The sequence below is a fragment of the Sus scrofa genome, chromosome 13, assembly GCF_000003025.6.
Source record: "Sus scrofa isolate TJ Tabasco breed Duroc chromosome 13, Sscrofa11.1, whole genome shotgun sequence".
NCBI classification, from domain to species: domain Eukaryota; kingdom Metazoa; phylum Chordata; class Mammalia; order Artiodactyla; family Suidae; genus Sus; species Sus scrofa.
This window is the reverse complement of record NC_010455.5, coordinates 62,976,642-63,120,820: the sequence shown is the minus strand read 5'-3', so window position 1 is coordinate 63,120,820 and position 144,179 is coordinate 62,976,642.

Below are 144,179 nucleotides of genomic sequence, written 5' to 3'. Positions count from 1 at the left end.
CCTGAGGCTCTTAAAAATATTGTATTGGAAAAAGATCTTAGCAATGGAATATGCCATCTGAATAGCAATAACAATAGTGCTTGGGGAAGAATGGGAAGAAATTTCAATGTAGAAAATGTTTGTAAAATTAAACCTATATCTTTTTTTTTTTTTTTTTTACTTTGGCCTGGAGATAAAAATTCTCTACTAATTTAACTTTTGAAAGAACTCATTAGAATTAGAATAGGCAAAGCACCAGATGGGGAGAAATGAATGAATGCTACAGTAGGTTCTGCCATTTACTCTTTGTAAGACTTAATCAAGGGCCCTTTTTAACAACCACAAAAACGTCAAAACTGTGTTACACAATCTCTATGATTCTTTTCTCTTTGCAAATTTCATGACAATATACAAGTCTTAAATCTCATACACCTATTTTATGAGGAAAAAAACAATTGAAAATCATATTAGTTCATACTGATCTTATTTTGCAATTTTTTTTTTTACTGTGGTAAGAATAGTTAACATGCAATCTACCCTACTGACAATTTTTTAAGTGCACAAGTATTATTGTTTAATTACAGGCATAATGTGCTATAGTATATCACTAGAGTTCATTTTGCATAATAAACTGTATACCCCTTAAAGAGTAACTCCCCATGTTCCTCTCTCCCCAACCCCTGACAACCACCATTCTACTTTCTATTTCTTTGAATTTGCCTATTTTGGATACCTAATATAAGCAGAATCATGCTATATTTTTCTTTCAGTGACTGGCTTATTATATACAGCATAATGTCCTCCTGGTTCATACATATTATTGTATACAACAGAATCTACTTCTTTTTTGGGGCTAAATAATATTCTACTATATGCATATACCACATTTTCTTTATCTATTCATCTGTCAATGAATATTTAAGTTATTTGTATTACCTTGGATATTGTGAATAATTCTACAACAAATATGGAAATGCCAATATCTCTCTAATAACCTAATATCAGTTCTTTTGGACATAGATTCAGAAGTGGGATTACTAAATAATATGGTAATTCTATTTTTAATTTTTTGAGGAGTCCCTATATTGTTTCTTATAGTGACTGTTCCATTTTTACATTCCCAAGAACAGTGTACAAGCATTCCAATTTCTCCACACCCTTGTTGATAATTGCTATTTATTGTTTTATAAAAATTTTGGTTAGTAAAATCCTTAACTAGCATTTAAAATCTTAAAGAAAATATTCTACCGTTTAATTTCTTTTGGGCCACTTTCCTTATTAATATATATGTTTAACGAATGAAAGGAATTTAGTTGACTTGTTTTTCTCAAAACATTTATTCCTGTAACAATCGCTTTAATTTCTCCCATACTCTATCGAGTATACAGCTGTGGCTCTTAAACGCATTCTAAATTCAATGCAAGTCCCAAACTCTGGGAAAATAAACAATATTAAATTAATATCTTGGGTGGCCAATATTACTGTGACTGGAATTTGCCTTTTAACATGGAACCCAAACTCTGTATAATCACTTTCAGTAAAGAGAGTTATAGCATTTAGCTATTAATGCATAATAAGGAGTTTCCATTGTGGCACAGTGGAAACAAATCTGACTAGGAACCATGAAGTTGCAGGTTCGGTCCCTGGCCTTGCTCAGTGGGTTAAGGATCTGGTATTGCCATGAGCTGTGGTGCAGGTTGCAGACATGGCTCAGGTCTGGCATTTCTGTGGCTGTGGCATAGGCCAGCAGCTGTAGCTCTGATTAGACTCCTAGCCTTGGAACTTCCACTTGCTGCAGGGGCAGCCCTAAACAGACAAAAAAAATGCATAATAAACCATATTCATATTTAGTGATTTAGTGGCCATTTATTAAATATATGAAAAAGCTTATGTATTAAGCATAGCATTCTGTGAATTGAAATTAGAGATAGGTGGTTCCTCTGGTCTTAGTCAGATTTACTTATGGATATTGAGCAGTGTACAGGTCAGCTGAGGTCTGGCTGGTTGAGAACAGTTTCAGCTAGCATAGCTTCCCTTTCTCTCACCCTCCAACAAGCTACACTTGACTTGTTCACCTGGAAGCTTGCAGGGATCCAAGAGAACAAGAGGAAGAAGGCAAAGACTCCAATACTTTGGCTTAGAACAGGCCCAATGCCACTTCAGCTATATTCTATTGTCCAAAGCAAGATTGAAGACACAAAGCAAGCCCTGATTTAATAGATGGGGAAATGGACTCCTTGATGGGAGAAGTTAAGATTCACATTGCAGACTGTATAGATAGAGTGAAGCAAAAACAACTGTGACCAAAATTTTATAATCACCTACATGGCACTTTTTCTCATTTAATTTCATGCCTAAAAACCTATCTTCATAGGTTCTGACAGACAAGTTTCTCCCACAAAGCTGCATGGCTCAATATGAATACAAAAGTCTAACCCCCAAACCCAGTCTCCACAATTTTATTCTCACCACTTAAGTCAGACCTTTCTGATGTTGGGTTTTCACCTGATTATTTCCCAGCACTGCATTCTCTTCTAAATGTGCTCTGCATACCTACCTCTACATACATACCTGATCTCTAAGAATTAGGTCCAGTGATGTTCTCCAACATAGTAGTTTCAGTTATCCTATCAGTTGCAGTCATATCTTGCATTCTCTTTCTATTATTGGATGAGTCTTTATTCTGGCACTAGCAAAACAACTGGCACAGTAAGTAACTGTAAAATAGCCTCAACATAAAAACACAGGGAAGTAGTAGGCAGAGGAGTAATATGGAAGATAAAAGCAATGACTAAAGAGTGATAACAGAGTAAATTCCAGTACAACTATTAAGTCCCTTAGATGGAAAGAAATCACGACATAGGTGTGCTGATGTCACTACTGTCAACCACTATTTCTAGATTAAAATGTAAGGGGGCAAAAAACCCTGTTTGATTCCTTCAGAAACCCCCAAGTCAAGACTGAGATGAGATGATGCAGAGTGACCAGGAAGAATCAAATTATCCTATCTAAGAGTCAAGCCAATGATGATGCTTAATGGACTCTTCAGTCAAAGCCCCAAAGAATGGCTATTATCAAATACTGGATATTTCATTTTTAAATTGTATAGTAGCTGTCAATTTCAATATGGAAAGTAGAGGACTGGGAGCTGTGAAAACCAGCTATTTTATATTTATGAATAAATGGCTCAGGAGTCTGAACAATTCAGCTCTAATTATATTTTCATCATGGACTCACTTTATCAGAAACCTGTGACCTGAAATATGCCTGCCTAATGGATTTATCATGGTGAACCAGAGAGTTGTTTTCAGCTGGACTAGAGAATCACTGATGTGAGCTTCAGGAATCCAAGTGGATTTTATGTCATTAATTATTCAAAAAAATCGGCTTTTGGCCAACAATTTAAAGAGGAAATCTGCTAAAGGGGGGAGCCACAGTGTTTCTTTTTGGACTATGGTGAATGGGTGTCTTGATAACAATTCAGGGTGAAAAGCAGAAAAACAAAACCACTAAATGAAGATCCAGTCAGGAATCAAGACAGTCAAGATGATGTAGCCTGGCCAGAGTCAGAAAGATGGAGGTTAAGTGGGAAAATGGGGAAGAAAGATGGAGGTCAAGTGGGAAGAAAGTTGCAGGAGAGACCTGAGGAAAAGTGTGCTTCATAGACCCCTAGCACAAAAACAAGTACTGCTCCATCCCAAGCACTTCCTGGGCACCAAAATTCAGAGCCAACACTTCGCCTGCTATGAACTCTTGAACACAAATGGTAGAGACATGGGCAATTTGCAGAATTACAGATTATACTGATAATTTATATTAGCCACCTAAATACTGACTGTTAAAGGCACAACATATTTAAATCAAGAACAAATGAGATTCCAAATAAAGATATAATGAGTGAAAACATTTAGAGCTTATTTATTTATTTATTTTAAGCACCATTGATTATAATACGATACCACTTTTGGTTAACAGCTTTTCTAAATCATTCAGTTTTTCATGTAAATTATTTCATTTTTCATTTAGTAATAACATTTTAAAAAGCTCCAAGATTTTAAGAGAAATGAGACTTTCACCATCTCCTGTTCTTACAAACATATACCTCTAACAGTATGACAGCATTATCCCCCATTCTCTTTCCATTTCATATATATATGAGAATTTCTACCTCAGGATTTTTTTCATCCATTATTTCCATCCATTATTTCAGAAAGAATGTTATTGAACACAATTACTCAAGCCAAACACATTCCCAACTCAGTGACAATAAACAAAAACTCTTGGGGGAAACATAAGGTTTTTCAGTAAGCTATGGAAGAATTTAATGACATTAAAAAAATTCTTAACACAATTTAAGTTTCTAGTGGGTCCAATCCATATGCGTACATGTGCTAAATGACTATAATTACTTTCCAGAATCTTAATTTATTTCACTGTTTGATTAAGCACTGTGTGATGCTGATAAGCTTCAAAAGATGATTTTCTGGTCTTTTATTGGATAATTGGTGTCAGTATGTGATTAAAATATGCATAAGAAGAGAGGAGAATGGTTAGAGAGGAAAGATTCTGAATATGCTTTCATTTGAAATATTTTACATCATCATCTTTAAATTAATATGTACCTTTCTTACTCTTTGTTCTCTGTCTGAAAATGAGTAAAAAATTCATTGGAAATGGAATATCTTGATTTCTTTGTTGGCTAAGTACTAAGGTCATGATTAAGAAAATTCTTTATTTTCAGATATATAATGCTCAGGTTAAAGTTTTTTGGACATAGTAAGAAAAAATTATATTATATTCCTAGCCTTTATAAATTTATTTTCTTTTATCAAGGTGATATAAGGATTTGTGGGTTTATGTTTAGAATTAGAAGGGCATGTACAAAACCAGAAATAATCCATAGCTTAGAATAGTGAAAGTAATGGGAAGCTTTCCCTCTCTTTTATCAAATCATTTTAAAAGTTGTTGTAATACTGATTTTGTATAAAAACAAACTTTATTTGTAATATCACTAAAAAGCCTGAAAATGTCCATTTTGTATAATACAGTTTGTATAATACTTAAAACTGTAAGTAACTATTTTATATTTAAAGAAAATGAGGAGCTAGGTATACTGCTAAAATAAAATATGTAGACTATTGTGTAATGAGAAAGTATGCAGAGGTAAGTTGTTTATGTATAATTTAAGCATGTTTAACAACAAATCTGATTTCCAGCAACTTCCACACAACAAATTCACAAACACTGAAATAAAAATTGACTTAGAGCCAAAAGCCTGGCTCTGAACTCCTATGCTAAAGCCAAACTCTTTTACTTAGAGTCTATTAACTCTCAGTAGCTTATTATACTCAGTAAACTTACTTATCTAGTTTTCCAATCCACAGCAGCTTAGGAGCTAAGAAAAGAATAATTTGGGAAAAGGACATGACATGGAGAAGAATGGTAAAAAATGCAAGAAAAGCAACAGCTGACAGTTTGACAAGCAGGTAAAGATAGAATGAGCTGTGTATTAAATCATCACAATAAAAACAGCAAAAGCAATAATATCTAATTTTATTATGTTTTTCACACTTCTTTTATTCTACATATGTGTATATTATAAGGTAGGCACATAATGATCTACATGGATTATTTTATTCTGATCCTCACCACTAACCTGTGAGATATGTGTTATAATTATTTCCATTGTATCTACGAGGACTCAAGTCTCAGAGAAAGTAAATAACATGCCCAAGGTCGCAGAGTTAGCAATTTACAGGACTAGAATATGAACACAGACATACTGACATGATAGGTTGCCCTCAACATATTCATGGTATAATTGGGATTAATACCTTCTGTGAAAGAAAACATAAAGATGTCCTTATGAAATTATTAGAATTTAAAAAAAGAATGCATAATGGCAAAATGTTCACTTATCTAGAAAATATACACATATGGATATACATTTTTTAATCATTAAAGCATTGCGTTTTCTTTTCACTTGCTTACTGATTTTTACTTCGAAGTTAAAACTTATTTCATGTTCAGTAAAATTAAATGAGATTTTCAACAAAATGTACTTTTAAAAATAGAGTACCCCTATTTTTCTTTTCAGACATTCTAAATTAAAAAAAAAAAAAAAAAAAAAAAAACTCCGGAAACAAGATTACAGTTCTCTCATGGGTTTTTAATAAAGTCTAAGTAGATGTTCTGGTATTAGCTTGTAAAATGCTGAGTCAAAGACTAAGCGTGATTTAGTCTTGAGAACATTTAAGAGTTATACAGTTAAGTCACCTCAGGGCCATATCCTATCTGCTAGTCCTATCTTACCACAGGCTTTTAAAAGAAAATACAGTGGCACTTTCTCTCCTCAGCCATATTCAGAAACAGGTAATAATAAAAGTGTGGCTGACTATGTTTGCACACTTGAAAGTTTTGCAAGAATTAAAGGTTTTTGAAGTGAAGCCACAAGAGAGGCCAATGCTCTTTGTGCATTGCTATGTTTGTTAAAAATTAAACCAAGGGGACTCTTGAATGTAAGGAATTGAGTTATCTCATTAGGGTTAATTAGCTTTAAACTTTATTGTATTGAATAGGTAACATTTTTAAGATGCCATTTGCACAGAGTTTTCTGCAATATATTCTGACACCTTTGCAACCAAATGCCTTAAGTCTGGCCTGAGTATCTCTTTGTTTGTTTTTGTTCTATTCTGTTTTGGGGGTTTTGTCTTTCTTAATTTTTTAAAGTTTTATTTAAGTATAGTTGATTTATAATGTTGTGATAATTTCTGCTGCACAACAAAGTAATTCATTTATACATAAACACACATCCATTATTTTTCAGATTCTTTTCCCATATAGATTATCACAAAATATTGAATAGAGTTCCCTGCGCTATACAGCAGGTCTCCATTGGTCAATCATTCTGTATACCACACTGTGCATATGCCAATCCCAACACCCCAGTCCATCCCTCCTGTACCTGTCCCCTTTGGTAACGATAAGTTTGTTTTCAAAGTCTGTGAGTCTGTTTCTATGCTGCAAATAAGTTCATTTGTATCCTTTTTTAAGATTCCATATATAAGGGGTATCATAAGATATTTGTCTTTTATTGTCTAACTTCACTTAGTATGATGATCTCTAGGTACACCCATGTTGCCACAAATGGCCTTATTTCATTATTTTTTATGGCTGGGTAATATTCCACTGTATATATGTAGCATATTTTCCTAATCCATTCCTCTCTTGGTGCAAATTTAGGTTCCTTCCATATTTTGGCTATTGTAAATAGTGCTGCAATGAACACTGGGATGAATGTATCTTTTAAATTATGATTTTTGGCCTGAGCATCTTTAAAAGAGTGATGGTTAAAAAAAATTCCCCTTATAGATAAGAATATAAATTTAGATCAGCACTATGACAATTGGAAGTGCTGCATGGAAGACTTTAGGTCATGTTATACTGGTGGAATCAGAAAGGTCAGATTCATACATATATAGAGGTGTGTCTTACTTCAGTTGGGTTGAACATTTAACATCTAATTGAAACAGGTATCTATAGCCAAAGAAACATCATAAAGCCTTCCCTTTAAAAAGGAATGTCAACACAAATGATCTCAAACCTGAGGGGAAGAGAGATGGACATAAATGAATTTAGTTCAAGCAGCTTAATATTTCTGAGCTGAAACTGAGCTCATTTGGCAATCAAAAAACACACAGATACAAGACCTTATAAAGTTTGGATATGCTGCTAACACTTACACTCATGCTGAGATCAAGGTTAAGCATGCACACTCTATATAAAACTGGGCACCAGACCATGTGTGTTACCTTGACTCTTGGGCCTCAGTTACCTCATCTATAAGTTAAGAGAAGTGGACTAGTTTGGTGGCTTGATTTTTTTTTTCTTAGCATTAGAAGTTTTTTTTTATTATTATTGTAATGGAATACTATGTGGAAAAATCAGAAAAAAAAAATTGGTTACACAAGTGTGACTCTGACTGAAGCACAGTGGAGTTAAGAACTTATGCCACCTAAGTATCTAGGAAGTCTTCCAAGAAATATGTGGCAGAGAAGAAAACCACTAGCCTGAACAATTGCAAAGGTTTATGAAATTTAAAGGTTGTAGATTTAAATGATGTGTATTATACTGATCCGCTCTGATTTCAAACACAAAAGTGTACAAGGATAAAATAGTTTGCCTCATGCAAAAAACAGACGGTTATTTCAATTGCCACTTTGAGGCACCGTAATTCTGGGACTGAATAATCCTTCTGGAAAATAATTTCAACTGATAATATGTATGCATTTTTTACATATATGCAAAAAATGTGTGTACAATTTACATACATTTGAATGTAATGTAAGAGGAAAAAACCCACCTTTTTTTGGTTTAGTTTTGTTAATTGACATCAGGACATACTACTAAATTCAGAAACATTATCTGAGTTTTCTTAAAGCACTCAGACTTGGATTTTCAGAAACGTGGTTTCAAAAAAGAGATGCTTTTGCTGATCATTTGAGGAAAGAAGCTATAGGGAAGAGTTCAAAACTTTGGACTGAAAAGCTAAATTTTAGGACATGTTGGAAGGATAGCTTATGATGTGGGACTAAAGTCAGTGGACACTACTCACATATGGAAGCTCCCAGACTAGGGTTCAAATTGGAGCTATAGCTGCCACCCTACACCACAGCCAGAGCAAGGCAGGATCCAAGTTGTGTCTGCGACCTACACTGCAGTTCACAGCAACGCTGGATCCCTAACCCACCCATGCAAACCCACATCCTAATTGGGTTCATTACCACTGAGCCACAACAGGAACTCCCAGACACTACTTTTTATATCAACCTTAATCATCTCACAGAGCTTTAGTAGGTTTTTCTCATGTAAAGTTACAATTCATTCCTCCTTTGATACTGCACTCATTGGAAAGAAGTCACTATGCACAACCCATACTAATGTAGAATATAGTTTTGTCCCTTCCTTGAAGGGGAATAGGCATATAAATTATTTAGGATTCTTCTACTAAGGATATGTATTTATTCTTTACTATACATATATATATATGTGTTGTGTTTGTGTGTATGTATATATATAAATTGTTTCTAGTACTGTGGACTCATGAATATTTACCTTATTCTTTGGGTTATATTCCAATAGTAAGTTATTTATTCTGCTGCTCAAATTACTGCAAGATCAGCTACTGAGAGTTCTTTTATTTGGCTCTTTTGTCCCCTTTCCATATCCTGTCATTCTGTCTTTTTGAGCTCCAGGCTTATCTTGCATATTCCCTGCCCTAATCAACCATTTCTCCAAGAAGCCCTGGTTCTTTTTATTAGAGAAAAGTATTAAAAACCAGTATCTGGGAACTTGGCATGCCCATGGTTTCTGCAATGTTATTGCTTCTAGCCCCTCTCAGAGGACAGAGCTAGAAACTGTATGTGTGAATTATTAACCCAATAATATACATATATCTATAATTAACTAAATAAGAGTTCATACTGATGCCCCAACACTAATCTATGACACAATGGATCATTCTAGCCTTCTCTCCCACTGCACAACCACAGTACACCCCCTCTCCAACACTGAGAAACTTGGCTGCAACCACACACTATCTACTTAGCTGTTCACTTCCAATACACATGTACAGTACTTTCACAACTGCTAATCTGTGCCTCTGTTGAAAATGAATTTACCAACTAGAGCATGGTGCTAATTTCCAGTTCTCATTGATTTTATTTTTTATTCAGTTCCAAAGTTACTAGGGCTTTTTACCTCCACCTCCTTCAGTGTGGTTATATAGTTAGATTATTTGTTTACAATCTGCATTCCATCTTGAGATGCTCTGATTTAACTTATTTAAACTTATGTGGTTTTGACAAATGCATAGTATCAAGTAACTATGACTAAATTATACAGAATATTTTCACTAACCTAAAAATAGCATGATTTTTTTTAAGCTCACCAGGAAATTCTAGTGTGCATCTGGAACTAAAAAAACCACTGGACCAACTGTCCTTGACAGTTGGGGTATATCTAAAAGCTTAGTTCAGTGTTTTTGAGCTCGGAACCTAGAAGACTGGTGTGCATTTAATGAGAGAACTTGCAGAGTTAGTTAATCTCTCTGTTCAAGTAATGGATCCCACACTGAGCATTGTAACACCTGCCTCTGCTTGTTGAAGTACTCAACTGGATTACTGACAATAAAGCACATTTAGAAAGCTGGAAAGAGTAGGTACTTAGTAAATGCTAGCCATTACCACTACTTTTATTCAGGAGTTACTCCAATCCAGTTTGCCAATAATGTCCCACAGCTTATTAATGTGCCTTTTAGAAAGGGAAGGAGGGATGAAGGGAGGAAGGCAAGGAAGAAGATATACATAAAGAAAGGAAGAAGAGTCTTATCTCAGAGCTTTTTAATTTTTATTCATTTTAGGTTACCCATGAACTAGATTGCTGCCCCATAGAATAACCTGGAGTGATATCAAACTTCTGAGGCCCAGTGTGTCCCACAGTCAGTAAATTAGAATCTCTGAGGGTGATGGTATGACAGAAAAACTGGCTTCAGTACTGTTTAATGATTCCCAGATGGTTTCAGTGTGCAGCCAAGTTGGAGAACCACTAAAGCAGAGTGGTAGAGGCCTCCTCCACTCCAACTCCTTCAGATTGCTGTGACTCAAGTTTGAGAAAACAAAACAAAACAAAACAAACTAAAAAACCACAGAATATGACCAGAAAAAGGAGCTTGGATGAACGGGCACGTGAGTCATAGTAAAAGGAATATTATTGCTATGATAAGTAACTTTCCCTGACTTCAAGCTTGTTTCCAAATCCAATTCTCAGTATTTTGTTTCATTTTATTTGCTCAGCATAGTTAATGTGAGGGCAGTATAAGTACTCGTCCCCATTGGGTCTTTCAGATCAAATGTCCTCTTCTCTACCTTGTCATTGTCTCCTGTTCCACAAGGTAGCTATCCATCCTCTTGATGGTGTGTATTTATGCCTCAGCAATTACTGTTATAGACTTTCATTTGATCCTGATCACTTTACCAGCCTGGGGGGACAAATATATATTTACTCTCTCTCTCTTTCCTTCTCCCTCCCTCTCTCCATCCCTTCCTTCTTCCCTCCTTCTTTTTCTTTCTTCTTTTCCTTCTTTATTTACCTCAATATTTCTCAAACTGTTTTGAATTAACTTATTTTAATGAAAGATATTAGAAGATTTTGGAAATCAGCACTGCCTTGGTCAAATAGCTTTGAGAAAATACCATATCCTCTCTCCAAGACCTGCAGAACATGTTAGCTTATTACAAACAATGTGATGTCCTGCAGTGACATAAATCTGTTTGTCTTAAATTCTGCATATACATTTGCTAAGGAACATTTTGGGAGAGATGGGACAGGATGCATACTTCTTATAAAAAACTCTGGTCCATGATACAGAGTAGAAATAATAAGAAAATAAATAAAATATATACCATATATATTTCTCCTTCTTCAAAGGTACAGTTTTTATACTGAAAACCCTATTCCAACCTACTTCACAGATTTTAGAATCTCTTTGTAATTAGACAATTTTAAATGTTCATATTCAAATTAAGTAAACATCTATTCCTTTAAGGTGTTTGTGTATATGCCATATCTTTAATTTCTTTATATTAACCCTGAAGAAAATTATCCTCATATAAGGATTGGGGAAATAAAACTTAGAAAAATTAAAATACTAGTCTGAACCAGGGTTCTCAGCCTTGACACTACCAATATTTTGGGCCAGGTAATTCTTTCCTGTGAGTAAGGGCTAACCTGTGTGTCACAGTATGTTTACCAGCACCCCTGGCCTCTACTTACTACATGCAGGTAGCAACTCCATCCCCCAAGCTGTGAAAACCAAAATCTCTCCGTATATTGTCAAGTGTCCTCTGTGGGACAAAAATGTCCCATCAACTGAGAACTTACACTCTAAAACCTAAATAGCAAAAAAATGCCATAGTCAGCATCTCCAGTTTTCTCTCTAGACACTTAGCTGCTTCTCAAAGATGATGCATTTATGGTTAAAAACCTATGATGTGTCATTAATTACTAAGCTCTTTCTAAAAAGCCATAATTTTTATTATATTATTCATTATCTCTTATTGGTAAAAACCAGCTGCAATAAATGAGTTCTGCACTCATGTATAACTTGGCTTGAGCCATGGGGACAGAAAAGAGGTGACAACTCTTGCCTTGCAAATGTGTGACACTGATATAAACTGGAGTATCCATATGACTTCCCAGCAAAAGTAAAACAGATGGTAGGTTTGTAATTTCATCCCTGAATATACAGCACAATATTATTATTAGAGCTCCACACTGTAATAATCTCCCAGAGTATGTGCCATTATCCAAACTGGCATCAAGTTTCTTTTTCATTATTAAATCCTTCAAAAACACAATAATGATGATTAGATTTTCTTTACCTTTCTGGCATTTTGATTTTATTTTCAAAATGTTAGCCAGATTTCAGTTTCACAGATTCTTCTTTCTCTCAATTATGGGATTTCTCTTGGTTCTATAATCTTGCTAAAGCCGATTTCCGTAATTTCCTCATCACCTTCATTATTTTAATGTTCTCTTTAAAGTCTCCCCCCCTACTTTTTGGATGAGAAAAATCCTATATTCATTTTTTTTCTACCGTAGGTATTTTTTCCATCAAAAAATTACCTCTTCTCTGCCACGGAGGAAGCTAAATACCCAATTATCATCAAGAAATACTGCATCTTCTTTTTGGAGGGGGTCACATCTGTAGCATATGGAAGTTCCCAGGCTAGGGGTCAAACTGGAGCTGCAGCTGCCAGCCTACACCACAGCCACAGCAATGTGGGATCTAAGCGACATCTGCTACTTACAACACAGCTCACGGCAATTCTGTATCATTAACCCACTGAGCAAGGCCAGGGATCGGACCCACATCCTTGTGGATACTAGTTGGGTTCATTACCACCAAGCCACAATGGGAACTCCAATACATCTTAATATCCACATCTGTAAGTAGATATATAGATAGCTGATAAATAGGTAAATGAGCAGACAGAGAGAGATATAAGTAGATAATTCCTTCTTAAAATAATCAATGGATAGGTGATAAATAGATGGGCAGACAGAGAGATATAAGTAGATAATTCCTTCTTTAAATAATCATTTAAAAAATTCTGGGGTGACAATGAATTTGAGAATGAAGCAAATATTGTAAGGAAAGAGTGGAGTAAGTGATACAGTTCTTAAAGACATTTTTTGGGTTTTTTGTTTTTTTTCTTTTCTTTTTTGGCTGCCCCATGGCAAATGGAGTTCCCAAGCCAAGGATCAGATCTGAGTGGCAGTTGCCACCTAAGCTGCAGCTGAGGCAATGCCAGATTCCTAGCCCACTGCTGGGCCAGGGATCAAACTTGCATTCCGGGGCTCCCAAAAACTGTCAATCCCATTGTACCACAGCATGAACTCCTAAAGACATTTTTGAACTACTAGATCAAGCCTTACCTGAAGCTTGATTTATATTTGGACTATTAATTTACAGAGGCCATTAATTTCCTTTTTGCTTAAGTAAGTATAAATCATGTTTTCTGTTGATTGCAGATAGAATCCTGACACAGATGATCTCACCAGTAAAACTTCCAAAATCCCTTTCAAGTCTCAAGTTCTGAGTCTTTGTTTAATTATCTTCTGACTGAGGATTACTCAGAATTAAAAGCAAAATAAATTTAAAAGTTCTGCCACCAACAGAGCAAGAGTAGCACAGAGAGATATGGCTGAGGTGAGGAAACCTTGGCAGAAAGTCTCACATTCATCTGAGGGGAAGTGATTTATGTTAGGCTGATATCTGCAGTATTTTACAACTATAATGGCCAGTAAATAAAAAGAAATTATTTCTGTCAGCTTACCACCTCTCTTATCATGAAGTCCTGATATTCTAAAAAGTATATGCAGCTTAACGGAGGCTCCCATTCCAATTTCTCCAAGGAAGAAAACAATTTTGCACTTTCAAAGTAAGATGTAGCATTCTGTTAACATCACTAAACAGATTCAGTGATGCCCACAGTTTTTAATAAGCTTAAAATTACACTTCAAATGTACAGTACAGTAATGTTTACATTTTAGACATGTAACTGGAGGGGGGGAGTAAGAGGTGCTTGCCTTTTTGTGTGCCTAGGTGCTAAGGACACCATAGCAGAAAACTTCTTAAAATGCTATTCAGACAAAATCATACAATAACTGAAGGTATTGCTTTTCCTCATTTTACATGCAGATTTTAAAGCTCTTTTATTGAGCCAATTTCTCTTCAAACCTCTTCATTAGCTCACTGCTACATTCAATTTGTATTTTTTGAATTAAATAAAATTGGATTCTGCTTACTAAATTATTTATTTTAGTCCACAATGAAATATCTGAGAACCTGAAGGAGGAATACATTGGGATAGTGCAAAGTTTGACCACTGAATGTAGTGCTTAAAAACAAATTCTAAACTCTGTTTTCAAATACTGATTTTACAGCTTATGAGCTATATGACTAAGAACAAGTTATTTCATCCCTCTGTGCCACATTTCCTTTATAAAACAAGGATTATAATAATAGTGTCACAAAGAGGATAAAATATGTTAACATAAAAATTTAGAGAAATGTCTGGTACAGCTATTGCTCTTTTGGCTCCTGATACCACATTTCCATCTCTGGTAGAGTTTTGTAAATTTACCTCAGCTAAATAAAATACAGTTATTGTAAGAAAAGGCAAAGTGGACAATCATAAAGTAGGATGTAGAAATGAAAAAAAAATCAAATGCTATCTTGTTTAAAAAGAAAATAATAGAAATAATACAGACATAGCAGAATCTGAAAAGCAAATACTAAAGAATGACATATAAAACTCATTAAGGATATATATTTTATTATTCAGAATGTAGAACACATTCCAAGCATGAAAAACAAGAAGTGATTAAAATCTAGGTTCATTATAAACTTCAGAATATCTCACAGATCTTAAAAAAAAAAGAAAAAAATGGAACTGAATTTCAAAGTCAAGGAAAATGAAACTCATTTCAGACTGTATGATACCTCTACTCTAGATACTATGTAAATCTGCATCACCCATTTGATGGTACCAGCAACAATGAAAATGTAGATAACCATTCAGAAAACAGTTTAGAGGTAACATATCACAATTCAGTGGTTTATTACCAGGGGAGAGGGAAAAATAAGCAGGGATCAAAGATAATGTAAAGTTCTTGTCCAGCACACCCAGGAGTTTGTTCTTTAAGACAAGAGAGGAGACAGTGTGGGTTTGGAAAGATCATGAGTTGTCTCATGAACTCATGAGTTTGAGGAAATCTATGAAAACCCCATTTTATAATAACTAGAAAGTTGAGCCTAAAGCTAAGTTGAGAAGTCAAAACTTTAGAAAATATTTAGTAGTTATCAAAGTAGAGTTGGTAAGTAAAGCTGTAACATGACGGAAGTCCCCAAGAACACCCAACAGAAATGAAGGGCACCAAGGAAAAAATCTCGGGAAAAGCCTACAAATCATGAGATACAAAGAAAAGTTGCAAGTAAAGAAAGAAAGGCAAGCAAATCCAATGGCATATAAATCTGAAGAATGAAGAGTTTAGGAAAGTGTATGGTTATATATCAGTTAAACTATAAGAAAGTAGAAATTTAACTTTAGTTTTTAAGTTTTATTGAAGTACAGTTTATTTACAAGGTGGTGATAATTTCTGCAATACAACAAAGTGATTTGGTTATACATATACACACATACATTCTCTTGAAGATTCTTTTCTCACATAGATTATCATAGAATATTAGGTAGAGTTCTCTGTGCTATAGAGAGGGTTTCCATTGGCTAATCATTCCATATACCTCAGTGTACATATGCCAATCCCAAACTCACAGTCCATCCCTACCCTACTACCTGACCTCTTTGGTAACCCTAAGTTTTTCAAAGTCTGTGAGTCTGTTTCTGTTCTGCAAATAACTTCATGTGTTTTCTTTTTTTGGAATCCACACATAAGTGTTATTATATAATGTCTGTCTTGCACTGTCTAACTTCACTTAGTATGATAATCTCTAGACCCATCTATATTGCCAAATGGCATTATTTTGTTCCTTTTCATGACTGAGGAATATTTCATTGTGTTTATATACCATATCTCCTTTATCCAGTCCTCTGTTGAGGGACATTTAGGTTGCTTTCCTGACGTGGCTAATATAAATAGTGCTGGAATGAATATTGGGGTGCATGTATCTTTTCAAATTATGGTTCAAATTATGGTTTTTTCAGAGTTTCCATCATGACTCAAGAGTTAACAAATCTGACTAGGAACCATGAGGTCGTGGGTTGGATCCCTGACTTTGCTCACTGGGTCCAGGATCCAGCGTTGCCATGAGCTGTGATGTCGTCTCGGATCCCACGTTGCTATGGCTCTGGCATAGGCTGGCAGCTACAGCTCTGATTAGACCCCTAGCCTGGGAACCTTCGTATGCCCTGAGTGCGGTCCTAAAAAGACAAAAAAAAAAAAAAGTTATGGTTTTCTCTGGACATATGCCCAGGAGTAGGATTTCTGGATCTTATGATAGTTCTATATTTAGGTTTTAAGGAACCTCCACATTGTTTTCCATAATGGTTGCACAAATTTACATTTCTTACCAACAGTGTATGAGGGTTCCTTTTTCTCCTCACCCTCTCCAGCATTTGTTATTTGTTGACTTGTTAATGATGGCCATTATGACATGTGTGAGGTGGTACCTCACTGTAGTTTTGATTTGCATTTCTCTAATAATTGGCAATGTTGAGCATCTTTTCATGTGTTTTTTGGCCATCTGTATATCTTCTTTGGAGAAATGTCTACACAGGTCTTCTGCCAATTTTTCAATTGAGTTGTAGGTTTTTGTTGTTGAATAGTGTGAGCTATTTGTATATTTTGGAGATTAATCCCTTGTCAGTCACTTCATTTGCAAATATTTTCTCCAATTCTGTGGGAGAGAAGTAGGCAAAGCAGAGAAAAGTAGGAATTCCAAATAACATTCATAAGGTAGAAAATAATAGTGCCTTAGAAAGCAGGTGGTAGATTACATTGTCGGCCTCAGACTTTACCTGTTTCTAAATCTGTAGCCTGGTCATAGCTTCATCTTGCAGCCATATGACTTTGGGTTTTTGACTTTGGACTTGGCCTGTGACATGCTACAGCCAAAGATATATGAGCAGTAATGATAATATAACAATTTATATTATATTTAATTTATATTTATAAAAGAGGTGGTCTTTTCATTTCTGCTTGTGCTCTAGTGCCTCATTTAGAACCACATTTAGATTGCAACCTAGTCATCATGACAAGTACATGCAATAGTTAATCTGATAGTGCTGGGAGCAGGAAGTCCAGAGCCACAAGTGCTGCCTTATAGACTTTCAGTTAAGAAGAAAGATTCTGTCTAGACTGGCTGAGGCCCAACCAACCCACAAGCATATGAGCAATAATAAGTGACTGCCATTTTAATTAACTGAGTTTTGGGGAAATTTGTTATACAGTATTATTTTCACAAAATCTAACCAATACAATTCACAAAAAACTACACATAAATTTAAAAACCAGTTACATCAACCTAAGGAGGGGATTGTAGGTGACTTTGCTTCTTAAGAATGGGCAGATAAGAACTTAGGCATCTGAAAACAGTGGAGATAGGTATTTCATGTTTCATGAGTAGTGCATGAGAAAACACGCAGATTATCTATGCCTTTGCAGACACAGGAAGAAATCTGGAAATAACATGCCTCGGTATAATTCTCTGGCCTGAGATGTTGTACTGGTTTCCCTGTTCAAGTACATTAAATGAAGCTGGAAGGAGAGAACAATTAAGAAGGATCTGAAATCATTCTTGCCCTCTTTCCTTCCACCACGATGATGTAGCATTCAACCATTTTGGGGGCGGGGGTGTCTTCTATTCTAGCTGACTGAAACAGGAGAAATGAGTAGTTCTAAGATTAAGTTGTAGCTGTGTAATAGTGAGGAAAAGTCCCATACATTTAATGTGGAGATACAGTATTAATAGTAATCAGATCATATTAATACAGTACCAAGACGGTGCAAGAAAGAGTTAATTTATAAAATATTTTATACAGATTATGAAGTTGGAAATGATTCACCAGCCTACCTGTCTGAATGGATGACTATTTTCTACTGTTTCATAATACATGTAGCTAAGCACTTGTAAGATCCTTCACACAATTTATGTGTAATTATGCAATCGATGTAAATATGATGCTAATGGTAACACTAAATTTGGGGAAACACCATTTATATAAATGATTTTCAATTAAATTATAATGGATTTGTTTTTATTTTCATCAGTTTAATTTTACTGACAAAATGCCTACACAAAGTTAACTGGATTTGAGTTCTATGAATGTTACAATATCATGAACATACTTTTTGTGTATGTGAGGTACCACCTTTAAGGGGAATGCTGTTCAAACAAGGCCTCAGCAACTCCTATGCACAGGCTGCTCACTGAAAGTGAATTAGGCAATATAGAAAGTATTTTATACGCTTGTAGGCTTCTCTCAAACTTAAGACTTTAAAGAAGTAGTCTTGCTTATTTTTGGCAAGGTGTTAAAAATTGGGCAGATAATTTCAAATGTCTTTTTGGTCTCTATTGTCAATTTTCTTCTTCTTTCTCTATGGCTCCTGCATGTAGGCAGTAAATAAATACTTGATACAATTGTAATTCTCTTTCAGATTCCCATAAAACCAGCCATCAAATACAGAGGAAAAGCAAGTTTTCTTCTACATACTCACAGGTCAGACTGCCCTCTCCCTGTGATCTGCTTTAGACACTGTTACATGGGTAGAGAAGATAGTATGTCAGATTCAAATCTTGACTATGGAAAGGATTTTACAGAGATCTTTTATTACTAACTTCACTAGACATTTCCTATTTTTCATTTTTATGTCATTTGAATATATTTTCTTCACATAATCATATACATGTGCTAAGGAATATCCTGTTTCCCCTTAGATAGTATTTCCTTTCTGTGACAAAATTTTCATGATGACATTCAGTGACATAAGGCCACAAAGGCATTGCACCAAGCATGGGAGTAGACATGCTTGAAACTTGCCTGGGTCCTAGAGAAACAATGAGAATAGATGAAAGAAGAGGCCCAACCCAACAGCTGTCTTTGATTGCCTACAGATTTCTTGTTATTGGCATAGAGGCACAGCTATTTGATAACTCAAATTACGATTAGCGTTTCAGCCTTCCTTAAAATCCCCATCTCTGTAATTACAGTCAGGGCTTTGCTGCACTGGTAAGAATTATTATTGTCAAAGGAGACTCACTGCTATGGCAACAACAGTAGAGAAGAAGAATCTTTGATGAAATAACCTTATTTTCCTCTCTGTAAAATTTTTCAGGAAGAAAGTAGATACCACTTTGAACTCTACTGAATGGCATCTCTCAGACATAACTCTTTGGTATCCCCAAGGAGGAAAAAATGTCTGTTAGGACTTAGAATCACAGTAATTTAGACATCTAAATAATGTCACATTATTTTGTAACCAAAGATGGTGAAGAAGAACATACCTAGAGCAAATGCCAGTAGACATTTCAGTTACAAATCTTACTGTATGGCAAAGAAGGTCAAATAATGCACACTTTTATTTCACTAAGAAAATATGTAACTTCAGTATGCATTGTACCAACATGGAATACACTTTTCTTGCTTCAAGAACATTCTGCACCCTATACCAAGTACATGTACCACTATCACACAAAGAAAAATAATTTATGCTCTTGAAAATTCTGTGGTTTCATAAGTTTAAAAAAAGTAAAAAAACATGAAGAAAGCTGTCTTAAAGAGGACTGTCCTGGACAGATCTGTCAATATATAGCAATCTTCATATTTATTCCTTAAACCCTCCCAATCATCGACCATCCCTAAAATGCTTCATTTTAATTTTTTTTATTTTTAATTTTTTATTATTTATTTATTTTTTGTCTTTCTAGGGCCATATCCATGGCATATGGAGGTTCCCAGGATAGGGGTCTAATTGGAACTATAGCGGCCAGCCTACACCACAGCCACAGCAATGCCAGATCTGAGCTGCTTCTGCAACCTACAACACAGCACATGGCAATGCCGGATCCTTGACCCACTGAGTGAGGACAGGGATTGAACCCACAACCTCATGCTTTCTAGTCAATTTGTTTCCGCTGCACCATGATGGGAACTTACTTTATTTTGTTACTCTTAGTTGAAATACCACCAAATAGATTAGTCTAGGTTAATACATAGTTTCTTTAAAAAAACACTTCTGGCATTTTATCAGGTATTTATTCATATACTCATGCCACTTACCATAAAAGCTTATTTAGAATTTTGACACTTTGTGCTTCTAGACAGCACAAGAGGTGACTCACTCAGATTGCTTTACTTCTCTCTACTATGTGAATAAAATAGCTGTTAGGTTTGGTTTTCCATTGTTTGTTTCTTTAATGCCCATGGATGATATAATGACTGAGATTGTATTAATTACCTATGGCTGCATAACAAATTACTGTAAAATGTAGTAACTTAATAACAAGTATTATGTTATAGCTAAGGTAGATCAAAGATCTCAGTGTTGTTTAGCTGAATATTCTGGCACATGATCTCTACCAGGGTTGCAATCAAGGATGTGGCTATGGCTACTACTTCATCCTAAGGCTCCATTGGGGAAGGATCTCCTTCCAAGTTCCCTTACATGGTTTTTTGGCAGGACTCAGTTCCCCGTGGATTTTTGGACTGACAGCTTAGGGTGCTTACTGGCTTCTGACTGAAGCTGCTCTTAGTTCCAAGCCTCATGGCTTCTCCACAGAGCAGCTCCTATCACAGCAATTTTGTTTATCAGAAAAAGCAGGTGAGAAGATACAGAGAGAGGAAACCCAAGATTTAAGCACTAGTTTTTTGTTTGTTTTGTTTTGTTTTTGTAACCTAATATTTGATGTGACATCCCATCACTTTTCCATATTTTACTCAATAAAAGCAAATCACTAACTCTGGTACACATTCTAGGGCAGGGTGTTACAAAAAGGCACTATACCGGAGGGCAGAATCACTGAAAGCCACTTCTAAGACCTTCTACTATAAAGATACATCTGGGAGGATGAGTAACTAGACAAAAAAGAGCTACTGAGGCATCTTGGTGGAGAATTAGGAAAATGCAATAATTAGGTATGAAAATACTATAACCACATTCCTGAAAATAAATGAGGGAGATATTCTTCATTATTTCTAGTTTACAATGGAGAACCTAGAATTTCCTTGCACTCCACAGCCCTTGGGTGATTCTAGAATATTAACTGAGACATGTTAACCCCAGAACACACATTTTATGGCTGTACTGTATAGGAGGAATGTCAGAAGAGTCATAAAAAGGAATAGTAAAACTGCCAATAATAAATAATGGTTTTAAAAACACTTAGATATTATCATGTCTTATCAAATGAGAAATTTATTTTTTCCTCCCCTTTAATTACCTTTCTATTTTGGTTTCATGCTTCAAGACAACTCACACTGTCATTGTTCATATGAGGGATCAGATTCATAACAATTTTAATTGAAAATTTTACTCAGATAATTGTAGACTTACATGAAGTTCTAAGAAAGAATACAGACGACTTAACTGGACTATATGCAGTATATTAGGCCACATATTAATTTCCTACTGCTCCTGTAACAAATGCCCACATAATTAGTGGCTTAAAGCAACACAAATTGATTACCTATTCATTCTGAAGGTCGGAAGTCCAAAATGGGTTTCACTGAGCTTAAAATAAAAATGACAGTATGATTGCCTTCTGGAGGTTCTAGGGGAGACTCTGTTTCCTTGTTTGTTCTATATCCTACAGGTCACTTGCATTCCTTGGATTGTGGTCCACAGGCAGCAACCGTCATCACTCCAACTTCTGCTTCCATTATCACATCTCTTCTTTGACTCTTCTGTCCCCTCTCTTCCCCTTATAAGGACCCTTGTGATTACATTGGACCCACCCAAACAATCCAGCACAATCTCTTATGTAGGTCTGTGTATCCACTACCATGGTAAAGACGTGGAATAGTTCCATCGGATCCCTAGTGCTGCTCATTTATAACCACATCTTTCTTCTTCCTGAACCTCTCCTCTCTGATTTCTTTGTTTGCTTGTTTGTTTTTGTTTTTTGTTCTTCAGGGCATAACCTGTGGCATATGGAAGTTCCCAGACTAGAGGTCGAATTAGAGCTAGAACCTCCAGTGCTATACTGAATAGGAGTGGTGAGAGAGGACATCTTTGTCTTGCTCCCAATCTTAGGGGAAGCACATTAAGTCTTCACCATTAAGTTTAATGTTAGTGTAGCTGTTTTACAGCTGCCCTTAACCAAGTTGAGATAATTTCTCTCTATTCCTAACTTTCTAGGAGTCTTTACCATAAGTGGGTGTTGAGTTTTGTCAAATGCTTTTTTGTGGAAACTTATAGGATTGTATATTTTTCTTCTTCAGTGTGTTCATATAGTAGATTATATTGATTGCTCTTTTCTATTTTTAATTATTCTTCCCTTTCTTCTGCTCCTGCTTCTTTATGTTGATTTTTTCTTTTTTTAAATTTTAAATGAAATATAGTTGAGGTTATTATATAAGTTACATGTGTACAGTGATTCACAATTTTTAAAGGTATATTCCATGTAGCAGTTATTATGAAATATTTGCTATATTCTCTGTGCTGTATAATATATTCTTGTAGATTATTTTACCTAGTAGTATGCAATTCTTAATCCCCCACCCCTATATTGTACCACTCCCTTTCCCTCCCCACAGGTAACTACTGGTTTGTTCTGTGAGTATGCCTCATTTTGTTATATTTGCTATTTTGTTGTATTTTTTATTTTTTATTTATTGATTGATTTTTTTTTTGTCTTTTTTGCCATTTCTTGGGCCACCCCTGCAGCATATGGAGGTTCCCAGGCTAGGGGTTGAATTGGAGCTATAGCTGCTGGCCTACACCAGAGCCACAGCAACATGGGATCTGAGCTGCATCTGCAACCTACACCACAGCTCACAACAATGCCAGATCCTTAACCCACTGAGCAAGACCAGGGATCAAACCCGCAACCTCATGGTTCCTCATCTGATTTGTTAACCACTGAGCAATGACAGGAAATCCACTAGTTTGTTGTATTTTTTAGATTCCACATATAAGTGATATCATATAGTATTGGTCTTCCATAGTCTGACTTATTTCACTTGGCAAAATGACCTCCAAGTCTATCCATGTTCCTGGAAATGACAATATTTCATACTTTTGTACGATTGAGTAATATTCCAGTGTGTATATGTCTGTGTGTCTACACCAAATCTTCATTATCCATTCATCAACTGATGGACATTTATGATGCTTAACATCTTAGTAAGAGTAAGTAATGCTGCTGTGAACAACTGGGTTGCATATAGTTTTTTAAATATGTGCTTTTAGGATTAAGATGGTTGAGAAGAAGGACTGGAGCTCAACTTCTCTCATAAAAGTAACAGAATTACAACTAACTGCTGAACAACCTTAAACCAAATAGACTGCAAACTATCAGAAAAGATATCCTACTCCAGAAGACAAAGAGGAGGCCACATCAAAACAGTAGTGAGGGTAATGACGCAGTATATACAACCCCATACCAGCTGGGTGGGCAGCCCACAGACTGGAAAGTAATGGTATCACAGAGATTCACCTACGGGGACGAGAGTTCTAAGTCCCAAATCAGGTCTGCATGCCTGGGGATCTGGCAATGGGAGAAGGGGCCCCCAGAACACTTGGCATTGAAGGCCAGTGGGGTTTGTAAGCAGAAGCATCACAGGACTGGGAGAAATTAAGACCCACCCCCCCAATTCTTTAAATGTGCACACAGGGTTTCATGAGCACTGGGGCCCAAGGCAAAGCAGAGACTGGATCAGACCTGATGGCAGTTCTTGGAGGATCTCCTGGGAAAATAAGGGGTGACAGGGGTTTATTGTGGCAGAAGGACATTAGAGGCAAAGGTCTTAAGAATAATCATCAGCACTGTGCTACAATAGAGGTGCCCATTTTTGAAAAATCTGGCCCACCCACTAGGGCTGAGCAGCCCTAGGCCAAACAATAATCACAGTGAGATCACAGACACACCCATCAGGAAACAGGCTGCCTAAAGAACTCCCAGGCACACAGCCACCTCAAATATCACCCAGAGATAAAACTCCACCCACCAGAGTGATAAGAATCAGCTCCACCTAACAGTGGGCAGGCACCAGTACCTCCCATTAGGAAGCCTAATGCAAGCCACTTTACCAACTTCAGCCACAAGGGGGGTGGACATCGGAAGCAAGAGAGGCTACAATTCTATTGTCTGCAAAAAGGAAATCACACCAAAAAATCTACAAAATGAAAAGGCAGAGAATAATGACTCAGATAAGGGGGCAAGAAATAACCCCAGGAAAACAGCTAAGTGATCTGGAGATTATCAACCTCCATGAAAAAGACTTTACTGATGATAGTGAAGATGATCCAGGTATTGGAAATAAACTAGAGGCAAGATTGATTAAATTACAAGAAACACTGAGCAAAGAAATACAAGATTTAAGGATTAAGCAAGCATAAGTCAAAAATACAATAACTGAAATAAAAAATTCCTTAGAAGTAACCAACAACAGAATACAGGAAGAAGAAGAACAAATAAGCAATGTGGAGGACTAGTGGAAAATACTGATGTGGATCAGAAAAGAGATAAAAAGTTTGAAAATGAAGACAGCCCAAGAGAACCCTGGGACAACATTAAACTCAACAAGATCCATGTTATAGTGGTGCCAGAAGGAGGAAAGAAAGGAACAGAAAAAATATTTGAAGAGATAATAGCCCAAACCTTCCCTAACAAGAGGAAGGATTCACTCACTCAAATCCAGGAAGAACAATGTGTACCATATAAAAGAAACCCAAGGAGGAACACCCTGAGATACATATTAATAAACACACCAAAATTAAAGACAAAGAAAAAATATTGAAGTCAGCCAGGGAAAAGAAACAAAAAACATAGAAGGGAACCACAATGAGGTTATCTACAGATTTTTCAGCAGAAACTGTGGGCCAGAAGGGAGTGGCATGATATTCTTAGGGTGATGAAAGGAAAAAAAAAATTCCAACCAAGATTACTCTACCCAGAAAGGCTTTCATTCAGATTTTTTTTTTTTTTTGTCTTTTGTCTTTTTGTTGTTGTTGCTGTTGCTATTTCTTGGGCCGCTCCCGCAGCATATGGAGGTTCCCAGGCTAGGGGTTGAATCGGAGCTGTAGCCACCGGCCTACGCCAGAGCCACAGCAACGAGGGATCCGAGCCGCGTCTGCAACCTACACCACAGCTCACGGCAACGCCAGATCGTTAACCCACTGAGCAAGGGCAGGGATCGAACCTGCAACCTCATGGTTCCTAGTCGGATTCGTTAACCACTGCGCCACGACGGGAACTCCTCATTCAGATTTGAAGAAGAAATTAAAAGCTTTACAGACAAGCAAAAGCTCAAGAGAATTCAGCAACACTAAACCAGTTTTAAAACAAATACTAAAGGAACTTCTCTAGGTGGAAAAGAAAAGGCCACAACTAGAAGCAAAAATGTTACAAATGACAAGGCTCACCAGTAAAGGCATACATATAGTAAAGGTAGGAAATCATCCACAAACAAACATGCTATCAAAATCAGAAATCCTGAGAAGAAGAGAGTACAAATGCAAGACACTCAAGATGCACATGCCAATTAGGAGACCAACAACTTAAAACAAACTTGTATATATACAGACTCCTATATCAAAACATCAGGGTAACTTCAAGCCAAAAAAAACATCTACGATAGATACGTATACAAATAAGAAAAAGCAATCCAAATAAAATACTAAAGATAATCATCAAACCACAAAAGAATAAAATAAAAGAAGGGAAGAAAAAAAGACCAACAAAAACAAATGCAAAAACAGTTAATGGAAATAAGAACATACACATTAAAAATTACCTTAAATGTACATGGACTAAATGTCCCAACAAAAAGACACAGACTGGCTAATTGGATACAAAAACAAGACACATATATATGCTGTCTTCAAGGGACCTGGGTCAGATCTAGAGACACATACAAATTGAAAGTTAGAGGATGGAATAAAAAAACAAATGCAAATGGGAATCAAAAGAAAGCGGGAGTAGAAATACTCCTATCAGACAAAATAGACCTTAAAATAAAGAATATTATAAGAGAAAAAAATGACATTAAATAATGATCAAAGGATCAATCCAAGAAGAAGATATAACAATTGTAAATATATATGCAACCAACACAAGAGCAACACAATATACAAGGCAAATACTAACAACCTTAAAAGGAGAAATTGACAATAACACAATAATAGTGGGGGAATTAAACACCCCAAATACAGCAATGCATAGATCATCCAGACACAAAAATCAACAAGGAAACACAGGGCTTAAATGATGCATTGGACCAGGTGACTAGGTATTTATAAAATATTCCATCCAAAGCAGCATAATTCTGGAGTTCCCACCATGGCTCTGTGGTTAATGAATCCGACTAGGAACCATGAGATTTCAGGTTTGATTCCTGGCCTCGCTCAGTGAGTTAAGGATCTGGTCTTGCCATGAGCTGTGGTATAGGCTGCAGACACGGCTCTATTCTGTGTTGTTGTGGCTCTGGCATAGGCTGGTGGCTACAGCTCCGATTAGACCCCTAGCATGGGAACCTATGCCAGAGATGTGGCCCTAGAAAAGACAAAAAAAAAAAAAAAAAAACAGCAAAAACCACATTCTTCTCAAATGCATACAGAATTGAACACATTCTGGGCCACAAATTAAGCCTCAGTAAATTTAAGAAAATAGAAGCCATATAAAGCATCTTTTACGACCACAGACTATACAAATGTAAATCAACAACAAGAAAAAAAAACAGCAAAAAACAAAAATGCACAGAGGTTAAACAACTTCCCACTAAAAAAACCAAAGGAACAATGAAGAAATCAAAGAGGAAATTAAAAAAAAAAAACTTAGATGCAAATGACAACAAAGACACAACAATCCAAAGGGTATGGATGAAGCAAAAGCCATTATAAGGGGAAGATTATAGCAATACAAGCCTATCTCAGGAAATAAGAAAAGACAAGTAAACAACAACCTAACTTTATACCTAAAGCAACTAGGGAGAGAAGAAGAGACCAAGCCTAAAGTTTGCAGAAAGAAAGAAATCATAAAGATCAGTACAGAAATAAGTGAAATAGAAACAAAGAAAACCACAGAAAAAAAATCAGTGACACTAAAAAGTGGTTCTTTGGAAAGATCAACAGACTTGATTAACCCTTAGCCAGACTCATCAAGAAAAAAACAGAGAAGACTCAAATCAACAAAATTATAAATAAAAAAGGAGAAGTTAAAATGGACATCACAGAAATGCAAAAGATCATAAGAGACTACTACAAGCAACCATATGCCAATAAAATGGACGACCTACAAAAAGTGGACAAATTGTTAGAAAAAGTACAATCTAACAACAAGACTAAACAAAGACAAAATAGAAAAGGTGGATGGTCTATTCACAAATACTGAAAGTGAAACTGTGATTAAAAAACTCCCAACAAACAGAAGTCCAGGACCAGAGAGCTTCACAAGTGAATTTATCAAACATTTAGAGGAAAGCTAACACCTCACTTTCCGAAACTATTCCAAAAATACTGCAGGGTAAAGAACACTCCCAAACTCATTCTATGAGGCTACCATCACCTTGATACCAAAACCAGACAAAGATATTACCACAAAAGAAAATTACGGGCCAGTATCAATGACCAACATAGATGCAAAAATCCTCGACAAAACACTAGCAACCCAAATCCAACAATGCTTTCCAAGAACTGCACACCCTGATGAAGTGGGATTTATCCCAGGGATGCAAGGAGTTTTCAATACTGGCATATCAATCAGTGTGACACACCACATTAACAAACTGAAGAATAACAACCATATGATCCTGCCAAGAGATGCAGAAAAAGCTTTTGACAAAATCCAACACCCATTCCTAATAAAAACCCTCCAGAACCTGGACACAGGGGGCACCTACCTCACCATGATAAAGGCCGTATATGATAAATCCACAGCTACCATCATTCCCCATGGTGAAAAGCTGAAAGAATTCCCACTAAGTTCAGGAACAAAACAAGGATGTCCTCTCTCACCACTACCATTCCACGTAGTTTTGGAAGCCCCAGCGATGGAAACATGAGAAGAAAAAGAAATAAAAGAATCCAAATTGGAAAGGAAGAACTAATACTATCACTGTCTGCAGTAATACCTAGAACGTCCTTAAGATGCTATTAGAAAACTTTTAGAGCTCATCAATGAATTTGGTCAAGCTGCGGAATACAATACGCAGACACCGACTGCATTTCTATACACTAACAATGAAAGCCCAGAAAGATCAATTAGGGAAACCATCACATTTACCATCACATTAAAGGAATAAAATACCTAGGAATAAACCTACCTAAAGAGATAAAAGACCTGTACTATGAAAACTGTAAGCTGCTGATGAAAGAAATCAAAGACGACACAAACAGATGGAAAGCTGTACCATGCTCTTGGATTGGAAGAACCAATATTGTCAAAATGACCACACTACCCAAGGCTATCTACAGAGTCAATGCAATCCCAATCAAATTACCAAGGACATTTTTTTTCCCACAGAATTCGAACAACATATTTTAAAGTTTCTTTGGAGGCACTGAAGAGCCAAAGCCATCCTGAGAAAGAAAAATGGAGCTAGAAGAATCAGGCTCTCTCACTTCAGACTATACGACAAAGCTACCATCATCAAAACCTTATGGTACTGGCACAAAAACAGAAATGTACATCAGTGGAACAGGATAGAAAGCCCAGAATTAAATGCTCACACCTATGATCAATTAATCTATGACAGAGGAGGCAAGAATATACAATGGAGAAAAGACAGCCCCTTCAAAAAGTGGTGCTGGGAAAACTGGACTGCTCCATGTAAAAGAATGAAACTAGAACACTCCCTAACACCATATTCAAAAACAAACTCAAAGTGGATTAAAGACCTAAGTCAAAAACCAGATTCTATAAAAACTCTTAGAGGAAAACAGGCCAAACCCTCTCTGACATAAACCACATCAATATCTTCTCAGATCCACCTCCTAGAGTAATGACAATAAAAACAAAAATAAGTAAATAGCACCTAACTAAACTTAAAATTTTCTGCACAGCAAAGGAAGCCCTAAACAAAATGAAAGAGAACCCACAGAATGTGAGAAAATATTTGCAAATGAAGCAACTGACAAGTGATTAATCTCCAGAATTTATGATCACCTCCTGCAGCTCAATACCTAAAAACAAACAACCCCATCAAAAAACAGTCAAAAGATTTAAACAGACAATTCTCCAAAGAAGAGATATGGATAGACAAAAAAACAAATGAAAAAAATGTTCAACATCACTAATTATTAGAGACACGTAAATCAAAACTATGAGGTACCACCTTATGTCAACCAGAATGGCCATCATTAAGACATCTATGAACAATAAATGGTGGAGTGGGTGTGGAGATAAGGAAACCTTATTATACTATTGATAGGACTGTAAGTCGGTGCAACCACTATGCAAAACACTATGGAGATTCTTCAAAAAACTAAAAATAGAATTACCATTTCATCCAGCAATCCCAATCCTGGGCATCTATCCAGAGAATTCCATGACTTGAAATGATACATGTACCCCAATTTTCATTGCAGCACTATATATAATAGCCAAGACATGGAAGCAACAAAATGTCCATTGACAGAGGAGTGGATAAAGAATAAGTGGTACACAATGGAATATTACTCAATCATAAAAAGGAAAGAAAGAATGGCATTTGCATCAACATGGATGGACCTAAAAATTATCATGCTAAGTGGAGTTAGACAGTGAGACACCATTATATCCTATCACTTATATGTGGAATCTAAAAAAATTATACAATAAACTTATTTGCAGAACAGATACTAACTCACAAACTTTGAAAAACTTATGGTTTCTATTGGAGACCAGTTGGGGAGGTGGGGGATGGGCTGGGGTTTGGGATGGAAATGCTATACCATTGGATTATGATGATCATTATACAACTATAAACATAATAAAATTCATTGAGTTAATAAAAATAAATAAACATATAAATAAGTAAATAAATAAATAAATAATAAATTAGTGCTTTTGTATTTTTTGAGTATACCACCAGCAATGGAATTGCTGGGTCATATGGTAGTTCCATTTTTAGTTTTTTGATAAACCTCCATACTGCTTTCCACAATATCTGTAGCAATTTACATTCCCACCAACAGTGTACAAGGGCTCCCTTTTCTCCACATCCTCGCCAAAGTTTGCTTTTTGCATTCTTTCTGGTGAAAGCCATTCTGACAAGTATGAGGTAATATCTCATTGTGGTTTTTCATTTGTTTCATTTTGGTTTTGGTTTTGACCCTGTCTGTGGCATATGGAAGTTTCAGGGCCAGGGATCAAACCCTGGTGACAAAGATCACAATTCTGATAATGCTGGATCCTTAACACACTGAGCCACAGGGGAACTCCTCTTATTGTGATTTTGATCTGCATTTCCCTGATGACTAGTGATGTTGAGCATCTCTTCTTGTGCTTGTGGACCATCTGCATTTCCTCTTTGGAAAAATGTCTCTTCAATTCTTCTGCCTTTATTAATTGGGTTCAATGGGTTTTTTTTCAATTGGGTAAATAATACTGAATTATCCTCATGTTTAGTGATTCCTGTTTTTTCCAATCTATTATTGAATCTACCCAGTGAATTTTTTGTTTTTGATACTGCGTTTTTCCTTTGTATAACCTATTTTTGTTTCTTTTAAAAATAAACTTTATGTGTTTAGTGAGATATTCTATTTTTTTATTTGTTTTCAGAGAATTTGTAATTAATTGCTGAAGATTTTTATGGCAGCTACTTTAAAATCCTCATCAGATAATTTCAACATCTGATTCATTTCAGTTTAATATCTGTCAGTTGTCTTTTCTCATTCAAATTTTCATTTTCTGGGTTTATGGTATGGTGATTTTCAGTTGTATTCTGGACATATTGCCTATTGTGTTAGCAAATCTGGACCCTATTCAAATCTTCCATTTGAGCCAGTAGTCTCCCTGTTAATAAGCAATATGCTCCTCATAGTGTGCTTTGTGGTCTGGGTTCCTTAATACTCTAATTTTCAGATGCTTTATGTATTATTTTAATCTGATGCCTCTGAGACTCCTATTGGCTCTTGCTGGTGTTTCCTAAGGAGGAGTCTAAGAGATTTACTCAGGTGGGGCAACTAGGTGTCTCCTGGTGGAGGGAGGGAACGTTAGCAAAGAAAAGAAATTCCCTAGCCAGATGACCTCTTGTGGTTGATCACTTTATCAATGCTCTTCCATCTACAACAGCCCCACTATCTCTGCTCTGTGTAGAGGAGAAAAGTCTCAGTCCCATAGTCACAGATCTTGTGAGATAGGACACCTTGCATGTTTGAGTCCCTCCTGCCAGTTCTGTATGTCTGCACTGGCATCTCCCAGTGCAGGTAGGAAGACTTAAGCCTTCAGGGTCATCCCTGTTGAGAGTTTACACCTTGGTGTTTCCTGGTCCAGGTGATGAGATGTGCTTTACACTTTCCCTGGTGTCACTGGGACAGAGTGACAAGGAGGCTTCTCCAATCAGTTTGCTAATTGTTGTCTCTCTTACAAATACCATCAGCAGGTTTAGCATCTCTGTGGAGGAGGAAGCCTCAGGACCAGTGGGAAGAAGAGTATTTTCTGGGTAGCTTACTGTCATGTATCTCCAAATAAATACTATTATTGCCATTTCTGCTGGTTCTGTTTTCCATGGGGCTCTGATTCAGTCTGTTTGGGAGATGTGCCTATTTGTGCTGCCTTGTATTGCTAGGTTAGCGGTCAGAACATGCTGAATCTAGGTTCCCTTTTGTGAAATGGAAGGTATAAGACAATCTGTGGCTGTGTTTATCCTTTGGTCCTAAGGATCCTAACCAGTTCAAATTTTCACCACCTTTCAGAGATCTATTTTGTTTGCCTCATGCTAGTTCTAGGATTTATAATTATATTTAGTTGTACTTAATTTTTTGAATTTTGGGGAAAGCAGGAAAACAACATATCTATGCCATTTTGTCCTGACCTTAATAAGTTCATAATATGTTTTTTGAAAATACTCCTCCAGGAGTTCCTGACGTGGCTCAGCAGAAACGAATTTGACTAGGATCCATGAGGACACAGGTTCCATCCCTGGCCTCGATCAGTGGGTTAAGGATCTGTCATTGCCATGAGCTGTGGTGTAGGTCACAGACATAGCTCAGATCCCGCATTGCTGCGGCTGTGGCATAGGTCAGCCACTATAGCTCCAATTAGACCCCTAACCTGGGAACTTCCATATGCACTAAAAAGCCAAAAACAAAACAAAAACAAAAACAAAAATACTCTTCCAGTAGGAAAATTGCTCTCAGCATTTAAAATTGAGTGTCAATAAATGTGATATGTGAGTTGGGGAGGTAAAACCATAGAGTATCAGCATTTTCACATTCCATCAAATTTTAGGTTTCTCAAGACAAAAAGAATTCATATAATTAAATCCACAATGAAGAATCTTAAAACTCTCTACAAAAAAGCAGCAAAATGTTACTATGTAATTCTGTATGCATTTTATTCTCCTACACGAGTGAGGCAATAAATCCTGACAAAAGAAGAGCAAAGCACATATATTTGTGTAAACAGTTAATGTGCTCCATAAAATATGCTATAATTAATCTGTATATTGCTGGCATATCTAACTGACTCTAAAAGATGGCCACATGTATACAAGCCAGCACTTTCATTTGAGAGCACAACCTGAAAGACCTACAAAGAAAAGTGTTTTAAAAAAAATACACACACACACACACAAATGGCAAATAGAAAACTAATGGCAAAAGTAAAAGAGTTGCATGCATTTGTTGATTTTACTGATGAATGTTCTGACCTTCCTGCTCAAGATGAAACAAGGAATTTTTTCCCTGACTGTAATATTACCTGCAGCAGTAACAAAGGTAGTTCAAAGGTGGGTTTTATAGTCCCCAGGGAGTCTCAGGCTTCAGAAGTGGCATCCAAGAACATTACAAACTTGCACAATACAAATAAGCAAATATTCAGGTCAGAAGTTGAATATTTCATATAAAGCATCAGGTTAGGTTGTCAGGTTGAATAATAGGGTGCCAAAGATGCCCGTGTCCCAATCCTGAAACCTTAGAATATGGTGGCTTTACATGACTAGAGAGAATTTGCAGTGCCTGTGTTAAGAATCTTGAGGAGATTATCCTGAATACTCTGGGTGGGCCCAGTGTAATCCCTAGTCTTTGTAAGAAGGGGAGAGGCAGTTTAGAGTTACAGAAGCTGTGACAACAGAAGAGGTTGTTGTGAATAAGGAAGGGACTGCAAACCAAGGAAAGCAGGTGGCTTTTAGAAGCTGAATAAGGCAAGGACATATATTCCTCATATAGACTCTCCAGAAGGAATACAGCCTTGTCAATACTTTGATTTTAGAACTCTAAGGGAACTGATGTCTCTTGTTTCAAACCACTAAAGTTATAGTAATTTGTAATAGCAGCAACAAAATCTAATAAAAATTCTAAGAAAGGCTGTCTCAAATTATGTTCACTTGGAGTTTCCTCAAGTGAATGAAACTTTTCCATCTTCTTTTCCATCCTCTTTCCCATAATGCTTGTGCTTTTTGGCTAAATGACAAATGAGAAGAAAAAAAATGAGTTTTCAAGAGTTATTTTTGGGAACCATTTTTCCACAAGAATCATACTTTAAAAATCTCTGAAGATGCAAAGGAGACTTTTAGACCAAAGGAGTTTTTGTGTGTATATATCTGTGAGTACAAAAATATCTCCACTGATCATAACATGTATACATATATACATGTAAAACATACATATGTATATTTTCATCATTATACTTATATGTATATAAGTATATACAAAATTATAAGTATGCATAAGTATATAACTACAGATAACTATATGAACATATATATAATTAGATATATATACTTAAATTATATATATAATTATGTTTACTATAATATATACTATTGACATAAGCTCTATGCAGGCAGGGTTTTCTTTTCTGTTTGCTGCTGAGTTCCCATGACTTAGAACAATGAAAATTTGTTGAATAGTGAAAGATTAAGATGAAATGAAATACAAATTATTGCACTCTGTCCTGAATTAGTAGGACTAGGCATCTTCTGAGCTCAAACTCAGCAGCTTATTTTGGTTCTTCGGGGTTTTTTTTATGTTATTTATTTATTTATTGTCTTTTTTATGGCTGTACCCACAGCATATGGAGGTTCCCAGGCTAGGGGTCAAATAGGAGCTGTAGCCACTGGCCTATGCCACAGCCACTGTAACGTGGGATCCAAGCCACGTCTGTAACCTACACCACAGCTCTCAGCAACGCTGGATCCTTAACCAACTGAGCAAAGCCAGGGATCAAACCTGTGTCCTCATAGATGTTAGTCAGATTCATTTCCACTGATCCACAATGGGAAATCCTAGTTTTTATCATCAATTATCTCAGACTGACTTCGTATGTGACTTGAAACTCAGAATTACAATCTAACACATATGGCTTCAGGAGGCCTTTAAAAATTTAACTATACACTTATCGGTTTGTATGTTTTGTGGGTGTTTTTTTTTGTTTTTGTTTTTTGTTTTTTGTTTTTTGTTTTTTTCTTCTTTTTTTCCTTTCTTAGGGCTGGATATGTGGTACATGGCAGTTCCCAGGCTAGGGATTGAATTGGAGCTGCAGTGGCCAGCCTACGCCACAGCTTTAGCAACACAGATCAGAGCCACATCTATGACCTGCACTACAGCTTACAGCAACACAGAAACCTTAACCCAATGAGCAAGGTCAGGGATCAAACCCACAACCTCGTGGAATTAGTTGGTCTGTTACCACTTATTGTTGAAAACTTTCGCTTAGTTTGGAATCAAAACAAAAGACAGATCCATTAATGAAACATGATGTGTACTTTCCCCTATAACAGCGTCAAAATAGTGGTTGAGAAGGACGCTAGACTGGGTGTAGTACATCCCAATGTTTTTAGGAGGGAGAGATTAAAAAAATCCAATATTGAATACATGATGAAAAACTGATATATATCAAACACCATTACATGTAAAACTTTAGGGCATCTGGAATGTTTGCTGTGATGAAAGTTTGTCATGAAAACACAGCTGGAAATCATATTTCCAAATGGATAGGAACTAGGATATTATCACCCCCTCTGGTGAATTCACCAACATAAAAGATCACATTTAACATTACTGGAAGAGAAAAGTTTTATGCATAAATTCACATTCTTTATCACCTTTCCCCTCTCCAATCTCCTGGATTATATTAGGCAGACCAACTGTTTTTTGCTTTGGATTACGGTAAATCAAATACTTTTTTTCCTAAACAATTTCTTGGAATTTCAGAGATGAGGGGAAAGAGGAACAGGGAGGTGTTTTAAGCCAACAAAACCCATATACAGAGGTTAAAAGCATGATTTCTGGAGCTGAGTTTCAATCTAGATCTAATCAGTCACTAACTTTGGATAAATTACTTAAACTCTCGAGACTATATATTTCTCAATAACAGACAAGAAACAGTAATAATAATGTAACGAAAAAGAATCATAATCATTGATTTATAGTCTCACTGAGAAGACTGAGATGATACTTTATTTATTTATTTATTTATTTATTTATTTATTTATTTATTTTTAGTGCCATACCTGTGGCATATGGAGGTTCCCAGGATAGGGGTCTAATTGTAGCTACAACTGCCATCCCACACCACAGCCACAGCAATGCAGGATCCGAGCCACATCTGTGACCTACACCACAGCTCATGGCACCAGATCCTTAACCCACTGAGGGAGGCCACGTTTGAACCTGCATCTCCTCATGGATCCTAGTCAGGTTCATTAACTGCTGAGTCATGAAGGGAACTGCTGATACTTTTAACTATTCAATTGGATATTGTAAAAACTCAACAAATGTTAGCTGTTCTCATTAACATTAGGATTATTGTTGTTGTTAGGGGTTGGACCAAATGATATACATGTACTTAAATAGTTCAGCTCCTTTAGAAGTACCAGTCATCCTTCTTTGACTTGTAACAATTACTGGTTTTTAATGACCAAAGAATTATTCCACTGGAATCAAAGTGACTTGGAATAGGTAACCAGGATACCTAAAAATGGCCAATAGAATGGCTTTCCTCTCAGGGCTCTTTCAAATTAAGGGGGAGAGAGTGATTTTATTGCAAGTAAATATTCAACCCAATATACTTGTGCAATTTACTAAAAGAAGGGAAAGTCAATGCCCAGGCTTGTAGCCCACTGCTCTTCCAGAGCCTGATGGTATTTACACAACACATGCTTCCAGCTCCTGGTTGACTGACTGTCATATCTGCTTCTTTTCAACCTGATAGGGATCAATAAAGCATTGTAGAGAACAAAGGGGATGTGCAGAATAAAAATAGTGATGAAGAAATTGAGAATCTTGGAGTTTTCATTGTGGTGCAGTGGAAATGAATCTAATAACCATGAGGTCACAGGTTTGATCTCTGGCCTTGCTCAATGTGTTGGAGGATCCTGTGTTGCCATGAGCTGTGGTGTAGGTCACAGATATGGCTTAGATCCTGTGTTGCTGTGGCTGTGATGTAGGCTGACAGCTGTAGCTCCAATTTCAACCCCTAGCCTGGGAACATCCATATGCCCTGGATGCAGTCCTCAAAAGCAAAAAAAAAAAAAGAGAAATTGAAAATCTTGACTCATACTTCAGCAGACTGGTGAATAAAGAACAGACTGTTCCTTCTAGGATATGCATTTATTTTAAGCTCTAATGACTATTATTGGGATCATGCAAGAGAGAAGATATGAAGCAAGGAGTAGAACTTGGTTAACTGCGACAGAGTCAATGACCCAGGGAACAAGAATAGGTGAAAATAAAGACAGCTTGTGAAATGAGTCACTGCTAGATCTTATGTTGGTATTTCCACATAAATTTTTTGTCCAGATCCTTTTACATTCATTACTGAAATTATAATGAAAGATAAATGAAGTGTGGCCACACAAAAAGCTTCAAGATCACCATGGATTTACTTAAAGGAAAACTATTTGCATTTCATTGCATGGAAATAATGATCCCATTAAAGCAAAAAGAAAACAGAAATAAGAATGCAGTCATGGAGGAAATGACTTGCCATATAACAGAAACAGTCTTGTACAAGGACTTAGGGGTCCTGATAGAAGTCCAATACATTTCTAAGTAGCAATGCAATCTTAGGCCACATAAGGAAGAGAATCTCTGACCCCCAGTGCCTTCATGTGCCAGTGCAAGAAGCCTTTAAAACCTACCTCATATTTCTCAAACGAGTTGTGCTGATTGAAGGAGCATCAGATGTAATTCTCCTCATAAGCTATAACTACAAGCAGATGTAAAGCATTCATAATTCATATAACTAAATCTACACATGTTTTTTGTTTGGATTTATACTTTTATCGAAATATAATTTGTTTTATTTTTTAATCTATAGGTCCTGAATTTTACTGGACTTGAAACTGCTATGACTTTTGTATTTTGACAGAGCCATCACTTCTTTCATATGCTTCCTCATCTTCTGTTTTATTCCCTGGATAGATTTTTCTGCAAACATGTGAATCCTTCCTACCTTTAGCATGCAAAGCATGAACTGGGAATGGGCAGCACTGCTATCCACAGGGAGTTTTTAGGTATGTAGACTCTTGGGCTCGCCTCCAACCACAATGAATCAGACAGCGAATCTTTCATTTGGACAAAAGATTCCTGAGTGATCCCTTTGCACATTAAGTATGAGGAGCACTGATTTGATGCCATCTAACTGCCTCCTTGGCTTTGAATCATCATCATATGTTCCATACCCTAGTTGCTCAGATAAGAGTAGAGATGCCAAACAGAAACATAAGCTATCAAAGCTACAAAGGACCTCTCTGGTAGTCTAGTCCAGACATCTCATCTTCCAGTGAAGGGAAAAGTAATATGCCTAGGGTCATGTTCTTCTTGAGGCAGTGCAGAACTCAATCTGCCAGCATGAGTCACGGGTGTTTTTCAACAGTTTCATGTGAGTAAAAATTGACTTTGATACTGAGTTTTTCCATTTTATTTCTCTGGCCATAGAAAAATTAATCACAGGTTCCTTGGGTCACCCTTGGTCTTTGGAATTTCAGGCTCCTGTGTGAGTATACTTATTTATAGTAGAAAACAATCATAAACTACTCATTGGAGACCAAGGCCATCTGGGTAGCTTGAGTGGTGGCTTGGCTAACTCAGAGCATTTTGCCTCTGGCTCCTCAATTATTGAGTAGGAGATGATTCATCTATACGGAGACTTTTGACAGTCTCAGCTGAAAAGCCTCTGAGAAGTGCAAAGCATTACTCTGTCTGCAAGTGAAAACTACACCATTCTCTGAACTCTCTCCACAGCTGGAAATGAAACTTAAGTTAGCAGCTGCCATTGGTATATACCCTACATGACCCCATGGTTTATTTCCAGGGACACAGCCACAGCTGCTTTGCAGATTATCCACTCTAAGCATGTGGTTCTCTGTGGAAGTAATTGTATATAGTAGAGAAGGCTATGGATTTGCAGTTGGAATTTTTGGGTTTCAACCCCAGTTCCTTCACTTACTAGCTGTCTGCACTTAAGTCCCTATTCCAACTCTCCAGGTTTCTGTTTCTCCATTTTAAATGGCCTTACTACTATTTGTGCCACTGTACTTTCTTTCTTTGCCCTTGTTCTTGACACTCTGTCTTTTCCATGTTCCCTCAGCCTTAGTGTAATTACCATCTCCCTACTTTCCCAGTTTTCATAACTTTCCTACCTTTACAATCACCAATTATCCATCAAGGTACCAGTGAGGCCCCTGAGAAGATGAATGCTCTCAGATTCTCCAGAAAAGTGTGTGACCAGTTCCACTCCATAAGCAGTACTCTCTGGCCATAATAACTGAATTCAGTAGTTGGCATGTGAACTACTAGTCCAAAAGAGTGAATCTCAGGGCTCTCCTGGAAAGACTACAATCAAGAAATTCTCTTCCTCTTCACTGTGCTGATACAACATCATGTGTGGAATTGCTTTGGACATCAGAGGAGTCAGCTTGAGGACAATGCTGATCAAAAGAGGCAGCAAAGACAAAATAATTGCTGAGCTGGAAACTTAATGACACAATAAGCTTCTGGATCAAGCCACACCTAAATAAAACATTGTCTTTGTGTGTTTCAGTTATCTGACCAAATTCTCTTCACCATTTAAACTACTTTGAGCCTAGTTTCTATTTCAGGATATTCAATCATACTGACATACACATTCTGGTCTCAAAAAAAACTTCTAAGCAGTTAAGTTGTTTTTATATTATAATTTGCCCCACTCCAAAAGACTTAAGCATGTAGTATCTGAACATCATTCTTTGAACACTGAGGTAAAATATGCATCCATGTTTTGTAAACTATGAACTGCTACAAAAATCTAAAATACCATTTTTCACACAGTCAGTGAGTCATAAGGAAACTATTTGATCTCTGATTCTTACTTTATTTGGGGGCTATGAAACTACTGAAATCTGTGGAACTTATTCCCCCAAATATTGAATATATGTGTAGACACATATATGCAATTCTCACATAATTTCAAGGAGCTCATAAACAAATGCACATGACATTTATGGTCTCTCCAGAATTATGTCTTAGGAATGATTCTTAATTAGAAGACTATGGGCCTATAAGTTACCAAAGAGGTTAAGAACAATATACTATCTTAAGCACCAATTAACACTAAGAATTCCTGTACTGAATATAACCTATTAGGAAATTCTCACATCTATGCTACATTAGAGTTCAGTGAAAACTCCATTATATTACAATTAATGCCATGATTAGAGACGTTCTGCTGAAGGTAACTGTTCCATGCTTTCCTTCTGAACTTCATTTACATCTATCTTTGTATATTTCATAAGCTAAAGACAACAAGAAAGACCCAGGTACCAATTAGATCATTTTTCTCTCACTGGGAAAAATCTTTCAGTTTGACTCCACAAAATTAATTGGATTGATATATGGTTCAATATTTAAATATAAAAGAAACTCCAGAGATTTCTATGGCCCTTTCTTTGAAACAAACCAGAGAAAAAAGAAGGCAGCAGGAAGATAAAAGAGAAAAGGAACTGAGCACAAATTCAGTCTGGCAGGGAAGTATTCTCATCCTTTCCTGCCTCAGACACTACAAATCTTGAGTCAGAAGAATTCTTGGCAAAAAGGAAGAACAATGATTTTTCATCCTCTGGAAGCTTTGGTATTTAGGCAACCAAAATTCCACATGAACAGGTGAATAGCAGGTGTTAAATATTAGAGACAAAGTCAGTGTTTGATTATTTTAAGGAACAGTCATGCTGCAATATTAATTAAATGCAGATGTGAAATTGGGAGATCACCTGAAAAAAGGAAAAGTTGAACTGAAATGGATACAATGTAATCTGACCAGTCTTTATGCTAATTCATGTCACCCTGTGGGGCAAGAAGATGAGAGATAAGCAGCCATGATCAAGGAAACAGTTGTTAGAATCCATCATGGGAGCTGTTGGGATCTAGGTTTTCATTTGAGGAAGTTCATTTCTGGAGAACTATGGATTCTCATGGCTTCCAGGTCTTTCTGCCTTTTCCTCCAGCCATTTTCTTATTCCTATGCAAGGATGGGCCAGGATCAGAGGAAAGACATAATCCCTGTTAATTAGGAGTTCTAACACAGATTGTCCAAATTCCTAGAAACTCACTGAGTCAAGGGTGAAGGGCATGCTATTTATGAAACCACTCCTAATTTAGTTTATTTTGGGGAGAAGGGGATATTCAGGTAGATTTAGGGGTGAGTAAAGGAATGATCGCAAGTCACTTCAAGAAGGAGAATACAATGTACAGGACTGTTCCTGGTAGAGAGAAAAGGGAAGCAGATGGGTAGCAGAAGAAGCATGGAGTATAAAGAAGCAGTGCATGTGACCAGAATTATTTTTTATAGCTTGTCAGATTTTTGTTTTTCATTTGTTTGTTTTAATTTTGCTTATACTGATTTATGTAAAGTAACAGTTCTTTTTTTAAAAAACTTTTTTATTAAAGTATACTTGATTTACAATGTTCCTTCAATTTCTGCTATACAGCAAAGTGATCCAGCCACATATATACATATATATATTCTTTTCTTTTTCATACTATCTTCCATCATGTTCTAACCAAAGAGACTGGACACACCTCCCTGTGATGTACAGTAGAACCCCATTACTTATAGGTTCTAAACATACTAGTTTGCATCTACCAACCCAAAATCCATGTCCTTCCCACTCTCTCCCCACAACCCTCTGGCAAACATAAGTCTGCTCTCCGTGTGCATGATTTTTTTGTAGTTAGGATCATTTATGCCATATTTTAAATTCCTCATGTAAGTGATACTACATGATATTTGTCTTTCTCTTTCTGACTTACTTCACTTAGTATGAGAATCTCTAGTTCCAACCATGTTGCTTCAGATGGCAATATTTTGTTCTTTGTTCTGGCTGAGTAGTATTCAATTGTATATATGTACCACATCTTCTTAATAAATTCATCTGTCAATGGATATTTGGGTGGTTTCCATGTCTAGGTTATTGTGAATAGTGCTGTGATGAACATATGGGTGCATGTATCTTTTTGAATGAAAGTTTTGTCCAGATATTGCCCAGGATTGGGATTGCTGAATCATATGATAGTTCTCTATTTAGTTTTCTGAGGAACCTCATACAATTTCTAGAGTGGTTATATTAATTTAAATTCTCAGCAACGATGAAGGGGAGTTCCCTTTTCTCCATACCCTCTCCAGCATTTGTTGTTTGTTGACTTGTTCATGATGGCCATTCTGACTGGTGTGAGGTAGTACCTCATTGTAGTTTTGATTTGCATTTCTCTAATATTTAGTGATGTTGAGCATTTTTTCATATGCATGATGTCCATCTGTACGTCTTCTTTGGGGAAATGTCTATTTAGTTCTCCTGCTCATTTTTCAATGGGATTGTTTATTATTGTCATCAAGTTGTATGATTTATTTGTATATTTTGGAGATTAAGCCCTTGTCAGCTGCATCATTTGCAAAGATTTTCTCCCATTCTGTGCATTGTCTTTTTTTTTTAATGGTTTCTTTTGTTGTCCAAAACCTTTTGAGTTTAATTAGGATTCATTAGTTTATTTTTGTCTATATTGTAATTATTCTAGAAGGTAAATCAAACAAGATATTGCTGTGATTTATGTCAAAGAGCCTTCTGCCTATGTTTTCCTCTAGGAGTTTTATAGTATCTGGAATTAAATTTAGGTCTCTAATCCATTTTGAGTTTATTTTTGTGTATGCTGTTAGAAAATGGTCTAAATTCATTCTTTTACAGTTTTCCCAGCATGCTTTATTGAAGAGATTATCTTTCCCCCACTGTATGTTCTTGCCTCCTTTGTCACAGATTAGTTTATGTAGGTGCTTGGGTTTATTTCTGGGCTTTCTATCCTTTTCCAACGATCTATATTTCTGTTTTCTTTTTTTGTGCCAATCTATATTTTTTATTTGTTTTGATGACTATAGCTTTGTAGTGTAGTCTGCAGTTAGGAGCCTGGTTCCTCCAGTACTGTTTTTTCTTTTCAATATTGCTATGGCTATTCAGGGTCTTTTGTGTTTCCATACAAATTTTATAGTATTTTGTTCCATTTCTGTGAAAAACGTCACTGATAATTTCATAGGGATTGCATTGAATCTATAGATTGCCTTGGTAATATAGTCATTATGATAATACTGATCCTTCCAATCCAAGAGCATGGTATATCTTTCCATCTATTTGTGTCATCTTTGATTTCTTTCATCAGCATCTTATAGTTTTCAGAGTACAGGTCTTTTGTCTCTTCAGATAGGTTTATTCCTAGGTATTTTATTCTTTTTAATGTGATGTAAATGTGATGGTTTCCCTAATTTCTCTTTCTGATCTTTCATTGTTAGTATATAGAAATGCACTATATATTAATACATTCACATTAATTTTGTATCTGCAACTTAACCAAATTCATTGATGAGCTCTAACAGTTTTTGGGTAGCATCTTTAGGATTTTCTAGGTATAGTATCACATCATCTGCAAACAGTGGTAGTTTTACTACTTTTTTTCCTATTTGGATTCCTTTTATTTATTTTTCTTTTCTGATTGTCATGGCTAGGACATTCAAAACTGTGTTGAAAAAAATGTGAAAGTGGATATCCTTGTAGTCTTCTAGATCTTAGCCCAAATGCTTTCAGTTTTTTGCCACTGCGAATGATGTTATTAGCTGTGGATTTGTTATATATGGCTTCTGTTATATTGATATAGTTCCCCTTTATGCCCACTATCTGGAGAATTTTCATCAGGAATGGGTGTTAAATTTTATCAAAAGCTATTAAAATGATCATATGGTTTTTATTTTTCAGTTTGTTAATGTGGTATATCACCCTGTTAGATCTGCGATACTGAAAACCCTTCCATCCCTGGGATAAAATCCCACTTGATCATGGTATATGATCATTTTAATGTATTGCTGGATTTGGTTTGCTAGTATTTTATTGAGGATTTCTGCATCTATGTTCATCAGTGATGTTGGCCTGTAATTTTCTTTTTTTGTGTGTGGTATCTTTGCCCAGTTTTGGTATCAGGGTGATGTGGCTTCATTGAATGAGCTTTGGAGTGTTAATTTTCTGGAAGAGTTTCAGAAGAATAAGTGTTAAGTTTCTCTGAATGTTTGATAGAATTCACTTGCGAAGCCATCAAGTACTGGACTTTGTTTTTTGGAAATTTTTTAATCACATTTTCAATGTCAGTGCTTGTGATTGATCTATTCATATTTTCTATTTTTTCCTGGTTCAGCCTTGATACATTGTACCTTTGTAAGAATCTGTCCATCTCTTCTAGGTGTCCATTTTATTGGCATACAGTTATTCTTAGTAGTCTCTTATGATCCTTTGTATTTCTGTGGTGTCAGTTGTAACTTAATGTACGTCCAGAACTTATAGTTTCTCTTACTCTTTGTGACTTTGAGTCAAAATTATTTTTTCCCACCAAGATGAAAGTTTATCAATTTTTTCTAATGTTACTATTATTTTATATTTAAATCAATTCCATTATTTTCTTCAAAATAATAAAAACTTACCATGTATAAATAAAATTCATGAAATAACACACTTGGTCCTCATTACAATGCTGAGAAGCATATTTTATCTATGTATGTATAAAATGAGAAAATGAAGGTCATAGAAGTTACAAGGTCATACAGCTAATAAGCTGCAGTGTGGCACAGCCAGGAATGAGCCTACCTATGATTTGGAATATTTAAATATCATAGGACACTGGCTTCCTAAAAGATAAATAGTCTGAAGAACAAATTCATGGGTGTGAGGTGGCAGTAAGAATAACAATAGGGGAGTTCCCGTCGTGGCACAGTGGTTAACGAATCCGACTAGGAACCATGAGGTTGTGGGTTCGGTCCCTGCCCTTGCTCAGTGGGTTAATGATCCGGCGTTGCTGTGAGCTGTGGTGTAGGTTGCAGATGCGGCTCGGATCCCGCATTGCTGTGGCTCTGGTGTAGGCCGGTGGCTACAGCTCCGATTGGACCCCTAGCCTGGGAACCTCCATATGCCACAGGAGTGGCCCAGGAAATACCAAAAAGACAAACAAAAAAAAATAGCAATAGGTTGGGCTATTTTATAAAGAAGAAGAGAAACAATAAGACAAATTAAGTTCTATAGGATATTATATTGCTTGGTTTTGGATATTTTCTCCCACCAAAGCAATTATTTATGAAAGTGATTTTTCTTTTTATTTCAATGACCCTAAAAATTTGCCTAACAATTAGGATTTTTTATTTCCACTATTATCTTCCACTAATATCATTTCCATATGTACTTTCTCTAAGTACTACCTATGTTTACTTTCAAGAGGAAAAGAATCTTATGCATAAGAAAAACTTAAAATTGATTAAAGGCTGTCTGAAGGCATATCTCAAAATCCAGGCTTATCCACTATGATCAGCATTTTAGTGTGATAAATCATACAGAATGCAAGAGCAAAAGAGGAGAAAGTTCAGCAAAAATTATTTGAACTTCCATTAAGATGGTGTTACCACTGTCTCTCTCCTCCATTAAGCACCTCATTATCATTAGCTCTCTTTGTCCATTTTAACAATTTTCTTTTCATCTAAACACCACTTCATTCTCTGACCCAACAAATGAAATTTTGACCTCATTAACCTGGTTGGTGTTAACCTTAGAATAATAACAAGTTAAAACTACTCTTCATGTAGGTTTAACTCATTGTGAGCTTGACTATCATCTAAATCAGGTAACTGAGTTTCCTTGTCAAGGTCATAGAATCTAATTTCCAAAGAGGTAACCTGGCATGCCTTGGCAATCTAGAATATGGGTAAAGTCATAGCAATGAATAAATGTGTGTGCAGTCCCATTCAATAATAGAAAATACAAAGAAGTAAATGATCTTTTCTGTAATGGAAAAGCTACTTCTTAGAAAACAGAAGACCTAGGTTTTAATTACTTATATTAATTTATAGCTGGATATGGAAAAATCACTTAACTGGTCCAGATTTTCATTTCTTTGGCAGAAAAACAAAGGTGTTAAATTGGAAGGTCTTAAGTCCTCTCCAGTTAAAAGACACTAGGAGATGTCTAGTGCCTGTGCAGATATTCTTTACATATAAGTGCAGTTATCCTCCAGGTAACCTACAAGTAAAGTCCAATCCTGTAACCTTCTCTGGAATACTCTCCTTAGCCAATTGGCGGAGATACCTTTGGGGAGGTTAAGCAAGCCTCTTGCTTCAAGGAGGAACATTCTAGCAGAAAACATCTCCAGAATATCCTGCATCCCCAGACTAAAGCAAGACTGTATTTAAGACCACATTGATTCTCATCTATTTCTTCCCTCCTGCTTTCCTCACTCTTAAAATTTCCTAGAAAGCATTCTCAATAATCATAGTGCACCCAAATCCCTGACTTAGGTTTTGTCTTTAAGGAATTCAAATGAGGATGATATACCCTGCTGATTATTTGCTGAAATGAATAATTTAGAGGAAGGACTTAATAAATTAGTTATTTCATATATATGTTTAGAGGTCAATAAGACATTTTGGGCAGTGTAGGCTTAGACAGGAACTAATATTCACAGAGGGTCAAGGACAGATTCCTAAAGAAAAGATATTTGAGCTGCTAGGAAAAGTGAAATCTAGGGGAAAAAGTATGTCAAGCAGAGAGAAGAGAATTTGCAAAGATAAGAAGAATAGCAGAAGTATACCTGCTCTAGGAATGGAGAATAAGACGACATGCAGACTTTCAGAGTACAGTCATGTGGTGGGAGGGGAGGAAAGGGCCAGGTCATTACAGAAATAACATTACATTACACTATTACAATATGAAAATTACATTACAGCTAATATTTCTTAAGATTTGTGCCAAACTGTTGTTAGTATTTTCAACCTATGGATATATTTTATCCATTCAACCACTACAACAGACATATATGTTAGGGAGTAATATGTTTTTATTTTACAAAGCAGGAAACTAAGGCACAGAAAGGTTAACATAGATATCACAGGGAGGAACTGACAGACTGGATAAAAACCTTGTCATTTCACAGACTATCTCATAAACCTCTGAAATACGATGGGCTCCCACAACTATTTATGCCACGGTAACGAATTGGAAGCTGATGAGAAAGGATTGAAGGATATTAAGCAGCGCAGTGGTATGATTTTACATAGGTTTGATAAAAATTCATCCTAATAACATTTTTTATTAAAAAGCACCATCAAAGCAAATGGAAGAACAAATGAAAATAAGCAGATTAGGAAACTATTGAGTATTTCAGCCTTAGAGATAACACAATGACTCTTAGTTGGCTTGAGTAGCTGCCACAAAATACCATAACTGGGAGGTTTGATCAACAGATTTATTTCTCATAGTTCTGACGGCTGGAAATTCAAGATCAAGATGCTGATGGATTTGGATCTTGGTGAGAAACTTCCTGTTTCTAAGAGAGCTGCCTTTTCATTCTGTCGTCACATTGAGGAGAGAGAGAGTCTCTTCTGGTAAGGACATTAATCCCTCAGGAAGAGCCCAAAATCATTTCCTCAACTAAACCTAATCACCTCCAAAAGGCCCACCTCACACTGGGGCAATGGCTTCAACATGTGAATTTGGGGGGATGCAAATGCTTAGTCCATGGCAGACCCTTAGCCAAGTGTCAGTGAGGATACAGAGGAGAGGAAAGATTTGAGGAAAGTTGTGATTTTTTTTTTTTTTGCCTTCTGGTAGAAGTTTAAACAATAGCCAGATGAATTCTGGTGTTATTAGGTTGTCAGATTTAGCAACTAAATTACAAAATTCACAGTTATATTTGAATTCCATATAAGTGAAGAATAATTTTTAATGTATCCCATGAAATATTTGAAAAATATTTGTACTAAAAAAATCACTCATTGTTTATCTGAAATTCAAATTAAACTGAGCATACTACTTAATTTCATCTGGAAGTCTTAGTCCTGAGCTATATGTGAGTTTGGGATCTGTGCAGCTACACCTGCACAAATAACTGAGTAAGAACAGAATAAGCTCTCCCTCTACTACCATGTGGAAAATATAATGGAAACTGCCTTCTGTATATTCTCAATATTCCAACATCTGCCAGATTTTCAGAGGAAAGATGAAAACATATCTGCAAAATAATGATATTTTGTTTTCTCCAATTTAGTAACATACTTAGTCCTGTTGTTCACAAAATGATATTAACAAGAAAAGAGGTCACAGGATCATTTCCCTTGAGGTCCAGTTAGCATTGAAAGGAATATGACATTTTACAGCTTGAAAGGATAGAATCATAATTTTGTGCAAGGACCTTCCTTTCAGATGAAGAACTGGAAACCCCAAGCATTAGGGCACTTATCAAAGGTCACACAGAGAGTGGCAGTGGTCTGTGACACCCACTGCACTCAGTCAAAAATAAGCATTTTATCACTTAATCCTCACCACAACACTGATATATATGAGAAAAGAATCTGAGCAAAGTTAACTAATTTTGGAGTAAGCAGGGCAAAAAACAGCAGAGCTGAGCTATGAAATGAAAACTGAATCCTTTGTCTATTCTCTCTTTATCTTTATAAAATCAATCTCTCTCTCTTTCCTCTCCCTCTTCTCCAACTCCACCCCCACATACACATATACACATGTTACATTCACCATGCTAACTTGTCCATGTTCATAACATAGTTCTACTGCATAATGCACCTCCAAATTGGTCAAAAGAATTATGGATTTCTTAACTCAAGTTCAGGGCTCAGACAAAAATTAACCATGTGAGCAGGGCTAGTTATATTGTATACACACAGTTATATTAGTCTTCAATACCAAATCATAATAAGATTAGCCTATAACTTTTCAACTGAGACACCTGCATTCTATAATGATTTTTCCTCATCTCGACTTCTACCTCATTAGCACAGTTTTCCACAGAATATTTAAATTGTCATTTTTAATAGACTTTAATTTTTAGAGCAGTTTTAGGTTCATAGCAAAAGTGAGCAGAAAGTACAGGAATTTCCCATATACCACCTAGTAACCCCCGTGCTTTGCTCACTATCCTCCACCAGAGTGGTACAATTGTTCCCACTGATGAACCTACACTGACGTATCAATATCACTCAAAGTCCATTATAGTTATAGTTACTGCCTGAGTTAGCAGTTGCGTTTTTCTTAGAAAATAGAGCATCTTTACACACTATCCGAAATCTTCAGCCACAACAGAGTTAATGAAATATTTGAGCAGCAGTTCATAAAAGTTATAAAGCAATCAAAACTAGCCAACAGCTGTGCTTTGATAACCTCTGATAGATTTTCAAGTATTATTTCAAAGTTTGCTTTAATAAATGTATATATTACAATGTTAAGTAAAGATACTTAAACATATAACTAATGAGTTTTCATGGGATTCCAGAGTGCGGCTAAATTGTTTCTGCATTAAATATTAATTCATTTTAGTAAATATTTTCTTGTTTACTACACACCTATGAACATTAATATATCAAGTAAAAGACAATTTTATATTACTACAAATGGAAGGATATCTTTTCATTATGATTTATTCTGAAAAATAACTCTAAGGATGTTAATTTGTAGAAAAACAATCTTTATTAATCTAAAATCTCTTGCACTAGATCACTTAGGCAGAGCATTTGGGCATGCTTATATTGGTCATCTCACTTTCAAGATATAAATGTAGCAAAATAGACAACATTTTTAGTACTGACTTTAAAAAAATTGAATTTTATCACATACTTATAAGGAATTATAATTTTCAAGTTCCCTTTTTCCTCTAAAACATCAAAAATATTTATTGACTAAATGATCCAGTGTCCGAATATTTGGAATAATCAAGAACTTTAAATGAATCTAGGTCATGCTTTACTGTGTGTGACTCAAGATTTTTTAATAAACTAAAGTAAAAAAGATTGGAGTGCCAGTCGGATCAGTGGGTATTCACTATCAGTCCAATTACTAACAGACAGTCATTGAGAAGCCCTAGAGACTATATTACCAAAGAATACCTCATGTTTTTTCCATGTTTCCTCATCATCACCTCAACTTCTCCTGTCCAAACTTGTCATTCCCCACCCAACCAGCAACAGTCTCTGCTTCTACTCTCTACATTCCTAGTCCATCTCCCCCTCCCTAGAGCAAACCCCTCTATATCTGCTGCAAATGCGGGCATTATAAAATACATTTTGGATCAAGTATCAACCCCCAATGGCTTCCCATTATGCTTAGAATAAAGTCAAAATTCATTCACTGCCCTACAAGTCACTGACAGCCCCTGCTTAGCTAACTATAATCATACTACAAACAGCTCCTCATTCACTGGACTCCATTCATAAAACAGAACTTTAAAAGCCCTGATATCTAGGCCATGCCACAAATTAAACCAGAAACCTTGGAAGCTGATCTAACTAGCATTATTTTGTAAATCTCTAAATATTTTATTTTTAGGCCTCCTGGAGTGATTCAAATGGAATTCAAGTTTAAGAATACCTTACTTCACAGAATATTTGGCATAAAATAGATACTCAAGAAACATCTGTTCTACTAAAGGAATACCAGATTAGGAATATAAACAACCAGAGACAAGGGGCTCACAGGGAAGCAAAGCAAGTAACCAAATTTACATACAACAAATGTCTGAAGTTATCTTTCATGCATTGGGTTGTACTTTGGTCTAAAGGGTAGAAATAAAAATAAAATAATCATTACCCTTATCTTCTAAAGATACTAAGTGTAGTTGCACTTGACAAGTAAGTAAGTAAGTAAAACCACAGAAGAGAATAGAAGAAATTTGTTACAAAGGAAAGAGTCATCTCCCAATAGAAAAAGAAATGTTTTGTTGGATTGGGATGCAGGAAAATTACAAAGGTATGGAGAATAGGGGCCAGTGATATCCACATAGCTTAACAGGACTGTGAACCGAGGACACCTCTGTCAACATGACTTAACCATTTGTTCCAGGGCATGTTGCCCAGAAAGATAAGATTACAAAACAACAGATATCTTCCCTGTCTGCTTTAGTAAATGCCTACAAATCTATCGATCTGAACAACCAATTTCCTCATCTTGGCAAATAGATCTCCTACTGGGACTTTAGATTACTCATGTGGACAAACAGTTCATTTGTTAAAACGACTTAAAGACTCTCATCTTGCTATGATCACCAGTAGTAAACTATTATATTATGAACTTTGTCCTATCCTCATTTATTTCCCACCTTGAAACACCTGCCTTAAGCTAATTCAGCCTAAAGATCAAAACTCTCTAAATCCTCTGCTTACCTTACCATTTTGAAGCCTTTCTAAGATTCTATCATGGAGTCCTAGGAATGTGAAACCCTTTTGAAAAATCCTTTAACACTGATTAGATTTGAACATCTGTGTCCTTGTGGAAACCAGTCTTGCTAACAAGAAAACTACTACTTCTCTGTATGTGTGCAACAAAGGACAAATACCATGACAAAGCTTATGATGAGGGCTTATATTTCATTTCCATCCAGATTGATAGTGCATGTACATTAAAATTTAACAAGATAGGTATCATAACATATGAAATATGACTAATTAAAACCAAGAGAAGAGATCTCATAACCAACTGGAAGAGCCCTCTGCCCTATAGGATTTAGAGTAGTCCATGTGTACAGTGTCTATCTCAAATCACCTCTAGCTCTCTTCCTGAATGCCTAGGTTCATGGAGAATGCTTTTTGGAGTATTTTTAAAACCTTTTCTTGTAAAAATTACTAAAATGAAAAAAATATTAATAATAATATTAATAATAATAATAATAATATTTTAATAATATTAAAAAAAAAAAAAAAAAAAAAATGCCTTTGCTTAAAAATACTAATATTGTTTACATATCATTCAGACCTTGCTTATACAAATATTAAAATAAATAAATATATTTACATATTTCATGTATGATGGATGGATGGGTGGTGAATGAAAAGATAGGGTAGATAAAGAGAGAGACATATAGAGATAGGCAAAGCTGAAAAAAATGGGGTCATTTGAAAATGAATTTGAAAACTTCAGATTAACTTTGTTTTTCTTGAATTGGACAGATGAAGAAGGAAGTAAAGAGAGTTAAGTAATTATGGAATTATAAGTATTCTTCACCCAAAGAAATAAACTTTCTTAAAGTAACCCTCTAAATTAACAAAAATGTGATTTAAAGCAAGAGATCATCTCCTTATTGTTGTTAATACTATACATTTATTATTGGACTATATCTCTTCTTTCAGAGATGTGGGTAGGAATGGTAAGTGCTGAAGATCAAACATGGTATTGCTTACCTGTGTCTCAAGTGCATGCTTTGTCTCCCTGGCACTTAGTAGTGGCTGACAAAATTCTTACAATGAATCAAGGAGCATCTAGAAAGTAAATAGAAGACACTATTGTAAGCTGTATGTAGTCTTGTTGAATTAAACTGTTTACACTTAATTTGACCTCCAGGAGTGAGTTACTTTAGGGGCCCACTATTCTAAGTACTTACCAGCATGCTATGACAGGAAGAAAAAGGTTCAATTTTAGGATTTTCATTGTATGCTATTTTTATACACATGTGACCTTGGGTCAATCAACTTAGCTCATTAAGAAGTAATTCCCTCAACTTCAAAATGAGGATTGTTGGGAAGATTACAGACCCTAGAGCAAGGTCAGGAATATAAAATGACATCAATATCTATTATTTGAAAAGAGTACTAAGGATAATTTAAACAAGTATTACCTTTATAATATAATTGATGACACACCTTAAGACAATATTCTATTACATCTGAAAATGTAGCCTCTCAGTAGGCTTTTGGATTATGAATTGGGTGAGCATCATGAATAATTCTAAATTGAACAGATTAATTTCTCTCTCCACATTGGGGATCAAGAAGTGTGATTACAGGCAAAAGTTTGGGATCCTAAAACTAGAAAGTTAACTATGTTTTAAAGTTGCTTAATACAAGAAATACATTATTTGAACATTTATAGACAATTTCCCTCTAGCTTCACTGGTATTTTGAAAATATATCAGCAAATGTCAGCAACTTGCATGTTAGAAATGTCTTCTTTTATTTAGAATATCAAATAGTTTGGTTGTGAAATTACACTCCCCTTCTGTGAAAACTTGGTATATTTAGTAGTTATAGTTTGTAAAGTACTTTAAAAATCTAAGCAAAGCTTAAATTTTCTGATCTTAGAAACTATAGATATGAAAACATTGCCAAGCATATGAATACATGTAGAAGATGTCATGAGCTTGATTTCCTTCTGGAAGAATGATTCTATTCTCTCTTCTACTGGCAACTCATTCAAAGACACTTAGGAAAAATGTTTCTAAGTATCTCAAGTCTATGCTCTACCCCACCTCCTGAAAGCTCACAGTCCAATGCTATTTGTGCTAAGAATAGAGAGGACAAAAGAGTACACTGGGCTGAGGAGAAAAGAAAGAATTGGCATTTACTACACAGTTAGGATGGACCAAGTTTTGGTTCTTTACATCAAGGTCTCCCAGAATCTTCACCATAGTACTGTGGATTTTTCCAAAATGCAGACAGAAAGGGAGCTTTAGGTAAAGTAATGACTTTTACAGAGCCAAAAGACAAGGTGTTCATGGACCTGAATTAGCACTCAGGTCTTCTGACCCCAATTCAGTTCCTTTCCCACTATTCTGCTCCGACTCTATAATAGGAAATGATACTCATAAAACATCCATGGCTACCTATCATGATAAATAATTAAGAAAATAATCAACCAAATGGATCTAACCCCAATTAATAATTTATGGAATCAGAATTTGATTTACAGCCTGGCTGATTACAAAGCTCTTTCTATGTTATTTATGTTATCATTCCTTTTAGACTGTAAATATATAAGCTCCATGAAACTAGGGAATATATTCCTATGTTCATTGTTAAAAGTCTGGTACCTGGCACAGGGAGGTTTATCGGGAGTTATTATTGTTCAGACAAATGCATATTAAAATAAATGTAAAACACTGAGGACATGGCATTATTGGGTCCCAATTGAAAATGAGTTAATGTGGTTGATTCATAAAGTGATTTTTTTACCTCTACTGATTGGCTTTCTCTCTCTCTCTTTCTCACAGGCCCAAATTGGTTGAGAATCTACAGTAAAAGAGTGATGCATAGGCTCCCTTGAAGTACCAACCCAAGTGAAACAATAAGGAGCAGGGAGGTGCTCCATTTTCAAAGTAGGATCTTTGTTACTTGTAGAGCTGGATTTAAGAATGCACTATGGAATGCACTATGGAATATGGAAAAAACTGGCCTTCCTATTTCTTTTTCTTTTCTTTTTTTTTTTTTTTTTTTTTTTTTTTTTTTTTTTGGCTTTTTGCCTTTTCTAAGGCTGCTCTCATGGAATTTGGAGGTTCCCAGGCTAGGGGTCGAATCGGAGCTGTAGCTGCCAGCCTATGCCAGAGCCACAGCAATGCAGTATCCAAGCTGCATCTACAACCTACACCACAGCTCATGGCAATGCCAGATCCTTAACCCACTGAGCAAGGCCAGGGATCGAACCTGAAACCTCACGGTTCCTAGTCAGATTCTTTAACCACTGAGCCATGATGGGAACCCCCCTATTTCTTTTTTATCCTTAAATCCAGAACCCTGGAATTCCTCTCAGGAAGAACAGATATGAAGGCTTCTGAAAGACTTTGCCATGTTTCTATATGAAGGAAAGGACATGAGGCTAAATCAAGTTTACCTTTATGTATTTTGGTACCCAGATGAGTGGGGGCAAGAAAAGACTAAAGACATCAACTCTAAAGAGAACACTGAATAACTCTCACTAGTATCATTTATTCATCTTCCATTAGTAAAAGGAATGTGAGGGATAGAAAGCATGGGGGATCAGAGGCCTTCTCTCCAATGCGAAAGAGTGAAAAAATCATGTCCTTTCCATTAGCATGTGCAAAGGTAGGTACTTAGTTTACCACTGTCCATCATAATCTCAGATGGGAAACACAGGAAATGAACAAATGGGGAAAGAGAATAGCAGAGAAATTGACTTATTTTGAGTGCCTTTTAAAGCTAGGTGATCTATATGTGTTTCTCATATGTATCATTCAGCTATACTGCCTCTTTTGTCATGTACGCTAACATACATCGTGTCAGAGTTCAGAGCAATCAGAGTGCTGGTTGTGAAATTTAACTAGGTGTCCTCGAACCCTGCTGTTAATCAAGATTTTTGTGATGCAGTAGGTTTTAAAAGCCAAATAAAGCAATCACTTTAATTTACACTAAGTAGTGTGAACAGATTTTCAAGTGTAGCAATTTGGGCCTGTGGGCAGACAGGTACCACTAGAGAATTATAGAGATAAAACAACAGCAGCTGGAAAAGGCAGCCCAGAAAATATCTCTGCCAAAATAGCCTAAAACCTTGGAAATAACATTCTTTGGGGAGTCTGAGTCTAAGAAAGGATTCAAGGTGAATCAGAAGTGGGTATTCAAATAACAATCTATTTAGAAGATTAGCAAAGAATTACTGGATAAAAGAAAAAAATCCTGGTTTAAGTAGGTATTATTTAGATTTTCTCATAATGAGTTATCTACTTTATTGTTCAATTATATTTATGTTCTGCTACTTTAATAGATTTATTTTCTGCCTAGCAGAAACTCAATTCATGGCTGAAGGGTAAATCTTCAATCAGAATTCATCTCTCCCTTACCTCAATTGCCTAAGGTGCAGAGTTTATATCTGCTATAAGTAACACTTCTCTCTGTATGGAAGTCTGGAAAGAAAGTGGAAGGATTTTGACAAGGATATTGATTGAAGAAAGTAACAGATTTGAGATTTTCCATGGGAAGAAGCAAGAGGACATGATCACTTGGGGGAGGTGAAATTTAGGAAGGGGGGTATTTTGGGTGGGTGCAGTAAGGAAGACAGGAAGCTCCAGAATGATGGCAGTGTTTGGCTTGAATAAATGGCTAAACTATTAATTCCCCTGAAAGAGGGGAATATTTGTACCTAATTCATTGTCACACACAAAGGTGCTCAGTTGATTGAATTGTTTTGAATGGCATGTACTAGTGCCAATAACAAAAACATAATTAAAAGCATGTTTGTACTAAGAGGCAATAAGTTCATTATTGCACATGAAAATTTAAAGTCCTTATGGGACCACTAAGCAAAATGTCCCATTGGATAGGTAAGAATGGGGCAGATGGCAGACGGAGTCTATATTTGCAGATGTGGTGCTAATGAGCACATAACTAGTTACTGAATGCAGCATAGGAAAAAGAAAATGTGTAACCTGAAAAGCAAAGAAATTATTGGACAGACATTGGAATATCAGCATTAGTGAAGAAAGGTAACTATGATGGAGAGAAAGATGGAACAGCCAAAGGTGTAGGAGAAAGACTGATGCAATGTGGTTTCATAGAAATCAAGGTGGAAAAAAAATCACAAAGAAGAGAATAATCAAATGCATTTTAATGGATATAAATTTTACATCAATTAAAAAAAAAACTTAAGGCATCTTTTAGTAATTCATTTTGGCTAGATTATTTTGCTTCTAATGATTCACTCACTCAGTTGGTATGCTGAAACACCCACAGCCTCCAGTGATTATAGTTGTGGAGAACTGTAGGATTTAAGGACTAGTTACTGGTTTTCCACATATTACATGCTCAACAAAAGTGAGCTGAACTAAACTGTTCTTCAGTCACAAAGAAACAAATGCTCTCCTACAGAAAAATTTAACACTGGTTTAAAGTAAAGATCCTGAGATTATGATGGTAAACTGTCAAGATGGTGCCTGAAATATCACACAGTCCTATCATTGTTTGCTGGCTGCTGTGGCATTCTGAAGTGCATGGGGTTAGCATCTCGGCTCTCCTTTTCCTGTAGTTTTTAGTTGTTCTGATGGAGGATGGCACACCAATAGTTATGCTTAGGTCTGCGTTTATGATCAATTATTTCTATCTTATAGTAGATTTTCTTAAAAAGAACAAAAGTGGGTTGATGGGATTAAGATGACAGAGGAGAAGGCTGGAGCTCACCTTCTCTCATAAAAGCAACAAAATTACAACCTTCAACCAAATAGACTGCAGACTGTCAAAAAAAGACATCCTACTCTACAAGACAAAGAGGAGACATGGAAATGGGAAGAGGGGTGACAACATGTTATAAGCAAACCTAAACCCTCCAGGTGGATGGCCCTCAGACTGGAAAGTAACTATATCGCAGAGGCTCACAGACAGGAGTAAGAGTTCTGAGCCCCAAGTCAGGTTCCCACACCTTTGGATCTGGCAATGGGAGAAGGAGCCCCAAGGCCATTTGGTGTTGAGGATCAGTAAGGTTTGTGTGCAGGAGCTCCACAGTACTGGAAGAAATGGAGACTCCATTCTTAAAAGGCACACACAAAGGATTTCATGTGCATGTGTCCCAGGGCAAAGCAGAGACTCCATAAGAATCTGGGTCAAACCTGCCTACAGTCCTTGGAAGATCTCCTGAGAAAACACTGACTGTGGCTCATTGTAGGGAAGGACATTGGAGGCAAAGGTCTCCAGAATAATCATCAGCATGTGATCCTCTAGAGGTGGCCTTTTTGGAAAAATCTTGCCCCACTCATCAAGGACTGAGAAGCCCCAGGCCAAACAATAATCTGAGTGGGAACACAGCCCCACCCATTAGCAGAGAGTCTGCCTAAAGTCCCCCCAGACACACAGCCACCTCTAATTTCACCCTGAGACAAAGCCCCACCTACCATAAACATAAGAATTAGCTCTACCTACCAGTAGGTAGGCACCAGTCACGTCCATCAAGAAGCCTGCAACAAACCTCTATACCAACTTATGCATGAGGAAGGAGACAGCAGAAGAAAGAAAAGCTACAAATCTATTGTCTGCAAAAAGGTGACTGCACCAAAAATCTACACAAAATGAAAAGGCAGAGAATTCTGTCTTAGCTAAGGGAACAAAAAAAAAAAAAAAAAGATAAAAAAAAAACAATTAAGTGATCTTGTGATTACCAACCTCCATGAAAAAGACTTTAGACTGATGATAGTAAAGATGATCCAGATCTTGGAACTAAACTAGAGGCAAAGACTGATAAATTACAAGAAACACTGAGCAAAGAAATAGAAGATTTAAGACTTAAGCAAGCAGAGATGCAAAATACAATAACCAAAATTAAAAATTCACTAGAAGCAACCAACAACAGAATACAGGAGGCAGAAGAACAAGTAAGTTGAGGTGGAGGACAGACTAGGAAATCACTGATGTGGAACAGAAAAGAGAAAAAATGATTGAAAAGGAATGGAAAGACTCTAGGAGAACTCCAGGACAACAATCTCCTTCGGGCACCAACGTCCATACTATAGGGGTGCCACAAGGAGAAGAGTAAGAAAAAAGGGCCAGAGAAAATATTTGGAAAATTAATAGCCAAAAACTTCCCTAACATGGGGAATGAATCACTTGTTCAAATCCAGGAAGCACAACAAGTACTATATAAAGTAAACCCAAGGAGAAACACCCTGAGCCACATATTAATAAACTGACCAAAATTAAAGACAAAGAGAAAACACTGAAAGCAACTAGGGAAAAGAAAGAAATAATATACAAGGGAACCCCAATAAGGTTATTGGCAGATTCCTCAACAGAAACTGTGCAGGCCAGGAGAGTATGACATGACATACTTAAAGTAATGAAAGGAAAAAAACCTCCAACCAAGATTATCTACCCAGCAAGGCTCTCATCAGATTTGAGGGAGAAATCAAAAGATTTACAGATAAGCAAAAGCTAAGAGAATACAGCACCGCTTAACAATCTTTACAACAAATACTAATGGAACTTATCTAGGTGTAAAACAAAAGGTCAAAACTAGAAACAAAAATGTTACAAATGACAAGGCTCACTGGTAAAAGCATACATACAGTAAAGGTAGGAAATCATCCACATACCAATATGCTACTAAAACCAGAAATCATGAGGAGGGAGGGTACAAACAGAGAAGCACTTGAAATTAAGCAACCAAAAACTTAAAACAATTATATACACACATACAATTATATACATACATACATATACATACACACACTCCTATACCAAAACTTCATCTGAATTGCCAACCAAAAACTACAATAGACCATCACACAAATAAGAAAAAGCAATCCAAATACAATACTAAAGAGAGTCATCAAAACATAACAGAGAATAAGAGAGGGGAAGAAAAAAGACCAACAAAAACAAATCCAAAACAGTTCATAAAATGGCAATAAGAACATACATATCAATAATTACCTTAAATGTAAATGGACTAAATGCCCCCCACCTAAAAAAAAAAAAAAAAAAAAAAAAAAAACACAGACTGGCTGAACAGATACAAAAACAAGACTCATATACATTCTGTCCTCAAGAGACCCACTGCAGTTCTGGAGACACATACAAATTGAAAGTGAGAGGATGGAAGACAATGTTCCATGCAAATGGGAATCAAAAGAAAGCTGGAGTAGCAATACGCCTATCAAACAAATTAGACATTTAAATAAAGAACATTATAAAAGTCAGAGAAAGATATTATATGTCAAACGATATGACATGATCAAAGGATCAATCCAAGAAGAACATATAACAATTGTAAATACATATGCTCTCAACATAGGATCACTTCAATATATAAGGCAATTGTTGACAACCTTAAAAGGAGAATTGCCAATGTTGCAGGATTCTCATACAGAGAGACAGGTCACCAAGGCTTTTTGCCAGGAAGCAGCATTTATTTGTGTCAGCACTGGCTCAGCAGATCCAGATACAAAGTCTGAGCCCCAAACACAGTGGAGTGCTGTCTTATATACCCTCCATTACTTTTTTCTTTTACACTTGGTCCCTTTGTCCCCCTTATAAGATAACATACATTCTTTAAGTTCTTCTTAGATGGTATATGTTACAAAGTTGCACATGGATACTGATTATGTCTTGCTGCCACAGAGTTACACATGTGCACCTAGATCCTGGTTATGCTACGTTGCCTTCCCTTTGTTCTGGAAGGGCCCTTACCACATTCCCCCCTTTGACACTTGGGCCCCCTTGGGGTCAAAGAGCATAATCTTGGTTTAGGGGTTTATATTTTTATAACATCATTACATGTGTGGCCATTTTTCTTTCAACCATGGTTTCAATGAGGCTGGAGACAGACCTTATAACTAGGGGGGCTAGACAGGATAGGATCAGGCAAATCCTCAAAATTGAAAACAATACATATCAGGGTTTTGAATCCCCCAAAAGCTGAAAAACATCCCCCAAATTTTCAATAATTGCCTGTAACCTGATGATTCAGTTTAACATATAGATGTGAGGATGGTATCCATAAGACCCATCCTCTGCTCAGGTGGCTGGACCATAATAATGGATTATATGCTCAGGGGGCCATTTGTCATGCTTCAAGTTGCCAATTTGTAAGGCACGCTGTGTTTTTTTTTTTTTTTTTGGGGGGGGGGTCCCAGTCCTTGGACACTTGGAATTCCCAAATGTTCTCCTCTGGTAAGTGGGAGCAGGAAGGAGGATGCACAAATAGATCCCAACACAAAAGATCCTGACCAGTTTGGGGGAAGTAGAGTCTAGGCTGTTTTCCCACATATCCAGTATATTCCTCCTAGGGCCTGCCATTTGATGTCTGTGTCGACCTCGTCCCAGGCCTTTTGTCACATTTCCAGTTGGCTGGGATGGCTTCCGTCAACCCTATGGCAAAGATTAGGGCAAGGATAACAACAACAGACAGGGACAAGGGGTGACAGTGCATCGCAGTAAGAGAACTGAAATAGAAAACAAAACCAGTCTATTTATCCCATCAGGCAGCTGATTCCTCAAGCTTCTGCCATGTGTAGATTAGTTAGCTTCCAGACTGACTAATGCAGGGCTGCAGTCCTCGAGGGTCTCCTGGGTCACAATCTGTTTCCTCCAGATGGTCAGCTTATATGGTGTTGATGGATCAGAAGTGCATTCCCAGCCTTGGGAAGCCATCTTTGCTCTGCTGTGGTGAATCCAAAGGACCACCTTGGCTACCTTCACTTCAGTGGGGGTGGATAAAATGACAGTGAAAGGACCCCTCAGAGGGGCTTTAGGGCTGGACATTCCACTTTTAACCATACAGCATCTCCAGGTTTAAAGGGGTGAGCATCTATGGTCAAGCTCACAGGTAACTGTTTCCTAACCCAATGGTACATAGTGGTTAGGGTTGAGCCAAGAACTTGCATCTGCTGTCTCAGGGTAATATTGCCCAGTTATTTTAGATCCCCTCATATGCCCTGATAATGGAAGAGGGTGTCCATAAAGAATCTCATAAGGAGAAAACCCTGTCTGTCTAGTAGGGCTGGACCTGATCCTTAAGAGAGCAATTGGCAATAGTCAATACCAGTGTACGTGACTCTCCTGACATAGTTTACTTAGTTGCAATTTTTGAGTTCAGTTCATTTACTCCACCTTCCCAAACTCTGGGGACAATATCCCATATGTAACTTCCAGGTGATCTTCAACCCCTTTGCCACCAATTGTACCACCTCAGCCACGAATGTTGGCCCATTTTCCAATCTATAGTGATTGGGATTCCAAATCAGGGAACAATCTCCTTTAGGAGAAATTGGGCCACTTGATGTGCTTTTTCCATGCATGTAGGAAAGGCCTTTACCCAGCCTGAGAAAGTACACACAAAGACTATCAGATATTTATAGTCTCAGACTCGGGGAAATCAGTGAAATCCACAACTACATTTTCAAATGGGGCCCCTCCAAACTCTGTACTACAGGAGTGGCCTTAGGTCTCTGCTGTGGCTTCTCTGTAAGACTGTAGTGGTGCCACTCTTCTCCTTGGGGGACCATGAGAATCATGATTTTTGTTTCTGGTTTCCCCAGGGTCAGGGATGGCTTGGCCCTGAGAGTTGAAAGTTATCTAGGCCTACAGCTTTCCCAATAAGTCCTGATCCATCAAAACCATGGGATGGATGGGGAGGTGTAGGAATTTGTGAATGACTTCATGGCCACCTAAACTGCATCACTGAGGCAGTAAGAGGACAACAAGCTTGGTCGCCAGTGGCTCCCACAATAGTGGTCTGTCTCTGTGAGAGGGGGCCCACGGGTTGGGTAACCACAGAATGTTCTGCCCGGGTGTCTATCATAAAGTCAGTGGGCCAGCCTCCTATGGTTATTCGACCACTGGCTCCTGGAGGGCTAACAGAATGGAGCCTGGTCTGTCCTAGTCTTCCTCATAATTTCCCATATCAGCCAGACCAACAAAATTGTCTATGGTTGCTGCACTGGTTGGTACTGTCCTTATATCACCCAGCCCTTCCCCTTCCATCTGGGAGCAGGTTAATAATTTTCTCGCTGCAAGGGGCAGTTGTTCATCCGGTGACCTTCCTGGAGGCAGTGAGCATACTGATTTCCTCCCAATCTCATCTCTGGGGGAGGTTCCTTGTCTTGACCCTCTTGTCGGTTCCTTTTCTGACTCGGCCCCAGCTCAGCAGGGCACCTCTCCAGGAATGTCCCAAGTGATCCATCAGGGTGGCAGCAAGCAGATCTGCTTTTTTTTTTTTTTTTCCATTTTTCGGTCTGTTTCTCATCGTGCCTCTTGGTCTTGGTTGAAAAATACCTTCATTGCAACTTCCAATAGTTGGCTGGCACTCATCCCAAAGAAGTCCTCTAACTTTTGTAGCTTTCATCAGATGTCTCCCTGGGCTTGGCTGACAAAGGCTGCATTAACCATCAGTTGATTCTCTGTGGCTTCTGGGTCGAAGGGAGTGTAAAAGCAGAGTACTTCACATAGCTTCCCATAAAATTGGCTTGGCCTCTCTTCAGGTCCCTGGAGCACCTCTGAGGTTTTGTTCATGTTTATAGCCCTTTTTTCTCCCTCCTTCATGCCACTTAAAAAAGCCTCGAGCATTGAGCATTTGAAATCCCCGGGCAACATGAGGGTCCCATTGGGGATTTTTCTCAGGGAAATGGTGTAAGCCTGTGCACTCATTGTCCTGCCAGGGCATATTTTTTCAACCATTTTAAAGGGGCATGAGAATTTGGCTGAGCTTTTCAGTGCTGAACAGAGTCAGGAGTAGCTAGCAGCAATCAGTCCAGGTTGCCTTGTGGGTCTGGATGATGGTTTGCATAGATCAATCACAGCCTGAAGTTTTTTAGTGAATGAGGAAGTATGGTTTTTCTAGTTCAGGGGATCAGTGGTGGTAAAAGGCTGATATATGAAAGTGTGTTGGCCTCCTTGAATCCGACCATCCTGATCATTGTAGAGGATCCCCTGAGTTTCCCTCAGTAGCATTTGTAAGGTACCTCAGCACTTATGAGGAGAGAGACTGCCAGCAGGGTCCTCCTGGCACTTCACAGCCAGAGTTTATGAAGTTAAGACTGGCAGCTCCTGAGTGGCTATGGTTGGGAGCATCTCAGGTGGCTTCAGGGGTGTGTGCAGCCCCTGGTGGGATTTTGGCTATGGTTGGTGCAGTGAGTGCCAGTGGTAGCAGGGAATACTGTGGTGCATAAGGGAGGGGAACTTCCTCTGGCTCCCCAGACAGAATGTGTGTCTCAAGTTCAGGTCAGCATTTTGAGGAAGCCATCATTCGGCAATCATGATTTTACAGTTCTCTTACAGATAGGCTTCCAGCCAAGGTAGCCAAGAGAGGAATATATCTTGCCAGCAGTCAATGTAAGGGAATTTTCCAACCACAATGCCATACGAATGTAAATCAACAAGAAAAAAAAAAGTACTGCAAAAAACAAAAATGCACGTAGACTAAACAACATGCTACTAAAAAACCAATAGATCAATAAAGAAATAAAAGAGGAAATTAAAAAAAAATACTTAGAAGCAAAAGACAACAAAGACACAACAATCGAAAACCTATGGGATGCAGTAAAAGCCATTTTGAGAGGGAAGTTTATACAATACAAGCCTACCTCAGGAAATAAGAAAAAGCTCAAATAAACAACATAACTTTATACCTAAAGCAACTAGAGAGAGAAGAAAAAGCAATACCTAAAGTTAGCAGAAGGAAAGAAAACATAAAGGTCAGAGCAGAAATAAAAGAAATAGAAACAAAGAAAAACATAGAAGAGATCAATGAAACTAAAAGCTGGTTCTTTGGAAAGATCAACAAAATTGATTAATCCTTTAGGCAGACTCACCAAGAAAAAATAGAAAAGAATCAAATTAACAAAATTTTACACAAAAAGTAGAAGTTAAAATGGACATCACAGAAATGCAAAAGATCATAAAAGACTACTATAAGCAACCATATGCCAATAAAATGGACGACCTAGAAAAAAGTGGACAAATTGTTAGAAAAAGTACAATCTAACAACAAGACTAAACAAAGACAAAATAGAAAAGGTAGATGGTCTATTCACAAATAGTGAAACTGTGATTAAAAACTCCCAACAAACAGAAGTCCAGGACCAGAGAGCTTCACAAGTGAATTTATCAAACATTTAGAGGAAAGCTAACACCTCACTTTCCGAAACTATTCCAAAAATACTGCAGGGTAAAGAACACTCCCAAACTCATTCTATGAGGCTACCATCACCCTGATACCAAAACCAGACAAGGATATTACCACAAAAGAAAATTACGGGCCAGTATCAATGACCAACATAGATGCAAAAATCCTCGACAAAACACTAGCAACCCAAATCCAACAATACTTTCCAAGAACTGCACACCCTGATGAAGTGGGATTTATCCCAGGGATGCAAGGAGTTTTCAATACTGGCATATCAATCAGTGTGACACACCACATTAACAAACTGAAGAATAACAACCATATGATCCTGCCAAGAGATGCAGAAAAAGCTTTTGACAAAATCCAACACCCATTCCTAATAAAAACCCTCCAGAACCTGGACACAGGGGGCACCTACCTCACCATGATAAAGGCCGTATATGATAAATCCACAGCTACCATCATTCCCCATGGTGAAAAGCTGAAAGAATTCCCACTAAGTTCAGGAACAAAACAAGGATGTCCTCTCTCACCACTACCATTCCACGTAGTTTTGGAAGCCCCAGCGATGGAAACATGAGAAGAAAAAGAAATAAAAGAATCCAAATTGGAAAGGAAGAACTAATACTATCACTGTCTGCAGTAATACCTAGAACATCCTTAAGATGCTATTAGAAAACTTTTAGAGCTCATCAATGAATTTGGTCAAGCTGCGGAATACAATACGCAGACACCGACTGCATTTCTATACACTAACAATGAAAGCCCAGAAAGATCAATTAGGGAAACCATCACATTTACCATCACATTAAAGGAATAAAATACCTAGGAATAAACCTACCTAAAGAGATAAAAGACCTGTACTATGAAAACTGTAAGCTGCTGATGAAAGAAATCAAAGACGACACAAACAGATGGAAAGATGTACCATGCTCTTGGATTGGAAGAACCAATATTGTCAAAATGACCACACTACCCAAGGCTATCTACAGAGTCAATGCAATCCCAATCAAATTACCAAGGACATTTTTTTTTCCACAGAATTCCAACAACATATTTTAAAGTTTCTTTGGAAGCACTGAAGAGCCAAAGCCATCCTGAGAAAGAAAAATGGAGCTAGAAGAATCAGGCTCTCTCACTTCAGACTATACGACAAAGCTACCATCATCAAAACCTTATGGTACTGGCACAAAAACAGAAATGTACGTCAGTGGAACAGGATAGAAAGCCCAGAATTAAATGCTCACACCTATGATCAATTAATCTATGACAGAGGAGGCAAGAATATACAATGGAGAAAAGACAGCCCCTTCAAAAAGTGGTGCTGGGAAAAGTGGACTGCTAAATCAAGGACCAGGTACTCTAAAAACTCTTAGAGGAAAACAGGCCAAACACTCTCTGAGATAAACCACATCAATATCTTTTCAGATCCACCTCCTAGAGTAGTGACAAAGACAAAAATAGGAGTTCCCATCATGACACAGTGGAAACAAATCCAACTAGGAACCATGAGGTTGCAGGTTCAATCCCTGGCCTTTATCAGTGGTCTAAGGATCTGGCATTGCTGTGAGATGTGGTGTAGATCACAGATGTAGCTCCAATCGGGCATTGCTGTGCCTGTTGCATAGGCTGGCAGCTATAGCTCCAGCTGGACCCCTAACCTGGGAACCTCCATGTGCTGCAGGTGTGGCCCTAAAAATATGAAAGATACAAAAAAAAATTAAAAATGAGAATTAATTAAACTTCAAAGTTTCTGCACAGCAAAGGAAGCCCTAGACAAAATGAAACGAAAACCCACATAATGGAGAAAGTATTTGCAAATGAAGAAACTGACAAGGGATTAATCTCCAAAATATAGAAACACCTCCTGAAGCTTAATAAAACAATTTTTTTTTTTAGTTAACAGTCAAGCCCATCAAAAAGTGGGCAGAAGATTTAAACTGACAATTCTCCAAAGAATATATACAGGTGGTAAAAAATAAATGAAAAGATGTTTGACATCACTAATTATTAGAGAAATGTAAATCAAAACTACTATGAGGTACCATCTTACACCAACCAGAATGGCCATCATAAAAAGTCTACAAAAAATAAATGCTGCAGAAGATGAGGAGAAAAGGGAACTCTATTACTCTGTTGGTGGGAATTTAAATTGGTGCAACCACTATGGAAAACAGTATGGATATTCCTCAAAAAAAACTAAAAATAGAATTACCATTTGATCCAGTGATCCCACTCCTGGGCATCAATCCAGAGAAAACCATGACTTGAAAAGACACATGTACTCCAATGTTCACTGCAGCACTGTATACAGTATCCAAGGCATGGAAGCAACCTAAACATCCAGTGACAGAGGAGTGGATAAAGATGTGGTACATATACACAATGGATTATTACTCAGCCATACAAAGGAATGAAATAATGGCATTCACAGAAACATGGATGGACCTATAAATAATCATGCTAAGTGAAGTTAGACAGTGAGACCCAAACACCATACACTATCACTTACATGTGGAATCTAAAAAAAAATGATACCATGAACTCTTTTGCAGAACAGATACTGACTCACAGACTTTGAAAAGTTTATGGTTACAAAAGGAGACAGGCTGGGGCAGGGGCTGGGGGTTAGGGATGGAAGGGACAGAAATTCTGTAAAATTGGGTTTTTATGATCATTGTATAACTATAAATATAATAAAATTCATTGAGTTAAAAATAGAAAAAAATAATAGAGCTCAACTTTATGATAGAAAAGAACAAAAGTACATTTTTTAACCCTAACAAGACTTTTAAATGTTGCCCATAATATATCATTGACTATAATAATTCTAAATTTAAATTCTACTTTATCTCTAAGACTTATTTTTTCCTCTTTAGATCTTATCTCATCTGACAAGATAATGATTTTCCATACCTCAAGAATCTTGAGAACTCCATGGAATCCATCATAGAGCACTGGCTCTTCCAGAGAGTCATGTTCAAAAAGAAACTGCTGACCCTTCCTTACAGTTCTCTATCATTATCTTTTCCCACTTGCCTGATTTCAAAGATCTCTTGAAAGTCTATCTGCCTCAATCTACACTAAAGCCCTCATAATTCTACTCAAGATTTTTCAACGGCTCTCTGCTTCTTTAATCTGTCCTTCTCATCTATTCCCCTTTTATAATTAAGCTCCTCTAATTTCTTCACTTATGTTTTGCACTGACAAGTCTTAAGTCCAGTCACTTTTAAAAAGTAAATATCAGGGAGTTCCATCATGGCTCAGTGGTTGGCGAACCCGACTGGCATCCATGAGGATGTGGGTTTGATCCCTGGCCTCACTCAGTGGGTTGGGGATCTGGCGTTGCAATTAGCTGTGGTGTAGGTCGCAGACACAGCTCGGATCCGGAGTTGCTGTGTCTGTGGTCTAGGCTGGTGGCTACAGTTCTGATTTGACCCCTAGCCTGGGAACCTCCATATGCCATGGGTGTAGACCTAAAAAGACAAAAGACAAAAAAAAAATAAATAACATAAAATGGAAGGACTCATCAAGAATAAAGAATGAAGACCATTGCGTCTTTGAAATTCCAAATTCATTTTCATTTTCAGCATGTGGTTATACCATATGATGAAATGAAATATCAGTATGTTTAAAAATATAATTTTGCATTTGTGACTAAATCTAATCTATTGAAGCAATATTTTACACATACACATATACACAAATGGCTGTGTTCATAGTTGGATAAATCTACCATATTTTATAAATGTAAACATTTTATATTGATATCTACATTACCCAACTGTTTTATTTATTTTACCAAAAAAAAGAAAATGTTTGCTTTCTTGTTAAAGGAACACTGAATATTAAACAAAAAAGTTATTTAAAAATAATAGAAAGATATATCATAAGGAAAAAAAAGTATGACAGGCATCCAGGAATATCAGAGCTTTTTCAAGATATACTAGTGCAATGGTGGAATGAACACCAGAATTCAGTTAGAGTTCTTTCACATACTATCCTTATGCTTTTGGAAAAGTCATGGAGTCTGTATTCATGATTCACAGGAATGCTGTCAGAACCAAACATAACACATATAATATTGCTTTGTATACTGTTGTGTTCTCCCAGAATTACAGTAAATGAGAATTATTTGGATTGTGGGGAGCAAATATATGAAGCAAGCTCCAGGAAAAAAAATATTTTATTTATTTGTTCTTCTGATCAGGCTCTATATTATGATCCAATACATTACACAACTTCTAAGAGCTCTTGTTTACTGTAGAATATAACTACATACTTTTATTCTAAACCAAGTCATGTTACCCATCTGACTATAATAACTCAAATAGTTTGCAAGTCAAAAATCTTTGGATTAGAACAGTTATGTGACTGTAACTCTAGCCACTGGTGCTGACATATAAAATGAAGGTAAGCGCAGCATCTATCTTTCCTATACTTTTCACCATCGCTTAGCAAATAGCCAACAGAGGGAGTGTAATTAAGTTTAATAAAGTATAAAATAAAGTACAAAAGTATATACAGGATGCTAAATGACCAAATGAATAAATGGCATATAAAAGTATAGTACATGGAGGAAATGAATGCACTGAATTAAGAACGTGAATCACTCAGTTGTTCAGCTGCCTAAAATGCTTTATCTGGCAAACTCCTACTCATTTTTGAAGCCCTAACCAAAAAAAAAAAAAAAAAAAAATCCAAAAATCAAAACAAAAAACAACAACAACAAAAACTTCCAACACTCAGAGTAAGACTGCTCACTTGGAACTGTGTGTACACCTCGGTAAGACCACCTGCCACATCACACAACAAATAGCATTGGTATTTGGCTTATTAAACCACAAACCTTGGAGGAAGAACTGAGCATTTCTGAACACATGGATCCTGGGACCATACCTAACACACAAACAAGGTCTTAACAAAATAAAAGTAGAGTCAGTTGAATAAAAGAGTACTTCAAATTTCATTTGAATTTCCTGATTGATAAAGACATTAATTTACCTTTTGGGAGGGGGGAAAGACAAAAGAAAAACCCGTCAATCAAATAATAAACTCAGTAGAGTTGGCAAGGAAAAACAGTATAACAGGCAGTTTTAGCACAACTAAAAAACGAACTTGACGATTTATTTTTCTTCTGCATTAAAACATTTGAGAATGCCATTCCCAGAAAATTACTATAAATATTTTCACTTATATAATATGAAAAGCCAAGGTGTGTGTTCTTTCCGTGACTTTTAACATATCACATTTATCCAAGAAGTCCCATTCAGTAGATCTGCCCTCCCCCCCACTACCACCTTTTTCTCCTAAAACCACAAAGACTCTCAACTAACTACCTTTTAGTAGGCTGCCCTAGTATAGAGGCACTGGATGAGAAAGCAAACTTCATCCCTCCCCCCATTAAGCATAAATTCTATGAGGGCAGGGGTTTGTCTACTGTGTTCACTGCTTCCTCCTCAGCACTTACAACTGTATCTGGCATAGAGGAAATATTCAGTAACTAAACTGTTGCCTCAATGACTACATAATTGATAATGAAGTCATAAATTCCCTCATGTGAAAAACTTTTTTTCCATTCTAAGTTCCACTGCTTTTTTTTTTTTTGCATAAGATGCTACCTAAATATAAGCATTTTTTAACATATTCTTCATTAATTCTCTTTATTTCAATTTAAATCTAAAAATTCATATTAAGCAGCTTAAACTGTTCTAACTAAACTCAAGAGAATGGACACAATGTCTTCAGCTTTACTGATTTTAAAATCAATGTGTGACTTGACTAAGTTTGTTTATAGTACTTTTTTTATTGAGCAGGAAGTTTTAAGCATATTTCTTAATGCCTTCATTGTGTAGCTTAGCTGTTTTTTCATGGCAAACATTTAAAAATGAAAATAGGCAGTGAATCCATAAATGATCTGAGTCCTCTTTGTTCACTGAGCCTTCCCATAGATGTGTGTTGCTCTAGCACTAATCTTTGAATTATATTCAAAGCAATGTTGATCAATATAGAAGTACTGAACTTAACTGCTTGGCTACTGCTGAATTTATAGAGGTGAATTCTGGGTGAAATTTCTAAATTATGCATTGTTATCATTGGAGACATTAAGTGTAGGGCAATTTACCCTGTGTTGACATACATTTCAAAGAACTTCACACTGCAAAAATAACTGCAATGGCAATTTTTAAATTTCTAAGCATTTGGAATATTCCAAATATACCAAAAGTTTATCTAAGGAGGAAAGTAATATATATATATTCATATATTCACCACACCATAACTTCATTTAGCCAAATTTATTTCAAAACATTTTTTTCTTTTTTATGGACGAAGTCTTTATAGATATAGCTAATGCTTCCTGTGAACTGCTATTCAGTCTCATTTCTCTTCCCCACTATTCCTTACTCAAGCACTCTACTGAATTTTGTCATTATCGTTACCATCTATATTATTCTTTCACAAAAATATTTCTCCCTAAACAATATATTGCAATAATTCCCTGATACTTTAAACTTTATATAAACTACATTTACAAAATGCCCAACATAGAATAATGCTCAATAAATGCTGTTATACTTGTCTTTTTGCTATGGCACATACTTTTTTTTTCCTCTTGACATTGCATTTGAGATTTAACATGTTGAGACATGTGGTAATTCCCCTTAGGATCTATTCTATGAGTAAGACAATCAAAGTCCTCCTATCTGAAAATACATTTTTCTTTTTCTCCTCCAACAACTCCTGGAATATAGCCACCAGCTCAGGGATGATTCTCCACCAAGACTACTTACACGCTTTGACCTACTTACTGATTTTGTAAAATAGTGGGTTTGACATACTGATTTTTTTTCTTATAATTTAAATAGCCCCAGCAGTATTGGTTCTATTTAATAGACATGGGATAATTTAGAGGTTTTAGAATCATTATATGTACAGACCATGTAATCTGAATCAATCTATAAAAGAACAAGTAAAAGATCTTCTAATAAACATATGCACCATATTTAATATTTTAATGCAAAAAATTCCATAATTAAGTCTGTATATGTTTACCTGCTCAGCTACTGGGGAGCTTTTCTTGAATCACATCTAGTTGCAGAACTGCTAGGCTGAAAATACATAGAAGTTTAATTACTGGATATACACAATTGTTCTGCAAATTGGGTTTACCAAATTGTACAAAAACGGTAAGGTCAAAAATTTTCATTTCCTAGACATCCTTACCAAAACTTGGTATTCTAAGAATTTGAAATGCTTTACTAGTCTCCTAGATGTGATACATTACTTTCTAGTTTCTCACACATTTCAGCTATTTCTAGTGAAACTGAACATCATATCAATTATTTATTTGTCAAGTTCAGTACGGGCTCTTCTAAAAATTGTCTACTTGAATCCTTGCTTGGCCACTTTCCTATTACTTACTGTCCTATTAATTTACAGAAATTATTTATAAATATGAAATATTGATCCTATGATGTTTATATATGTTACAAATAGCTACTCCTAGAATGTAACTTGGTTGTTAACAGTGATATTGAACAGGATACTTTTAATTTTAATGTGGGTCAATATGTTAACTCTTTTACTCAATGTCTGAATTTTATATTTCATTAAAGAAACATCCCCATTTTAAGTTTATAAAAATTATCTTACATTTTATTTTCTTAATTATAATATTTATTTACATAACTAGGTATTTAATCTACATGCAATTGATTTTTTTAATTTGAAAGGCATGGACTTTTTTCTATATAGATATCAGAATGCTTACAGACTATTAATCAGTCTGTTTTTCTCTTCACTAATCTGTAATGCCATCTCTACTATGTATGTACCATGTTTTCATTCACATACCAGAAACAAAATTCTTTCCCTGGTATAGAAAATCTAGATTAAGAAGTCATCTGTCTGCCATAACAAAATGCCACAGTCCAGATGTTTAAGCAATAGATATTTATTTCTCACAGTCCAGTTCTGAAAGTGGTAAGTCCAAGATCAAAGTAACAGAAGATCCAGTGTCTGGTAAGAGGTGATTCCTGGTTTACAGATGGTCACCTTCAGCTTGTGCTTATGTTAACCTTTTCTCCATGTGTGCTTGTGGGAAGGGAGTTGACTCTCCTGTCTATTCTTATAAGGGCACTAATCTCATAATGAGGGCATCATTCTCATAACCTCATTTCAACCTAACTACTTTCTAAAAACCTTCCAAATACCATCACACCGGGGATTAGGCTTTCAATATGTGCATTTGGAGTAGGCATACAAAACACCTAGTTCATAATATAGGTGCTCAATAAATGTTTTATGATACATTAAAAACGAATTTAAATTGATTATTTGAAGTAGCCTCTTAATGAAACATCCTTTAAATCATCTCTTCCATCTATAATGATAGAGCTCAGCTGAGTCATAGAGGAACCACTTCGACTTGACACTTAGCTTACAATATTCTAAGTGTACATGTTTGGGAAGATAAAGATAGGAGAGAAGAATTTAAATAGCCTGAATGAGTCTGCCTGCCCTCCCATCACTGAATATAACCACAATGATAATGAACAGGGACACACATATTAAGTGTGCCTACAAGGGATATAAGTTGCTGGGAACTTCTCAGAATAATCCTCTTGCAGTGTGTGCAGGGTGTGATTACAGATTGAAGATAGGCATTTTTCATATATATATATTTTTTACTTCATAGAACTGCATACAAATCTATTTACAGTGCACTTTATGTCCAACTTAATGGATTTCTAAGGGCATTTTTACTCGACATGGTTTTCACCCTAAGTGCTGACTAAACTCTAGTTGCTGAGTCAGAAACTGTTCCACTATAATCAAAGTGTCAATACAACATCAAAATATCATTCTTTAAACGAGAGGTCAGATAAAAAGCAGCTGTCAGTCTTCCCTCTTAAGTATCAGTGAACCAAAAGGTACAGGGATAAGAGTAATCTTGAGGTAAAACCCACATGTCTTAGTTCCTTAGCACACATACTAGAATAAACAAAGGCATACTAGAAACCTGAAAACATGGATACAAAGCCTCTGTCCACCAGCAACATCCAGACAACTCAGCCCTTTCCTCCTAGACAATAAATGAGTTTGCTGTTCCAAGATTCTGTTTGTTCCAAGATCCAGAAAGTGCCAAATACTATAAAGTCACAGAAATGAACGTGAACAGGTTATGATGTCAGTCCTTCTCAAAAAGATGGCAGAAACACTGAATATAAAAGGGTTTGGGAGTTCCCATTGTGGCGCAGTGGTTAAAGAATCCGACTAGGAACCATGAGGTTGCGGGTTCGGTCCCTGGCCTTGCTCAGTGGGTTAAGGATCCGACGTTGCCATGAGCTGTGGCATGGGTTGCAGATGCCACTCGGATCCCGCGTTGCTGTGGCTCTGGAGGAGGCCAATGGCCACAGCTCCAATTCAACCCCTAGCCTGGGAACCTCCACATGCCCTAGAAAAGGCAAAAAGACAAAAAAGGGGGGGGGGCGGTTTGGCTGTACCAAGAAGAGAGTTTCTCAATCTATAGAGGGAATAACTTTGCAGGGACAATGGCATTGCTGAGTAGGTGATTTCCTAGTAACCCTCTTTATAAACACAGCTTTGCTGATAGTGGCTGCATCTGCCAGTTCTCTGGGTGACTAACTCACTTTTGATAACATTTTGTGTTATGAGCATATTATATCAGGAAAGTAATCCAGCCCAGAAGTGGGTTTGCAGTGTTGCCCAGACATTTTCTACCCCATCTGAAATGCTTCAACTGCTCATCTTCTCAATGACAAGTAAAACAAGAATAATTTTCCTGACAATTTATTATACCATAATAATTGTTTACCTGAAGAATTTCAAGAAGAATCCACTTCCCATTCCTTAAAGTATGATACCTTTCTGAATCAATCACAGGGGATTAGCTCTTTTCTTTTTCCCCCTTTTTTAGGGCCGCGCCCATGGCATACGGAAGTTTCCAGGCCAGGGGGTCGAATGACAGACAGCTTCAGCTGCCAGACTATACCACCTCCACAGTAATGCAGGATCTGACCTGTGTCTGCAACCTACACCACAGCTCATGGCAATGCTGGATCCTTTAATCTACTGAGCGAGGCTAGGGATCAAACTAGGGTCCTCATGGATACTTGTCGGGTTTGTTACCACTGAACCACAATGGGAATTCCCTTTTTTGGGGGGGGGGATATTAGCTCTTATAGGTATCTCAGATATTATCAAATCTCATAATCTGGATAAGAATCTGCAAAGCAGAGGCACCAAGTAATCATCAGTCACCGTGCTAAGAGGCAGAACTGGTCTTAAACACAGCTTTCTTAAATCTTAATTCAGCATTTGTATCCACAAAGCCAAATGTCAATAAGTTAATCAGGACTCTATCAATGCAGCTATTTCGTTGCTTAAACAATTTACTACTTTAAGAAACAAGAGACCTAAAATTTTGTGTAGCTAAACGCTTAAGTGACACAAGAAAAAACTGTGTAACTGGGGTTGTCTCTAATGTTTTTTTTTTTTTTTTGAGTTAAAAAGAAAGACAATGGCCGTAATTCTTCTCCACTAATTGGGTTTCTCCTGGGTTAGTTATTATTTCAGACAGTACTAGGTTTTAGAGGGACACTTAAGTCTCAACAGCATGAAAGACAGGTATACAATTTTTCTGAAGCTGATCAAATTAATAATGATAGCTAGCTTTTAGTTAGTTCTTATTAGTATTTAAATTCTCTTCATGATTTAATCCACACAATAAACCTATGTGATAGATATTATTGACCTATGACAAAAAATGAGGCACAGAGGAATTTTAAACCTTATGGAGAAATGATTGGAATCTGGGAATTCATCCTCAAAAATTACCATCTTATCCATTACTTATTGATAAGACAGGGAGATGAAATTCAGAATTCTCATTTTCCTCTCTAAATTCAGAATTTTAGTACACAAAAAGTAAATTTTCTCTCAGGTTTGCTTAGTACGCTGAAAGAATTCATGATTCTTCCAAGGTAAAAACTCCCTGGAAGGGAGTAATTCACAGTCCAGGGAAATGCAAACCAACATGTATAGCATGTAAAACATGGTGAGCAAATGAGTTCTTTCTATTGCAGTGTCAAGGCTGACACATTACATAGCATCTTCTCTGCACCCTGCAGAGAACAGCATTTGTATAATACAGTCAAAATAAATAAGGCTTTGGGTGTATGGGCAAGATAATCACATAACAGTTAACATAGAGACATGAACTTGTCTATTGTGTATGACAGTGACTGCTCGAGTTCTGAAAGAAAAAAAAATATTCTCAAAGAGCATCTTTCTCATCTACTAGTTTCTTAGTTTCAAACACAGCTATTTCCCTCTCAGATGTCAGAAATGCCACTGTAACTGACTGGATCCCCTTGAAAGGATCAAAAGATATTAAAGTTCTCAAAAATGGCCCATAAGTTCAAGGAGAAGTCCCAACTAGTGTATGAAGGAGGAAGAGACGGTTCACATTCTCTTTAAAGATGACTATTCTAAAATGTAATAAATTGTTAGAGAATTGCTGATTAAAGAGTTGATCAATACACTACTGATGCCAATGGAAATGGGCACAGAGTCTTGGAGATATATATATATATATATATGAGAAACCATCCATACTTCTCAGTCAATAGTAAGGAAATGATTAAAAATATACAGGAAAAGCTCCATTCTCAAGGCCATATTACATGTAGTTGGGTAAAAATGGAAACTTTCTCGCTGTTCTAAAATGAAGACATTGTGAAAAATATACCCATTCAAAAAATGGTTAGAATATCTAATGAGAAATTTCTTCAAAGAAGACATACTGAATGGCAAAAAAATATATATATGAAAATATGTTCAACATTGCTAATTATTGGAGAAATGCAAATCAAAACTACTTTATAAGGTACCACCTTACAACAGATAGAATGGCCATCATCAAAAAGTCTATAAATAAACAATAAATGCTGGAGAGGTGCAACGAAAAGGGAACCCTCTTACAGTGCTGGTAGGGCTATAAATTGGTACAACCCATACGAAAAACACTATGGAGTTTCCTTAAAAAACTAAAAAAACAGAACTACCAAAGGCTCCAGCAATCCTACTCCTGGGCATCTATCTGGAGAAAACTGTAATCAAAAAATACATGCACCCCTATGTTCATTGTAGCACTATTTACAATAGTAAAGACATGGAGGCTATTGGCAGAGGACTGGATAAAGAAGTTGTGGTATAGAATATACAACAGAATACTACTCAGCCATAAAAAAGAATGAAATCCATTTGCAGCAACATGGATGGACCTAGAGGTTATCATACTAAGTAAAGTTAGTGAAAAACAAACATCATGTGATATCACTTACGTATAGAATCTTAAAAAAAAGGATACAAATGAAATTATCTGCAGAGCAGAATGAGACACATAGACATTGAAAACAAACTTACAGTTACTAAATGGGCTAGGTGCAGGGGTGGTGGTAGACTGGGCTTTGGGAATGCACACTGTGGTATACGGAATGACTGGCCAATGGGGACTTGCTATATAGCACAGGGAACTCTATCCAATATTCTGTGATAATCTATGTGGGAAAAGAATCTGAAAGAGAATGGATGTATGTACATGTATAACCGAATCACTTATACACAGAAATTATCACATTATAAATCAACTATACTTCGATAAAACTTTAGGAATACTACACCTAAAAAGGAAAAACAGTAACAGACACAAAGAATATTGTATTCTACTATTTTTGTAAGATTTATAGTTTTAATTCTCATTCTTTTTCTTTTTTTCCCCTTACCATCTTTTCATTTTCTTCCCCATTAACTTATTAAAAAAGAAAGAAAGAAAGAAAGAAAGAAAGAAAGAAAGAAAGAAAGAAAGAAAGAAAGAAAGAAAGAAAGAAAGAAAGAAAGAAAGAAAAACCTACCTGGTAAGAGAAGTTTTCTGTGAACTGTTCATTATTATTTAATTTTAACAAAATAAAAAGTGAGGATCAAAGAAGTCCCATGGCTTTGTCCCAGGTATGCAGTATTGGTAAATTTGGGTGATATAGTACCATGGTGCTTCACACTTCCTGAATGAATTTAACTGTACCCTTTTCAATCTCCTAAAGTGCTGGTGCATATGAGCCTGGCCTCATATGACTGTAAGATTTTCATATCCTTACCAAAAAAGTTCACCAAGCAAGTTAATAAAAGCATTATAATTTCAGAAGTCATGTTATTACAATGAATATTATCAAGACTTTCAAATACCATATATCATCACTTATATCTAGACTCTAATATATAGCACAAATTAGGAAAAGAAACAAACTTGTGACATGAGAAGGGAGTGGGATGGACTGAGAGCCTGGTGTTAGTAGATGCAAAGTATTGCATTTGGAGTGGATAAGCAATTAGATTCTGTTGTATAGCCCAAGGAACTGTCTGATCACTTGTGAGGGAACTGTCTGATCACTTGTGATGGAACATGATAGAGGATAATATTAAAAAATATACATATAGAAATAACTGGGTTACTTTGCTGTACAGCATAAATCAACAGAACATTATAAATCAACTATAATAATTTTTTAAAAATTATCAGGACTTCAATATGTGCATATATGAGAACAAGTTCTGATTGAAATGAATTATTTTAAATTAATAAGCAGACCAGAATGTTCATCTTTCTTTCAATCATGCCTCACTCACTTGCCATATACTTATTGAGCAACTTCAGTGTCCCAGACCCTGTGTCTGACACTAGGGATACAAAAATTTATAACATAGGTCCTACTTTTAAGAAGATCACTGTTCAGTGAAACATCACAGACACACACCCTATAGTTACATACATATGCTGTGGCAATTATAATGATAGTGATATATTCAAGTATTAAAGAGACATGAAGAAAAGTAAGAGCCTATAAAGGATTCATGAAGGAGGGAAGGGGATGCCTTAGTCAAAATGTATTCATAGAGTTATTTAGGTGGAGGTATAAGAAAGAACATTCCAGATAGCTAGAACACAAAGAGTTCAAAGTAAAGAGAGCCAAGGGATGAATTTTCATAGCTAGAGCAAATGACAGCAAAACCTGTTCACTTGTTAGAGATGTGAACCACTACAGGGAAATGACAAGATCATCAAATTAAATGCTTCTACTCATATTTACCATGTATTTTCCATAGCTGCTAGAGCTCTCTAATGGTTATATAAAAGATGGCATTAGTAGACATGACACAACAAACCAATTCATGTAAGACATACTGAGCCGTGAATTAGGGAAGTAGTAGTGGCAATGATGGAGCAGAAAGGACAAATTCTAAATGTAATGAGTTTAATCAACATGATCAGAGGCAAGGACCATCCCAATATACACATAAGGATTTGCACACCATTTCAGGGATTTAATTTAAAGCTCATCCCAAGTGTCTATGAATACTCAATTTAGGATCCTTCATCTACAGTAAGTTAAACTGTGGTGAATATCTGTGGAAATTAGTTACAATTGCTTTTACTTGAAATTATTAAACTAGCATTACTCTTAAATCCTTAGTAATGAAGACTGGCCATTCCTCAAAGTGATTCAGTGAAATTTTGTTTTAGATGTGGTTTCCTAGGAAATAAAAGCATATTACTTTTTTATTTAAAAAAATCAATGTTTGTCATCCTCACAATGTTTGTCAATCCTAAAATACAAAACAAAATACATAACTTATACATGAAAAAGTTAAATGAATTTGAATTAGTCTATATCTATTCAGTGGTATATATTTAATACCTAATTAACTGAGAACTTTCTATAGAACACTTCTGCATCTGACTCAATAGACAGAAACATTTTAAATTCTGAATCATGTGTGTATTTCAACTCTATGAAATACATATGTTTTTCATATCACATAAAAAACTATACATTTTATTACAACAATTTCGGAAAATATCTTTAAATTCAAATTAACCAAATCCTGTATTCATAAATAACAAGGCCATATAATTCAAAGAAAAAAATGATATGAGTGAAGATTTGGAGAAAAGGGAACCCTTGTAAACTGTTGGTGGGAATGGGTAGGGGGTATATAGGAGCTATGTATATAGTACCTTTACAGTTTTTCTGAAACATAAAACTATTCTAATTTTTTTAATTTTATTTTTCAATAATGTACATGCCTTTTGACACATAAATTCTGCCTCTAGGAATTTTATCCTAAGAAAAAACTAGAGATGGGCACAAAAATATTAAGTATAGCTAAATTCACCTTGTAGCATTGTAGAAAGAGGGGTGAGAAGACTAGAAAAAAATCCAGAAACCAATAAAAAGTGTTAGTTATCCAAATCATGGCACACCTATGGAATGGATTACCTTACAGCCTTTTAAAATTGTAAAAGGATTTTTTAATGACAGGAAAATTAACAGATTTCTCATTGTATTTCTACATGACTATTCAAAGAAAGTCTACTCTAAAAAAATAACACAGCCATTCTCACTGATTGTGTGATTTTAACATTTAGATGCGTTATTCAGATTTTCAGAATACGGAATGCCAATAAAAACTGACAGGAGTTCCCTCTGTGGTGCAATGGGTTAATGATCCAGCTTGTCTCACTGGAGAAACAGGTTCTATCCCAGGCCAGGGCAGTGGCTTAAGGATACAGCATTGCTGCAGCTGGGGCATAGGTCACAGCTCCAGCTTGGATTTGATTCCTGGCCTGGGAAAGTCCATATGCCACAGATGCCTCTGAAAAAGAAAAACAAACAAAATCAAAACCAAAAAACTGACAAAGAATTAGATGGCAGAATACATCTTGTTTGGTCCCTGGCTGCACTAACTTCCCTCAGCTCTAAACACGTCTCCAAACTATGGCTAGGAAAGTAAGAATTGATATAATTAAGAGGTCAACATTATGAGCATCATAAAGAAGGAAAACAAAAGGGAAAATGAAAATTGCTAATTCAAATTCTGTCTAAATATTTATTGAATAAACCAAAATTTACTCTATGAAAGTTTAATCTCATATCAAAAAACAGAAAGAACCTAAATATCTACCCTTTCAAAAACATTAATTACTCAGTAAGTGAAATTATAATAAAAGATATTCTGTTTCTTGACCTTAATTAGGGTCCACGTATATGTTCACTTTGAGATGATTTACTGAGCCACAGTCACTTTCCTGTATTTATGCTAACTTCAACAAAAGCATTTAACATCAAAGTATTGAGAAGTAAATACAGCTGCAACTGCTTTGCATGGTATGGATCCCATGTGCAGAAGAAAACTTTGAAGAAATTGATATCTGTTAAGACAAGAACTCAAATTCAAAGATTTATTCCTTGGAGTACAATTACAAAAAAAAAGTTGTCTGAAGGGGTACGTGACCAATAACATCTAATTTAGAGAATTTAACAGAAATGACTTCACTGAGATTAATGCAACAGCCAGTCCTTTCCAATACAACTTTCTATAATGATGGAAATGTCCAAATCTCCACTGTCTAATACAGACACTAGCCACATGTAGCTGGTGAGCATATGAAGGGTAGCTGGTGTGATAAGGGACTAAGTTTTCAAATTAACATGATTTTAAGAGTCAGATATGTGGCTAGTGGCTACTGAGTGGGACAGCACACCTAGAGTAAGCAAATGAAATTAAGTATTTAGCTTTAATATTAAAATTAATAAAACTGTACACATCAAAATATAAAACCCTACTCTTTGGTCTCCCTGTCCTCTAATATGAAGTGCCTCGTTATTGCTTATAAAACCTGCATGGCTGACCATTTACTCCCTGAGAGAAGAAAACTGACATTGCTTATAAGTTCAAATGACACTGCCAGTGAGCTTTACTTTCTAATGGAACAACTGCTTTCTAGTTACAGGGGTTTCTCAAAAGGTCTAATGATTTGCTGTCATGAAAATATATGTTTTGCCACCATCTTTCTCTCTTTTCTTCTTTTTTAAATCAATAACAAGCTACAACTACAAGAAAATTACCTTTTCTTGAAAACACTGGGACAATAATCACAATGTCCCTGTTTAAGGCTCTATGAAGCTAGAAATTTGGTTATAAATGACCAGCTATCTAATCATGCCCTATATCATTTTTACTCTAGAATGGACCATTTCTCTATGACCCCTGGAAACTTAAATAAGCTGCTTCTTCTCCCTGTATTTCTCCATCATTTGAACAATTTCAAGCAGGCCTTTAGAGTGCAGAGTTCAAGTTTTCCAAATGTCTTTCATAATATTCACCATCTGATTTTGTCTCCTACTCTGTTATAAAGTAGTACACAATACCGTAAATCAACTACAATAAATTTTTAATATTATAAATTTAAAAAATATACTACAGAATATTATGGTACCATATTGTAATACCTATTTAATTTTCTGTTTCCTTCACAAACCATAATCATATGAGGTCAGGGGTAATATCTTATTCACTGAACACATATATAGTTTATTAATATTTGCTGGCTAAAAATGACTAAAATAAATCATAAGAATTACTACATTAACTATGTCACTAGAGAGGTGAAAAACAAAGGGCAGACATTAATTGCATTTAAATTCACTTGATTGCACACATAAGCAACAAGACACTCCTCTCTAGTGCCCACACATATGAAACAATAGAGAGGTAGGATATCACTAGCCTAAGGCAAAAATGTAATACCTGAAAATTAGAAATTTACAAAAGAGGAACTCTTTGTACATTTTCATATATAAATACTTTTTTATTGTAATCAGTTGTTATTTCCCAAATACATTTTTTTTTCGATTGTACAGCATGGTGATCCAATTACCCATACATGTATACATTCTTTTTCATACATTATCATGATCCATCATAAGTGACTAGACATACTTCCCAGTGCTCTACAGAAGGATCTCATTTCTAATCCATTCCAAAGGCAATAGTCTGAATCTATTAACCCCAGCTCTCAATCTATCACACTCCCTCCCCTCCCCCTTGGCAACTACAAGTCTATTCTCCAAGTTTCTTTTCTGTGGAAAGGTTCATTTGTGCCATATATTAGAGTCCAGATATAAGTGATATCATATGGTATTTGTCTTTCTCTTTCTGATTTACTTCACTCAGTATGAGAGTCTCTATTTCCATCCATGTTGCTGCAAATGGCATTGTTTTGTTCTTTTTTATGCCTGAGTAGTATTCCATTATGTATATATACACCACCTCTTCCTAATCCAGTCGCCTGTTGATGGACACTTGGGTTGTTCCCATGTCTTGGCTATTGTGAATAGTATTTCAATGAACATGTGGGTGCATGTGTCTTTTCCATGGAAAGTTTTGTCTGATATATGCCCAAGAGTGGAACTACTGGGTCATATGGTAGTTATTTCTAAGGGACCTCCATACTATTCTCCACAGCCGTTGTACCAGCTTACATTCCCACCAACTTTGTAGGAGGGTTTCCTTTTCTCCACACCCCTCCAGCATGTGTTATTTGTGAACTTGTTAATGATGGCCATTCTGACTTGTGTGAGGTGCTACCTTATTGTGTTTTTGACTTGCCTTTCTATAATAATCAGTTATGTTGAGAATTTTTGCATGTGCTTGTTGGCCATCTGTATATCTTCCTGGGAAAAATGTCTATTCAAGTATTTTGCCCATTTTTCAGTTGGGTTGTTTGCTTTTTTTGCTGTTGAGTTGTATAAATTGTTGGTATGTTTTAGAGATTAAGCCCTTGTCAGTTGCATCATTTGAAACTATTTTCTCCCATTGTGTTAAGTTGTCTTTTTGTTTTCTTTTTGGTTTCCTTTGTTATACAAAAGCTTGTCAGTTTGATTAGATCCCATGGGTTTATTTTTGCTCTTATTTCTGTTGCTTTGGGAGAATGACCTGAGAAAACATTTGTAATGTTGATGTCTGAGAATGTTTTACCTATGAGCTCTTCCAGGAGTTTGATGGTGTCTTGTCTTATATTGAAATCTTTAATCCATTTTGAATTTATTTTCATGCATGGTGTGAGGGCGTGTTCTAGTTTCATTGATTTGCATGCAGCTGTCCAGGTTTCCCAGCAGTACTTGCTTGAAAAGACTGTCTTTTTCCCATTTTATGTTCTTGCCTCCTTTGTCAAAAATTAATTGACCATAGATGTCTGGGTTTATTTCTAGGTTCTCTATTCTGTTCCATTTGCCTGTCTATTTTGGTACCAGTACCACATTGTCTTGATGACTGTGGCTCTGTAACACTGCCTAAAGTCTGGAAGAGTTATGCCTCCTACTTGGTTTTTGTTCCACAGAATTGCTTTGGCAATTCTGGGTCTTGTGGTTCCTAAAAATTTTTGGAGAGATTTTTTTTTAGTTCTGTGAAAAATGTCATGGGTAATTAGATAGGGATTGCACTAAATCTGTAGATTGCTTTGGATAGTATGGCCATTTGTTTTTTTGTCTTCTTTGCCTCTTCTAGGGTCGATTCTGCAGCACATGGAGTCCCAGGCTAGGGGTCAAATCAGAGCTGTAGCCGTCAGCCTACACCACAGCTGCAGCTCCAAGCCTCATCTACAACCTACATCACAGCTCATGGCAACACTGGATCCTTAACCCACCGAGCAAGGCCAGGAATCGAACCTGCAACCTCATGGTTCCTAGTCAGATTCGCTAACCACTGAGCCATGACGGGAACTCCACTATGGCAATTTTTACGATATTAATTTTTCCAACCCAGGAACATGGAATATCTTTCCATTTTTTTGCATCTTCTCTAATTTCCTTGATTAATGTGTTATAATTCTCAGCATATAAGTCTTTTACCTCCTTGGTCAGGTATATTCCCAGGTATTTGATTATTGGGGGCACAATTTTAAAAGGGACTGTATTTTTGTATTCCTTTTCTAATATTTCATTGTTATAATAAATGCAACTGATTACTGAATGTTAATCTTATATCCTGCTACATCACTGAATTTGTTCATCAGTTCAAGTAGTTTTTGGTTGAGTCCTTAGGATTTCCTATATATAGATAGGATCATGTCATCTGCATACAGTGACAGTTTTACCTCTTCTCTTCCTATTTGGGTGCATTTTATTTCTTTTGTTTGTCTGATTGCTATGGCTAGGACTTTCAGTACTATGTTGAATAAAAGTGGTGAGAGTGGGCATTCTTGTCTGGTTCCAGATTTTAGTGGGAAGGCATTCAGCTTTTCTCCGTTGAGTATTATATTTGCTGTGGGTTTGTCATAAATCACTTTTATTATAAGTTATGTTCCCTCTATACCCACTTCGGTAAGAGTTTTGATCATGAATGTATATTGGACTTTGTTAAATACTTTTTCTACATCTACAGAGATGATAATGTGGTTTTTGACTTTTATTTTGTTAATGTGGTGTATGATGCTGATTGATTTGCATATGTTGAACCATTCTTGTGCACCTGGGATGAATCCCAGTTGATGGTGGTGTATGATCATTTTTATATGTTGTTGGATTCAGTTGGCTAAAATTTTGTTGAGAATTTTTGTGTCTATATTCATCAAAGATATTGGCTGATAGTTTTCTTTTTTGGTAATATCTTTGTCTGGCTTGGGAATTATGGTGATGGTGGCATCATAGAATGTCTTTGGGAGTGTTCCTTCTTCTTCAACCTTTTGAAAAAGTTTAGGAGAATGGGCACCAGTTCCTCTTTATATGTTTGGTAGAATTCACCTGTGAAGCCATCTGGTCCTGGACTTTTATTTGTAGAGAGTGTTTTTATGACATAGTCAATTTCATTTCTAGTGATTGGTCTGTTCAGTTGATCTATTTTTTCTTTATTCAGTTTTGGCAGGCTGTAAGTCTCTAGAAAGAGGTCCATTTCTTCTAGGTTGTCAGATTCATTAGCATACAACTGTTCATAGTATTCTCTCATGGTTTTTAGTATTTCTGTAGTATTAGTTGTGACTTCCCCTTTTTCATTTCTTATTTTATTTTGGCGTTTTCTCTTTTCTTGGTGAGTCTAGCCAGAGGTTTGTCATTTTGTTTACCTTTTCAAAGAGCCAGCTTTTGATTTTATTGATTTTTTCTTATTGTTTCTTGAATCTCTATTTTATTGATTTCCTCTCTTATTTTTATAATTCCCTTCATTCTGCTGATTTTAGGTTTTGTTTGTTCTTTTTTTTTAATTCATTTAGGTGGTGGGTTAAATTGTCAATTTGAGATTTTTCATTTTTGAGGAAGGCCTGGATTGCTATGAACTTCCCTCTGAGTACTGCCTTTGCAGCATCCCATAGATTTTCAGTGGTTTTGTCTTCATTGTCATTTCTCTTGAGATTTTTTTTTAATTTCCTTATTGATTTCCTCATTGACCCATTGGTTTTTTAGTGGCAAGTTGTTTATTCTCCATATAGTTTTTTTTCTCATTTCTTTTCCTTAGTTTCATGCCATTGTGGTCAGAGAAGATACTTGAAATAAGTTCTATACTCTTAAATTTTTTGAGGTTAGCTTTGTGTCCAGTATGTGATCAATTTTTGAGAATGTTCCATGTGCACTTGAGAAGAATGTATATTCTGATTTTTTTGGATGTAATGTCCTGAAAAAGTTGATTGAGTCTAACGTTTCTATTGTGTCCTTTAGGATCTCTGATGCTTTATTGGTTTTCTGTCTAGAGGATCTGTCCATTGATGTGAGTAGGGTGTTGAAGTCTCCTACTACGATTGTATTTCCATCAATTTCTCCTTTTCTGTCTGTTAGTATTTGTTGGAGGTATCTGGGCTCTCCTATATTAGGGGTATGTATATTGATGATTGTAATATCCTCTTCTTGAATGAGGGATCAAACCAGGGATCAAACCATTAAATAGTGTCCATTTTTTTTTTCCTTTTCTAGGAATGCACCTGCAGCATACAGAGGTTCCCAAGCTAGGGGTCCAATTGGAGCTATAGCTGCTGGCCTACACCAGAGCCACAGCAACACCAGATCCGAGCTGCATCTGTGACCTACACCACAGCTCACAGCAACACTGGATCCTTAACCCACTGAGCAAGGCAGGGATCAAACCCACAACCTCATGGTTCCTAGTCAGATTTGTTAACCACTGAGCCACAACAGGAAATCCCAATAGTGTCCTTCTTTGTCTTTCTTAATGGCCTTCATTTTAAAGTCTATTTTGTCTGGTATGAGTATTGCAGCTCCCACTTTTCCTGTCTTGTCCATTGGCATGAAATATATTTTCCCATCCCCATCCCTTTCAATTTATATCTGCACTTTGCCCTAAGGTGAGTTTCTTGTACACAGCAGATTAAAGGTTTTTGCTTTTTTATCCAACCTGCCATTCTGTGTCTTTTGATTGGAGTATCCAGTTCATTGACTTTTAAGGTGATTATTGATAGATACATATTTATTGCTATTTTAAACCTTGTTTTCCAGTTGATTCTGTGTTTCTCTTTTCTTCTTTTCTTTTTTTGGTTGGATGTTTTCCATTTTTATGCTTGAGTACTTTTATTTTCAGTCTTTATGAATGTAATGTTTGGTTTTGCTTTGTGGTTGCTCTGTTTTTTAAGTACGTGGACCCCTTCCTATATCTGCTTGCTTTAGCTGATAGCCATATTGGTTCAAACACATCATTAAAATTAAAAAGTATCTATATTTTCTTATTTTCTTTCCCCACATTGTATGATTTTTTTTTAACATCTCCATGTTTAGATCTGTATGCTGGCTCATTTAAGTGACTACTGCTTTTCAATTGTGGTTTCCTCCATCCTAATTCTTTTTTTTTTTTTTAAGAGAAGGCCTTTCAATATTTATTTTAGAATGGGTTTAGTATTGCTGTACTCTTTTAGCTTTTGTTTTTTGGGGAAATTCTTTATTTCCCCTCCTATTTTAAATGATATTCTTGCTAGATAGGTTGCAATTTTTTTCCTTTCAGCACTTTAAATATATTTTGCCACTCCCTTCTGGCTGGTAGTGTTTCTGTAGAGAAATCAGCTGATAGCCTTATGGTGGTTCTCTTATAATTAATGCTTTGCTTTTCTCTTGCTGCCTTTAGAATCTGCTGCATCCTGTGCTGCAGGTCAATAGGAGATCCTGAAAGAGGGTCGGCATGTCATACAAAACACGCAAGACTCTTTGGCATTTTAAAAGTGGAGGACTAGGAATGACTCTGTTCTACTGAATAAAGGCCCCTAGGTTTTAGCCCACAGACTCCTATTTGCAAAAGTGATGTGTTTAGATTAGTGAGCAAGAGTAGGCATAGGGAGTGTCAAAGCTATCTCTTAGTGAGATTTAGGGAGACTACTAGCAATAAAAGTCACAGGTGTATGCATTTAGGATATAGTGCAACTGCCTAAAGAACAACATAGTTAATGTATAATTCCCTTATTTTGACAGAGACCCTGCACTTTAGAACTCTGCATCAGCAGACATGCTTATCTGGCTTTTGCCATCAGAAGCATTCCTTGGCTTATCGTGCTTTTGCACTTACCAAGCTTGCTTTCTGCACAGTTCTGCAGTTTAGTGGTCTCCAACAAGAATCCTTTTTTTAATTTTTGCCATTTTATTATATATGTCTTGGTTTGGGCCTGTTGGGTTCAACTTGTTTGGGGCCCTCTGTGTTTCCTGTATCTTGATATCAGTATCCTTTAGATTCAGAAAGTTTTCAGCCATAATTTCTTCAAATATATTTTCAATACGCTCTTCTTTTTCTTCTCCTTCTGGAATTCCTATTATGTGCAGATTGGCCTGCTTTATATTATCCCATAGTATCTTATGTTGCTTTCACATTTTTTCATTTGGTTTTCTATCTGCTGTCCTGATTGGGTGATTTCCATTATTCTATCTTCTATGTCACTAATTCATTCCTCTGCATTATTCATTCTGTCCTTTATTGCTTTTAGGTCAGTTTATATCTCTCCAAATTAATTTCCTAGTTTTTCTTGGCTCCTCCTTATATTATCTAGTTCCTTTCTAAAGGAATCTGCATTACTGCTAATATCCTCTCCTAATTCCTTCAGTATTTGAATATCTCCCTTTTGAACTTAATATCTATCAGACTACAGAGGTCTGTTTCATTGTTGACTGCTTTAGGTGAATACTCCTGTTCCTTTAACTGGGAATGGTTTCTGAGCTTCTTCATCTTGCTTGTGTTTTTCTTTTTCTGTGAGTGTGGGAAAGCCAAACTGTAGCCTTACAAGGCTACTTCTATGCAACAATACCCCTTTGTATTTTTGAGGAGGTTACTATTTACTTTTGGTGTAGGAGTTTGAATATTTGCTGTCTCTTTCTTTGGTGTGAGGAGATTGTTATCCCCAGTATGCTCAGTGTGTTTTCATGGAGAAGGAGGCAATGGGTAGGGCCAGCAGACATTGCTTGGCTGTTGAGCTCTCAAGAGCAGCAAGGACCTCCAGGAAAGTGGCACAGGCTACTCCTAGTTGCAGGGCCCTGTGAAGTGGTAATAAGCTCTAGGAAGATCTACAAGGTGCCCAGATCATTTGACAGTAGCAGCAGCAGGGTGCATGAGTTCCCAGGGAGGCGAGGGCAACAACAGCTTGTGTTTGATTGCAGCGCCCTCCTCTGAGGTGATTGGAACTGCAGGTGATACCTGTTCAGGGACCCCTATTGGGAGCAGGCCATGACCATCTCTAGAGTCAGTGACAACTTCTGTGGTTTGCCCCTGCTGCCTGTAGACCATGCATGAAGCAACCCATCTCAGTCCACACAGGAAGTGCTGTACAGGCTGCTCCTAGTTACAGGATCCTGGGAAGTGACAGAGATCAGCCATATGGGTACTGCCCAGAATGTCTGGCAATGGCAGCAGCAGGGTGGGTATGTTCCCAGGGGTGCAAGAGCACCAACAGGTGGTGTTCAGTCACAATGCCCTCTTCTGTGGTGCCCCTGAGATGAAGGGGGCAGCAAGTGGCGTCTGTTGCCTAGTGGTGGCAAGCCACTCCCACCTCTGGAGCCAGAGATAACTGCAGTGGTTTGCCCCTGCCTCCTGTAGAACATGCAAGAAGCACCTCATCCTGCTTAGCCCCCATAGGAAGTGGTGCACAAGCTGCTCCTAGTTGCAGGTCCTGGGAAGGGACAGTGATCAAGCGTCTGGACACTGCCAGAATGTTTGGCAGTGGCAGCAGCAGGGCAACTGTGCTCCTAGGGGAGAGACAGCAACAACAAGTATTGTTCCATCCCAATGTCCTTCTCTGTGGTGCCCTCTGAGATGGCTGGGGCTGCAAGTGATTTTTGTTCAGGTATCACCAGTGATAGTGGGCCACACCCACCTCTAGAATCAGGGATAACTGCATCGGTTTGCCCCCACCACCTGCAGACCACTCAAGAAGGATGTTGTCCCATTTAGCCCACGTGGGAGGTGCTATACCACCTGCTCCTGATTATAGGGTCTTGGGAAAGGACAGTGACCAAGTGTCTGGGCACCACCCAGAGCATTTAGCAGCAGTAGCAGTAGCAGTAGCGGGTGTGTTCACAGAGGAGTGAGAGCAATGGCATATGGTGCTTGGTTGCAATGCCCTCTTTTTTTTTTCTTTTTTGCCAACCCCTGAGGTGACTGGGGTCGCAGGTAGAGTCCATTCACAGGACCCCAGTGGTGGCAAGCCACACCTACCTCTGGCCTCTGAGACAACCACTGCAGTCTGTCCCTACCACCTGTAGATAGTGTAAGAGGCACCATGTCACATTTAGCCACCTGATGTCCTTAGCCCACACAGGAGATGCCTGTACACCAGTAGCCTGTACAAGAAGCACCCAGTCTTCCCTAAAAGAGCAAAAGGCTTCTCGCTGCCCATAGCCTGTGTCAGAGCTGCCCCATCCTCTGACAGCCCATGGGGCATGCACACGCTCAGTGCATGGAGTTTCCTATGGAGGTCTGTTCCTCCTCCTCTCACCCTCCCCAACAATGGCACATTGCCCCTCCTGCAGGTATGGACTTTCTCCCGGGTTTCCTCTGCTGTGGCATTCCCCTCCTCAGCCTATGGCGTACCACTCCCCTGCCCATGGCACACTGTTCTTTAGCCCCTCAGGCTGTCCCCACACAGCCAGTCTCAGTCCTCTCCCTGGGACTGACCTTCAGAGCATAAGTCTCAGTGCCCAGTGCCTGTCAGAGTGTCTCTGGCTGTGGTGGCCAGGCCAGTGGTTCAGATGATCTGTGCGGCTCTCTTCTGCTTTGCTGTTCTCAGTCCAGCTGCTGCGCTTTTCTCAGCAACTCTGAGGTTCCTCTGACTTGGCTGATCTTTCCGTCAGTTAGGTGGCTTCACAGGATATGGGTTCCTTTTCTCCTTCACTGCTCCCTCTTGGGAATGCTAGTCCCATCCTGATTCCTTTTCTCTCTCAGAATTATTCTTTTGTTCTACCCAGTTATGTCTAGAGTTTATTGCCCTTTTTGGAGGTTTAAGTTCTGACAGCATTCAGTTGATGTTCTGTGCAAGTCATTTTACATGTAGATGTGGTTTTTTTGATGTGTTTGTGGGAGAAGGTGAGCTCGACCTCTTACTCCTCCACCATCTTGCTCTGCCACCTACATATATAAATACCTTTAAATAGAATGAGGGCCTGCCATTTTTTTTTTCTAAATGGCCAGATAGTAACTGGTAAATATTTTAGCTTTGCGGGGCTTAAAGTCTCCATTATATACACTTTTTTGGAGGTAAACCCCTATAACAAATGTAAAAACATTTCTTAGCCTACAGGTTATAGTAAAATAAACTGCAGAATTCGTTTGGCTCATAGATCAGTTTTCCTACTCCTGACATAGAAAATTAACACTACTAATGTGAACACTTACATGATTTGTTATTCTTTGCCTCAAAGAAGAAAATTGGCACATATGGATAATATGGACTATGTTGGTATAAATCTGAATCTTCTTATTCCATGTTTAAAAAGGAAAGGTGAATAAAGAAAAATAGTCAAGATAATTTAATCAGAATAATGTTGACACAGTTACAGATGTATTGTGTTTGCAGATGGCAATCTGTACAAAATGGCGTGACTGATAAGTCCCGACATTTGATATCACCATGAATCCACATTTGATAGATTGTTAAAAATAAATAAATATGCTAGTTGCAGATAAAGATATTTCCCTATAATCCCATGAAGCTTCATTGAACTAGATGAATTCTTTGGTATGCCTTATCACCATTGTTCGCTATGAAAGACATTGTACTACATGTCCAAATTTTGTTTTGCTTTTGATTTTAAGCAGAGAAGTGAATATTTTTAAAGGGAGGCAACATGCCATTTCTTTGTTCTCCCTCTAGAATTTAGTCTGTCTCCAAATGATAATAACATATGATTATTAGTTTTTTTAAAAGTGAACACAATGTTACACTTTATAAGCCTAAAAAGAAAATTCTCTCTCTTTTTATAAAATGAACAGGACCCTATGGGGACTTCCAGGACAGACACCCCTGCCTATTCCTCCACCTACTCTTGTTTTTAGAAAAGCATTAGTCTCCTAGGCCTCCTCCAAGTCACAAAAGGCTGGCTCAAGAATAAATAACTGAAAGAATGTGAACATGTAGTATAAAAAATGGTAACTGGGGAGTTCCCATCATGGCTCAGTGGAAACCAATCCAACTAGCATCCAGGAGGATGCAGGTTCAATCCCTGGCCTTGTTCAGTGGGTTGAGGATTCAGCATTGCCATGAGCTGTGGTGTAGGTTGCAGACATGGCTCAGATCCTGTGTTGCTGTGGCTGTGGCATAGGCTGGCAGATAACAGCCTTGATTTGACCCCTAGCCTGGAACCTCCATGTGCCATGGGTGTGGCCCTAATTGGGCCAGAGAACTGATAACAATTTAAATAACAGATCAGCCATATAACAGAGTCATAGAATCTTTAGTTTTTCCCTGAACAACTTAGGAAACAGTACAGGATGCACATTCCTGAGTTGTTTTTCAAATAGTAAGTTCTCCACCAGACAGAAGAAGGTAACTGCATGATGACTATGAGCACAAAGCCACAGACCACCTGCAGACTGAGGATTGATGATGCTAATCCTTCAACATCTCCTTGTTAAATCATCATCAATAAATGAGAGAATTATGCACAATCTGATTAGGTACCCTGTGACTCTCTCCCTTACCTTGACTTTAAAATCAAGTCAAGAGTTCAAGTCTTTTGAGAATTAGTTGCCCATACTCTTCACTTCACCTTGCAATAAAGGCCTCGCTGTCCTTCACTACAGCTCAGTGTCAGCAGACTGGCTTACTGCCTGGGGGTAAGCCAACTGGAGTTTAGTTCACTAACACTCTTTCTGGATTACTGAGTGAATTCTCCATTTACATTTTCTCTGTAGCTGTATCATATAGGTTTAAGAACATCAACTCACTACTAAGCACTTAAACAGAATATACCTATTGTCTCAATACCTTCAGATATAGTCAGTACTTGTATATTCAAGTACAGGATAGACAGTCTCCTAGAGAACTTTAGTTTTTCAAGAAACACTGTAAAATGGTTCTAAAATAATCCCTTAATTTTGAGGGAGGTAAATGTCCAGAAAAAAAAAAAATAGAACTACCCACAGGAAAAAAAAGTAAAGTGGTTAAACAGAAATCAATCTTTCATTTTTTTTTTCTTTTAGATTGCTAAAATTGCTAAAGTGGTTAAGGTAGCATACAATTTTTCTTTTTGAAGAATTTTGTCCAGTCTGACAAGTAAATAAATGTTTAACTCTCTCTCTCCTTTTATTGCTGCCAAAGCAAGAAATGGAAAATAACTGCAGCACACTTACAACATATTAGTTTCTTTCTCTACATGAAACACACAATGAGAACACTTTATAGATGAATTGCACCTTCAACTGAATAGAGAACAGTGGACTAGCTTCAGTTTTGTGAAACTGGATAATTTGTCACAGTTTCTGCCCCTGGAAAAATGACAACACAAAGGAAAACTACTGGAAAGCTTTTTTCTAATAGTGAGAGAATATAAAACTTCTATTTTGATATACATAAAATATTTTAAAATAATATTTTTAGCAATTACAAAGTTAAAAGGAATGCTATCATATACATCAAAGAATGCTTACAGAATTTCATGTTTCAGCACGTATCACTTCTCATACCTTAAACCATATCATTCACCAAAAAACATTCTGAGATCACTCCATGGTTATCACACTCTTGCCTGATCATCTGTTCCTTATTATTATTTAATATTACCATTAATGACTATTATTTTGAAATAAATATGTACTATTACCAAAAACTTGCTTTACATATGGCATACGTATAAACTTTATATTCCTCTCACATCTTCTAACCTGTAATATGCCACCTCCATTAAAGAGATTTAACCATTAAATGCTCCTATCACAGGAGTGAAAAGTAGAAGAGATAATTTTTTCCAGACCTCAGAAGAAGAATATGATCAGCTGATATTCAGTTATAAAATTATAACAAATTCCAGCCAAAAATTTTAGATTGGTTGTTAAAAACATATTTTTCAGGATAAAATATATGAAAATAATTTGTATTAGAACGTTCCTAAACAGTTTCTAAATCCAAATTTGAAAATGATGCCAAAAATCATACTGATTTTTTTCATCTTTTGATAACAGTAAATTTCCATTGGAAGTCCTCTAACAATTTAAAAAAAAATAAAAAAACTATAATATGCATGATTTTCCTTTCATTACCAGTTAAGCTCTACAGGAAATTCCAGTGAATCTTCATACAAGAGTCTTTCTACTTGCCCCACTCCAAAAAATTAGTAAATATCTGGTTACAACATCTAAAAAAGTCTGGGTTTAAGAAGCAAAGGTTTCTAGATTTAATTTATGCTGAAAAAGAATTGTGCCTATAATATATTGGGTTTTACTAATAATTCCTGGGGTTTCTATTTGGGAACTTATTAGAGGAACATAATATTTCTCAGTTCAGTTGAAATTTAAAGACTAGATATCTATTAATCTATACAGATATACTTTTGATTTTTTTTTTTTTTGGTTTGTGTCTCATATGCTAACACAAGCTAATTAAAAATATACCAGTCTTACAGGACAAACTGACATTCAACAATTTCATCAATATCATTTGTATATACCTCATTGTCTAATTTTCTCATTGCTAAAATTAACCCTGGTCCAGATCACTGCTGTTAAGATTAAAATTACTTTTGAATATATTCATTAGGTATCCTCTATATTTAGGATACACAGTCAAAACCATTATTTTTTTATATTTATAAATCATCTTTAAGTATATTTTTGTTCTAATTATCAATCTAATCAATCTAACCACTTATGCTTTAAATAATACTAAGGGAAAAAACTGATTTAAAAATGTTCATTTAGAGCAGCAACAATTGACATATATAGGCAATTTGCTAGGAAGCAGGCAAGCTTATATTTAACCTTTCCAAGAATATAAGAGATAGCTAATATCACAAACCAGATATCTATTCTATTCTGACAGCAGTGCAAAAGGTTTTACTCTGCAGAATCTTGGACCAGTTTCCCTCTATGTTCTCAGTCTTATAATTTTAGGCTGTCTAAGCTATCTCTCCTCCAAAAAAGCCATAGGCTGTGAGATAACCAGAAAAACAAAGCACACTTCTCTCTCTTTTCCTCTTTGCCATCCGTAGACTGTTCTGAAATTTGAGAACGCTGGGAAAAAGCAAAAATGGGTAAAAATATTTATTCCTTCTTCTTATCAAATCCACCAAATATAAAATCTTTATTATACTACTTAAGTCAACTTTTGTTATCCCTATTTGTAGTACAGGTTAAAAATAAATTTGGTAGACATTACTGAAATGGAATCATAAACTAAACATCACCTAGTCCAACCTTCAAATATGAGAACATTTCCTCAGAATACTCATGAGGTCAAAATTTTTCTGGACATTCCAAGAAATTATTTCATTTTTCCTTATGGGAAGTAAAGAGGACATGATTATTTTTTTTTCTTTTAAGCACATGATTTGATGAATGTGTACCTTTTTAGAAAACAGATCTTGTGCACTGTTCCAAAGGAAAAGAACACATACATTTTTAAGCATTCCATTAAAAAACATAGCTTTGATTAGAAATGATGTTTGCTTTCTTTAAAAACATTTCTTGGAATTCCCATCATGGCACGGTGGAAACGAATCTGACTAGGAACCATGAGGTTGCGGGTTTGATCCCTGGCCTTGCTCAGTGAGTTAAGGATCTGGTGTTGCCCTGAGCTGTGGTGTAGGTCACAGATATGGCTCAGATCTGGTGTTGCTGTGGTTCTGGCATAGGATGGAAGCTATAGCTTGATTGGACCCATAGCCTGGGAAACTCCATGTGCCATTGGTGCGGCCCTAAAAGGACAAAAGACAAAAAATATATATATTTCTTACACAGAATAAAGAGAAATCTTTCTCCAAGGGTACCACATGTGGTAAGAGAGTTGTGATTCTTTATCACCATGTGCCCTTGGGATACTTTAGGATTAGGATCAATCACTTTCCTTTCAACCTTGGAATTATACCTTATAAAACAGACAAAGAATTTTCTATAAGGCAAAGACACCTCTATGAAATCTACCTTCAACCATTATAGATGGAGGTTTTGGAGCTAACATGGTTAATACTACAAGGGATCTCTCCTTTAAGGATAGAGCTTAAAGAAGTATGAAAATATCCATATATTGCTTGTTGCTTTCTTTGAAGGGAATATAAGGTCAATACAAAGTGTAGTCTAACAAAAAGGAGGGGGAAGCAGCACCAGGTTTCCAGAAACTAAACACTTTCTTTTTCGCAAAGGAGAAAACATAAATGAGAGGCCTCATCAAGATAGCCTCCACATTTCCCCAAGCCTATTGTATACTCTCACAATGACAAATAAAATATTTTTGTCTTAGAACTGTTTAAAATACATCAAACATGTCAATCTGGTATGGAAAAAAGTAAGTTCAACTAGGATCTTTAAAGTATTTTACAAATGGTAACCTAAGAAAGACACATTGTTTTCATGAAAGACATTTGTTTTTCCTACACATGACTGCTAAACAAACAAGTGAACTTAAGACTGATATAACAGAAATAAAAGCTCAAGTCCCAGGAAGACTACAGTCACCTTCTACTGCATGCAAGTAAGAACACATCTACAACAAAATGTGAATTCTACAAGTCAATCTGTTAAAAGAGAACTGTCCAATCTTACATTGGTTTCAAGACCTTACCTCTCACCCATAGGTCTTTCCTACTTCAGGTCAGGACAGTAATGTCTACTTAGCTACTCAGATCTTTAAACTAGAAAAATTCTCCTTTTTCAGCTACCACATATCTCAACTCAAAGGATAAGTTTTGTGTAACATTTGAGTTTTTATTATATTTTTTTTGGTCAGAACAAAATCAGTGATCATCAACCCATCTCACAAACTACTTATATATGTGGTTTTCAAAGATGCCATAACCATGTTACATATCTCAGTATTAAATCTATGATTCTGAAAGTTTTCAATTTTTCAACCAAAATTCTTTTTTCATTTATAATCCCTATAAAATAATCATGTTCAAAAAATGATTTAGAAGAAATTAAAACATCTGTTAAAGTTTCCCAGGATTGGCATAATATATTAAAAATCATTATTAGATAAATTTCTTTGTAAATTAATTGTCTTATTTAATCTCCATTATTTAGTATTTTAAATGTTAATGACTTATACAAATGATACCTTAAAATCAATTAATGTTATATGAACCGGAAAAGTGCTTACACAGATACAGGTCTGGAAATGATATTAGATCATAACCTTTTGTAAGTTATGAATCACAACTTTCTAAATATTTAAACTGCACTTTTGCCAAAGATGCAATGTTTATTTTTCCTTGTCAGTGAAGTATGTTTTCTTCTTCCTTGACAAGACAAAAAAATGAACAACTCCAGTTTATGAGTAATGAGCTAATCATTTTTAAAATATAGTTTCAGAATATAGCCTCAAGTCAGCTTCCTCTAAAAAATAATGAGTTACAATTTCTCAGAACCTTAGTCACTAAAGTATACGCTTCTGAGAATAGAGGCAAGGTATGAATTTGCTTGGAAACACTCATTGATATATTCCATTATTGACAAATTAATTCTGTTGTGTGTCAGTGTCTAAAATTTTACCAAATGGCTTATGGAAGCTTGAAGACTGCTAATTAAAACAGCTAAGAAATATTCCTTTACATCTGGAAGATGTAGGGCACTTGGTGCTGAGATACAAGTTGAATCATTTGGCTTTTGAATTAATAAATATATTAACAAAATTGATTCTAGGTGTTTCACACAAGAGTCCAGAATTTTTCTTGGAAGCTGGCATCATATGAAATGAAATGTCTTATTAAAGTCGCATTATTCAGTATGGGATTGGGGAATACAACTTTATAGTGGTTTGTGTGAAAAAGGCAAGGTGTTCATTTGACCAGGAGAGCAGTATGAGCCACTGGTGATAAGTGTGTTAAAAGATAATTTTCAGAAAAAAAGGAAAACTATGACTCTCACACAGATATAAAAATGAATACACATTAAAAGTGTTATTTTACTCAGATAAGAAGGAATCAGGTGGGTGTTCTGAATGAAAGAAAAACTCAAAGGAAGAAAATTCAGATAGAGTAAAGTTAAAATTAATTGCAAATGCAGACAAAATTATTTTTTCCACAAGAGAAAGACAATCAGTTAAAATTATTGCTGGACAAAGAATGTGATTGTATGTGTATTTACACACATACATACATACACACACAAACACAACCCTACAATTTGCAGAGTTTCAAAATAGCTAAGAGACAATTAGCAGAATAAGAATCTGATAATCAAGAAGAGAAATCTAAGAAGGATGCATAATTTTTCACTGAATACATTTTTTTCTACATGTGACTGCTTAATAAGCAACAATACATGCTGACACAATAGAAATAAAGCTCAAATTCAAGGGAGACTACTGTTTCCCTGTACTGCATACAAGTGAGAACACATTTAAAATAAGGCATAATTATTTTAAAAAACAGAACTATCCATTTGTCCCCAGCCCCAAGACCTTCTCCCTCACCCTAACTCCTTCCTGCTTCAGGTGAGGACAATGCTGTCCACCCAGATACTCAAATCTCCAACTGGAAGCATACAATTCTTGTCTTTCAATCACCATCCACTCTGACTCTAAGACAATGTATTATCAAGTCCTGGGACTTGCATAACTTATCTTGAATTGCCCTATTATCTATGTCCACTATTCCAACCCAGGTTTGGAATAGTTGACTGGATAGGCCCGCACTAATGCCCAGACTTTACTCTTGCCTCCCTACAGTCAATTTTTCTTAAAGCAGCTAAAACATTATTTTTAAAACTATATTAGCTCAAGTCCCTCTACACTTAAAACCTATATATATATATATATATATATATGTTTATTTCATTAGGATTTAGAATAAAAGTGTAATCCCTTTTATGGGTATCCTAAGGCCCCAGATTATCTGTCTCTATGTCTCTAACTTCAATTCTTCCCACTTGCCCCCTTGTTCAATTTAGCCCATATTTATTGAAATCCCCATTATCCATTGACCACACTAGACTGGCTCCCATCTTTGCACTAACTTTTTTCTTTATTTGGTTTTCTCTTCTCCCAGATTTCTAAATGGCTGGATTATTTTTTGTCATTCAAAGGCAATTTCCTCAGGGACAACTTCTTTTTCCATTCACTGTAATATAATGTTCAAAAACACCCTTTTTTTTTTTTCTGTCTTTCCTAGGACTGCACCCATGGCATATGGAGGTTCCCAGGCTAGGAGTCTAATTGGAGCTACAGCTGCCAGCATACGCCAGGGCCACAGCAACTTGGGATCTGAGCCACATCTGAGACCTACACCACAGCTCACAGCAACGCCGGATCCTTAACCCCACTGAATGAGGTCAGGGAGTGAACCCGCAACCTCATGGTTCCTAATCAGATTCGTTAACTACTGGCACTATGAGGGGAACTCCAAGAACACTCTTTCATAGTTTATTATTTTATTCGTGTCAACTTATTGAGGAATAAAATGTAAAGTATTTAATTTATTTAATATCACTTATCTTCCCTGCTCTAATATGCAAATTACCAAAGATCAGGGATCTTATCCTTTTTGTTCAGGCTGTACATAAACACACTAAAGGATTCTAATACTGTTGGTCATCAGTCCATACTAGTTGAGTAAATTAATTAATTATATTAATATAATATAATCAATATAATTACAATTAATTATAATTTTTTTGTTTCTCCAGGGAATCAGATAAGCTCTATTTTCCCAGAGGATGATAAGTTGAAAGTTCTAGAATTCATAATAGATAGGCTCAGACTACTGAGTCTGATTTAGAGAAAAGAGTAACTGAGAAGATCTGCAGGTACTATTAGCTTTAGAGCTAATGAAGAAGAAGAATTAGACTAATTTTCTTAGGTCTAGTCAGTATCTACTCAAGAAAGACTATTGAGAGTTTATTTTTAAAGGAGGAGATTGAAACTCATTCTGGGGAAATGCTATACCCTTTACAGTGCTAGTAAGAGAAGCCACCCTACATGGCAGTGAGAACTGGAATCACTGACTTCATGTTAGCCTGCATATACACATCCAATAGAGAAATATCAACTTTCTAATATACTCTATGGAGATAATAGTCTTATATTCTTATATTCTATTTATTTGTGTAGCTCCAACAAGATTATTTATGAGCATATACTTTGAAAATGAAATTCTGTGCCAACATGAAGTACCACTGTCATTAAATCCATTGGTTAACCTTTATATCTCCATCTTTCCATTTAAACAATCTCTCTCAAAATACCTCTCCCTCTGCTTTTTGAGTCAGAGGTACATAGAAAGAACTTTATTTTGCTACTTGCAATAGCAATACAGGTTGCATTAAAAATTAACGGGATGGGGAGTTCCCACCGTGATGCAGCGGAAATGAATCTGACTAGGACCCAGGAGGATGCAGGTTCAATCCCTGGCCTCGCTCATTGGGCTGTGGTGTAGGTTGCAGATGTGGCTTGGATCTGGCATTGCTGTGGCTGTGGTGTATGCTGGCAGCTACAGCTCAGATTCAATCCCTATCCTTGGAACCTCCATATGCTATGGGTGCAGCCCTAAAAAGAAAAAAAAAAAAAAAAGAAAAGAAAAGAAATTAATCAGATGGAAGGACCCTGTTGATTTGGTTTCACCCGCGACAGGATGATGGGATCCACAAATGCGCAGAACATCCAAAAAGTAGAAATTTATGCCTCAATTAACAGTAATTTGGTAAGTTTACAAATGAATTTAGGAAGTATTAAATAATCATGAAGTTACGCCCCCAGCCAAAACATCATCCACTTCCCTAGAATCATCCATATATCTGCTGAAGAGGTTTCCTCATTTGCCCCATCCATCCACCTTGACTGATGGCTCCCCATCCAGCCTAACAAGTACCACAAACAATATATTGGTTTAAAAGACCTTAACAGATCATTTATTGGATTCTCCCTTGCCATAAATCTCTATTTTTCTTTGTTTTAGCAATAATAATACCCAACATTATGAAACATAATTACCATTGACTGAATAATTGCCAAGTGTCAGGCACTGTGCTAAAAGCTCAAAATGCATTAATAACAATAGTAACATTTGAGACAGACAATATCACAAGTGTTTGGCAGGCATTATTAACTCATTTATCTATCAAAAACCCCTTTAGGCAGATACAGTCTCCCAAAATTTGTAAATGAGAAAATTGAGGCATGATGATATTCTAGAACATAGCAGCATTCGCAGACCTGGTAAGTAGTGAAGCTATGAAAGAAGCTCTTGAAAGTCTTGCAACAATGCTGAAAAGCAGGTATTGTCTTCAATATAAAAACACTGAGATTAATTCTCAAAATGCAGAAGTGACTTGCTCTATTTGCAGAGTGAAAGACAATGTGAGACAACAAGGACTCTGTTAAAGTAACCAGGTAGGTTCAAGACAGAATCACTCATGCTAAGCCCTGTATCAGCAAATCAAAATTTATCTGTGTTTCCATACATGGCCCTGCAAGAAAAAAAAGGCCTAAGCCAATCAGAAATTGTCTGCTTAGAACAAGGTCCTAACCCTAATCTAGCTCCAAGACTTCCCCTTGTTCCCTATAACCAATTAGCAAACGTCCAATACATCTTCCTTGATCCTGCTCACTTTGTTCTAAAAATCTTTCCCTTTGTACAGCTCTTCAGAACGCCTTTCTGCCTGCTAGGTTGGATGATATCCAAGTCACCAATCACTGAATAACAGTCTACTAGATCAGTAAACCGTCTGTGGAAAATTTTATTTTTAACAGCTCTTAGATGATCATTTCCAAATCCTATGCCCTCAGCTCTTGCACATACCCCATAAGCTTTGTACTGTGAGAGAACACATGACCTCAATTTCCTCAGGAAAGGGGCTCCTCTCTGCCTAATCATAAGAAAACTAGGGCTGGAATCAGTAAATGTTTCCCAACTAATAGTAATAAACAGTAAAGTGTTTTAATTCTAGCTCATCATTCACTTTAATTACTATACTCTGAGGGGCAAATACTCAGCAAGCTGTGTGGGAATGACAAACACCATTTCCATTAAAGTCATAACAGAATCTGTGTATGAAACTCCTTCCCAAGCCCTCAAAAACAACTCCTTTGCTCTTCTTCTAGTGAATGTTAGCATCTACAATGTTTCCTGCTTTGCCTCTGCATTCCTGATCTGAGACTCTCTTCTAGAAAAAAAGTTTACAAAGAGTCCATGGAAATAAAAATCATGGAATGCCCAGGGTACCTAAGGAACAGGAAATTCACAAATCAATCCAATATATAATTTGTTTTTTCTTTTTTCTCAGACATAATAAAAATAAAGTGTTCTTACAAACATGATAACTGAATATCCAAAACAATATTATTGAATCATATTGCCTTAAAATATACATGATAGAAGACATTTGCTTTTTGTCATCAATAAAATGTTATTAAGGATTGAGGAAATTATATTTTATTTTTATTCTAAATATATTTTAAGATTCCTGTCTAATCACATCTCCTTCTAAAAAAAATTACCTAGCTTTTTTAGAGACAAGTGCTAATATGTCCATGTTTTTATACATCATAGCTAATACCCTATGATACAAGGGTCATACTTGCTCAGATCATACTAAGGAACTTGAACCCATAAACTGGAAGAAGTCTATGCTTTTCAGAGCCTCATTCAAAGATAGGCTTCACCTGTCATATCTTTCCCTGGGAATCTGTAAGGGTGTAACTGAGAGATTAGATAGTACGAAAAGGTAATAAAAGAGTTTTTGAATATAAAAGGATTATTTAATCTCAAACCTTTACTTCTGCTATAGCAATATTTACCAATTTTGGCACTATTTGGGGACAGGGATTTTTTTTTTAAATGTGGATTGTTACCAGGTACATTGTATGATATTTAGCACCATCCCTGGACTCAACTCACTAGAAGCCAGCAGAATCTCCTTCTTCATTCCTTACAATCAAAAATATTTTTTCAGACATTTTTAAATGACCCCTATCAAAATATTCCCAGTTGAGAATCAATGCTCTATGTATCTTGAACCACTAGATCAATATTCATAGAAATCAAAAGGGAAAATTTAATAGCTCTCATTCCAATAAAGCTGGAATGCAGCTTAGAATTGAAAATCAAAATTTCTTTCCTTCCCTCTGAAATCAAACTACTGAGAAACAGAAAGCACAGATAATGAGAAGATGAAGGAGTGGTAAAGTTTTGGCAGCCCAGATCCAAATTTCCTCAATCATGTTAGTCAAATACTCACAAATGAAGGAGTTGTTCTGAAGGAAAAAGAGGAAAATGTTTTCCTTTCCCGAACAGAGGCAAGGCTTCCTATTTCATACATGAGATTAAAATACAAGTTAGAGAAAAAAATGTGTAGTGTAGAAAGAAAGCAAAGATGATCTAGAAGAAGTAAAATATACAAGTGGGCAAGGTATACATTGAAGATGTAGAAAATCAGGGTAAGCAAGTAAATTCCAGAGCTTGGAATGAGGAAGAATGGATGGACACAGAGCAACAAAGACTCAGATAGGCAGTAAAATATTTATCTTTATGCCTAACCTTCTAGTTCCAAAGTCCTACATCTACTATAACAATAACCATTTGCCCCCTGAAATAATTTGACTGAATTCTTTCTCCTCATAACCAAATGAGATAGATTCAAACAGTGATTACAGAAGCAGGAGATAGATGGATTCCAGGCTGGGTAGCTGTAATCTGTTCCCTGTGAATAGATACATTAAGATAAAGATGATGGCAAGAACAAGGAGGACCTGCATCCTGCTTGGATAAAAGGTAAAGATCACCTATTCCTCATTCTTGAGGTCAAGGAGACCTCCAGAACTACACACTCACAGAAAGGTTCCTCAGGAATCAGAGAAGGGAGGGCACCAGACCATGGTACGTCCTGTCAACTTCCAAGAGATCCTGGCAATAGAATCCATCTGGCTAAAAGATGCACATACACACAGTGGAGGGCCCTGAGTCAGGCCAGATGTGGGCTCAAGGCCAGACAAAGCAAGATGATTGGCCAGAGGAAGCCTGGAAGGACTGCTGCCAAACAAGTGATTTAAATGACCTCCAAAGCATGGGTTGCTCTCTTCCTCTCTTGCTGTTTCTCTCTGGCTCTGTTCTTTCTCTCACTCTCCCTCTCCATAACACCACCCTAACCCCCAGACTGCCTATGCTTTCTCCACTCCTATCTTTTTCTCTCTTCTCTCTTAATAAATACTTATTAGCCTCACTATCCTCAGTATCTTGGCAGAATTCTTTCTCCAAAGGGACAAGTTCTGGGGATTTACATCAAGTGGTTCTCACCCCACAGCCACCTGAGAACAATACTACTATCATTTGTATGAAAAGAAACACAACTAGTCAAGAGTATCAATCCAAATCGGAACCCATGACATTTTTTTAAATTCAGTTTTATTAGTTAAAAGGCAGCCTTAATTTTTTTTGTGTGTAGATTTTTAAAACTGTTTTGAGAAAGAAAAAGAGAAAAAATACATGGCATTTTGCATCTTTGCTGACGTCCACCAAGAATTTAAACAGCTGAGACCAGGAGATAAGTTCCTTTTTACTACTGATTTTCCCTTTGGTCAGGTGCATTTATAGTAAGTTATCTATCTTTATTACATTTTTGTAAAAAATGTTTTTCTCTACCAGAGACACCTTTCTCTACTTCCTACATGATAAAAGATTCTAAATCTTCTACATTTTTCAGTTATCAGAGTACCTTTTCTAAATTTTCTAAGCTGTAGCACTGTAATCAAGGTTTCTAATTGTAAAAAACAAAAACAACATTCAGGCCTCAAGGTGCGTAGTTTCAGAACAATGACCAGGTGTTACCATTAAAAATCCCACTGAAAGGACATTTTAATTTACTCCCCCAAAATGCATTCAATGTACCCTCACCTCTATTTTTTCCTTCCATTGCTGATTTCACCTTTTATGACTATAACTGGACAAGTCATTGGAAAAAAAAAAAAAAAAGAATTTCACTCTGTCATCACAGATTTTTTTTTTTTTTTGCTTTTTTCTTTTTTTAGGGCCGTACTCGTGGAATATGTCATCACAGACCTTAAACAATGAGTCATTTAAAGAAGTGAGCATTCCTGTTATTTCAAATCATTACTGAAAATTAGAATTAAATGAAGCTAGAATATGAGTCTCAGAATTTTTAAAACTTAAGGAACATTAGAGAGATAACTCAGTTCATCTCTCACTGTAGACGGAACAAATGAATCCCAGAAAACTTTGCTCAAGGCCAAACAATAAGTAGTTCTGAGAGTTGAACCTAGATCATTATATTCTAAATACTGTTTGCTATTCTCTGGCCCTAAATTATAATACACTAACTCTATGTCTTTGTTATTAAGTCATACATCGCCAGCAAGTAACTAAAAACTCTTTGAGGTGATTTAATTTTCCTGGGTTATTTAATTTGTAGGTGATTTGGCTTTTTAAGTTCACAGTGACCCACCCTTAGGCATCCTTAGGGGAAAAACAGAAGCTAATATTGATTACCTACTCTGTGCCAGGCATTTGGCTGAGCAATCAATATGCAAGTATTTCACTTCATCACCAAAATGATTGTAATCTCTGAAGTAGGCACTAACACCATCTTATTCAGGGTTCAGTAGTAGAGAATACAATTTTTCCTAGTTATCTGAAGAAGAAAAAGCTTATAATTATAGAGAGGGGAAGCAAGAGACTCTAGACCTGAGGTTCTAGCCACACCAGGCCTCCACTACTGCCTCTGCAATGGTGAAGAAATGGGTTCTCAAATCAGAAGACCTCACTGTAGCTGGTATCTCCAGCAACTGAGCCATCTCTGCCATGATCTGAACCAGAAAATGAGCTCAAATTCCAAACATAGGTCCCAAGAAGTATGTGTGATTTGCAGAAGTAAAATCATACCCAAAGTACAGCCTCAAAGGAACAGGAAAATGTCCTAAAAAGACTGTAAAGATAAAAATTATAGGAAGGCACACAAGAAAGCTGTTGAAATGGATATTACAAAAGAAAATATAACAAATGTATAGAAAACTCCAAATGTTTTTGAAACAAATTTTTACCCTTGGGGATCAAAATCCCTAAAGGTATAACAACATCACTCTTAAAATAAAACAATGAAAATGAATTTGAATACTACATCAGATTGAAAGTCAGTGTTGGAAACAAAGTTTTTCCTAAAAGAAAACTGTGATCTGGAAAAAAAAGTGTTTCTCTCCTGAATTAATGTCATCTTAATATTAAATCTAACTTCTGGAAGTAACATGCAATTACAATAATTTATTCTATTTGTTATTTTCTGCTTTTACCAAAACGAATTTAATACAAAGTTAGGTTTTGGATAGCTGCCATCCACACTAAAATGAACAGTAATTAAACTTGTACTTAGTGTTTTTAAGAGCATGCCAATGTTACTCATTAAACCCTGGATGGACTGTTTTTCAGCCCACATTCCATGGTGGTTGCATTTTATTATGTATATGTTGGCCTAGAAGCTGGCAAATGACATGGACTATCCTCCCAGAATACTCATGGAAATGAAATGTGTGCACATTGAGGCAAGCTAGGGGAGCAAAGTCTGGTACTCAGTGAAATCAACAAAGAGCTGGTTTGTCAAGGGTAACTTTAAGCATATGTAAATGATCCTCACCTCCATAAGGGTGATGAGGTGATTTTACCATCAGTGACTTTAGGTGATTAAACACCTCTGGCCTGCTGCTCCCATTAAGAGAGATTATTCTTACTTTCATTCTTGCAACAAAGCTATGGTTTATGCTTCATTTGGGAGTCTATGCTTACTAGATGATGTTTCATTTGCTCTCCTATTATCCATCACTGGGCTTAGAAATTTCAGTTCAAAATCAGCACCATTCTCAGTTTCAGATTATTTCGTTTACTGTTTAAGGTGTGTTTGTTCTGCACTATTCTCAATGGAGCGCATACTGTTCATGTTTCCAGAAATTTTTAAGACTTATCCTTGAATGAAGATTAAGAAAAAGACATTTGCATTTCCTCCAAAGAGTGGTTACTAGATGGTGATGAATCCTGGAGTTCAGATTATTAAATATTCAACTGTCCTTCTGGAACATTAGGAGATGCATATTCCAATTTGACAGGGACAAAATTAGCTTATAAAATGACTCAATTTTGCTGGTTAAGCCCTGTGAATCTCATCTCATAGTATATGCAAGAATTACCAAAGATTTTATTTTCATTTACTCAAATTATATTCAAGTCTCAGCCTCAAAAGCCTATTGGGCTGGTAGAAAATTCTGATCTTTGCCATTGTTGGGTCAATCACCTTGTAACTGAGCAGGGCCCTGTAGGGCTCCTGGGCACACAAGCCTTTCTGTATCCTCCATTGCTTGTTTTTAGGGAATAAGCTTCAGTCTCCATGACCTTCCTGGAGTTCCAATGGGCAGTTGTAATCAGGGAAGGGAGGGGATGCAGACATCAGGGAGGAGCAGTCTATAGACAGTAGTGAAGCCTTGGAACAGAGTCCTGGGTCCTCATCAAGGAATATACATAACAGTATCTTGGAGCCTTTCTGCAAAACTAAAACCTCCAACACATGGAAGAACTACCTGATGGAGCATCCTTCATTCAAGGAAAAAGGAGGACTACCAGAACCAGTCCTGGAGCCACTAAACACCAGCTTTGAAAGATGATGTAAGCCTGCCTCTACACTGATCCTTATCCACAGCCCTATTTTCTACTCCCCAAACTATAAAGCCACCTCCTAATCTCTCCCAAGGGGGCACAGTCTTTAAGACATTAGCCTGCTATGGGCCCCTTTGCCTGGCAAAGCAATAAAGCTATCTTTTTCTCCTTCACCCAAAACTCTTGCCTCCACATTTGTATTCAGCACTTGGCAGACAGGGGCCAAGTTTCAGCAACAACCTTCAGGGCTCACCCATAATTTAGGACAGTTTAGCAAAAGAGCTTCATCTTGTAGGGTTCTGTAGCCAAAACGGAAATCCTCACGATATAAATCTGTAATCCAACAGCTATTCAATTTTATGCCATATATGCCAATGGGAATGTATGACGAGATTAGAAGCCTCTAAAAGCATTTCTTCAAACTGCTTTCCATTCCTTCCAAAATACTGACAACTTCTCAATGTATATCCTCCAAAAGTCCAGTCCTACACATAGGCACTAAGTATCATCTTTTCAGGATGCTCAGTCTTGAAAAACCAAAACCCAGGGAAGGAAGGTATCTTTCAGGAAATTTCTGCAAGTTCTGAACTATAAACCAGCCCTGAGACATAAGAGCATAAAAAGCGATAAGATACTTTCTAGAAATGTGGCAGGGGAAGATTCAGACAAAGATTAAAAAAAAAATAAGAATCATACACATACATTTTTATATGTACTTATTGTGTGCTAGGTACTGTTTTAAGTACTGTATTTGAATGGTTTTTACAAAGCCCTTAAGATGAGTCCCCAGTGAGAATTAAATGAAACATCACTAATTCATGCCAAGCACTATTCTAAGCACGTTTTAAATATCATTATCTCATATAATCACATAACAACTCTATAATATAGGAACTACGATTATGACCAGAGGAAGAACTAAGACATGGAAAGATTAAGAAAGGTGTTGAAAAGTAGTCAATAGATCTGTATGTAGTATTTTTTTTAGTGGTGTAATGTCCTTAAGCACTTAGAAAAAAGCATAAAGTAAAGAGCATTTTACTTCTTTTTTGTCTTTTGTCTTTTTAGAGCCATACCCATGGCATATGGAGGTTCCCAGGCTAGGGGTCCAACTGGAGCTGTAGCCACTGGCCTATGCCACAGCCACAGCAATGTGAGATCCAAGTCACTTCTGTGAACTACACCACAGCTCACAGCAACACTGAATCCGTGACCCACTGAGCCAGGCCAGCGATCGAACCTGCAACCTCATGGTTCCTAGTCAGATTCATTTCCACTGCATTATAACAGGAATTCCCTTATTTTATTTCTTTAATTTGTATTTATTGGTTGGGGGGATTGGTGCAGGGGAAAAAAACAAAAAACAAAACAAAACAAACAAAAAAACAACAACAACAACAAAAAAAAACAGCTTTATAGCTTTGCCAGGCAAAAGAAGCCATGGCAGACTATTTTCTTAAAGATTGTGCCCTACTTTGGGAGGGATTAGAAGGTAGTATACTATAGTATAGTTTTGGAAGGTAAAAGCTAGTATAGTGTAGTTTTGGAGTGGAGGGTCACATATAAGGATGAGGGTAGAGGAAAGCTTTCATTCTTCTTCAAAGTTAGTGTGTAATCACACCAGGACTGGCTGTCCTGGTCCTGGAATGCTTCACAACATCTTTCATTTGTTGGGGGTTTTATTTCTCTGCAGAAGAGCTCAAAGAGCTCAAAGATATTGCTATGCATATTCCTTGGGGAGGAACCAGGACCCTGCTCCAAGGCTGCACTATTGCTTCTTGATTGCTTCTCCTTTGTCTCTACATCCCTTTCTTTCCCTGATTAGCTACTGTTTGAACCTATACTTTGGAACTCTGTGAAGGTCGTAGAGGCTGAACTATTCCCTACAGGCAAGAAATGGGGGAGACAGAAAGGCTTTTATGTCCAGGTGAGGCAGAATACTAACTGAGGTAGTTAGTGCAGGAGAATGAGCTTTGATGCATTCTTTGATATGGCTATTGACTAACATTTGTGGTTTAAGGGCTCCAGAGAGTAATACCCCACAGGCCTTGTTTTATTATAAGAAGTGCCTGCCTCACAGGTGTTGTTTGCTATAGGAAGTGTACCTTCTCCACAGGCCTTGTTTACTATGGGAAATGTGCCTTCCCCCACATGGACCTTAATCTCTAACCCACTCCTCAACTGACAGAAAAGGAATGAGAGGAATGGTGATTTAGTCTAAGGGAAGAGAAGGACAAAGAAACCATAAAACTTATGGGACATTTCCACCCCTAAAACCCCTATTGGACAAGGACTGATATGGTAACTGGGCAAGGCCAATGGAAAAAAAAAAAAAAAAAAACATCTTTCTGGACTCCACATTGGTGCCCCCCAACTTTAAGAAATAAAAATCCCTATAGGACAACAGAGAAAGGGGCCTCTTCTTCCTGCTCCCAGTAGCCCTGGGAGCTATTTGCTTTCCTTTAATAAAGACTTTGCTTCCTTGCTGCCTGTGTGTTCATGAAGTTCATTCTTAGATTGTGTGAACAAGACCCCAGATTCTGGTAACAGCTTTCTGGCATCACGGGAGCCCATAAGATCCTGCCTGATTTCATTCTCTGCCTTTTCTTTGATATCCTTCAATCTTGAGCAGAACAGGTATTAGACAATAAATTATTTTGGATAGAGATATTAATCATAAACAGCAAAGAAACTAGGTTTTATGGGGGATTTAGTTTTGTTGGTGAAACTTGACCTCTGTCCACCAGTGCCAAATAGAAATGCAGAGACAGAGTTTTGGGTGAGGAGAAAAAGATAGGTTTTATTGCTTTGGTCAGGAAAAGGAGACCCCAGCAGCTAATGCCTTAAAGATTGTGCCTTCTATTGGGAAGAACTGTGGGGAGTTTTACAGTAAAAAGGAGAAAAACACGTTTTCAGGTAGGAATCAGGATTGGGGAAGACATTCATTCTTTCTTTGGGAGAATCTTAGTCATCAAATAAGCATCAAAACTACAAAGCGTCTCAGCATGATCATGAGGTGGTCTTCTGGGTTACTGCCTAGAATAACAGTACTTGTGAAAAGACATATTGTTCAGAGATTAGAACAAACTAGGAAAGTTCCTGAAAAACATCATGTGCTAATAATCTTCAGCCTACTGGCAATTGTGCTCAGGGTGCCTAATCTTTAGGTTATGGGTGATTGTGTTTAGGGTACAATTAAGACAGGGAGAAGGACAAGGAAGGACTCTAAGCTGTTCAGTTTTAAAGTATTCATTTCTACAAGAAGCATAAGGAATATAACTTTTCTCCTGGGTGTATAAGATGCCTACCACATTATGTGTATCCTGTGAGAGGGAATCAGGATCCTGCTCTAAGGCTGTACTATTGTTGCTTGACTATTCCTCCCTTGTCTTTGCATCCCCATCCTTCTCTGATCAGCAACTGTCTAAACCTGCCATTTGGAACTCAGGGAAAGCTATGCAGGCTGAATGGAGGCCCATTTCCTAAAAACAAGAAATGGGGGACCAGAAAGCCTTTTGTGCCCAGGAGCCCCACAGGGCCCTGATTGGTTAGTTTTAATTCCCACTTCTGTTTTATCTTTCCCCAAGTCTTTTAGAGAATGGAGTGACAACTGTTCTGGCTACTTCCTGCTGAAATGGGGTGTAGACCTGCCTCAGCTATGGGGAATGGACACCAAATTAGGAATGTAACCATTTTAAAGTTATTCTATACAATACTACATGAGTGGCCAGAGTGGACAGTTTATCTGTGCCAAAAGATACATTATCATAGATCTGATAACAATTACCACTCTCCCTGTGAGAGGTATTTTAACAGATATTCTGTTCTAATAGCCATTAAAGTGAATACAAAACTGATACTTTTTATCAATGGTTTCACTTTTCTTAATTACATAGCAACCCTTATAAAAACATTAAAGAAAATATGGGACAATCTAAATAAATTATGTCACATTTCAGGTTGCACATGCATTTAGAAAAAACAATGGCAGTGGCACATAATCGCCAAAGTTCAGACAATTCTGTTCTTGGTACTGATAGGCAGAAGTGTTAGATAAATGAAAACAGGATAGAAGATGAAAAACACATCTAAGCATCTAAAGGGGGCCACGATTCACCCTTGTGAATATAGGTGCTCAGAAACATCACCATACATTCATATGAGGCACCTTTAGGAAAAGAGAGGTTACATTGGCCAAAACTGAGTTAATGAACCACAGACGCAAACTGCAAATGACCCCAACGAAGTAAACAGTAAAGGTGGAAATAGCAGAAGAGGTCAAATTATAATGCTAAGCCCACGAAACTTTAACAGATGTTTTAATTTCTTCTAAATCATTTTTTGAACATGATTATTTTATAGGGATTATAAATGAAAAAAGAATTTTGGTTGAAAAATTGAAAACTTTCAGAGAATCATAGATTTAATACTGAGATATGTAATATGGTTATACATCTTTGAGAACCACATATATAAGTAGTTTTGAGATGGGTTGATGATCACTGATTTTGTTCTGACCAAAAAAAATGATAATAAAAACTCAAATGTTACACAAAACTTATCCTTTGAGTTGAGATATGTGGTAGCTGAAAAACGAGAATTAGATACTTTCTGGTTTAAAGATCTGAGTAGCTAAGTAGACATTACTGTCCTGACCTGAAGTAGGAAAGACCTATGGGTGAGAGGTAAGGTCTTGAAACCAATGTAAGATTGGACAGTTCTCTTTTAACAGATTGACTTGTAGAATTCACATTTTGTTGTAGATGTGTTCTTACTTGCATGCAGTAGAAGGTGACTGTAGTCTTCCTGGGACTTGAGCCTTTATTTCTGTTATATCAGTCTTAGGTTCACTTGTTTGTTTAGCAGTCATGTGTAGGAAAAACAAATGTCTTTCATGAAAACAATGTGTCTTTCTTAGGTTACCATTTGTAAAATACTTTAAAGATCCTAGTTGAACTTACTTTTTTCCATACCAGATTGACATGTTTGATGTATTATAATATACTGAATATTAACTTTAGACTTGCTTGTATTGTTTATAAAGGCTCACTGTAGAAGTCATTTTGTTTCAACCTTGCATGTGAAAATGACACATGCTCCTAGTGAAAACTTCAATCAGCAATTAAATGTATACAATTTTTTAAAAATATGTTTACATTTACTTCTATGAGGTAACTGCTTTAATAAAATAGAATATAGCCTTCCAAGTTTTTTTCAGTACATATACATGTACATATGTAAACACATACTTATTTTCTCAACAAAATTGTGTAATTACTCTAAAACTCCTCATTGCTTGCCTTTTTATTTAACAATCCAACTTGAACATTTTTCTATGTTAAGCCAGGTAGATTTATCTGCTTTAATAGCTACATAATATTCCACTTTGCAGATATAGCATTATTGATTCAACAAAACCCCTGCTGATTGTCACTTGAGTTTTACTGAAGATTTCAAATAGACAACAAAAATTTTAAAGAAAAGAAACTGTTAAATTATAACCATTATAATATTTCACATACTAGAGCAGTAATTTTTCTCTGACCTAGAATAAAGCATCCTATTGCACAAATGAACTGACCCTTCTGGATATTCATACACACCTGTACAGAATAATTTTAAGATTTTAAAGCCAGAAGCAATTTACAAATTTTTTTGGAAGGAATTTTTAACTTTTCTTTTTTGCCACACCCCCATTATGTGGAAGTGTTGGGGCCAAGGATCAAATCTGCACCACAGTGACAATCTGAGCCACAGCAGTGACAAAGCTAGATCCTTAACCCTCTGAACTACCAGGGAGCTCCATCTTTAACTTTTTAAAGATCATGTATTTCTTCTGAAAATCAGATTAAAATCTGTGTACTTTCTTCCTAGAAAATTATAATATTTTGCATTCAACTTCAGTGGTTGAACTCTCAAAGCTTTTAAGTGAAGAACACCATGAATTACAGAAAGCCAAGATTGAACACAGTGAAAACAGCTGATTATTGCAAGTGTTTCATTATGGGAGCAATAATTAGAATAAGGAAAAAATGACAAATGAGATATTACAGGTAAACTATCAACACAATTTGGTAATTGCACAAGAAGAGCAAGGGGAGTATATACTCTAAGTGATTTTAAGTTTTGATTTGGGATGAAATAATAATGGCTTTAATTATCACCTGACAACTTGGTCACATCAGAAACAAGATAGAAAGACAGAAAAAGGAAAACCAGAAAGACAAAAAGAAAAGAAAGCAAGAAAAGAAAAGGAAAAGAAAAGAAGAGCTCTAATGTCATACAGTTCAAAAAAGTGGGGAAGATAGTTACATGATTAAGATGAATACTTGTTAAAAGAACCAGTACCCTATAAGAATCTGAGACAAAGGGCAATTCTGCTTTATTGAAGGGAAAGGGTGTCCTTCCAAGGGGACATAATTATTTGTCTTTAGTATCAAGATACATCAGAATCCTCTTCTAACATGCTCTGAACCATGAGGTTTCAGGGAGGTCAAACAAAGATACCCTTACAAAGGAAACTTGCATTCTTTGAAGGAAGTGTAAATTGAGATAAGCTGAAAGGAAACCATTTCATTGATCTAAGGCTATCAATAATTCATAGGTAATGATCAAAAACCGGCCTACCCGAGTTGATTTGTAAATCAAAGCTGTACCACATAGCACTCCAATGTTCTCCATAAGCATTTTTATAAATTACAATGCAACTTTTATCCCGCACTTTCAATAATCAAATCTACTGATATGAGATTTGGTTGCAGTTTCTAAGAACAGAAACCCATGTGTGGTTCTACATTATTAAACGCAATTTAAAAATGCAAAATCTTCATTTTTATTCCTCCAAAAAACAAACCATTACATATCTAGCTGAGAGCTCATTGGATGATATTAAAGTTACAAACTAATGATTAAAATCACAAAAGCAGATAGAATGGATCTGATTCTGGTAGTTTTGAGCTCAGTGGTGAGGAGAAAGGGTATGGGGGCAGGGGAGTAGAGAGCTTATCGCCATGTGTTGGAAACAAATTAATCGGAGGATATATGGCTCTGACAAAGATGGGAAATATTTTGAGCCATTATTTTCATCCTTTCTCACTAATAAATGGTATATGAGCAAAGAAGTGTGGGTTTGTATATTCTGCAGTGACTTACAGATTTAATAAAAAGGAAAGAAAACCCATTTATCCTTTTAATGGGTCTCAACATATGAATGTACATAGATGGAATTGTAAGGAAAAAAATCACATCTTTACTCACCACTTTATTTTAATTGTATGCTTCTAAGTACATTTGTTTGAATCATTTTTTTTAGACTGCGGTTCTATTTAGCAGTATTTCCCTCCTCACAAGCAAGATTCACTATTTCTCAAGTACTTGTTATAGTATGAAAAGTCTCCAATATGTTTGGGAGGTGGAAATTAGTTTAAACCCAACATGTCTTATATCCAACTGCTCTTCCTTATCTCCCACTATCTCTTAAAGACAGCAATGAGATAATAAGAGCTGCACCCAAAAAGCCTTTCTCCCAAAAATGTTGTTACATTACCTAGCAGAGCAGGTCATACGGTACATGTCTTCACAATTATTAAAATAGTCTTAGGAAAAAAAAAGTTTGTGTTCTGAAAGCAATCTTTGAGTCTAAAATAATCAATTTAATTGTAGAACTCACCTCAGTAAAGGCAATTTCATTGTAAAGGAACTTAAATTTATTACCTTTCAAGGGTGTCTGAGGCATCACAGGGCACTACTGATAGCTGGGGGTCAAATGCAAAAACCAATTAGGAATTACATTTCTCTATCCTTAGATATTTCCCAGATAAATTATTCCTTCAAAAACATTTATTGAATTTCTGCCATTTGCTAAGAAATCTACTAGAAGCCAAAAAATCTAGCATAAACACAAGATAAAAATTCTCTCATCTTTTAGAACTTAACAGAAAACATAAAGCAGCCTGAACAAGCATTGCCCCTACCATCCAGTGATTCAATATATATTAATATATGAAATATTAAAGCCCATTCAACAAATTCTCTATTGCATGGTGGTAATTAGACCAAGAGAGGTAAACCTAGGAAAAGAGTTAAAAAATAATCCACTTGAAGACTTCTCCTCTTAGCAAACAGAAGAAACATATTTTCCTATTCTGCTCCAAAAATACAACTAAAAATCTTGAATAGTATATATAAAGCAAAAACAGGAAAATTCTGAAAGATGGAAAAAAGAAGGCAGATTATCCAGGAAGCTGAAAAAAGTGACAATAGTAACTTCCCTGAGTTTTCTTGATGCCCTATATATCTTCTACTTGGAGCCAAAGAAGCTGGCAACCCAGAAATACCAACAGGTACAGACAAAAAAATAATAAATAAATAAACCTCATAAGAACCTATTCATCTAGTAAAAGGACCAGAAAAAATGAAAGCCTAGTGAGGCAAAAACTTTTAGACAAAAAGTGCTTTATTTCAGTCATATACAACAGAAAAAACAGTGGCCCACATTCACTTGACCAAAGGAAGAATGGAGAGTCTGGACTTCACCCTTGTGAGGATGGTAAAGGTGCCCCAATACTCCTGCAGGTGACATATCAGAGAAGGTCAAGTAGAGTAGCTAGCCAGTAAAGATCACTCCCTTTATTGTGAACAGAGGACACATGTGACATCTGGATTTCTACCTTCTCTCTCCACACTGCTGTAGTACCAGAGGAAGACGACAGTGGAGTTAGGATGCTCTCTATCACTTAACAAAGTGACCGCCAGCACAATGTCAGTGGAGATCATAAGGGGAACCTCCATCCTGGCAATAAGGAACGGCCTTCCTATATACAACAGAGACTGAGTGAGAAACCTGGAATTCTACTTCAACACAGCAGTAATGAAACAGGGCCCTCTTCCCTTTCCTTCAATGAAAGAGTGTTCAAAAAACCAGTAAACATAGAAGGCATAAATAAGACTCAGAGACATATAGCATACTATAAAAATGCCCAGGTTTTAAAAAAGTTACTAATCATACCAAGAAATAGAAAAATCTACAATTTAATGAAAAAAGACAATAAATAAACAAACATCAAGATAACAACGTTAAAATTACCAAACAAAAATTTTACTTGTTGACAAATATTTTAAAGCAATTATGATAAAATGTGTTAATGAGAAAATGCAGACACACCTGAAACGAATGAAAAAATAGAATGTCTCAATAAAGAAACAGATACTATTGCAAAAAGAAAAAGACAGTAGTAATAAGAAAAATACAAGAATTGAAAAATACAATCACTGAAAATAAAAGGACCAGTGGATAGGCCAAATACCAGAATGAAAAGACAGAGAAAAGAACAACCTGGAAGATAAAACAACCCAATCTGAACTATTATAACTATTAAGTGAATGGAGTTGTAATATAAAAACCCTCCCCCATATTTTTCACCAAACACTTGAAACATAATTAACACCAATTCTACAAAATGTTTTTCAGAAAATAAGAGGAGGGGCATTTCCCAGGGCATTTTATGATGCTTGCATAACCCTGAGACCCAAATCAGACAAAAATAGTACAATATATATATTATATATGTAATACATATAATATATATGTGTGTGTATATATACATATATTTGTATATATCACACAGACCAGTATTTTTTGTGAATTTCAACAGAAGCTGCAACTCAGATTTGACCTCTAGCCCGGGAACTCCCACATGCCATAGGTACAGCCCTAAAAAGAAAAAAAGAGAGAGAAGAAACAGATTGAGAGGGAAAGGGAGAACAGATGACAAAGCAAACTGGCTATAGTGATAACATAGGTGAAGCTGGGTAATAGCATAAAAAATGATTTTTCTTCATAGTATTTTTATTATTACAAATTTTATAAGTTTGAGACTTGAAATGGTAAAAAAAAATTATCTAAAAACTGAAAACACTGCTCTATTTTCAATCTTGTTTCAGGATGAGGCAATACAACAGTGCTATATGAGTGTGGCTTTCAGTTATAGATAATGGTGAAAATGCAAAGGAGCTCATACACTAAACAGAAATAATAGAGAACAGGAGCAACTTTAGGCACCTTGAATCTATGGACTGCAACTATGCCACAGAACTTCAGCTCTGTCCCTTCCTCCTCCATTTTCCTCTTTGTTATCTTTATCCTTTCAGATATTCAAAATCCTTGTGGCACTGGGACTAGATTCCCACTGATGACTAGATTCAGGTGATTCTTACAAATAGTGATTTCAGCAAAAAGATTCAACAGTTTCCCTAATAATTCAAAATTTAAAATTAAAATAACTTCTCTAAATTGTCAATGGTTTTTCTTTGATTAAACACCAAGGATTAATCACCATGAAACAGTGTGTGTGGTGCTGATTGACTAGGTCTAAATCACATGACCACCTATAAAGCATGGGGAGTGGAGAAAGAGGGTGTCAATCAGAAAAAAATCACCTGATTAAGAGATGGAAGAATAGCCCCCAAAAGAAAACAAGGAGTTTTGTTATTATATAAACATAGTCAAATAATTTAAAAAGACAATCCCCATGACCACCATTCAAAGAACTTTTACTGCCCTATCAAATTCCATGTCCCCCTATGCCTTAACATCTTTCCTCATAGCTGTGTCTTTTGCTGAGTATAAGGATGAAGATTTGTGTTACAAGGCTGCTCACAGCAAGGGCTCAAAGGTTTGTCTACATGTTCCATAAAGACCCATTCTGTGAATATAGTAGCTTAGGGGCTACAGGGGGTTTGCACCACAGGGGCTGAGGAGTAGGCCAACCATTAGCTCCACAGGCAGAAGCACTTGAACAGTTCTTCCCAGTAAAATTTATGACATTCATGAATCCACAAGCAGTCTGAGATTTTTCCTCTAAATGGGCAATGTATAAAACCAAGACTTCTGGATGAGAATTTCAGGTAGTTATTTCAATTGAAAGTTGTATTTATTTTAACATACACTGGTATCAGATTTATCATACAATGAATACATAATATATGAATATTTAATAAGCATTCAGAATACATTTAAACTATCAAATATTCATGAATAAATACTCATATACTACAAAAAAAAAAAAAACAGAATACACTTGCCAAGAGAGTTGATATCCTTAAAATCTGGGGGACTGCCATGTTCATCTCAGTACTGCAAGGACACATAATGATTTACACAAAAACAACTTTTTGATCTTAATGTTAACATAACAAACTTTTGTCAGATTAAAGTGATTTAAAAATAATTCTTGTAAAGAATCTATTATATGCTATCAGCAAAGCCAGATTTGGTTCTTAGCTACCTAGTGAAAGAATTTTCCTAGTAAAATAGCTTTCTAAATGAAGAACCACCAACTCTAACCAGCAATGCAATAATGTTTCTTCTTCCCACAAAGGATCACTTAAGATGAAACCTCTACCTAAATGCCAGAATCCTATGACAACAGCCACTGGCTTTATAAAAGTAATTGTCTAAATGCAAGATAATTACTTAGACACTATCCATACAGAACCAGAGAAACAAAATTATTCCTATCTCCAACTGAAACATTTTTGTCTCAAACATTTCATAGGAAAGTCTCCAAAACAAGAGTATAAGTGGTAAAAAGATAAACCAAAAATTTGTGGTTAAAAAAGATAAGGATAAAATTTGCCACTCACAGAGCCATATTTATTCTTCCTCTGTATAACTATAAAACATATACTCTGGTCTTTTCTCCATTTCAGGTAAACTCTGGGGCAATAAACAGGAATATTTGTAGAACTAGAGAAGTTCAGAAAAAATATTCAATCTCTGATACTTTTCTAGCCAGTTCCCATATTGCATATCCTAAAATTTACATCTCACCTGCTGCTTCTTTCTTCCTCTCTGAAAGACTTCTGAAAAATACTCACTAATCACTTTCAGAATGGTGATAAAAATGAAAATGACAGAAAAAGTCTGAAAGCTGTTATTTGGTCAAATGGAAGGGTGACTCTTCCAAATGAGATTAAATAATTTCAATTTGAGAGAGGACAAGATGGCAGAGGAGTAGGGGGACATGCTCGCCCTCTCCCACAAACACAACAAAAAAAGCACATCTACAGGATAAATGACTCACACAGAACAGCAACCAATCGCTGGCAGAGGAACCTAAACTCCAATAACGGCAAGAAGTTCGTGACATTACTGGGCAGAACAGGAGAAAAGAGGAGAGTGAAAGAAGGTGAATCCGAGCGGGACAGGCGCTCCCAAAAGTGAACTGCGGAGGAGAAACGGATCCCGCACCCTGGAAAGTCACCTACATGGGGGAAAGATCAAACGAACCAGAGGAATCTCCAGATGCAGAGAAGAGTGTAGCAGTACGTTGGAATATGGAAAAGCTGATCAAGTACTGAACGGAACATCTGAACTACGGGCACAGTCACCAAAAATTGAGACGCCTGGGTGGGGGCTGGGCACCAAGACCTCGGCTCCAGAGGTTAGTCCCTGAGAACCGGCTGGGGGGGCGGGGCAGAGCGGAAACTGCTTGGGAGGTCTAGAAACCATTTGACGGAGCAGAGACTGCCTGGGAGACTAGAAAACAAAGCTGTCACAGAGGAAGGGAGCAATACGCTAGGGGCTGGGAAGTGGAAAGCTACATCAGAGGGAACCTGGGAGAAGAGCCTAGTCTGTGCCCGTGCTGGGGAGGGGAGAGAAGAAGGGGTGAGTCCCCATAGAATACCCCCCACGCCACAGCAAGCTTACAGGCCCGCTAGCTAGCTGAAAGCTGTGCTTCCCAGTGCATCCCCTCCCCCCACCCCCACCACCCCTACGCTCTCTCCAAACCTGGGGCTGCCTGCCATCCAGGAGGGCTGGCCTCAGCAATTGCCTGAAGCCTACCACCACAGGGGCTGTCCCTGCACAGGCCTGCATGCCCTTTGAAGGGGCTACACTTCCGCAGGGCAGCACCAAACACCACCAGCCCCCAAGAAAAGGCCTGCAGCCCAGAAAAGCTAGAACAAGCCTAGCCAGGCCGTGAATAGATCTGCCTAATTCTCTGACAGTTTTCCTGAGTTGGGCTGGCCCGGGGAGGAGCCTCTTGGGTTTCCAACGTCCCTGCTACCCGCCCAAGCCCCCAGGGGGTGCCAAGACCTAGTGGATCAGCTGAATAGGACTGCCAGCTACAGGCAGGACACCCTGCAGCCCAGAAAAGCTGCAACAAGCTTGGCCAAGCCGGGAAAAGATCTCAGACGGTCTTTCTGAGTCGGGCTGCCCTGGGGAGGAGCCTCTTGGTTTCCAGCAGTCCTGCTACCCGCCCAAGCCCCCAGGGGGTGCCCCACTCCTGTGGAATAGCTGCTCAGCACCACCAGCCCCCTGGAGGAGCCCGTGCAGCCCAGAAAAGCTGCAACAAGCTTGGCCAGACTGTGAAAAGATCCACCTACATTCTCAGGCCGTCCTTCTGAGTTGGGCTGCCCTAGGGAAGAGCCTCTTAGGTTCTCAGTGACCCAGATAGCTTCTCCAGCCCCCAGGGGGTGCTGCACCCCTAAAGAGCAGCTGCCCAACACTGCCAACCCCCTGCAAGAACCCCATAGCCTAAAAACACAAGAGCAAGCTCTGCATGACCAAGTGAAATCTGCTACCATCGTGGTGTGGACCTCACAGTCCTGTCTGCCCGCAGGAAGCCCTCCTTTGCTTCAAAGAAACACTGTTAGCCCCATCAACACTCCAGAAAAGCCACACTGCCTCAAAAAAGATTGACCAACAACGCCAGCCCTCAGGAAATATTCCACGGCAGTGACAAGGCAAACACTGCCCGATAATGGAGAGTACAACTCCCTCAGGAGAAAGAAAACAACAAGCAAGATGAAGAAGCTGAGAAACCACCCCCAGTCAAACCAACAGGAGAACTCACCTAAAACAGTCAACAATGAAACAGATCTCTGCAGTCTGACAGACCTGGAGTTCAAAAGAGAAATAGTGAAAATACTGAAGGAATTAAGAGAAGATATGAACAGTAATGCAGATACCCTCAGAAAGGAGCTAGAACATATAAGGAGGAGCCAAGAAAAACTAGAACATTCATTTACAGAGATGCAAACTGAACAAGGGCAGTAAAAACCAGAATGAATAATGCAGAAGAACGAATCAGTGATATGGAAGATAGAATAATGGAAATCACTCAATCCAGTCAACAGACAGAAAACCGAATCAAAAAACTGGAAAGCAATATAAGAGACCTATGGGATAATATAAAGCGGGCCAATCTACGCATAATAGGAATTCCAGAAGGAGTAGAAAAAGATAAGGAAATGGAAAATATATTTGAAGAAATTATCGATGGAAACTTCCCAAATCTAAAGGATACTGGGTTCAAGATACAAGAAGCACAGAGGGCCCCAAACAAACTGAACCCAAATAGACCCACACCAAGACACATCATAATAAAAATGGCAAAAGTTAGTGATAAAGAGAGGATCCTAAAGGCAGCAAGAGAAAAACAGAATGTTACCTACAAGGGAACCCCCATAAGATTATCAGCTGATTTCTCTACAGAAACACTACAGGCCAGGAGGGAATGGCAAGAGATATTTAAAGTGCTCAAAGGAAAAAATATGCAACCTAGAATACTCTATCCAGCAAGAATATCATTTAAAATAGAAGGGGAAATAAAAATATTTTCCAACAAACAAAAACTTAAAGAATACAGCAACACAAAACCCAGGTTAAAGGAAATATTGAAAGGGCTTCTCTAAACCAAAAAGAAAGGAAGGAAAGGGAAGAAAAATGAAAAGAAAAGAAAAAAAAAAGAAGAAGAAGAGGAAGAACCAGGACTGAGGAAACTGCAATCAGAGAGAAGTCACTCAAATAAGCCAGCATAAAGATTTAATCATGAACATGCTTCAAACAAAATAAAATTAATAAGAAAAAAAGAAAAAAGAGTCATCAAAACCATAAAATGTGGGCAAGGGATGTTAGGAAGTAAATAACCCTTTTTGTTTGTTTGTTTGTATGTTTCTCTTCTTAATTTTAACATACTAGTGAAGTGTTTGAACTTACAGGACCATCAGGCTAAAACTCACAATTATGGGAAGGGGTTAGCATACTTAAAAAACAGGGCAACCACAAGCCAAAACCAAATATTGCATTTGCAAAAAATGAAAACAAAAATACACTCAAGCAGATAAGAACAGGAGACCATCCAACCAAAAAAAAAAAAAAAAAAAGAAAGAAAGGAAGAATGGAGAACCATAGAATCAACTGGAACACGAGGTTCAAGTGGCAATAAATAATCATCTATCAATTATCACCTTAAATGTCAATGGACTGAATGCCCCAATCAAAAGACACAGAGTGGCTGAGTAGATAAAAAGGCAAAAACCTTCAATATGCTGCCTACAAGAAACTCTCCTTAGGACAAAAGATACATATAGATTGAAAGTGAAAGGGTGGGGAAAAATATTTCATGCCAATAGACATGACAGAAAAGCAGGAGTCGCAATGCTCATATCAGACAAAATAGACTTTAAAACAAAAGACATAAAGAAAGACAAAGAAGGACACTACTTAATGATTAAGGGATCCATCCAAGGAGAGGATGTCACTATCATGAACATATATGCCCCAAATATAGGAGCACCCAGATACATACAACAAATATTAACAGACATAAAGGGAGATATTGATGAGAATACAATCATAGTAGGAGACTTTAATACCCCCCTCACATCAATGGACAGATCCTCTAGACGGAAAACCAATAAAGCAACAGAGGTCCCAAAGGAAACAATAGAAAAATTAGACTTAATTGATATCTTCAGGACACTACATCCAAAAAAATCAGAATACACATTCTTCTCAAATGCTCATGGAACATTCTCAAGAATCGACCACATATTGGGACACAAAGCGAATCTCAATAAATTTAGGAGCATAGAAATTATCTCAAGTATCTTCTCTGAGCACAATGCCATGAAATTAGAAACCAACCATGGGAAAAGGAAAGAGAAAAAACCTACTACATGGAGACTAAACAACATGCTACTAAAAAACCAATGGGTCAATGAGGAAATCAAGAAGGAAATTAAAAACTACCTTGAAACAAATGATAATGAAGACACAACCTCTTAAAATCTATGGGATGCTGCGAAAGCAGTGCTCAGAGGGAAATTTATAGCAATCCAGGCCTTTCTCAAAAAAGAAGAAAGATCCCAAATTGACAACTTAACCCTCCACCTAAATGAATTAGAAAAAGAAGAACAAAAAAGTCCTAAAGTCAGCAGAAGGAAGGAAATTATAAAGATCAAAGAAGAAATCAATAAAATAGAGACTCAAAAAACAATAGAGAAAATTAATAAAACCAAGAGCTGGTTCTTTGAAAAGGTGAACAAAATTGACAAACCCCTGGCCAGACTCACTAAAAAGAGGAGAGAAAGAACCCAAATAACCAAAATTATAAATGAAAAAGGAGAAATCACAACGGATACAGCAGAAATACAAAAAACCATAAGAGAATACTATGAACAACTATACGGCAACAAGTTTGATCATCTGGAAGAAATGGACAATTTTCTAGAATCTTACAGCCTGCCAAAACTGAATCAAGTAGAAACAGACCAACTGAACAGACCGATCACTAGAAATGAAATTGAAGAGGACATGAAATCACTCCCTACAAATAAAAGTCCAGGACCAGATGGCTTCACAGGTGAATTTTATCAAACATTTATAGGAGGAATTGATGCCCATCCTCCTTAAACTCTTTCAAAAGGTTGAAGAAGGAATACTCCCAAAGACATTCTATGATGCCACCATCACCCTCATTCCAAAACCAGACAGAGATACCACCAAAAAAGAAAACTATCGCCCAATATCATGATGAATATAGATGCAAAAATTCTCAACAAAATCTTAGCCAACCGAATCCAACAACATACCAAAAAAATTATACACCATGACCAGGTTGGGTTCATCCCAGGTTCACAAGGATGATTCAACATACGCAAATCAATCAGCATCATACACCACATTAACAAAAAAAAGGTCAAAAATCATATGATCATCTCAAAAGATGCAGAAAAAGCATTTGACAAAGTCCAACATCCATTCATGATCAAGACCCTCGCCAAAGTGGGTATAGAGGGAACATTCCTGAATATAATCAAAGCCATTTATGACAAACCCACAGCAAATATAATACTCAATGGGGAAAAACTGAAAGCCTTCTCACTCAAATCTGGAACAAGACAGGGATGCCCACTCTCACCATTGCTCTTCAACATAGTTTTGGAAGTCCTAGCCACAGCAATTAGACAAACAAAAGAAATAAAAGGCGTCCATATAGGAAGACAAGAGATAAAACTGTCACTGTATGCAGATGACATGATACTATACATAGAAACCCTAAGGACTCAACCCCAAAACTCCTTGAACTGATTAATAAATTCAGCAAAGTAGCAGGATATAAGATTAACATTCAGAAGTCAGTTGCATTTCTGTATACCAGCAATGAAACATTAGAAAAGGAATACAAAAATACGATACCTTATAAAATTGCACCTCACAAAATCAAATACCTCGGAATACACCTGACCAAGGAGGTAAAGGACCTATATGCCGAGAACTATAAAACTTTAATCAAAGAAATCAAAGAAGATGTAAAGAAATGGAAAGATATTCCATGTTCCTGGATTGGAAAAATCAATATTGTGAAAATGGCCATCCTACCCAAAGCAATCTACAGATTCAATGCAATCCCTATCAAATGACCCATGACATTGTTCACAGAACTAGAACAAACAATCCAATCATTTATATGGAACCACAAAAGACCCAGAATCGCCAAAGCAATCCTGAGAAACAAAAACCAAGCAGGAGGCATAACTCTCCCAGACTTCAAGAAATACTACAAAGCCACAGTCATCAAAACAGTGTGGTACTGGTATCAAAACAGACAGACAGACCAATGGAACAGAATAGAGAATCCGGAAATAAACCCTGACACCTATGGTCAATTAATCTTTGACAAGGGAGGCAAGAACATAAAATGGGAAAAAGAAAGTCTATTCAGCAAGCATTGCTGGGACACCTGGACAGTTGCATGCAAAGCAATGAAACTAGAACACACCCTCACACCATGCACAAAAATAAACTCAAAATGGCTGAAAGACTTAAATATACGACAGGACACCATCAAACTCCTAGAAGAAAACATAGGCAAAACACTCTCGGACATCAACATCATGAATATTTTCTCAGGTCAGTCTCCCAAAGCAATAGAAATTAGAGCAAAAATAAACCCATGGGACCTCATCAAACTGAAAAGCTTCTGCACAGCAAAGGAAACCCAAAAGAAAACAAAAAGACAACTTACAGAATGGAAGAAAACAGTTTCAAATGAGCAACCGACAAGGGCTTAATCTCTAGAATATATAAGCAACTTATACAACCCAACAGCAAAAAAGCCAATCAATCAATGGAAAAATGGGCAAAAGACCTGAATAGACATTTCTCCAAAGAAGATATACAGATGGCCAACAAACACATGAAAAAATGCTCAACATCACTGATTATAAGAGAAATGCAAATCAAAACTACCATGAGATACCACCTTACACCAGTCAGAATGGCCATCATTAATAAATCCACAAATAACAAGTGCTGGAGGGGCTGTGGAGAAAAGGGAACCCTCCTGCACTGCTGGTGGGAATGTAAACTGGTAGAGCCACTATGGAGAACAGTTTGGAGATACCTTAGAAATCCATACATAGAACTTCCATATGACCCCGCAATCCCACTCTTGGGCATATATCCGGACAAAACTCTACTTAAAAGAGATACATGCACCCACATGTTCATTGCAGCACTATTCACAATAGCCAGGACATGGAAACAACCCAAATGTCCATCGACAGATGATTGGATTCGGAAGAGGTGGTATATATACACAATGGAATACTACTCAGCCATAAAAAAGAATGACATAATGCCATTTGCAGCAACATGGATGGAAGTAGAGAATCTCATACTGAGTGAAATGAGCCAGAAAGACAAAGACAAATACCATATGATATCACTTATAACTGGAATCTAATATCCAGCACAAACGAACATCTCAGAAAAGAAAATCATGGACTTGGGGAAAAGACTTGTGGCTGCCTGATGGGAGGGGGAGGGAGTGGGAGGGATCCGGAGCTTGGGGTTATCAGCTACAACTTAGAATAGATTTACAAGGAGATCCTGCTGAATAGCATTGAGAACTTTGTCTAGATACTCATGTTGCAACAGAAGAAAGGGTAGGGGAAAAATGTAATTGTAATGTATACATGTAAGGATAACCTGACCCCCTTGGTGTACAGTGGGAAAATAAAAAAAATTATAAAAAAATAATTTCAATTCAATAACAATTTGTTTTACTAGACCTATCATTATTGCAATGTTCAAAGTCCCCTTGTACCTAAAGAATCTGTTCAGGCAAAGGATACCAAGCTAGTCCATATAGAAACTTTAGCACTGGTTATACTGGGATGGTTGCCATCCATATATTGGTTGATGGCTCATCAAATGAACTGTCTTGAAGAGCTCTCTCCTATAATCAGAACAATGATAATGAGCTTAGCCAAATAAATAGGTTTCCTCTAGGATCTGGTTTGGAGACAGAATACTGGACAGTCAAGAGCAATGAGAAAAGAGAAGGTATTGAGAATCAAGAAAGAGATTTGTTAATCAACAGAGATCTGCAGAATTACAATGGACAGGCATGGATGGGTAATAAATTGTGAAAAAATGGGATGGTGTATTCAAAAATATACAGTATATACAACTCAATATCAAAAAACCAAACAGCCCAATCTAAAATGGGTAGAATGGAGTTCCTATGGTGGTGCAGTGTTAACAAACCCCACTAGTATCCATGAGGATGTGGGTTAGATCCATGGCCTTGCTCAGTGGATTAAGGATCTCACATTGCCATGAGCTGTACTGCAGTTTGCAGACATGGCTCAGATCTGGCGCTGCTCTGACTGTAGCATAAGCTGGCAGCTACAGCTCCGATTTGCCCCTAACCTGGGAATTTCCATATGCCATGGGTGCACCCTTAAAAAGAAAAAAAAAAATGGACAGAAAACTTGAAGAGACATTTTTCCAAAGAAGACACAGAGATGACTAACAGGTACATAAAAAGATGCCCAGCATCGCTAGTTATTATGGATATACAAATCAAACCAAAAATGAGATACCATCTCTCACTAATCAGAATAGCTACCATCAAAAAGTCTAAAATAACAAATATTGGAGAGGATATGGAGAAAAGGGCACTCCTGTACACTGTTACTGGTGAGGTAAATTGGTGAAGTCACTATGGAAAACAGTATGGAGGTACCTCAAGAAACCAAAAATAGAACTACCGTATGATTCAGCAATTATATCCATGGGGATATATTCAGAATAAAAAAACCAAAAACTAATAAAAAATACATTCCAATGTTCACAGCATCACCGTTTATGATAGTCAAGATATGGAAGCTACCCAAGTATCCATCAACAGATGGATGGATAATGAAGATGGAATAGATACAGGTATGTGGATATATAACGGAATATTACACACCCATAAAAATGAAATCTAGCCTTTTGCAGCAAGGTAGATATACCTAGAGAATATTGCTCTATAGGAAGAGTCAGAAAGAAAAAGACAAATACTATATTACATAACTTATATGTGGACTCTAAAAAATAACACAAAGAGATGTATATAACAAAACTGAAACAGACTTACAGGAGTTCCCATCATGGTGCAGCGGAAATAAATCTGTATAGGAACCATGAGGTTGTGGGTTCAATCCCTCGCCTTGCTCAGTGGGTTAAGGATCTGGCATTGCTGTGGCTGTGGTGTAGGCCAGCAGCTGTAGCTCCAATTAGATCCCTAGGCTGGGAACCTCCATATGCCACATGTGCAGCCCTGAGAAGCAAAAGAAAAAAAAAAAAAGAGAGAGAGAGAGAGAAACAGACTATAGACTTATACATCGAAAACAAACTAGTGGTTACCAGAAGTGAGTCAGAGTGAGAGAAAGTTAGGGGGATCGGATTAAGAGACATAAACTACCATGTATAAAATTTAAAAAGTGACAAGGATATATATTGTATACATCAGAGAATTATAGCCATTATCTTGTAAACACTTTTAATGGAGTATATTCTGTAAAGATACTCATTTTGCTATACACCTGAAACTAATATATTATAAATCAACAACAATTTCAAAAAATTATGGATTGTTTCAGAAACTTACAGTACTTAGAACTTGCAGAGGCATGAAATGAAGGATGGAGTTTAGTTTCAATATTTACTCTTCCTCTTATTCAAGATCTCTAAATCATGGTTTCCTTAAGGACAATTTCTCTGCTCAATTTTCCTTTCTATACATTCTCTTTTCTTAGTGGCTTCATTTTGTCTCAGAGCTTTAAACTTATCCTTTCAATAAATATTTTCAAATACAGGTCTACATCCCAGACCTCTCTCTGAGCTCCCAATTCAAATATTCTATTTGACCTCACCATTTGGCTATTTCATTGGCACTTAGGGTTGAATATGTCTAAAATAGAATCTTTACTCCCATTCCATTTCCACCCCTTTCTCCAAAAGAAAAACCAGGAATCTACGAGACATTCTTCATGTCTACCTTTCCCCCACTTCCAGATTCACAGGGATTTATAAAATTTATAAAATTCAGCATTTATTACTGATTTGACTACCAATTTATTTAGAGAATAAAACTAATTAAAAGTATCCATGGAGAACCAATAGACTATATCAATATCAACAGAAAACATTAAAAGTGTTGGAAAAGTCTCAGATTTTATTATTATTTTTATTCAGCATTATCCTAAAATGTCTAGCAAATGCAATACTAAAGACTAAGAAATAGATGATTTATGTAAGAACATGTAAGTATTTTCATATTAGGTCCATTAAGTCCATGGAAATGATTGAAAAATGCATTAATATTGATCAGAATATAGTAAGCTAGCTATCTTGAAAAAAACATTCATAAAAGCAATGTCTTTCCCATAGAGCAACAATAAAATGAAACTTTATGTACTAGAAGTTCCCATCATGGCTCAGTAGTTAACGAATCTGACTAGGAACTATGAGGTTGTGGGTTTCAATTCCTGGCCTTGCTCAGTGGGTTAAGGATCTGGCGTTGCCGTGAGCTGTGGTATAGGTTGAAGATACAGCTCGGATCTGGTGCTGCTGTGCCTATGGCGAAGACCGGCAGCTACAGCTCCAATTAGACCCATAACCTGGAAACCTCCATATGCCGCGGGTATGGCCCTAGACAATACAAAAAGATTAAAAAAAAAAATAGAAAAAAAGAAAATTTATGTACTAGAGAACAATGATTCAGACAGAAAAAAAGAACTTCAAAATACACAGAATTACAATTAACCAAAAAATACTCAAACCAAAATTAAGCAAAGGATATGTGACTTTTGACAGATAAGCTATAATCCTAAACAGAAGTCTTAATAGTGTAGACGTGTAGTTGCTCCTCAAATTTATTTATGAATTTAATTTTTTAATAAAACTCTCAGTGGGATTATATGAGGAATTTCCAGCAAATTTAACTTAAAGTTGACTTCTAAATAATGCATATGCAAGAATAGCAAAGAATACTGAAAAGTAGTTAGGTCCGATAAAGTAACTAAAGACCCATAAAGCTACAATAATTAAGCATATACATACATATACATAAATCTCAGTAAAACAAACAAAGATAGAATAAGTATTTTTATTGGAATAATTTAATCTTACCAAATATGGGTTAATTCTCCACCACCAAGGAAGAATAACTATTGAATATATAGTAAAAGAACAGCTGGTTATTCATTTGGGGGGGAAAAAATGTATACACAAGACAGACACAGACACATGCACACCCCTCAGTTCTTTCCACATTCCATAAAATTTATGAAATTTAGATAAAGTTTGAAAGGTAAAAAATAAAACCATATAAAATGTAAGTTATAGGAAAATTTGGGGAGATATTATAAACCATCTCTTTAAAAACAAAAGTTTGAGGAAAAAAGTATAACATTCCATTAAAAATTATATAATCATCAGAAATACTATTAATATCTGTCTTGTAGAACAATTATAAAAATTATATGAACTAATGCAAGTAAAGCTCAATATAGAATTTCACAGACTTGTCAAAAAAAAAAAATGTACAGATTTCCTATTGTGGCTCAGTGGGTTAAGAATCCGACTGGTATCCACAAGGTTGCAGTTTTGATCCCTAGCCTCACTCAGTGGGTGAAGGATCTGGCATTGCCACAAGCTGGCAGATGCAAATGGGATCCAGTGTTGCTGTGGCTGTGGTATAGGCCAGCAGCTGCAGCTCAGATTCCACCTCTAGCCACAGATTCCTTATGCCAAAGTTGTGGCCCTAAACAGGAAAAAAAAAAAAAGGAAAGAAAAGAAAAACAAAAACAAAATTAAAAAAAAACTGTTACTTTTCTTTCACAAGTCACTTTTGCACTTCTATGATATGTTCAGGAGGTAATTCTCCCAAAATAAATTAACCTTTGCCTCAGAAACTGAAAAACAAATAAAACCTCCACTGGCATACTGGCTTAAGAGAGATTCCTGTGCCCCCAAAATAAAGATTTCCTCTTATATTACTAGCTCTCAGTTTTTATATTTCACATACAAGTGTTTTTTTTATTATGTTCATGTATAACCACAATAAGATTAGTTAATATAGCTAGTGTTTTCCACATAACATTTGCCATCATAAATTCTTACCAAAAATTGATCTTTTGTTCGTTAGCATTTCACTCAGATACAAAAACTTCAGGTTCTGCACTCCCTGAAGGCCATTTTCATTTTTTATTTAGAAATGTTTTCCTCCCCCTAAAAAACTCATGGGTATTGTATTCCCAGTGTTCCCTGATGTTTGATAATTTCTGTCACTCACTCATATTAGAAAATAACCAAGCTTGCTGTAACTTTAAGTGTGATAAAAAATACATTGAAGTTACCATATTAACTATTTTTAAGTACAGTTCAGTAGTGTTTAGTATATTCATAAAATTGTACAACAGAACTCTAAAACTTTTTCATTTTACAGCCCTGTAATTTTATACCAACCAGATACTGATTACCCCTGGCCACTGCTTCCAGCCCCTGGCAATCATCTTTCCACATTATGTTTCTATGATTTTGACTAGATACTTCTTTTGAATGGAATTTTGTAATATTTGTCCTTTTGTGACTGAATTATTTTGCTTAGCATAATGTCCTTCTGGTGCACCATGCTGTAGTGTGTAACAAAACTTCCTTCTTTTTAAAGGCTGTGGAGTTCTCTTTTCACTCAGCAGGTTAAGGATCAGTGCTGTCATGGCAGTGGCTTGGGTTGCTGCTATGGTGCAGGTTTCTGGCCTGGGAACTTCCATATGCCAAAGAACAGTCAAAAAAAAAAAAAAAACACAAAAACAAAAATTAAAGGCTGCATAACATTCCATATTTTCTTAATCAATTCATCTCTTAATGAGCATTTGAGTTTCTTCTACCACTTGGCTATTTTGAATAATGCTGCCATAAGTATTGATGTGTAAATATCTCTTCAAGATCCTGATTTGGATTCTTTTGAATATATACCTAGAAGTGGGACTGCTATATGATAACTTTTCAACTTGTTAAGGAACCTGCAACTATTTTCCACAACAGCTGCACCATTTTGCATTCCTAACAGTGCACAAGAGTTCCGATTTCTCTGTATGCTTGCCAGCACTTCTTAGTGTCAGTTCTTTTGATAGTGGCCATCCTAATAGGGGTGAGGCGATATTTCATTATGGTTTTGATTTGTATTTCCCTAATGATAGTGATGTTGAACATTTTTTCATGTGCTTATTGGCCATTTATATATCTTATTTGGACTGCTAAATATTTTTTTCTCATGGTACTTTATGTTGCCTAAAACACTGCTGATATTGCTCCACGGCCCTCTGATACAGAACAGTGCTTTTAGGATTTCTTAGGACAGTTTGTTTTTCTTTATAGGGGGTTTGCTTGTTATCTAGATAAAGAACTTTCCCTTCAACTTTCAAACTTACTAATTTTACTAGAATATATCACTTATCTTTGCACTAATGAATCACTCCTGGAATTAGTATGGCTTCCAAAACACAGATTCAGTTCCTTCTTGATTTCAAGAAGAATATATTATGAAATACAGCAATGAAACAGATTAATGGTGGAGACTTTGGAGTCAGAAAGTCTTGGTTTGACATCTGGCACCATTACCTATAAGATTCATGTACTTCGGAGATTATATAAAGTGCTTCATTTGCAAAATGTAAGCAAACATTACAGTAATATCAACCTGTTAGAATTCTTGTGATGATCAAGTTAATTAATTAATTAGTGTTTAACAGTTTCAGAAAGAACACCTAACATTTACTGAGTGCTGGCTATCACCTATTAGGCTGTACACTACTCCTTATTGAGTTGTTTCATAGATGGCCACAACATTCCTGGCATCCTGAATGACCCTTTCAATGTAACTCTGTTATCCCTCAATAAAGAGGTAGAGTATATCTCTTGAATCTAAACTTTGTGGCTAACTTTGAACAATGAAACGTGGCAGGACTTAATTCTCAGTCTTAGCCTAAAGCTTCTATCTTCACTGTTAGAATCAAGTCACTAAATCCTGCAAATGTGGGAAATGATATATAGAGAGAGGCCATGAAGAAATCATCAAAGTCCAACACAGGTAAATGAAACCACCCTATTTCCATCTCCAATTCAATTTTCCCATCTGATTTCTGTGAAGCAGAGGAGCCAAAATTTCTGAGTTGTCCCCAAGCCACTGTCCCACAGAACTGCAAGCAATAATTTAATTGCTGTTTTAAGTTGCTAAACTTTTTGAGTCGTTTGCTATGTAGGAAGAGATAACTTCAATCATTTCCATTAGGTTGTCTTAATTTTCAATTTTTACTCTTCAGCTTCAGGGTGATTAGCTTCTGCTTCTTGATGTTTCAACTTTGTATTATTTCTTTTTACTCATGACTTTTATTTTCTTACATTTGCAATACACCTTTTCATCTAATTTTGTGTTAAATGGGCATTACATCTCAGAATTTAAGATCACAGATTCTGGAGCCAAACTGCTTAAATTTAATTTCCACTTCCACCGTTCACTTGTTACACTCTACTTCTCATGCTAAAGCACTTCATGACACAGTTTTCTCATCTGTAAAAAGGACATAATGCCTACCTTTTGGGCTGCTGTGAGGATAAAGTTAACATATCTAAACTGCTTAGAAGCAGAACACAGGAATCATTGTGTTAGCTATTACTGTGTCAATATATTTAAAACGAGGGAAAAGTGATACTTTCTTCTTTTGAAATTTAACATTATTAGAATTTTCCAGATTTTGTCAATTCATCAATACAGATGCAAAATACAGTGTATATGACTAAATACAGCACAACGCTGCCATGAAATTTCCTTTATATTCTCGGTCAGTCACTGCTATGATCTAACTGTTTGTACCCACACCTAATTTCTTATGTTGAAATCCTAATGCCCAAAGTAATGGTATCAGAAAGGCAGGCCATTGGGAAACGCATATGTCATAAGGGTAGCCCTCTCAGGAATGGGATTAGTGTTTTTTATAAAAGACTGCATCCATGGAAGTTTCCTTGTGATGCAGTGGTTTAAGGATCCGGTGTTGCTCCAGTTGCAACTGGGGCATGAGTTCCAACTCTGGTCCCAGGAACTTCCACATAATGAGGGTACATCCAGGAAAAAAGCAATCAAATAAACAAACAAACAAAAACCATCAAACTTCTTCCTAGCCTCTCCTGCCATATGAGAATACAGTAAGAAGTCTGTAACCTAGAGGTCTTCACTCGACTTACCAGCCTCCAGGACTAACTTTGGTTTTTAAAAACAACCCAGTATATGGTACTTTGTTATAGCAGCCTAAATGGACTAAGAAAATAATTTTTTTATTTTTTATTATTTTTTTAATTAATTTTTTCCCACTGTACAGTAAGGGGATCAAGTTATTCTTACATGTATACATTTTTCCCCTACCCTTTGTTCTGTTGCAATATGAGTATCTAGACATAGTTCTCAATGCTATTCAGTAGGATCTCCTTGTAAATCTATTCTAAGTTGTGTCTGATAAGCCCAAACTCCCAATCCCTCCCACTCCCTCCCTCTCCCATCCCAGCAGCCACAAGTCTATTTTCCAAGTCCATATAAAATCATTTTTTTAATGTATTATGATACGTTATTTTAATGTATTATGAAACATTACATATATATATGCCCTACTTCTTGCTGAAGGTGCTAATTCTTTGCATTTATTTGTGTGTAGGTTGGTTTGCATGGCAGGGTAAAGCTTATCTCATCTTCCTTCTTTAATTACATTTTTGAGAAAAGAGTGGAGACTAAATTCCATATAGCATTTGTTCCTGGAAATTAAGATTCTCTTTCAAATAAAACATTCTCAAATGAAATTCCAGAATGATCTCAAACAAAACGGACTGTAATTATTCCTTTTTTTCATATAAACAAGTTTGCACTTCTGTAATTGTTTGCTCTGAAATAATTTAAACATAAATTGTAGAAAAGTCAGCAATACTTTCCTGAATAAATATATTACAGTGATCATAAATTCATTCTTACATGTGCTTGTCCTGAACCATTTCAACTGCTCTCCACTACAGGCACAGTTTGGAGATATTGTAAATTTAGTTTCAAACAATTGCAATAAAGTAAATATCACAATAAAGTGAGTCGCACAATTTTTTTGTTTCCCAGTGCATATATAAAAGTTATATTTACACTATACTGTAGTCTATTAAGTGTGCAATTGCATTATTTCTAAAAAAAGGTACATGTGTTAATTTAAAAACATTTTGTTGCTAAAACAATGCTAACCACAATCTGACAATGTAGGGTTGCCACAAACCATCAATTTGTAAAATCCACAATATCTGCAAAGCACAATAACATGAAGTGCAATAAAATGAGGTATGCCTGTATGTTCACCAGAAAACTTTGCTTGACACATTAAAGTACAGATATTTACCTAAAGCCTATACCAACTCTGAGAATATCACATCCATATCCCTGGGCATCAGGAGTGAAATATTTATTGTCACATTCATCTTTTATTAGTTTGAAATCTGACATTTCTATCCCAGAAGATCCTCAAAGGTATAAGCACCACATTTTTGAAACCCTTTTCTCATGATATTTCAAAAATGTAAACTTCATTAACGAAAAAGAGAAGAAAATTAGATAATTGCTGTGCTAATATTTATATAACGATTTATTATTATATTTGCTTGTAATGTTAACTCCTTTTAGAGTCTAATTAATCCCACTTAGTGTTTAAGTATCCTATATATCTGCCAACAGAAGTTCAATTTCTAGTTGCTGTTTATTAGCAAGATAATTGAGCTTATTACTTAAGCATGGTGCCTCCCTGGCATTCAGCCCAGATGGGATATTTTACATGTATTATATCTGGAAAGGAAAGTATATATTTCCTCAAAAGCGTATGTTTAACCAACATTAAGAATTCTAAATTTTTTCAAATCACCATAATGCACCCAACTGGAACTAAGACAGTGTAGAAAAACCAAATAAATTAACTCATAAACTGGAACACTTTCTCTTAAACTGTTTAATCTATATTAATTATTCTCTACAGTAATTTTACAGTTTTATTTATCTATCCAGATACATGTAAATATTTCTAAGTATTTTTAATATTTCAAGCTTGGTTGGCTGAGCTATTTTTTCACCTGCTCATAATTTTTTTTCTGAAAAATAATTTTCAATCTTTTAGTAAACTTTCTTGTTGATGACTTGTCAAGTTTCCAATTTTAATACAAAATGTATTTTGAGATACATGGAACAAGAGATTACCAGAAAGAAAAAAAAGACCTCAAGTAAAATCTTGGAAAAATTATGCAAATTTTTAACACTATGAATGACACATGGAGGACTGACAGATGAGCTGCATCATTTCTTCTTAGCTAACTCCATTTCAACACTTGACAATGAACTAGGTTTTGAAAACAACTTTGTAATAAAATTCATCCTAAAGTGAAAATGCATAAGATTAGAACACATTTTACTATGGCCCGTAAAAGCCAGGGCAATCATATTAATTCCAAATACCTGAGGGACAAAGGCCTGAATTGGGTCTAGACTCAGTTGTCAATGGAAGTTGTGTGTCATTACCCACAGACAGATAATCCCTAGCACATACCTGTAACAAAAATCTTCTTCTCCTAATATAACAAGCTGTTCACATTAAACCATAAGTTTTTAGAGGATGGGAAAATATTAATTCATCATTATATTCTCACCATTAGGCAAAATATCAGATTTTCTGGAAAAAACTTATCAAATGATTGCTGAATGAATGATCAGATAAACTGTGAGAAAACTGATAATCTGAGCAATGAGCAATGGCGCATTAAAGTTACTACTTAAAATGTCAATGACTTGTAACAGAACACAAATCAACAAAATGAATGTCATTTTTACCATGAAAAATGAAATATTTTAAAATTATATAATAACATGATTATTTTCAGCAACACACTCTCAAAACAAATAATGAAAAAGGAACCTTTTAAATATTATGAGGTCTCAAAACAAAAGCAGTATGTATTCACAAAAGCATCCAATGTAAAGTTGTAATCATTTCCAATGTTCAAAAAAATATCCCTTTAGAAACCTACTGTACTACTGATGAGTTGGAAACATACTTTAGGAAGGAAGCTATTTGTCTTTTATTTTAAAACCTACTTGCCATTAAAATGTGATGATTCTTTTGGCCTTTGTGCTGCATTTATATGCACTCAAGAAACAGACTTCAAGGAGAAACAAAAATATATTTCTCTGTTCTCTCCTCTTATCTTCTTTTTCTTCTTGGTTACCTCAGAAGCACAGGAGATAAATATAACATAGGAAGTTAGAATAAAAAGTCTCCCTAGGACTTCAAAAACACTTCATCAAAATGAAATAGAATTTATCTTATCCAATAGGTGTTTCTTCTCTTCTTTGACTTTGATTTTATTTTCATATGTTCTCATTTATAAATAACTTAAGTGCTTTTTCCAAACAACTTAAGATATCAGTAAGAATCTTTATATCTATAGTTTAAAAATACAAATTGTAATTCTACCTTTTTCTCAAAGCACTTCTGCAGACCTTAACCTTCTAGATTTCTGTCATATCTGAGTAGATTCCTACCACATAAGTGTGATTTACATCATCAGTAATCTCTGATAATATGTAACAATGTGTTTTTGCATAGACCTATCCATAGAACAATTAAATTGGATATGGAAAACAAGGATTAGGAGGCTCCAACTAAATCATGCAGAATTAATGGGCATCAGGATTAAACTTTCCTATGAAGATGAAGCAACTGAGTATCAGATCTAAACATAAAATTGGTCTCACATATGACTGTATAAAATGCCAATGGGCACCTGATATTATACAACATGCCCTGTAGGTTTGGTAGGTCTCAAACCTACATGTTAATTTATGGACATAAACAGACCATAGAATGAAATGCCCATGTGGAGTGTGATTACTGGAAAAAATATGTGGTATATGGGGGCTTACTCTATCCAGGTATACCACAGGTGATTTATATTTGCTGATGAAGTTTCATGTCACAGCACCTATGGAATTTAAATCCTCTCTTTCAAGGGGGCAAAGATTGCAGCATAACAAGATGACAAGCTTAGCAACTTCTGATAGATAAACCTATTCAGAGGATAGGCCTACTCATTTGGACTAAACAATACAAATAAAAGTGGTTCAATAGAGGATCTCTGAATTCAGGCACAGACATTGCTCACTGGGATTACAGGTAATTCTCTTAAGCCTCTCTTTCCTCATCTTTAAATAAGAAAATACACAAAAGTAAATGTAATAAAAACTCAAAAATTCAGTAATGGTCTTTGGCATCATCGAGTAGTATTTATGACATTTATATTATGAAATTTAAATATCTACCATTCCTAAGGTGTTGAGTATAACAAAAACAAAGAAACATTTCAAACCCAGAAAATTCCTTTTTATTGGAAGAGAATATTTACCACATAAAATGAAGAGAATGGACTCTGTGCCACAGTATTTAAATATTGTCATTTGTTACCTAATTTTAGTCCTCTAAATCACAGTTCTGAAAACTTGTCAGCTGGAGTTCCTGTCCTGGCTGGGTGCAAATGAATCTATAATGAGGAGTAATGATCAAGATGAGTATGGAAAATACAGCTGGCCTAACAGAGGAAGTCATTTTTTTCAAGTTGTGTTTGGATATTTCAATAAATAGCCTGCAACATTATTGTTATTCTTATAACAAATAAAAAACATAATCCACCAGTGGTATTCAGCTGCAGGATGACTTATATGCACCATAAGATCAGTTTGCAATAAAAATAAAATTGTCAAATAGTATATGGAGGGAATTCTTTACATTATATTATAACCATCATATTTGCTTTATAACTGTTATTTTCATACATGTGATCAATTGTAATAATAAACTTGGGAAACAACAGCAGTGACTCTTGAAAATCATTTCTTTGTTTTTGGTTGCCATGTCGTATTCTAATTTCTACCTGTCCTGGTGTCTGGCTTGTTGATACTCCACACTATATTCCGTAACACCTAAGACAGTTAACTTTCTAATTGCTCTAAAATGAAGGTAAGTCAGACTGCTTGAATTCTAAGAAGCTAATTTCAATGTAAGAATGGCTCTAATGGAGAGAAGTACATATTCCAGACTCTTATTTAAGCCATAGAAGTTCAGAGCCAAGCAATGCTGTCGTTCTTGAACTTCTAATTACTCAAAGTCACAAAGTGATCACCTCTTGGCTGTTCACTCAGTTGACAAATTTTTACAAAGGCTGGACATGGGTGGGGTAGGGGAGGAGTAAGAAATTCTTAAGCTAAATTGAAAATCCCTTAGTGAACAGAACAAACGCCAAAATTTAAGTAGATAACAACTCACAAGAAAGGCCAAATAAATATTCTAGGATAAAGAGGCGCCAACATAACAAGTTATTTCATTATCGTTCCATGGATAGGTGTGGTGGAAGAAAATTAAGAATTCCTTTGAGAAGTAATAATGATTTTGGTGATTATAAGCTTTCATTGAATAAGACTTTAGACAATATATGATTACAATATCTCAGGCTATCAAAATTTTAATTAAAATCATTTTAGATTTGTATTAAAGTCAGAACCTATAGGATGGATATGGCAAAGGAGGTGATGGTGTTGTTACTTAAACACTTTCATTTTCAAAGTTGAGTGTACAGTATACTTTAATATGTCAGATCATTACTATCAGAGATCATTAGTGTATCAGCTCATACAGCAAAAATATCAAGACTTTTTTTTTTTTTTTTTAATTCCTGCCCCATAATTCTTATACCTTTCACTGTGGAAGCAAACTGATTCCTTATTTCCAGATCAGTCTTAACTTAGGTTCTGGGATGCATTCTGTCTTTAGGCAGACATAACTTTAGGATTCTGAGGTCAACAATCTAGGAGCTTATCATCAAGTCAAATTTGTTCTTTGTGTCTACTATAGGTAAGAGAATGGTTTCCCTATTTCTGTTAATAAGCCCCAACCTCAGACTGCAATAGTATTTTTTAATCTGTGAAATATTTTGAGTACAAGAACAAGGATAACTTTAATGCTTGAGGAAGATATCCATGAAAGCAATGTGTAGAATGAACTGAAAGCAAAAAAGCTAAGGGACAGAGACCATTGGGAGGACTTATAAAAAGACATAAGGTAAAAACCAGGACAAAGGAGCAATTTAGAGAAAGAGAAAGAAGTGGGTCAGTCAGAGAGACACTGAACAAATTTAAATAAGAAGAACCTACTTAGTTGGACACTAAAAGATTATGGGTCATTACAAAACAGTAGTGGCTTCCAACCCAAATTGGAAGAGGTTGCAAAAGGAATAAAATGGGAGGCAGGAGAAGTCAGTACTTGGCAATATAGTGACAAGCGAACAAGGGCTTACGCACATGCTGAACTAGTATTAAGTGCTGAAGCTTGTTTAAAAATAGTTTAAATTCATCATGAATTGATTCGCCATGATAAAAAAAATTTATTTAACTATGTTTCAATAATAATTCTAGATCTTGGAAATTCAAAGGTGAAAAACCAGCTGCTCCAGTGCAGTTATCACAATCTTCTGCAAAATCATACATACTAAGTTATTTGTTCACATAAATCAGACAAAAGTTTCAATTGAAGACAGGACTGTATTTGGCTAAATTCCTTACACTGGCTTTACTCTACTGATCAGGTTTACTGCATAATTATTTGACCCTTGGCTTCACTTTGCTTATGTTAGACACAGTCAATAACTTGGTGGCAGGACCTGCAACCAAAGCTTTGAAAATAACGGTGCTGATTGATCAAAACTGCTAATGTATGTGAAAGTGCCTTGCAAATAGTAAAGGACTATGTAAGCAAAGCTACCACCACTTGGAGTTCCCATGGTGGCACAGCAGTAACGAAACCCACTAGCATCCATGAGGACATGGATTCCATTCCTGGCCTTGTTCAGTGGGTTAATGATCCAGCATTGCCAAGAGCTATAGTGTAGGTCACAGATGTGGCTCATATCTGGCATTGCTGTGACTGTGGCGTAGGCTGGCAGCTACAGCTCTGATTTGACCCCAAGCCTGGGAAATTCCATATGGCATGGGTGTGGCCCTAAAAAGACCAAAAAACAAACAAACAAAAAAAACACTTTCTCTTCAAAATGAATTTACTCTTCCAAACACCCCAGACTACCCTTCAAAACATGATTTTGTGTCATTTGGAACTTGCTTTATGAGTTGTGGTGCTGGTAAATAAGACATTTTATGTTAGACATGTAACATGTACCTGCAAAATCATACATGACCAACCATGATAGTTAATTTCATATATCAACTTGCCTGGACAATGGGGTGCCCAGATATTTGGTCAAACATAATTTTGGATGTTTCTGTGACTATGTTTTTAGGTAAGGTTAACACTTAAAACAGTGGACTTGGACTAAAGCAGATTGCTCTCATTAACATGGGTGAGCCTCATCCAATCAGTTGTAGGCCTGAACAGAATGAAAAGACCAGCTTGACCTGAGCTAGAGTAAACTCTCCAGAAGATTTCTTTCATACTTCATCTGCAGCTTGGTGCTTTCTGTTTCTACAGCAGACTCCCTTCACATTTAAATAGGAACATTAATCCTCCCAGGTCTCCAGCTTGCCTTTCTTCGGAATGGAAATGAAACATAAGCTCTCCTGGGTCTCTGGCCTATTGTCATATTTCAAACTTGCTAGCCTCCATAATCCCTGAGTCAATTATTTATTACAAATATCTCCACATATAGTCTACCACTAGACTTTGTGGTATATAATAAGCATACATTTGGCCCTTGTCTTTAAGCTAGATTCTGGCACAAAGCACCTAAAACCCTTGGGATTTTCTAAGTGATAAGAGTGATAAAAGTGACTTGATTTTCATAACAAGTCCCTTTCAACCACAACTAGATTTATGTTAATGAAGTGAGTGACTTTTGGAAAGCACCTAAGGATGAGGGCTGGTTGCCAGGGGAACTAACCATGTAATAGGAGAGCTGGACCTTTCAGTCCCACTCCCCTGACCTCCAGGGAAAGGAGAGGGACTGAAGGTTGAATCAATAACCAAAGGCTAATAATGTGATAAATTGTGTCTATGTAATGAAGCGCCAATAAAAGCCCAAAAGAACAGAGTTCAGAAAGGTTCTGGAAACTTGGGTAATGTGGCAGCCTCAGAAAGCAAAAAAGATCTGCTACTCTTCTCCCAATTTTGCTCTATGAAGCTCTTCCATTTGAGTGATCTTGAGTTATATCTGTTTATAATAAACTGGTAAACTAGTAAGGGAAATGTTTCTCTGAGTTCTGTGCGCTGTTCTAGCAAATTAATCCAACCTAAGGAGGGAGTCATTGGATTTATAACTGGTCAATCAAAAACTCAGGTAGCAACCTGGATTTGTGATTGGTGTCTAAAATGCATGGGGAGATGGGGCCAGATCTGACGCTCTCCAGGGAGGGTCAGAAAATGAGTTTACTGCTTGGTGGCATGAATACACATACATGTCTTATCCATAGATCCTACTGTTTCTGTTTCCCTGGAAAACCCCAACTAATACATCTGTTCCTCCCAAGAACTTAGGGCATAGGCCCATACCAAAATAACAACAGCAACAATGACAATAATTTCAGTGTGAAATATTATTAAATATTATTTCAGAGTTAATAAAAATAAACTATTGAAACATATGCAACCACTGACATGGGTAGTCAACTTTTCAACCAATGTTTTCAAAACTCATTTGGGGTCCACTTACGCCAGATTTGCACTGCTTTGAGTTTCCCAAGGACCATTTATTTTAAGTTCTATACCCAATATCAGTTTACATTTCAGGGATATCTCAAATATGGCTTATGAAATTTTCTGAATATTATAATGGACAAATACAAAAAGAAGTATTGATATTTTCTTCTTATTTCAATACTTAATCCTTTTTGTCAGTGGACTGAGGTTTTCTTCCCAGACTATGGCAATATAAAATACAGCATTCTAGCTTCTAGGAAATTGCCAAAAGTGCCCCATGCAAATAGAAACCATGTCATAGAATGGATGCAAAATAAAAAAAATATATCATTTTTCTTTGAACTGATTGTAAACTGAAAAGCCCTACGTTATTGCCTAAATAAAAATCATTAGTATGACTTATTAGTATGATTCTTTAATATTTGTTTTATTTTATTTACTTTATCATAGATAATAACACTATAAATGTCAAACTATAGCTTAGACTTTCATATATTTATTTAATTTCTTTGATACAAAAATTGTAAGTAGCTGCTATTCCCATTATAAAGATGAGAAAAATAGGAATCGGTTTTTTTTCAGGCAGCATAGAGTTCTGCTGACATTGTATTTCAGATTTTTGATACAAAAAGACACATATCATTCACTTACAGTAATTATTAGCATCCTAGCCTCAACCTACCTCAGCTGAACTCCTGCTTCCTAGAAGATACCACAATGATGTTGGGGAGTAAGAAGAAGCACAAATGACTGCTCAATGTTTCAAGTGATATACAGCGATGATGAGGAAAGGAAACCCTACTGAGAAGATGTATTAACAATACAGAAATCAAAACCAGAACCAATGGAGATAATGTTTTTAAAATGTCTCCTAAAATATTTCATCCTTCAGTAATGTGATTTTTATTCCTTGAGGTTTGGGGACCATTTTTATCCTATAGAATGAGAAAGAGAGAAAAGAAATTGAGAGAGTTCAAAAACAAGCATTTTAGCTTTGTTTTTCAGTTTCAAAAAATAGGAATGGAGGGTATCAAAATCCTCAGAAGGGATAAAGAAGGTGCCAGAAAAGGATATCTTAAGAAAGTAGCCTAAACTCAGTTTGAAATCTGAAACTAGGAAATGCATTATGGACTTCAAAAGCAGGTGCCAACTTGAAGCCCCAGAATATATGAGAGAGAGAGAGAGAGAGAGAGACAGACAGACAAAGAGAAAGATGAGTGATTCCCAGACTACTCAGGAAGGCCAAAGCAATGGCCTTGTGCTTTTTTCTCTCTCCTCTATCAAGGGTTATTACTCAGAGGCCTCAACTCCCTAACCTAAGTCATGCTTAGAAAGAAACAGCCAGCTCTTTCCTCCTCCTGATTGTTTTTCTTTGCCATCCCAACTTATTTTTTGTTTCCTTTCTACCCCCATCTCCGAAGCCATTTTA